The 144,179-nt window shown below is 46.6% G+C and overlaps 1 protein-coding gene across 1 annotated transcript; it reads right to left on the reverse strand.

Moving 5' to 3' along the window:
- Positions 1–17,199: 17,199 nt before the first annotated feature.
- Positions 17,200–111,723, reverse strand: LOC142803422 (uncharacterized). Its single transcript, XM_075888542.1, has 4 exons — positions 111,654–111,723; positions 50,216–50,288; positions 42,637–42,780; positions 17,200–17,386 (listed from the first exon to the last, which is right to left on the reverse strand). The coding sequence occupies exons 1-4, from the start codon at positions 111,698–111,700 to the stop codon at positions 17,267–17,269; spliced, it is 384 nt and encodes a 127-aa protein (XP_075744657.1). The 5' UTR covers positions 111,701–111,723; the 3' UTR covers positions 17,200–17,266.
- Positions 111,724–144,179: the final 32,456 nt, after the last annotated feature.

Raw genomic sequence — 144,179 nt, forward strand, 5'->3', positions numbered from 1 at the left:
AGGACGAAGCCCCTATGTGCCCCTGTCCTTTCTTCGTGGTTTTTTGGCCAGCTCCACAACCTCAGCCATACTTGCATACATGCCTCTGCACACATCGTGGCCGACCGCTACGTCTTGCCCTCGATGCAGTGAGATCATCGGACCTGGGCGCGCTCTTGCTTTCTTTGTCAACGCACCAAAATTACCAAGCACGTCACGTCCCCACTCAGAAGTTTCCCTTTCCCCTCTGGTAGTTCCGAGCACGTTTTTCTCGACATCATAGAACCCTTTCCCCCGGCCGAAACCTGCCGGTACTACCTCACCGCCATCAACCGGTTGTGGCGGCAGCTTGGGATAATTACGGCAACTGAAATGCTCGTTGCCAGGATTGATGAAGACATCTGCACGAGGGCACAAACATGTTTATGACGCAAAAGATGACGTAGGAGTTAGCGGTATGAAGGCGATGCAAAAAGAATACAACGATAAGCACCGTTCTTGAGTAAGCTAACGCAGCTCTTCAGTACAATAAATATGGCTGGCAAAGTTCCGCCATATGCGGGTCAAGGCTGCTTGGTCTACGAGTCACTGCCTGGAGTCTCACACCGACGGCAGGGACGGGCCAGGCATGGTTGAAATCCAGCAGAATCAAGGTCATGGAGCGACCTCGTCTCATGGCTAATGGTAGGCAGGTCTTGAGTGAGCCCAGGTCCCAGCACAAGGGACCCGCGCTGGCTACCGAAAGACCAGTCGAGGTGAATGATCCACGGACGGACTGCAGGCAGCGGTCTGATTCGGGACCATGATCCGACGAGCGCCTCAGCCTGTGACTGCCTCCCCATCACGTTCTTCAACTTTCGCCTTCTTTCTTCACTTCTTTCTCTACCTGTCCGGCTTGGCTTCCGATCACAATTTTGTCTTCAGCTTGTATTTTCGTCGTTTTCACCGACGCACTGCACAGCACAAGTGTACAACCACCACGCACCACGCAAGAGGACCGCGTATTACATGACAAAAGCCCCCCCCCTTTCGAAAGTTTCTTTAACTTTCCAAAGTGCGTTTAAAACCAGAGTTGCAACAAAAATGCCCGCAAATGATTTACCTATTGGACATAAGATCTGTGCGTAAGCTCTAAGGGGTCGACACTAGGGAGTTTTAGAATACCGTTTGCAAGCGCTGCAGGCGTCGCGGGCATAGCAGGTGTCATATGAGCTTTAAAATAGCGTTTGCCCTGCTGCAATCCGCAACGCACGATCGCAGCGACACCGTAGCCTCAAAACCAAAGCTTGCGTGCCATATGCGGGCCGCCATCCCCTCCCGTAGCCTCGAAACCAGCACTTGCGTGCCACATGTGGGCCGCCATTGCCGCACGAGATTTCGGATTTTTCGCGTGCGGGCCGCGAACGCGAACGCCGACTAGCGTTACGACGCATGCACAGTGGCAGCGACCACACCTCAAGGGCTCGCGGTGAGCTATTCTAAACCTCCCTACTGGGTGCTATATTGTTAGCGCTTCCTTCTGCTTCCTGCACATATACGCAACATCAGCGTTTTCTGAACCTATATCTTACACGTGACAGATGCGAACGCTGTGCTCATTGTTCTAGTACCTTACTTCTTACATCCTGACTGACAATAAATGAGCAGAGGGGAGTGTCGGGTTGTCTTTTTTGGTCGACGAAGACTGAAGTAGCTCGACTCGCGACTCCGTCATAAACTGGGAATGGTCATCTTTGAAGTATTGGAGCACAGTACTGCGCATTCTGGGGTCGAGAAAGAGTTTCTTGCGCTAACCTCAAGGTCTGTTCAAGACATCCACTTGGGTAAAGCAAACCTTCATACGTGGTTTTTACGTCTTCATACTTTATGGTATCAATGTCCGCAAAATACTGGGTTGCTGACTGCTTCTACTTTGAGTTAGGGTCATTAGCGTCATTAGCACTGGGAACATTTCCCATCATGAGATCGTAGTGCAGTGAAGTCATACATCTGACTTTCATTTCCTGTGAAATAGGGTGACACAATCCGTACTTCTGCTTGCGGTACCCCAATACAACTACCGTCAGCCAATACCATAGTAGTGATGGTACCATTCTGCGCACTTTTTTGAACAAGGGAATGGCGCACAACCAACGTGTTGCTTTCAGTGTTTCGCAACACTGAAACAATGTGGCCGAATACCTGTCCCTGTAATACCGGCAATTTTCACGTAGCCATAGAGGAGCGCGTTATGAGTGCACTGGCGACATATTTATTGCGTTAATTTAGGTGCAAGCAACGCCTCTTAAAAAAACGATGCCCGGAACGTGGCTCTCTCTTCAATTGAGAGCTTGCTGCCAGCACAAAATTTTGGAGATCATGCCTCATAACGCGTGTTGCAACAGTCCACCACGTGGGAACACTTGCCTCCATACCACTCTGTCACGTGACATTACCATACTGCTCTCTCACGTGACATCACAGCTGCTCGTAGGCAACTGTGAGAGCATTGCTTTGTTCGCAGGGGGCGACCGCCACAAGCGTTCGCCTCCCTACCGGAGGGGAAAGATAAAATACGAGGGTAGGGCGGTGTGTTCGTGGCTCACGTTCCAGGCATAATTTTTCTAGGAGGCGTTGGTGCAAGTCATTGGCTGATTGGGGTGCCTCTGACTTCTGTTCTGCTGACCGGATGCAAGATGTCATCTTCTTTGACCCACCGGAGTTTGGACAGGTTTTAGCATCATGGCCTCACTTCCAAAAGTGCCCACAGAAGACTCGCTTAGGGTTCCTACTGCAATCAGAATCTCTGTGTCCAGGTTGATCTTAGAGGAAACACCGAAGTTGCGGCTGGGTCGAACTAGTCCTTTCGTGCTCCTTGGAAGTATTATTTTCTGGTGAGGTACGAAATACGAACAAGTTACTTTGACGTTGGCCCTTCACAAATGTATCAGCCACTTCTGCCATTTCTTACACTATCTCGCATTTCTTCTCACTCAGAAACAGAGCCAAGTGGTCGCGAGAGTAATTCAAACACTGCTCGGCTATGACGAGGTTGCGCACGGATTCAAAATCCTTGTGCGTTTTGGAAATCTTCAGCCCTTTATCGAAGAAGCTTTATAATCTTGTGGCGTAATGTTTACCAGTTTGCCATCTTCCAGCTTGCTTTGCCGAAACTTTTCGTGGTAGCCTTCGGCTGTTGAAGGAAACATATCGATCAAGGTCATTTTCGTGCTCTGGTACTCCATAGACTATTCTGGCGACAGACGATTGGAGACATTCAAGACTTCCCCGCTGAGACATGGGGTTAGTGCTGTAGCCCTTTTCTCCTCCAGCCACTCTTACCCGACTGCTACGCGTTTGAACCTATTGAGGTATGCATCCATTGTCTCGCCTCTCGTCAAACACTGGAATAAGACTGTGCGGATTGATCAAGCACAGGTGGCTTTGACTCTTTTCGGGTTCTCGGTCACGCGTTGCTGGTTCTCGACTAGCTTTTACCTCGGCTAGTCGAATACGCAAGTGAAGAGTTCTCTCTTTTATTTCTAAGCATTTCTTTGCCACCTGCCTTTCTGACACACGCTTCTCACGTGCCTGCAGAAATTTTTTATGAGCGCACTAAAACCGCGCATCTACACACGTCTTTACCTCGGGTTCTTCAAGCGCCATGCGTTCCGCTAACGTTACATGATCTTGTTCAATCCTCTTCACCCGAAGGATTTCAGCTCAGTGCAAACGGCTCCTTCTTGCTGCAGCGCACGCCGATTGAGAGGGCAGGTTCAACAATTTATACCGACTGTATTACTTGTTGACGAAATTGACCAATAAATTTGCACGAGGATGAACATATGTTTATGGCACAAGAGATGACGCCCGAGTTAGCAGTAATGAAGCGATGCAAAATGACTACAATGATAACCACTGCTCTTGAGTCAGTTACTGCCATTCCCTAATACACTAAATAAGGCTGGCAAGGTTTCACCATATGCACGTCAAGGCTGTTTGGTCGACGAGTCACTGCGTAGAGTCTCACGCCGACGGCAGGAACAGGGCAAATGTGGTGAAAATTCTATAGAATCGATGTCTTGGAGAGAACTGATCTCAGGACCAATAGTCCCAGCTGAAGAGACCAGCGCCCGGGTACCAGCAGAAGAAACCAGCGCCGGCTACCAGAACACCAGTTGAGGCGGACGACCCACAGACGGACCGCAGGCAGCGGTCTGCTTCGGCAACAGGACCCAACAAGTTTCTCGGCCTGCAACTGCCTCCCCGACAAGTTCTCCACCTCCCGTGTTCTTTCTTCACTCCTTTTCCTGCGAATCCAGCTTGGCTGCCTATCACAATCTACTCTCCAGCGTGTCTTGTCATCGGCTTCGCCGATGGCAACGCAGCACAAACCTACAGCCACCACGCACCACACGAAAGTACCACGCACTACATGACTCCGGTACACTTTATGGCCCGATGCACAGCCTCTCAAGATAATCACTGCGGAAGCCGTCGCCTCGGCTTTCTTCATCGCCTGGATTGCTCCTTTCAGCACCTCCCGCTGTGTAACCACCGACCAAGGACGACAGTTCTAGTCGCATCTGTTCATCTCTTCGGACTGACTATCAGTTTTGAACCCTTGAGGGCCACAAGGTAACACCAATGTGCCAAGAGAATAATGGAGCGTTTACACCGACCGTTCAAGGCAACCATTGTGTGCCACCATGACTCAACCTGGTTCGAGGCCATCCCAGCTGTCACCTTCGGTCCTAACACCACTTTCAAGCCGGACATCTACGCCACACCTGCAGAGCTCGTATATGGGGAACAATCCGCCTCCCAGGTAAATTTCTCTAGGGTCTAACTTCTAGCACTTCGACGTCAGACGCCACCGACTTCATCGCCCGGCTCAGACACACCATCGCTGCCCTACGCCCGTCACCTGCAGCCCACCCCAGCACGCCAACATATTTTGTGTTCAAGGAGCTAGGATTGTACACGTACTTGTTCCTACGTGACTAAACCGTCCGCCGATCTTTCCGGCCACCCTACAGCGGACCCTACCTAGACGTCCATCACAACGACAAGAACTTCACTGTGTGCTTAAACGGGAATGACGTTCGCTTCTGGATCGATAGACTCAAACCCGAATTCATCGCCGCTAACGAACCCGATACCGCGTTTTTCCACTAATATCCTTCCACAGCTGGAGAGTTATCTTTTCACCTACTTTTTTGTCTCGACATTTGGAACATAGTTAGGTTTAATATCTTTCCCCTGTACTTTTTCTGGCAATGTTGTGTGTTAGGTTTCATTATTATTGTGTCAAAACACGGGAAAACAAGCCCTAAGCATCGTGACGCCAAATAGCCTCATAAGGAGTGTGCTAAACTCGCCGCCATGGCTACTGTTGGTGCTGACTGACAAACCCACGTTTAAATTCACATATATATCCAAAAGTGTGACTGGGAGGATAGCCGCCATGGCAGCTTAGTGGTAGAGTAGCGAACGCGTTAGTCGAAAGTCGCAGGTTCAGATCCTGCCTATGGCAAGGTATCTTTTTACCCCATTTTCTTGACATTTACATTACAATTCTGTTTAATAATTTCCCCCTATACTTTATTTGGCATTTTTGTCGGTTAGGTCTCATTATTATCATGTCGAAACCCAGAAAACCAAGCCCTTAAGTATGCACTTTTTTCTCTCACTCATTACGAGGGTCTTGTTCTGGCAGATTTGATGGTTTTAGGTTGTATATGAACTATTGGTCAGCTGCAAGCTCGTAATAAGTTCACGGGCTATGTGCCGCCAAATCGGCCCATTAAGAGTGTTCTACACTCGCCACCATGGCTACTGATAGTGCTGACTGGCACTCCAAAGTTTAAGTTTACATCATTACCCAATAAAGTGAGCGGGAGAATAGTTGCCGTGGTAGCATCGAACGCGTTATTCGAAGGTCGCTGGTTCGGCTCCCGCTCATGGCAAGTTATCTTTTCACCCACTTTTCTTTCTTGACATTTACACTACCATTCGATCTATTAACTTCCCCCTATACTTTCTTTAGGCCCTGTCGTGGTGGTCTAGTAACTAAGGTACTCGGCTGCTGACCCGCAAGTGTGGGATCGAATCTCGGCTGCGGCCTATCTATTTCCGATGGAGGTGGAAGTGGTGTAGATCCGTGTGCTTAGATTTTGGCGCACAAAAGAATCCAAGGTGGTCAAAATTTCCGGAGCCTTCCACTACGGCGTCTCTCATAATCATATGCTGGTTCTGAGACACTTTTTTATTTAAAAAAAATCCCCACATATCAATCAATCATTATACTTCCTTTGTCATTATTGTTTGTTAGCGCTAAATAATATTGTGTCAAAACACGGAAAGACGAGCCCTTATGTGTACACGTCTTTCTCACATATAAATTTATTGTTAGCCCACATGTAATTTAGGTATGTGCACCTGTGTAGCTGGAAACAGGGTGGCGGCAGAAGAAGAGGACGTTCGGTTGGTGGCAAGAGCTCGCTGGTGCCTGGAAGGTAGAATTAAACTTGCTCGGCACAGAAAGCAATACGCCACTCTTGTGACATTAGTTATTGCTAAGGCGTACGAGAGTGTGGAGCACGCTATCTTGATTAGTAGATTTTGAAGTGTTAACGTTCCCGAGTATATAATTTCATGGAAAAGATTTTTTAATGGACGTACATTTTATTGTTCGCAGAAGGGACTACCTTCACAACATTAAAAACAGACAAGGGGAGTTCCTCAGGGATCCGTTCTTGCGTCCACTTTGTTCAATATTGCCACGAACGTAATTACAGACAGCGACGAAACGACGTCTTGCTTGCCCTCAGACCAGGACACAAAAGCCCTCTTCTTTCTTTACTTCCCAAGGATTCCACCTACAGTTGCTGGCTCATACCCATTACCTGTGACATTACTCCCTCTCCTCGAAAAGCATCGGCTCGATGCTGGTAATGAGCGTTGAGAAAAAAATATAGAAAGAAAATATGCTACCATGGAACCCAACAATTCCGTCGTAAGGGGAAAAAATAGGCTGGCGTCATAGAAGTACTCAATAAAGAAAGGGGTAAGTACACAAGACAATAAAAAAACCAAAGTGACAAAAATAGTCATTGCATGGTAAGTTAGTCCACGTTCGATGTTTGACGCGAGAGATATGGCTTGAGTCTTGACACGTGCACCACATCACTTTGTGGAAACCGACGGGAACGTCTTGAGGCGCCTTCAGGGAGAACTTCATACGTAACGTCACTGAGTCGTCGCAGAACTTCGTAAGGGCCAAAGTAGCGCCGAAGCAACTTCTCAGAGTGACCACGCTGTCGGATGGGAGTCCACACCCAAACTTCATCGCCTGGTGTGAAGGTAACCTCTCGGTGTGTAAGGTTGTAGCGGTGTGCGTCGGCAGTTTGGCGAGCCTGAATACGGCATCGGGCGAGTTGATGGGCCTCCTCGGCGCGTTGAGCGAACAATGCAGCGTCCATGTTGAACATGCTCAAGTTGTTGGGAAGGAGCATTGCGTCGAGCATTGTAGTGACCTCTCGACCATGAACTAAGCGAAATGGGGTGAAACCTGTACTCTCATGGACTGCTGTATTATAAGCAAAAGTTACGTAGGGAGTATATCATCCCAGTTCTTGTGATCAACGGCCACATACATTGATAGCATATCTGCAATGGTCTTGTTCAACCGTTCAGTGAGTCCATTTGTTTGGGGGTGACAACCCGTGGTTTTCCCATGTTCTGTACCACTTAGTCTCAGCACTTCTTGAAGCATCTCTGCGGTGAAAGCTGTACCACGATCAGTAATTATTACAGTTGGCGCTCCGTGACGAAGTACGATGCTGGTGAGAAAGAACTGTGCGATTTCGGCTGCGGTAGCTTTGGGCAGGGCCTTTGTTTCACTGTAACGCGTTAAATGTGTTTCACTGTAACGCGACCAGCGGCGCTTCTGGTTGGACATTTAGTTACTCAAAAAATCCACCCGGTGCATATAAAAGAAGCCCTGCGGTGCGTCGCGAGCAGTTGAGCTATGTGTTGGCAGCAGAGCTATGTGTTAGAGACGAGAGCTCGGCTCTTCGGGTCTCTAAGCTGTCGGCCCTAGTGTCGAATTTGTAATGCCTCTGTATATATGCTGTACATAAACCTTGTTTAACTCACCGTCATCTCGTCCGCTCGTCTATCAGCTCTGCGCAGAAACAGTCACGAGCTGAGAAACCTACGCTACGAAACGGCTGGTGACCTTCCCGGCAGAGTTTGAAGCAGTGGTGCCTTCGGGACCATGTTGGCGTCGCCGTCTTTCGAAACAGTGGAGTCAGCGGTGAGATTCGTGGCGCCCTTCGTAACGTCGTCGGAGGCGCGCTTCGCAACAGTGGTTGGCAGCTGCGGGATCAGCCGGCGTCAGCGACATCGATTCGGTGAGTGCCTGATGTTTTCCCCTCAGCTCACCAGACTACTCTAGCTCAGGTTATAGTATTTTAGAGAAGGGCTGTGTGAAGCATTAGAGTGAGCTTTGATCGTTTCAAGCCAAATCGAAGCACTTCGTAACCAAAGTTAATGCGGAGGGTGTAAACACGGGAGTGTTAAAAACGTCTTGCGCGTCTTGCTGGTAGGCTTATAGTGAGTACGGCAAGTAGATTATTAACAGGGGCAAACAGCAAGAGGCTAGTATGAAAGATGGAGAACCTTAAAGTGAAGCAACTCATCGAAATTTGAGAGGAACTCGGCATTACTTTGGGCCGTGCAAAACGAAAGCAAGTGATCCTTAAGATCATGAAGAATGAAGGTGTGTCGGCTGAGGAAGTCGATGAGCCCTGGGCGGATATCAAAGCACGCCGCGAGTAGGCTGAAAGGCGAGAAATTCGCGAACGTGAAGAAGCTGAAAGGCGAGAAGTTCGCGAACGTGAAGAAGTTGAAAGGCGAGAACGCCGTCAGGAGGCCGAGAGGCAGGAGCGCCTTGAGTTGAAACGAATAGAATAGGCAATCCTACAGTGTTCGCAGGCGCCTAGCGCAGCTTCTGCGACAGTTTGGGTCAGCGGTCAGAGAATTCGCGACCAACTGCCACCGTTCGTAGTGGGCGAGGACATGGCGAAGTATCTCGTCAAGTTTGAACACGTCTGTGAGCAAAATGCTTTAGAATGGTCTCTTTAGGCACGGAACCTGTTAGCTCTTCTTCCCGGCGAAGTGTCCGACGCGATAACTTGCTTGTCGAGGGAAGCGTTTGAGAGCTATGACGGGGTTAAGGAGGTGCTCTTGAGACGTTATAAGTTGTCACCCGAGGCTTTCAGGCAAAGGTTCCGGTATGCTAAAAAGGGGAATGAGTCACACGCTGACTTCGCGTTTTGTCTTAAAGCCAATTTAATTGAATGGCTCAAGGGTGAAGGTGTTTATGACGACCGCGATAAAGTGGTAGAATGCAATGCATTGAAGCCATTCTACCACTGCATCGAGGACGAAGTCAACCTTTGGCTGCAGGACAAACTTGGTGAAGTACAGCTAAACAAGGCAGCAGAGTTAGCTGAGGAGTATTATACTCGCCGAAAGTTGCATAGCAGGGCAGTGCGCGTTGAAAAGGATGAAAGGAAAGAGGGTTTTTCAAAGAAACCTGATCAACGGAAACCTGCTCCGCACCGTAATTTCAAGAAGGACTCGTCTCTTATGAAGGACACTGTAGGGGAAGGGCAAACGGAAGTGGAGAAATCGAGGGAGGTTCCTAAACAACGCACTAATACCACACGGGGATTTGAATAACGGAAGCCGCTTATCAGCTACAACAGCAAAAAGGAAGGGCACATCGCGATAAACTGTAAGCAAAAGTTTGCTTTTGCAACAATCAGAGAATCGGAAAAGAACATGCGGTTGTTAGAGCCGTATCTCCAAGAAATTATTGTGAAGGGGAAAACGTGTCGAGCACTAAGCGGCAACCATGGACGTTGTCCCTCCTTCATTGGTGTTTCCGGATGACTTTACAGGAGAATGTGCGTGGATTAAGCAAGTCACCGAGGAGCAGAGTGCTTGCTTACCAATCGCTACGGGTGTCATTGAAGGCCCGTTCGGTGAGCTTCGCAACGAAGCGGCTGTGTCTGTCGCACTTCCCGATAGTTTTCCTTGTCTTTTCTCTAACCACTCAGAGCAGCTTCTCAAAGAGCAGGGTAAATCGTTCTTTCCCAACTAAGCGTACATGGCCCTCACGCGATCGCAAGCGCGGAAGCTTTCGCAGGGGCTTGATCTTGTTCAATGCTGTGAACCTTCAAGTGACCTTGGCGGCGAGTCGACGGAACCTCAGAGAGGAAATTTTTCGTGTGAGTCATGTGAGCAGTCACTCGAGCGGCCCGTCACCGAAGCGGCATGCACGATTTCCGTAGCATGGGGAGACGACATGGCGCCAATGGGTCAGAGTGAGAGGGGTGCAACGCTCTCTCCTGTAGCGGAAAGTTGGAGTAAGCTGTCGAGTGTTGATCGAGAAACGCTCATTCGAGAGCAGCGTGAGGACCTCTCGAATTAAGCGCTAGTGGAAAGCCACATGAAAGCTGCACAAGTGTTTTCTAAGAAGTACTACGACAAATCGGCAAAGAAGCGCGCTTTTGAAGTAGGAAGTCAGGTAATGCTGCTGCGGCCGTCCAAAAGGAACAAGCCTGAGGTACATTGGAAACGGCCCAACAAAGTAATATCGAAGCTTTCTGATATCAAATATGAAGTGAAATTAGGGAGGCGGCCGAACAAAATTTACCCCAGTCTCTTGATGAAACCCTACGTTCCACGTCAAGTGGTCTTAAATCTGCTGTTGAATGCTTCAGAGGAAGAGGGAGCAGAAATTTTTAGTTCTCGTGAGCTAGTTGAAAGGGAATCGGAGGTAATCTTGGAGCAGTTAAACCTAAAGCCCAGGTGAAGTGAAGTCCAGAAGGAGGACCTGAAAAGGATTGTTTCTGAGTTTGGAGACGTGTTTTCGGACCGTCCCGGAAACACAACGGTGATCGAACACGATATCGAGCTAACTTGTGAGGAGCCAATCCCTAGCAAGCCGCATCGCTGTTCTCCTGTGCAACGTTGAAGGTATGAGCAGCTGTTCGTACCGCATAGGCATCGTCGCCTAAGGCCGCGTTCACACTGAGCATTCCGGCCACCGAAAGTGCTCCAAATCCGGTTCAGCGGCGGCGAGATCCGCCGAAAGGGCCTTCTCCGCGCCGATCGCTCTCGGACCGATTTTTGCGGCGTCTGCCGCCGAATCGGTCACCGCGGACCAATAGGAGCGCTAGTCAACGAATTTTGAAAAATGGCGGCCAAGCCCTACTCACTTGTTATGCCGCAGTGCACGTAAATGAATGTTGAACCCAACGGCAGTGTAACCTACTCTGTGCCTACTTCGCCTCCGTATTTCGTGAAAGAGGTGACCGAGCTTGTTGTTGGCGTGACCGAGTTTGCAGAGCAAAACAGACTCACCAACGCCGCTGGCGTCGGTGGTTTTCCTGCTCTTCGTGCATCACAAGACAGCCACTTGCCAACAAAGTAAGCAGTACTGTCTTTTCTTGCTTCTTGCGTACGAGAATCGTCGAAGTATACACCACCCGATAGCGTAGTAGCGTTTGTGAGCCGTGACAACAAACGGGTGACAGAGCATCCATCCCGCGTTCGCCCCGTAGTAGATGGCATATTCGGCGGCGCGGGGCGCGTCCAGTGCGAACGACGCTGCGTTTCGGCGGCAGGGGAGTTTCGGTCACTGTAGAGAGTGGATGTTTCAGTGTGAACTAGGCATAAAAGTGGCCGGTTACTGAGGTGGAGCATGATGCTCCAACAGCACAACTTTGGCGTTCGCTTCGAAAAAAAAGAGGAAAGCTAAATGCTAATGCAGACGCATTAAGCCACGCGTTTAGTTAGTACCTTCTCCACCTTTCGGTTTCTCGCTGGCAAATCTGGGCAAAATTTTGTCTTCATCACGGCCTTAGCTGAGCGCTCTCGCCCAGAGTGAGCTAAAGGAGTCAACTTTATGTTCTATTCTAATTCGTTAAGTTATTGTACGTGTAAAAATTTGAGTTGTCATTTTAAGAGTCTTGTGTCCCACATGTGTCTCTTGATGTAGAGGGAAAGAAATTCTGATAGACACGTAGCTAGGTATAAGTTGTACTATACTTTGTGTGGTGTTCTGTTGGATCACCGAGGGCACTTGCTTGTGTCGTGTGTTGTCTGTTGTCGAACCGTTCTTGACAAGTTGCAGAACCATCGACAAGTGCTGAAACCAAGGATCGTGAGACGATCGAAGCTGGTCGACAAGTTGTGGCGACAAGCTAGTGGAGCTGGGATCCGTCCTCAAGAATGGGATGTGTTCCCGGAATGGAGTCTGGAGCTGCATTCTCCCCATGGCGCTGGAGGTGAACCTGGAGGGACCTGGCAAATGAGCGCGCCTGACATCCGAGCCACGTGGAAGCAGCTCGTCTTTCCGGCGCATTGTCTGGCGGCGGGAGTGCTGTTATGCCTGCGAGTCCACAGCGAACGTGCATGCCTCTGAAAAAGGCAATCTGTGTCAAGGCCAGCACGTGAGCCCGCCTGACACGAACAACTCAACGGCGTCATCACGCGGTGGTGCTTTTATGTCGCGCACGTGCAGTAAGTCACGTCAGCTAGCGAGCCGGCGCCTTCCTGTCTGGCGAGTCTGACGCAATGCATGGCGACGTCACTCGTCCTTGGGTGCATCCACGTGCAGCGCAGCGGCTTCAGATTCGCTGACGCGGCCAAGCGACGACTCCATTGGAGGATTCTGACCTCACGACCAGCGGCGCTTCTGGTTGGACATTTAGTTACTCAATGAATCCACCGGTGCATATAAAAGAAGCCCTGCGGCGCGTCGCGAGCTGTTGAGCTATGTGTTAGCAGCAGAGCTATGTCTTATAGAGGAGAGCTTGGCTCTTCGGGTCTCTAAGCTGTCGGCCCCAGTGCCGAATTTGTAATGCCTCTGTATATATGCTGTACATAAACCTTGTTTAACTCACCATCATCTCGTCCACTCGTCTATCAGCTCTGCGCAGAAGCCGACGCGAGCTGAGGAACCTACACTACCAAACGGCTGGTGACCTTCCCGGCGGAGTTCGAAACAGTGGCGCCTTCGGGACCGTGTTGGCGTCGTCGTCTTTCGAAACAGTGAAGTCAGTGGTGAGATTCGTGGCGCCCTTCGTAACGTCGTCGGAGGCGCGCTTCACAACAGCTTGTAGCTTCATATTTCGATAGAACACAAAGCACTTTCCAGTGGACTGAGGAGTTATTATGAAATTCGGGCCATGTCCTGCCCTATATTTTTGTTCTTGTGTTCTCAGTAGCCTCTCATACCGATCGGCAGTGTTTCCTGGCCTTGCTCAAATTGTTATAGAGGACCTTTTTCAATAGCGTGCTCTGTTGGATAAAATCTTTGCGCTTGCCCTGTCATTGTCTACCACTAACTTGCCTGCCACTTTTGGGGCGCTTTTATTTCATTACGATCAATACGTAAGCACGCTTTTAAGAGTAGGATGATGCAAAGTGTAGTGTAGCTCGCTATTTAACCTTTCTACTGTGTCTGTCGTTTAGAATATTTTTAAGCCCGCATAATTTTAGGGCATATTTGAGTTCTTTTTTTTTAACTTCAGAAATACTGTTCCCCGGTGGCGCAATTGGTTAGCGCACGGTACTTATACGAAACTTCAGAAATATTTCAACCGCAAGGGAAGTGTTCCACTCAATAAGAAAAAATATCAACTTTAGTCCTGAACAGCGCTGGATACTACGTAAATTTTACCTACAACATGGATTTCAGACTCTTAGAGTACAGGAACACATTGGAAAACAATAGTGGAAGCAGGTTCCACCAAAAATTCATTAGCAAAAAGTGCGTTTTTCTTAGCTTCAGTTCGAGCGTACTTTGGTTTTTCTTTTTAATGCAACATTTCTTGTTTTTATATTTCAATAAAAAAACATATTCGAACACTTGCTTTAGAAGTTTTGTAAACATTTAGAGCACTTGTTTTAATTAACGAAAACGCAAAGCAGATGCGAAAAACCACAATGATATAATCAAAAGTCGAAGATAGTTGAAACAAAACCAGTAGCACGTTATGTTGGGCCAGTTTGTGCATAATCACTCGAAAGACACACCGCAAGGTAACAGACGAGCAGAAACGAGAGAATATTTTCGAGGAGTGCTAAGGCGTCGTGCGAAAAGAAGCATGCGAAATCCCTACTGCATCGTGTTTGGGCACTATTTACAAAATGCGCCAGAGCTATGACGTGCTCTTTGCAGAGCAGACACGGCACTGCACATATGACCTCTAAGAGAGCGTTTGTTTTTAATGTTTAGAGAGGAATAGGGTCCCATATACCCTTTTTATGCGCTTCGTGGGGCGGTACACCATAGTTCGATCGCATGCGACTCCATGAAAGAAGCCAGGATGTGGTGTACTGAACTGGTGGAAGCCTTCAGATTCAGAAGAAAGGTGATTCTTTCGTCAGCGCACCTTCGGTTTTGCTGCATAATAGCGAATTCGAACTGCTGAATCTAGTTCTGCTTTAGATTGCTTTACATAACTATTGCCGGGGCATACACACAATCTTCGAATTTTACTTCAATGAAGCTAAACAAATGACAAGACGTTTCTTCAAATAAACGAGGGATAGGATACGAGCAACCAATCAGGAGCGATGAAAGTTCACTAACAGCCAATCTCTCATCTACTAACTCAAAATTTTGGACCTTTCGGTGCCACTGTACAACCTTCAAGGTCGCTGGGGAACACGCTTGCATGGTGGAGCTTATACAATAGTATGGCGATACAACAAGTATACCGGTCGTATTCGTAATCTTGAACTATGTGACAAAATGCGCTCGGTCGTTAAAAGAACAATAAATATATCTCGTAAGCAACTATAGTTATTAGCAGATAACCTTTACATGAAAATACTGTAACGTAAGACATCGCTCACGATCATTAAGTGACGGTTCAACAGATTTTTTCAAACGTTTGGTTCTAGTTAGACGAAACAACTGTAATTCCACAGTACGATTGTAATATGAAAAACTGCCTACGTTTTTTTTACATATATTGGTTTTCCAGCTTTAGTAACTGTAAGGTTGTAATAATGCTGCATATATTCAGAGGATCGGAACTATAGCAAGCATTGCTGAGAAAAGTCTTCTAAAACCAAATATTCCTAGACTGCACGTGAAATGTTTCTCGGTGCTATGAATTCATAAGTGAAGAACTGTTAAAATATTACACAATACGGAATCTATGGCTATTGATCAATGTACGTCAGCACGCCAGTAGAATATTTGAAAGCATTACAATTTTCTACCATCAACTGTTTTTACAACGTACGATGCGTAACAAAAAAGTAAAACACCACCGGTGTGTTGCTCTTTGGCCCCATTCCAGTTCTCTGGCTCCGCGAAAACCATCTTGCACTTGCGGACAGTGTAAGACTGCTAAGTAATATTTCCGGCAATGTTAGTAGGTTTTTAATGGCACGCTTGTAAGCTCATGAAAACCTTTCGAAGTATCATGTATCAGCATCAGAAGTATATCGTACTCTAATATCTTGTATCATAACGCGATACAATTTCCAGCTACGTTTCCCAGCCCTGCTGGTACTTTCGTGATTTCGCCTCGGACTACCGTGCACTCCAGCTCAGCAATGACTTTGTCTTTAAGAGTCACGGGAACACTAGTCTCTGAAACGACGACGCCCACAGCATCTGGCTTAAGTTTTGGGTTGTGCCCGTTAATGAAAACCAACTAGAATAACCCGCACCTGCACGGAGAGGATGGAGACGAGTGGGCGAAGCCACGTCCTAAAATTCATATTGTGCACGTTAAATACGCCCACTAGCAGAAAGGGTTTGTGCTTGCAGGTGTTTTATATTGTTCCATCACACTTATGCGTTACATTTATATATTCTAAAGTCTTTTTGTCTCACATCCACCGCTGTTCTCTAACCAAGTCTCAACACTAAGGCACTTGGCCCGTTTGATGGTGATGCATCCACTTGAATGCCTGGTAGCACAATTTAATTCCAACGGCAAACATTCATGATGAGGCATTAGGCGAACCCTGCTGGTAGCTTTGGTAGTAAACCACGAGCGTAATCAGAGAAAAGGGTGTGAAAGCCAGAAGAGCGTCGCTGATTGAACGCACAGCTTGAGCTGAGGATATGACAGAGGAAAATGCCCTCCTCCCTGTATTGTACTTTGCAAGTAGCATATCATACTACTCTCGATACTAACTAGTCCAACTTTCCACCTTATTTGATGCTGTAAGGCATATTGGCTCCAAAGATAAACAATGATGCTTTCAGAATGCTCAGCTGCTTCTACCGAGGCATGCGGAGCACTAGCCAGTGCCTTCATTACAGTGAAAGCTGTTATTGGATCACAGCTCAGGTCTCGCGCAGCGTCGCAGTTGTCCACCGCCACGGCCTCCACTGCCGCCGCCGTCGCCACTGGAATCCGTAACCATTGCCACACGAAATAAAAAAAAAGTACCATTGACACAGTGGGGCTTAAACCCAGGTACGCTGGGAGCCAACGCCATAATTTACCACTGAGCGACGCCGGCGCTTGGCACTTGATGGCAAACTTGCCTTAGGCAGGCTTGATGTCGGGAAAGCAATCGCCCTAATACGCCTTATGAAACGTTTTAAAAGAGCGAAAGAACAACCAGCCGTCGGACAATACAAATAGCGTAACCAGTGGGTCGTCCGATGCTCCAACTTATCACAAAAGCTTGTTGTTGTTGTTCTACTATTAACTTTGGTGCACACCTGCTTCAGGCATAATTCCTCATCGTCGTCAGCCACTGCATAAACCATCGGCACAAAATTTCTTGCTAGTGCTTACCGGATACTACGCTTCCCAGAAGAATGTCGAAAAATAGAATAGTGAATGCCTGCCTACTACCAAAAATTTTTTTATTAATGCCATAGTGGGTATAAAGCAAGTGTGCTTGCATCAATGACTGAATGAGTGTTTAGAAGAGGCTCTGAAGGCCCGCTCTTGTAGCTTTCGCTGTGACTGTGCTGCGCCTTCCACGCAGGCAAGGCGTTCGTTCTGAAAGTTTCTGAATAACAAAGGACTTGTTCACAAACAGGGAAAGTCATCAGAATGCTCAAGCAGTGACATGAATTTTACTTGTGCTTCATAAGGACGTATTCTCTGCCACAATAAGTTATTGCATGGCTCACTGGGCAAAGAAGTCAGACGCCTTTACAGTGAAAGGCTATGGTAGCTAGAAAATACGTTTATTGTTTTGTATATGCAGGTGTCGAGCCTGCCCACTAGTAGAAAGGGTCTCATATATTATAATATCGATCGAGGTCGTAATCTTTGTCTTGAATCAAGGCGCAGAAACTTTTATTCTGCGAATGCTTCATGCACGTGCAGTTTAGCGGACATTGGCCATCGTCAGTACACTGCAAAAAAAAAGAAAGCATTAAAAGTAAGCCATCAAAAAGTGTGAATGCTGTGTATCACTAACTGGAGTAAACTTTCTTCAAAAGAGTGGAAGGAAGAACGTACCAGGACAATGAAGCAATCAAATAATTGATTATACACAGTTCCACGGCAGCGCCAAAGGCTATGACAAGGCTATGACAACTACAGTGAACATATCTCTTTAGTACAAAGAGGTAGAAGAAACTGAGGGAAAGGCAGGAAGGTTCACCAGAAATTGGGGCATTCGGTTTGTTACCCCGAACTAAGGGAAATTGGATTGGGGAAGACAAACGAGAAAAATGTTAAGAGAAAAATAGACGTGCGAAAAAGAAAAAAAGAGAGCGGGAGTGCTATAGCCTAATCAATGGGCCACTACGACGCAAAAAGTTCAATAATGTCTACACTGCTTTTCTGTGTGAAGACAGATCAGGTGGGCTTTCGAGCACTGACTGTTCTGACAAGGCTCTGTCGTGAAAGCAGGCTAACGCAGCAGCTAGCACCTCTCTTTGCATCCTGTATCGAAGGCAGTGACAGAGAACGTGCTCTATCGTTTCATCACTGCCGCAATGATAGCAACTAGCACCGTCTTATTTTGTGCAAATGAACTAAATATCTATGTGAATATATTCAATACGTGTTTATTCATTTGTAACGTTTGGCGGACAAAAGCAAGTTATACGAGTGCTCCAAAAAAGTAGCGGTGGTGAAGTATTGGAGGGATCACATCAAACATTGTTCGACCACTCATGACCATGCACAAAAAAAATCTTACCCATCTCGCCGTACTATTCAGGAAGTCTGGCTGTGGCAAAAATAGTCACTCACCACAACAACCCGGCTCGTATGAATGAAGATTTGGTCGATTACGTGTAACGTGACCTTGCCATGCAGTAAGAAGAAGGGCGAAACACCAGTGCTCTGTGGGGTGGTATAGTAGGCGTACAGGACGAAGGGCATAATGTCGTCGCAATTTTTATGGTGCGTGGTGATTTACATTGAAAAAAATGTCCCAGGGTGTACCGTTACACATTCGGTGAGACCATTTGTCTTCCAGTAGTAAACGGTATTTTTTTGGTGCAAGTACTGTACTATTTGAGAATGACTATCGCGACTTGTGACTAGAAGACATGGCCTCAAACACTGTGCAGTTCTTGGTGTATTTTATAATGCAGCATAAATCAGTGAAACAGGAACGAGGCAACATTTCACGCAGTAGCCACTGGGTGAACAATGCGCTCAACGTACACCCTGAAATAGTCAACAGTGCCGATGACCCTGCAGTTACTATGTGACGTTAGAGGAAGTGGCTTCTACAAAAAGTTATGAACACTTCCAAATAGACAGTTAAGGCAACATAAACGTTGCAGACTAGCTGGCAACAGGAGCGTTGAAGATTTTCGCCACTGACAATCAAGATAAACAGAACGAGCTTCTCCACGTAGCGGTACATACCTCGACAGTTGCATCCATCTCAATGCCGTGCTACGTTTAGAATATTCCAAAGTTCGCGTACAGCAGATCCGAGTAGAGCGACTCGCTTATCTCCGAAGAAAAACTGTGGGTATTGCTTATAGGCGCTGGCTGCCATGGGCGTCGTATTTGCTTCGATGAAATACGCCTTCACGAAGGGCGAAATGGTGGTCTTGACAACGCATCGTGCGATTGTTTGGTGTTGCCGGTGAACGAATGTGCAAGTCTATATGCCAGGCCACCCACTGATCATTCTGCTGGCCGGTGACGACGGCATGATTGTTGACGGAAAAACGGGAAGGTTGTAACCTTGCAGGATAAGTGCCTAGTGGATGAGATGGCCTGAGAGATTATTCAATAACAAAAAACAGCAGGGTGCATAATCCTCAAGAAAAAAGTAGCAGCACAAAAAAGCGCGAAAGAACGAAAAGAGATCTGGAAGGGACAAGTGCTGTCTTCAAAGATACCTGAAGTTTCAAAAAATACGCATATAGGCACTGCAAAACTGTGCAGCTCGAAAGAACGTCTGTGAGCCACCACGCATGAATGCTAGAAAGTCGCGAAGTTAAAAATAAAACAAGAATAATAAAAACCTAAAAACGTTACCTTACGGAAGTTTCGCTGAGAAAGGATCGTGAACATTTCTTTTCATTCAAGTGTACCGAAGACATGCTTATGCACGACTTCCCCAAATTATATGCGTGGACTTCCTGTACTAGTGAGCGCACTTTTAAAGTATATCTATTTCATTATATGCGAGCAGGCAACGTCACCTCCTACAACGTGCGCTCACATGACCGGAGTTGCCATTTCTTCTCTCTTCACGTAGGTGTCTCAGGCATCAGGCATCTTTATATTTGGCCGATGTATTTCTTTCCGCATGGCACTGGGATGGCACACACCATGTGGTCGACAAACGGTACGGTCGACAAACGGCACTGTGCTTGATTTAGTAGCCTTCTTGCGTTAGTGGAGGTCATTAGTTTCCAAGGTTTCTCCAGTTCTTGCTGCGCGTAAAGGACAAAATTCGCGCCAGAGCTCTGCCGCATCTTGAAATAGTGTGAGACTTGATTTAATCAAAGAATCACTGCCATCTTAGCGGTGTATCTCATTCTTGTCAGCATGACCTTTACGCTGAGAACATTTCGCCATGGTAGAGTAAACCTCCCCAAAAAATCTAATTCGCAATTTCCACCCCGAAAAATCCACTGTACCTAGAGTAACTTACTTGTGAAGGCCCGACGTCCAGCGGCCGTTCCAAACGGTTTCAAAGGCGCAGCGAAGAGCGCCGCCCGCACTCTGGCGTAAGCAGTATGTGCCCATAAGACTTTGTTTTTCTCAAATTTCGTTTTTCGTACATTTTTCAACTTCCATGTTACTCTTTTATGACATCATGAATCAATTTTGATTAAACATTGTATTCTTGAGCTACAAGTTAAAAACAGTTTGAACTAAAAAAATTGCTTATTTCATAAGAAAGTGAGCCTGTGAAAAAGTTTCTTAATACACACCCTCTGCCACTTCATGCATGCAATATATTTATTTAAAAAAGCTTCTTAAAATGAATTATACCTTTTAGTTCAGATGCAGCCTATTCGCTGCAATAACACGACTTAGTGTCATTTCATTCTTTTGGTGTTGGCAGAGAAAAAGTACTTCAATTAGGTGAAGCCACTTTAAAATTTGAAAGTAAGCCAAAAGTAGAACAGGCACTCTAGGCATAAAAAGTGTGTCACTTAGTCTCACCTAATACTCAGTGTCAATTTTTTCATGAGCAAGTAAAATTTGAAGGGAATACCTGCAGTCGTTTCTATATTACTGCACTAAAACGGACATATACTATTCACCCTACCTTACTTAGCTAGTTAGTGACAGGAGAAGGGAAATGCAGTGGAGGACCAGCTTTCGACGCTGTTTACCTGACCTACAAAACTATGGAGTTTTAGTGCTGGGTACCCAAGCGGCTTGCGTACCCAGGATGTTGGGGCGGTGGTATTGCGCACGCGCGCAACCCCAAACAGAGGCGTCGCAAATTCGCTTTGGCGCTGGGGCCATGCATGCGCGCGGCCATGAAAATCCCTGACACCACTGGCCTCCTAACGGAGATTAGCTGCCCTGGCGCACATGGTGGCGGGTCATGTTACCCGTCACGTCACCCACCTTCACGGCGAGCAAAGCCGAGGCTGGCTAGAGCCACCGCTTTGACTTTTAGGCTTTAAGCACAAATATTATAGTGGCCAGCCACTATACAAATATGATGGCACAAAGGTGCCAAATCTCGGACAGCATGGATCGCCCGCTTTGTAAGGTCCACCTTCGCAGGAACTCACGGTATACGCACTGCGGATACTTTAGCCATCGAGCTAAAATAGGCCAAAGTGCGAGCACCAATAGCGATTACATTGTTTCAGCCAGAATACCAAAGCTAGAATGGCCTGGAACATAGAAACCAAAAATATGCCAGCCCCCGACCAGCTGAATAGGTGGCACCATCTATCGCGGCCAGAGTAAACCAGACCATCACAACATTGTTATTGCAGAAACATTGTGCATTGTACGTCGGGTGAAAAAACCGCGCAGCAGCTTTATTACAAATGACTTGCCTGTTGTATCATTTTCACCTCAAAAAAATTACGCGTAAGCGAACGTATTTATGACTGTAGTTGCACGAAGAGTCACAAGATGTCGACACATTGTTACTGTAACCTCGTATTTTTCACTTTTTGCGTAGACCGGGATACCGTACACGATGAAAAAAAAGTCTCGTGATTTTGCCCCAAGGTTGATTCAATGCTACGCAAGTTAAAGCAGTGTAAATGCACTCAGCGTCCACAATTATAGTTTGCGAAAAAGTAAATGCATACTTGTTTACGTAAGTACGTAAACGTTCACGTATGAGTAGCTGAAAACGTTAGAAGACGCGCGTTACGGTAAGACGGTAAACGCAAACCGGTATCCGGTAACATGATCACGTAAAGAAGTATACGTAGAAGCTAAAAGTACACGGAGTTACTCGTTACACCACCGTATGGTTCACAGAGTTACACAGAGTCAGGTACACAGATTTACATGTTTACCAGCCGTCTGGGTAGGTTAGCATCGACGGTGCCGGCTGCAGTCGCAAATTGTGGCGCATACTAAAAAGCTTTTTTTGTTTCGTGGTGATAACTCTCATATTATTTAAAAATAAATTATTGAAAGTAGTTTACTTCATGTCGCTATGTATATTTAATTTAACATTTTAAATTGTAAAAAGTATTAAACAATACTGAAGCGACAAGACGCTATGGCGCTGCGAATGCGTGTGACCTTCGTGCTGCTCTCGTTGCGTGTGCACTGCTATAAGGCATTTCAGATGGGTATGGGTTGGGTACGCAACGCATCGCGCCCTAAATCCCACAACGCCCCAAGAGCTTGCGTACCTAGCACTAAATATCTCTATTTTCCTCACGCCTCTGAAAGCAGGACACCCAGAGAGCATTCGAGGCTGAGTTTCACTATGCCGTGCTCAACCATGCTACAGTGGGCTGAAGAAGACTGATGGGAACTTTCTGGCTCAGGGTTTTTATTCCCATCATTCCTGATCAGCCACGAAGTAAATTCGTATATCAAAGAAAAAAACTGAAAGTTGTCAGCCTGCGGAGCCTCATGAAGGAGTTTGTGTGGTGCTAGAAATATCTAAACGTGTATGATACTGCTGAGAGAAAGGGTTAAACAGAATATTGAAGTATAATTATCATAATGATCCTGATACGAAACAATCGGAGCAAGTTCGTTCCTTCCAATAAGTCTGCAAACGTACCGCCAATAGCTGCCAGAAACAAGTCGGTGAATTCACCGGCATTACAGGTACTTACTTATACAGGGTGTTTCAGCTAAAAAGCACCACGCAAAAAATAAATAATTAAAATTGAGTGCTACGCCTCATCAGCTAGCGCAGTATAGTTCTTAGCTTTATGTAGCACGTCAGAATACTTTTTATCCACCAAGAATGGTAATTAGCAAAGATTGCCTAATGAACTTTTTGAATACTGACTCTAAAAAAATATACATACAAGACTTGTAGTTTTTATGCAGAAGTAACAAAAATTTCAAGTTACAGTAGGGTAACACTCTGGTTAATTTTTTACCAGCATTTTTAAACTGCACAAAACTTAAAAAAGTCACAGCTTTGCCGCGAAGGCGAAGCAATGAACGCGATAGCTACAATAAAAAATTACGCGCGTAATGGAAAGCAGATCGAAACGTGCCCCACATTTCTCGCGCACAAATTACGTACGAAGCGTACTTACCGGTACGGACTCACGCGAGTAAGCGTCTCATTTGTTACTTCGCTGAGTCTGAAAAGCGCGCGCTTTTAGCGAACGGAGACTGCAATGATTGTAGTGACCTTTGTGCGCCCGGTAACTGCAGTATACAATCGTTCCACGTAAAGCTCGAGGCCAGCCAAGGCGTACAATTCTCCCATCCTCACCACCGTGAGATAAGGGCGCCCGAGGGAGCGTGGCTCTCCTTCACCAAGCCGGGCAAACTACGCGTAGAAGATTAGAGCGGGTGCCCTGGCGCGATGTGGCGACGGGCGCTCATTGCGCCATCTTTCTGGTAATGCCCAAAACACAGCAGCGGTAAGTGGTAGATATAATAGCTTGCTGTTTGAACGCTGAAGAACGTTCTTCAAAGTGGCTCACGTATACATATACGGTGCATGACATCAACGCGGACATCGATGCGGATGCCGGTGGCAAAATCTAGCGGAGAGTGTTCATATAATTGCAATCGCAATAAAAAAAAAATGCCACGTGATTGCTGCCTAAAGCGCCACGCTTTTATTGCCCTGAAATATAAGTTGAACAAATTAGCGAAGGCCGCTTGAAGAGGATATCGGGAACTACGATAGACATTAGGCGATGGTTGGATGATTCCATAAAAAAGAGGGTGGGAGAGAAAAAACGAAGACAGTAAACTTCGATGAAAGAGCAGCTGCCACGCGCATTGTGATACAAGACCGGAGGCAGCAATCGGTGCAGCGCAGACGTTTTTTTTTTACCCTTCGGGCGAGCGATAAACATGATGGCAGAGAAGAGCGTGAGATTTTGATAAAGGATGAATATAAAAACTTCAAAAGTATTATTCCAGAAGTTTTTTCGTCATGTCTGCATCGACAACGTGCGATTGCTCCACTGGATACTTGCAAGGAACACGGCACTATTGGCTGTGGGTTTAGAAGTTTATTGCTCGTAATTCATCTCCATTTAGAAGAGCATGTTTACTACCCTTTTGATAGACAGCAATGCGTATAAATGAACAAAATAAATATAAAAGTGTTTTGTGTCACTATAGCTATCTCTTAGTAGGAAAGCTAGCTGTTAGAAAGAAATTAGCCCTGGTTGTCTAGTGGCTAAGGTACTCAGCTGCTCACCTGCAGCTTGCGGGGTGAAAACCCGGCTGTGGCGGCTGCATTTCCGGTGGAGGCGGAAGTGCTGTAAGCCCATGTGCTCAAATTTGGGTGCATGTTGAAGAATCCCAGGTGGCCGAAATTTCCAAAGTCTTCCACTACGGCGTCTCTCATAATCTTATGGTGGTTTTTGGGACGTTCAGCCTCACATATCTATTATCTCTCATATCAGTGTAGTTTCAAAGTTCAAAAGGCTTTTATTGAAACGTCGTAGGCAGTTACATAGCGTGCCAAAATAGTTCTCCATCAGTTCCTGTACACAATCTACAAGAAATGAGCACATTTTTTTTCGCGTTTCGTAGCGATCGTGGAGTAATAGAGGGAACTCATCTGCTATTTTAGACTTCGGTCTTGAAGGTGTTGTTGTCGCTTCGGGGTAGGCGTGGTCTTTATTCTATCCTCATAAAAAAGAATTCTAGCGGAAGCAAATATAGGGACCATGCGGGCCACTCTACAGGTCCAAGACGGCCGATCCATTTCTCGGTACCTTCTGGATCAAGCTACATCCGAGTCCGCGCGCAGCTGTGCGGAAGAGCTCCGTCTTTGTGGAACCGCATATTCCCTAGCTGTACTGCAGGGAGGTTGCAGATGAAGTCACACAGTTGGCCTTTTAGTATTTTGCTGATGTAGCGTTCTGCGCTCAGTGTTTCATCGAAAAAGACTTGGCCGATAGTTTTGTTGTCGTAAATGCCGCACCTAACACTGAAAGACTGCTGCACCTGGTGTTGTAACCGCAACCGCCAGTGAAGAATTTTACCGCTCGAATAATGACCATTCTGCACGTTGACTTGGGCATTGCGCGAGAGGTGAGCCACATTATGTACGTCAGGAAGCCGCGATTACCTTCTTCCTATACGAGTATTCAGTTGCAGAAGTCAAGACAGCTCTGCGAATCTCTGTCTTCCAGCTGTTGATGCAGGCTAACATGTTATCGATGAAGTCCGCGCGCCAAACACTACTGCTGGAAGCGCCGGTCTCAGCACTCACGTCGTGCACATTTGCGTGGGAATGGGCTGGTATGTAAGCAAGAAAGCCTGTTTTAAGATACTTAGTCACACCTTTTGTGCGTTGATGCTGCTTTATGAACGTGCCTGCCTCCTTGAGGATTTTGTATTTTGTACCGATGTAGAACTATTTACCTGAATTCATGGGCGCCATCTCAGAAATATTATTGCCGCCTCTCGCCTGTTTTTGTTCGCTCGGCTGAGGGCGAGAACCATATTCACACAATCTTCATAAGTGAAACGCATCGTTCCAAACACTTTTCCTAGTCGAAGCGTCTCCAAAAAACTGCGCACCACGTATTCCCATCGTGCTTTTGACATCCTTCATTTAGTAAAGTTTCAATCCTTCCTCCACCATCTTATTTATTGCTGGCCCGAAAGGAAAAAGAAACGTCTGCACTCCGCCGAATGTTGCCTCCGGTCTCGTAGCGCAATGCACGTGGCAGCCGCTTTTTCGTCAAAGTTTATTCTCTCCATTTATTTATTTCGCACCCCCCCCTCTTTTTTAATTTTTCTATCCAATCATCGCTTAATGTCCATCAATGTCGCCGATAGCCTGTTCAAGCGACCTTCGTGCGTGAGAAGCGTTTGCTAATTCATTCAACTTAGATTTGAGGGCACTAAAAGCACCGCGCCTTAAGCGGCAATCACATGGCAATTTTTTTAATGTCGCTCAGCCTAAACAAACCCTGGGAAAAACTTAGGCAGCATTGTTATCTTACCATAACTTGAAAATTTTGCTATTTTGGAATAACAGCGACAAGCATTGTATAATATTTTTTTTCTAGAGTCAGTAATAAAAAGTTCATTAAGCAACGTTTGTTAATTACCGTGCTTGCTTGGTAGCTCATAATAAATATTCTGACGCCCTACATACGGCTAAGCCCAACACTGCACTAGCTCGATACGCGCAGCAATCATTTTTTAAATTTCTATTGCTTGGTGCATTTTAGCTTAAACACCCTGTATAAGTACCTTGCTGCTGAATAAATGTACTCTAGGCTCGCACTATTTCAAACTATGCTACGGCGTACTTTCGGTCAAGTGTAATGCAAGTCAATATTTCAGTTATTCAGCTATTTTTTTAGTGTATTTACATGCCGTTTGAGTCAAGCTCCATCGGCCAGTCATTTCTTACTACCTGCATGCCCATTTTTTTTAAATATTTGCGGATTTCTCACAACTATTTCAAATGTGGCGTTCTTTTTCAGATAAGAAATACGTGATTCGGGATCGAATTGATGCTTCGGTGTCTGCGTTTTCCATGGAGGCGGAAACATTTGATGCACGTAAAGAATCCCATGCGTTTAGTGAGTGAGGGAGAACAAAATAATACGGTCCAGTGCAGACGCTGAGCTTGCCACGTGCCACCCAGCTTTTCTCACGTGGGGACCAGCAGGTGTAGCCTGACGGCCTTGTCGCAGGAAAACTGTACGTCCAGGATTTGGTGCTGAAAACAGGGCTGAGCAGAAGCGCATCCCTCTCGGCTTCCCAATAAGTCGGTTCAAGCGACCCACACTCCCAGGGCTTGTGTCCTAATGTAGCGGTCTGCCTGCAAGCGGCGCAGGCGGCATCGGGAAATTTGTGAGGATAAATTGCATTTAGGTATGCTAACGACGGGCACGAATGTGTTTGAAGTAAGGGCAATGAGACGGCCTGCGCTCTATTGAGTTTTAAATGTGGCATTGATAATGCCCGCCTCACCATGTAGCAATACTTGGTAATCTCGTGGTGTGGTGTGTAAGTCCAGCTTCTTCCGCACTGGAGCCATCGCCCCGGTCAAGAGCAGCGCGGTCGGTGAGTGCGCACGCTGCTGTGTGGGCCGACTCGTTCGGGTTCAATGCAACGGCGTTTACGAAGCCGACATGCGCGGAGAACCAATAAAGGGTGTGAGCGACAGTCGCACCACTGTAGCCACTGTAGGAGCTGTTCAAGATCTTTGCGGCCTATGTGCATATGGGGCCCTTTTGAAAAACTCTGGCTGTGGATTTGGAGTAGCTGTACATCTCTTCGCACCGACCATTCAGCAGAGCGAGTGCGATGGCCACTCGTTCGGCCACGTGGATATTCCTTGTGTGTACCATGGGCCAGTTCGTAGTCGAGCCCGTCGGGTCCACGACCACCGCTGCGAACTTCTTGCCGTCTAGATATGCTGCGGCGTCAACGAAACTTGCATTTCCGCCACTCTTTCCCAGTTGCTTCAGTAGAGCCATCGCTCTCGCCCGACGACTTCCCTCATCGTGTCAAAGGTGAGTCTCGCGGGGTATTGGGGCAACAATGACGTTTTACTGTATATGTTTCGATATACCCGCGCTATTTGCTTCCGGCTCTAGAGGAATAAAACCCACCATGCGCCGAACAGCTACCGTAGTAGACAACCGAGCAAGCTGCGAGCGTTGCTGCGCTTCCACTACCTCGGCAGCAGAGTTGTGCACCCCGCGAGCACGTTCTTGGTGTGTGTGCGCATGGGAAGCCCCAGTGCTTTCATGGCGTTCTTTCCGATAATAAGATCAAGCTGGTCTCATTCCGACCTAAGCCAGTTGTGCATGCCAATGTTGTAGGTAAAGTGGCAGAGCACAAATGCATTGATGATACTTAACAAAGTGTCTTCCTTAAGGCCTCTGTGTCCCCCGGAGATACTTTTGACGAGTCGAAAAGCATTGTCAGTCTTGGCGACGATTTTCCGCAGAGCGTTGACGTTGCCACACTTTGTTTCAATAAACATGCCGAGGATCCTGATGGTGTCTACCCTCGGAATTTCCTTCCCGTCATTCGTGCAAATGTGCATATTACCTTCTTCGACGGGCTTCCATCCCTTCGGTCAGCCACCCCATTTTTTTTCTATAGATCAGGAGCTCCGACTTGGCGGGTGAGCGTCTGAGTACCGTTGAGCGCAGGTATGATTCCACCTCGGCGACTGCTCTTTTAAGGGCATCTTGCACCCAGTCTTTGTTGACGCCAACGCACCAGATTGTGGTGTCGTTGGCGTAGATAGTATGCTTGATGCTGTCCACGCAATTCATTCTTTCCGAAAGTTCGACCATGCAGAGATTGAATAGCACCAGAGAAATCTCAGACAACTGGGCGTTCCTCGATGTCTGAGTGGTATGTCTTAAGAGAAGAAGTTCTCGATACGAAGCCTCGCTTTTCTTCTAGACAAAAGGACTTGATGTTGCTATACAGCCTGGGCCCTAGCTCGAGTTTCGCTACAGCCTCCAAAATGAATTCAGGCTTGATGTTGTCAAAGGCCTTCTCTAAATCTAGGCCACGAAGAGCGTTTGTATCTCTAGAGTACCCATCAAGGACTTGGTGCTTAATGAGCAGCATTGCATCCCGTGTTGAAAGGCCGGTACGAAACCCGATCACATTGTGCTTATAAATCTCATTTCCCTCATGGTAGTCCTTAAGTTTGTTGAGAATGGTGTTCTCTGCCACTTTACCCCCGCCGGACATGAGAGAGATGGGGCGAAGATTCTCAACACTAGGACTTTTCTGGCTCGGGAGTCAGTACGGTGTAGGCTAGCTTAGATTCCTCAAAGACCCTACCCGTTTTTTATGCTCCAATGTTGAAACCAGTTAGACATTCTATGACTGCGCCATCGAGGTTTCTGAGCGCTCTGTTCGTGATCCCGTTCAGCCCTGGTGCCAATTTCCGGAGCCCTCCACTAAAGCATCTCTCATAATCATATCAAGATTTTGGGACTTTGAACGCTAGGTATCTTTACTTTGTGAAATGAAGCGCTGTGAACGGGACAAAAAAGAAAATGAGCGACAAAACGTAGTTCTTAATTTCAGAGTGCTTCGTCCTGTCTGTCTTTGGTTTTGTTGTCCAGTTACTGCTTACAAAAAATGCAACACCACAAGACGTGACTTGTTACTCTTTCCCAGTGGCGCGTTAACCACGCCACAAAGAAAAAATGTATGTAAATGCTGTAATATTATTCTAAAATTATTCTAGAATTTATATTCCTAATAAAGCTTCTTTTGTATGTCGCATTTCGTTGAATCAATTATTGTACCTTCATTTTCTATTTAATAAAATAAAAATCTATATATTGACTGACTGCTTGGTTTATTTTGATTGATTGATTGATTGATTGATTGGTTGATGTTCACTATGCCAGGATTCCTCGTTTCATGAATTGGCGAGGTGTCAGTATGCGTCCGTAAGACAGCTCTCGAAACTATGCAGCTTACGACTTTGTTGATACTTAATATTTGATTTGTCTCAGCGCTGGCTAATGGGTGAACGTTTAATTGTATACCTCTTACTCGTTGTCTAACGCTGGGCGTGAGCCTACGCTTATTTCATGCAACGTTTCACTCTTTAGGAACACACTTCTAAGTCAAACTGTGAGGGTCTTGAAGCATGAAACGAAACATGGTAGAAAACATATTGCTACATGCACCAACGTCTGCCGTACTATTGAAAAGCGACTAGGTTAGAAGGGACGAACAACAAAAATGAAAATCTCACTGGAGTTTTTTTCCTCGAATAATATTATTTTACATACACCAAAGTAAATTGAAAATTTACCTTACGATTTATGTGTTGTTTAAATGGCTGGTTGTCCCTTTTCTGTTTGGTCAAGTACCATAAATCGCTGCAATTGTCGAATTCAGGCATCGTGCCATGTGGCTTGCATTTATTTTTCCTAGATGGACGCATTGTCGTGTCAGCGAGGTGTCGCTAACTTGTGAACGGTGGTTTCTTGTTTTATGTGGGTCAATTTTTGCTTAAGTATTGTCTATACTGTCGTGACACTTTAAGGAAGCTGAACCGGGTCATGAAATGTGAAGATAGCCGCTCCTGTAACTTATCCCCTTATTTCAGAACGTCCCTTCACTGAACCATTCACCTTCACTTTCAAAAGCCGATAGCAGCACCGTCTCTAGGCACGGCATACCACTTCAATCAGCGATAATCTGCTGATTGCAGTCGTTTTCTGAATGGATGGCTGCACGGATGGATGAACGCATGGACGGACGCAGAAGTGAATGCATGGGCGGAAGCAGGAACGAACGCAAAGAACAACAGACGCACGCACGGATGGGCGGAGGGACGCACGGGCGGCCACACAGACTTTTTATGCGAGCTGTGGAAGATTATGTGGAAGGTTTTTAAGGGATGGGAGCTAAGGAAGATTATGGCAGCTGTGCAAGAAAAGCTTTCTTATGGGAGCAGTTGCAGACTATTTCCACTTTGATCACTGACAAATATTTCTTAGACCAGTTAGTGAACTGCACCAATAAAATGAAAATGGATGATGAAGTTAAACTTGCATGATAATGGGAAGCGTTGTAGCAGCGAATAAAAATAAAAGCGATATTTATTGTTCTTGCGCCTTGAGTTACGAAAGTAAAAATTAAGAAAAGAAACTGCGAATGACCTTCTAAAAACTAATTGACTTGGAGTGCAAACAACTGAGAGAGTATCAAAATGACATACGCAATATTAAGTAGAAACTTGCAATACATGACGAGGAACGCTACCGTGGTGCACTCATTACCAAAGTAGCGTTGGGGGTGGGAAAAAAATGGCAGGATATTCATAGAGTGAATGATGGAGAGTTGGGCGAAGCATCCGTCTGTCCATTCGTTCTTGCTTCCGTCCGTATATGTGTGCGTCTGTGTGGCCGCCCATGCGTCCATCCGCCCGTCCGTGCGTGCGTCTGTTCGTGCGTCCGCATGTTCATCTGTGCGTCCGTCCCTGCTTTCGTCCATGCATCCGCTCCTGCGTCCGTCCACGCGTCCATCCGTTCTTGCAGCCATCCGTGCGTCCGTCCAGACACCTGTCTGTGTGCCCGTTCATACATCTAGTCAACACTCCAAGTACCACCATCTCGCATCTTTTCATGATATGTTCCTGATATACAAGCACCGTCATCCAGCGGACATTATAAGGACTGAACGAGAGGGGGTACACGCACACTTTCTTACGGCTTGCGCTTCGTGTGTACTTCCCACCTTTAACCACCTCGAGTTGATAGTATATACTAGTTCACTGTATTCATGGCACTGCCATTGAAATTGAGCGCTCAGTTCATCATGATTGCCCGGCTAGTCCACACTTGTTTTAAATTTATGTCGAACATTACGTTGGTCGATGCTGCAAAACGACATCATTAGTTGGTTTAGATTAAAATCCTCAGAGGCCAAACTACTCGCATACGCTGATGCTGCGATTTGTAGTACTTCCTCTGCTTGTATTGAAAAATCAATCGGAGTTTAGAGATGTTTCACTGAAGTTACAGAAATCCATGCACTTAATCTGGAGTATATACCTCGGCTTTGGCATAGTTATTGGCCTTCAACGCCAGACTTTTTCGCAGACATTAAATGGACAAAAACGTCAAGTTAATATCTCCGAGTTCCACTTGAGTCATAAAATAAACTAATGAATATTGAACACAGCAAACAAAAGAAATTCAAGCGAATATGTGCAGAGCAACTTATCTGTCCATTTTGCTAGGGCTACTGCTTGCAACTGAGGTCGTGGGATCAAATCCCGGCTGAGGCCGCTGCATTTCTGATGGAGGCGGAAATGTTGTAGGCCCGTGTGCTCGGATTTCGGTGCACGTTAAAGAACCCCAGGTGGTCGAAATTTCTGGAGCCCTCCACTACAGCGTCTCTCATAATGATATGGTGGTTTTGGAACGTTAATCCCTACATATCAATCAACTTTCGCATGCAACTAGTTTTTTGTGTCTATACTCTGCTACGCGATTCAAGTGCTATACTGATCCCGGGTCAATATGCAAAAATTACATCGGCTGTTTGGAATATTGATGTGGGGGTCGAACTGAGAAACTTGCAGTCACCCAAATTTGTTTAGAAGGGTGAAGTGTGGAGGCCTTGGGCTAGGACATCTGTTTATCAAGCAGTTAGTAAATAGGTTTTTCTTGGTGTGCAAGACAAAAGATTATTTCCTAGTAGCACTGTGTCAAACAAGACTAAGTAGACTGTTGCCTGAATTTGTTGTGAGCACTCATGTTACTACAGGGAGTGTGAAAGGATACATGAAGGAAGCTGTGGCCAGCGTGCGGTTTTGGTGTGTTCGTTTTTCGACTGACTACGTATGTTCTGTTGGAAAGAAAAAAAAGTTTTACAAAGATTTTTGACACTATGCTCCCCATCCCACTGTACAGAGCGCTATATACAGCACACAAGGGTCACAATCTACTTAAACGAGTCAAAAAAATGCCAGCAGCTGCAAGTGCAAAAGCTTTTTTTTTATTTACACACCGGAACACTTCCTGTAAGAACCTTCTAGAGGAGCGTGGGTTCTATGTGCCTGGGCATTTCCCTGCCTACTCAGTAAAAAACCGGAAGCTATTGAGCACGCCTTTCTGAACTGTTGGGGAGGAGTATACTTATGGTACGTATCACGAAGGACAATTACAAAGGCTCTCCGTTTGACACTCATGGAGTCAGGTATTTGGCAATAGGAAATGATGAATAAGTACAATTAAATTTTATCATGATGACTGCCTTGCACAGTATGTGGCACTGTAGAATGACTGGATATCACTGTGACCCTGACAGCACACCAGCAAGAGTATTTTAACGAAAGTATCTCAAGGCTTCTCGAGGGAATAAGGACAACTTAATGATGTGTTAAAGTGATGTGTTATAGTAAGCTTGAGAGCCGTACTTATTATTTTGGTTATGTTTGTTGTGTGTTGTAAGATATTTATTTAAGCACCACTTGTGTGAATTTTAACCGGAAATTATTGAAAAAAAAGGCGTGGCTCAGTGGATGGAGCTGTCGGGTAGGAAATAAAAGGTGACAAGTTGAAACCTGTGGTAGACTGTGTCACTTTTTCATTTTTTCTTTTTAATGTGAATGTGCGCAATATTGCTTCTTTTGATTTTGTGGGTGTGTTGCAATAATCACCGTAGATGGATAAATACCCGACTCCAGCAAAATGGATGGCGGCCATCGTAAGCTTCATTCTAAGTCTCACGTAGCCGGCAATGTGTGCAGCTCCGTGAAAACTGCATCGTAGACAAATACTATGCAGGCTACATTGCTGTCTAAATAAGTTGGCGGATCAGCGAATCGCTCAGATAGATTGGATCTCGCTCGAATGGTCGTCTGCACGCAAGCAGACGCTTCTGCAGACGCTAAATTTGAGTAAACTTTATTTTTTAAAGACTTCAACACGAAATAAGCCTGAAAATAGAACTGTTGTGTTTGTTCATTTTGACTTTTTTTTCTTAATGCGAGGTGCCGCCTCGCCGCGTAAAGGCCGTCCAGACTTGTTCTAATTTTTGGACAACTTGGGATCGGTAATGTCTTCGAAGCAGTCTGCGAATATTGTCTACGTGCTGTCTACTAATTGGAATCACTCGATGTTTATTTATTTCAAGCGAATGGGTTCTCCCCGTATAAAATGTGTGAAGCCATTTCGCCAAGAGTACCCAGCTCAATACTGGGCCCATAATCACGCGTGGCGCTAGACGCTGGTACCCAGTGGCGCTGGTTTTTGTTTTAGAAATATGATTTACATTTGATGGTCTTGCTGCTCTTGCGGTGGTTTCGTTCACATGACGTGTTGTAAAACTGGAATGGTATGACACGAGTGCTTGGCGTACACCAGCTACGGAACCTAACGTGAAAATCATGATATGAGCGCAATAAAAGATTATGACTACATGCCACACTCATGATGCGCTTGCGGCCATTTCGTAAGCTTCACCTATACCGCGTTTGGTGTTCCGGGACGTGAATGGATGACGAAGGTATGTGACTGGCGCAAACATGATAGTCATCAGGTGCGTGTCATGTAACAACATTACTACATGTGACACTTATGAAGCGCTCACAGTCGTTTCCCTAGCTTCACACATACTAAGGTTGGTATTACGGGACGTTAATAGATAACAAGGATATGTGACTGGTGCGAACAAGTTAAACATGAGATGCGTGTCATGCAATAACATTATACATAATGCGCTCACGGCCGTTTCTTTAGCTTCACATATACTAAGGTTTGTATTACGGGAAGTTAATAGATAACAAAGATATGTGACTGGTGCAAGCATCATAATTTTGAGATGCGTGTCATGCAACAACATTACTACAAGCCATTGATTGATTGATTGATTGATTGATTGATATGTGGGGTTTAACGTCCCAAAACCACCATATGATTATGAGAGACACCGTAGTGAAGGGCTCTAGAAATTTTGACCATCTGGGGTTCTTTAACGTGCACCCAAATCTTAGCACACGGGCCTACAACATTTCCGCCTCCATCAGAAATGCAGCCGCCGCAGCCGGGATTCGACATTACTACAAGCCACGTGCACAATGTGCTTGCAGCCGTTTTGCTAGCTTGACATGTACCAAATTTGGTAATACGGCATGTGAATGATTGAGGAAGGTATGTGGCTGGTGCAAACATGATAATTTTGACAGGCGTGCCATGTAAGAACATGACAAAACACCATGTTCATGATGGAACGATGGCCATTTTGCCAGCTTCACATGTACCGAATTTGGGATGACGTGACGTGAGTAGATGTACAGTGCAATTTACCTCCGCCTCATAACGTGCTGCTGATTTTAGAGTGACATATCAACTTTCCTCATCCGTGCTTCGCATATCATCGATTCTCATTATACGTATGATTTGACAATTCTTTTATCTCCAACAGGATTAGTTTAAAGGCGAAAATTTCGTAAAAGTATATCCCCAAATTCTAAAATTTTTGCAGTTGACGTCACATCATCTGGTTGACAACCTTTCTCCTAATCATTGTGTATTTTCTGGGCGGTCTAGAAGACACTAGACGATTAGGTATCACAATCAGGTCATGGTGTAAAGAGAAAAATTGTGTCTGCGATTCTAACTCTCATCGCACGTGTTGGGGCTTTAAAACTGATCACTGAGGTAAATTTCTGTGGTAGTGGGCAACAGATACAAATCTTTCGGGCTTAAATGCCGGAACCCCCCCCCCCCCCCATTATTATGTATTCGATCTCAATCAGTCTTAGATTTAGGTTTCGTAAGTTTGACTATTTCTAGGTTGCCTTGGAGAGGGTGACTGTGCCAAAAAGAGTAATCATTTTGCTTGAAGTTTTGAGATTTCTTGCCCGAGAACTCCTTCTTGTTCTCAAGTCAGAGTCTACGTGAACCAATAAAAATAAAGATGGTCTAAGTTCAGCTTTGTCTACTTCTTCCAACGAGAGGAGCCATTGCTAAAGCATGCAGTTAAACGTAAATACTAAAAGAGCCTATAAACCAGCTGAATTTACTGCTGAATCAGCCATGACAGAGCCCTGTAGTCCTTGGTGTCACAAAGAATGCACACGAGATCACCGCTCCTACCAGGCAGCTTGAAAGCAGCTCATTCACAGTCAATGCCCTAAAGAACTGGTCGGATTACAAACCTATAGCAGCTAGTTTTAAACGCACAGTCACTAACCAACAAATCAATATGATCACAGACATTGCGGCTTCCTCTCACAACCAAAAATTATAAGAAAGCACTGTTTTGGTACGTGAAAAGAAGGAAGATTCACCCATCCCCAGTAAATTTTGATAACAAACTTCTATCGTTAGCGCAATTGACTGAAGCTCTAGATTTATTCGCTAAAGGCTTGCAGGATAAATTTACATAAAATGCACCTATTAACTGGCACAATCATACAAACCAGGCGAAAACAGAAAACGCCATGAATCGTCGTCCAGCATTGCACCGCAAGAATGGGATCTCGTAGCAGATGGTTCTTCACGGACTCAAGTTGCAGCTTTCAGCTAACCTTCCCTATTCAGCGATGAAATCTCTGACGCTCTATCTTTCTTTTTGCCTACGCATGAATAACATCTTACTGGCAGCAATTGCATTACCTTGTGGGTCGTACTGATCCTCCAGACATTCCACTACCTCGTCGTCACTCTAGCTGTAGACTGAGGGGTGGGATTACATTCTTTTATTAGACATTCAACGCTATCACTCAACCAAGTTATCAGCAAGGCCTGGCAGTTTGCGGGAACCTATATTTCATGTTCATCGAGCAAGCCTTCTAGGCGTATGGGGCACATACACCAGCTTCACGCAGTTCCACCAAAAGCTGGTGGGTCAGATGTGTGTTTGATTTGTGTGTCGTACCTTGAATACGCATTCTACGACCGAATGTTACCATGATTACTCGAAAATTTTTAGACCATCCTCATCAATTGGAGTTTAGAGATGCGCTCTGGAAATAATTTTGTTCGCAAATACTTCAACTGAATTTCATTCTATTTCCCTTCCTTTTTCCTTGAAAGTGTAGTCATTTTTATTGAGAACAGCAAGCTATTTAGCGTTATCTTATTTCTAAGGAGACCATACCGTATAGAGAACGAGCTTCCATTCTTGATACTATACAGCTTGAAGTACCATGGCTGGTGTTATGAAAGGCTTTAAATGCCTTCTTTTTAACGGCTTTATACTTTTTTCGTTTGTAATGATTCACAGTGTGCAACAACTGCGTACTCATTCGTTTATATGACGCTTCAGTTGCCACGCCACCCGCGAACAGCTCACCTATGAACTTAAAACCTGAAACATCACATAAAATAATATCGCACCACCCACTGCCGACCACAGCTATTTAATAACCAAGCCTGCTTTACTGCAAACGTTTTCATGTACAGTAAGCTATAGTTGTTGTGCCTATGTAAAACCCTTACGCTCTGTGTCTTTATAAGTGATTGGTGAGAGGTTAAGGTAAGCATTTGTAATCATCTTGTGATAAATCATGCTGAAAACTAGAAAACCCTATTATTGCGTAACTGAGAGCAGCATCTAGTGACTTTCGAGATTGCTCCTGTAAGCACGGTCATTTACGAGGCCGGCTGGAGAGAGCTTCATTGAAGCGATGCAGCTCTAGTTCTGCTTTGGACTACAAATTTAGTTTAAGTCACTTGCACACATAAAATACAGAAACATTCAGCAAGACTAGCAGAACAACTTAAATTTGGCCTAAATACTGCTTGCTATATTGACCTCTAGATAAAGGCGAAAATAGTCAAAACAATGACAGCATGGGCGGTCTCAAGTTAGCGTCAATTTATGAATCAGTAGCACTCCGCTGATAATATTAAAAAGTCAAGACGGTGGTTAGAAATACTTCGAATTATCTCATTCTTGATGCTATACACATTAAAGTTTCATGGGTATAGGTCCACAAAAACCCGATCGGAAAAAACGCTAAAAAAGCTTCACGCAACATCACTACTGTTTCAGTGGACATGTTAGTCGCCACGCTGTGAGAGCAGGCAGTTGACTCTTTGATAGCTATAGAAAATTGAGAGCGTTGATTTTACAGTTTGCATCACCATTTACATGCTACTGAAGTGTGACAGGCAATTAAATTAGAATTGTCTGTTTGATCGTGTACTGGCCACACTTTTAAAAATACCCTTCAGGAGTTTTTGCAGTTGCAGGACGTCAGAATGAAATAAAAGTAAAGTTACCTTCAATGTTGACCCATAGATAGGGCTCTGTGTTTTCGTTGTGTATTTTGAGAAATGCTAGGTGTTTATAGCAATTGTGTTTGTGGCAAAAAATTTGTGTTTATTGTATTTTATTTTCCGTAACTTTCTGATGCTTCGAAATTAGGAGTTTCGCAATATTCTCAAGGCCCGAAAATCCTAAATCATTTCTATGGGAGTACTAAAATATCAAAGCATAGGAAGCGCATTTCTTTTTTTTTCCTAGAACGTTTAAATGACGAAAACGTGTGCGTATAGGTTTAATACCAGAACGCTGAACACTTTTATTTTGCTTATACTAACCTTAGCCAAAAGCTTATTATAAAACACGCAAGCATACTTTTCAGATTGCTGTCAGTGGTCGAAGTGCTCTCTTCTTTGTTAACAACCCTCAGCTTTGAAAGCCCCTTTCAACGTTAGCTATAGACACATGAAGCGCCAGAAAGCGCAGCGCACAGCGAGAAAGCACTGGCCACTCGACAATCGGAAGTGTCCAAAATGACAGAGGTTCAACAACGTTACCAATTTCAACAGTTCAACAACGTTACCAATCGCTGAGGAGCTGGCTCAAGTCGTTTGTTTCAAAGATCACTAAATGAAAAATAGGCGCAAAGGTTTCGAAAACACCGTGAAGCTCCTGCCTGAAATGTGGGTTTACAATTTGAACGCAGTATCAAAACAAGTCTTTGGTTCGCTGAAGTGGAACGCACAGGTCTCCCTCAAATGACTGTCTCTCTACTTTTCGGCGAGTGCAGCGTAGTATACGTTAAAGCCTGTGCCAGTCGTGAAGCTTTGATTCTCGTCAAGGAAGTCCAACAGACTTATGACACCTAATGCAAAGTCCTTGAATAATTACCGCATTGACTAATCAGTGTCTGCAAGTGAATATCCAATATGTGAAAACCTTAGTGTACCTCGGTACTCTCTAGCTCAAGATCACAGCATTCGCAATGGTCTTCAGAAACTTCATTTTAACGAGTAAGGCGAGCACAGCTACATGCGATAAAACAAGACGCCCAAGCTTCTCACACTTTGATCCTTTGACGTCGTCGCTTCTCAAGAAAGACAAAATGGTACACCAGTACTCCAAAGTATCTTCTAGAGCTTCATAAAAAAGAACCACCTTGATGGACATGCAGTTTTCATTGACTCTATGGTCATACTCATGGCCAAACAGACAAGACCAATCTTATGGCGCAGCTCCCGCAAGGCATTCAAGATGGCAGAAAAGTACACAACAAAATCTTGAACTACGGTGAACGAGGTCATTCTGATTCCACATTGCAGAAGAATGTTTATTAGGTGGCGCGGATTTTAAAACTGAAGCACTTTTATTTCGGGGTTGGAGAGTTGCGATTCCTTGTAAACAGCTCTGCACGTAGAAAGCTGAGTCAAAGCTCAATGCAGCTACGTCGCGAAAACACTTTTCAACCTGTTAACGAGTGAATCATATCAACATGCCAATAGAGGCTGCGTAAAATGCCCCACTCGTGAAACACGTCATGTCAAACATTTAGCTTAATTTCTCGGTAAGCTGGGCACCACTATTGCTTTAATAACCCATTGAGACGCTGCCATATATTGAGCTTTCACTCTGACGTAAATTGTTATTTGCCTGTATTGTACCTTCAAAGTGCTCGGGAAGATTTAGTCATGTGTCCGCTATTACGAGATCCAACAAATACATGGTGGTTGCAGACGGCAACGAAACATTCGGGTTGTTTACTGGAGCATATAAACGTGATCTTGAAAGGTGCTCATGAACGAACGTTGCATTATTAGTAATATGGTGCAAGGTTTTGCACTGATGTTGTTGGTATTGTTGTTTACGAAACAGGCTGTGCAAGTTTTTCTCACCGTAAGGCGGTGACACCGCGCTTTTTTGAAAATGAGTGCCATCAGTGAACAAGCCGTCGGTCCGAAATGAATTCGTGTTGTCACGAGAATATTTCGCAATAGTCACTGCGATAACAAAAGGAAACTTCGCAGTGTATGTGATCTTATAACAGAATTGAAGAGCCAAATAACATAAGTTTGTAGCACCCCAGAATAATACGTTGCCGCACCAGGCACTGTATCGTATGCAGATAAATGTGCCTGTAATTTTGCTATATATGTGTTGCAAAACTGAAACCTTTCGAGGCATTAGAAGGCCCGAAGCAGTTCGCGATGGTCTACAGGATAACAACAGTGTGAGGATTGTGGCGCGTGCCTGGTTATGGGACTGTCGCGGAGGAAGGTCATGAACTGCGAGGAAGAAGAAAGTTTTTAGCGAACTAGTAAAAAATTAAATACCTTTTCAAGATTGTTCCTTTAAGTGTAATACGGCAGTCTAAAATAATATCTAAGAAGCCTAATACTTGTTTATATTCAGTGTATTACGTATTATTGCGAATTCATTTCTTTATATTTTTATCATCTACCCTAACTAAAACAACACTGAAAAATCCCAACGTCGCATTCTGGGCCAATCACTCGAAGTGGGTACGTGCCATTTATTGAAGCAAACCTTACAATCAAACAAACTGGAGAACGAGTGAAACGAGAGCGGTCTTAAAAATATAAAGTTCACAACAGAGACGCCCATTTTACATTTTCATTCAAGAACCAAACTGTATTTTTCGAAACACAGTGGTCATGACTACACGCCCCGCAATTGATATTTGCGCAAGCGAAGCTACAGCAACTGAATGTAAAAATTAAACATATTGGTCCAAGACAAAGCCTAATGTCAATGCTTAGCATACGAATTGACGATATATTTTCTCATAACGCGAAACAATAGGCACATAGATATTTAAATGACCAGTTAGCAGATTATCTAGCTCACATAGAGGTAAGCAATGCGACTGATGCATCTGTGTCAAAAGAAAAGGCTGGGGTTTGCACCTTTTCTACTTCTTTCGACTGGTTCTTTTCGATTCAACTCCCAGATTATACTCCTGTATTCATCGCAAAATGATTGGTTATTGTTGTTGCCCTACGCAAATTTTCCTCATGCGAATCATCATCAGCTATCAGTACAGATTCGATATCAGTATGTATATTCGTTATCATTTCCTGCCGCACTTTCTGCGGCAGGAAATGCAAAGCGGATGAATACGTATCAGCATTTAGTACCGAAAAACGTAAAAAAAACTGCATTTGCTATGGGTACCAGGCCACCGCGGATTATATTTGAACAAAATGGCGGACTCTTTAGCAGCAGTATCCCTGAGTGGGCCCACTATCCCAGTTTTGCTAGATACGGCTTACGTGACAGCGCTAAGGTTCCGAAATGCTTGTTCGCAATCGGGAATAGGTAGTTTGGATGAATATAAAGATTTCGAGTGTGTAAGGTATTGCTGGAATAAACAGAGGTGCGTATCTCGCCAGTTAGAAGTCACTTATGCCAAATCGCGCTGTGCAGTTCAAAAACTAAATTATTACCTTAACAAAGCTCGACTCAAGGCGCCACCACTGTGAATTTTTCCAACAAAATTGAAACAATTGAACATTTCTTTTTTTCGGTTGTCGTTACTCTTCTCAGAGAAAAAAACATTTTAAGTAGCCCCATTACAAAAGCTAGAAATACAAGTAAACGTACCAGTACTTTTATTAGTTTGCGGCACTTCATTTGGTTACTGCCACAGGGATATATGCTCCACTGTGTTTTATTACATCAATGCAACTAAAAGATTACCGTGCTAGGGAACAATAACCTTTTCAGATATTCACTTTATAACTAGTAGTGATGTCTGTCAGGAACAAGAGATGGTCAGACCGCTTGCTCCGCAAACATTTTTTATTGGCAGTATTCTCTCTAAAGTACATTTTCAGATTTGCTTTATTTTAATTTTTTTTTTCATTTAAGTATCCTGCCGCCCGCTTCTTGGCCCATCCTCCTCTGTGGGTGAGCGCCATTGATCTGAGGTCATCAGCATCAGCATCAGCGGGCGGACGACGCCTTGTTCGTGCGGCTCCAGTGTTCTTATGACGGTGTCCGCGTTCAGCTACGCGAGAACGGAGCTCGAGATCCAGCTCATGGGTCCTCGCTGCACCAGCAGTCTGCTGCCCTAGCGGCCTTGCACTACTATTCCTGATGTGCCAGAACTGATGTTTTCAAGGTGGCACAGCTGTAAGCGGCTCAATAACCATTAGCCGAACACTGCAGCAACCTTGTAGTCAATTGTCTGCAACGATTCCCTGCCGACTTCATCGCAGCCTCCATCATCGGACGACGCAGCGACACCGCTACGACGACATCTGCCACGATGAACGCGGCGATAGCCCCTTAGAGCAGGTGCTCGCATAGGGCAAGGCACGTCGCGAAATGGATGAACGGTTGCCAAAGTATATTCAACCTCTGTAAATATATTGTGTGACCTGTAGCATTCTAGATGAATTTTTCTTTGTTTCTTGTTCAAGGCCCTGACTGTTGCGTCATTTGATGAAGGCATTTGCTGATTAATCAATCCTGGGCTCAAACTTAAAAAGCGTTTTCTATCGCAAACAGTACGCCACTTCGAAAAAAGTACTCCAATACAGAAGCTCCTGGCGTCATATTCTGTTGTATTTTTTAAACCAGGTGAAATACTCCATTGGTATAGCTCATCTGCTAGATCGACAAAAATTTTTTAAATAATTTTGTTAAATTCTCACCCCCGGATTTTGCGAATTGCCTGTTCTTCGGCAACACATCGTAAAACTTTTCCTAACCAACTTTGTATGTATTGACTAGACTAGTAAAAGGTTACTTTAAAATGAGAATAGCGTCGTTCACACGTGAATTTGCACATTAGGCGAAAAATTGAAGACAGTAGAGTACTTACGTTGATGAATACATATTTCCCTTGGAGTCTGCCCCACTTGTCCGTATTATTCGTTGACCACACTGGGTACCCACTTGGTCGGTTTGAGCTTGCTCTTGTCACTGTTAATTTCGTTCGTTTGCTGCTTTCGTCGCTTTTTCTCGTCTAAACGAGGAGTAAAAGGTGATATTGAAATTGCTAAGCAGAAAGGCGTTATTGAAATAGAAGTAAAAAACACCTGGTTGACAATCCCCTGTTGAGAGGCCTTATTATGCAAAACAGCACGGGTAGAAGTTTACTTATGACAACAACTTACGTTAGGTATAAGTGTATGCCACATACCGTTATTTAATTTTACAAAGTGTTCACTGACACATTTCAAGGAAATAAATCCCTGGCATATGTTATAACTGTCCATATAAATGTGCAGACGAAGTACTGCTGATCTAATTATCTTTCTATTGTTTAGTCTCTTTGTGACTGCAATAATTTATTTGGCGAACCCACCACCTGGCTTTCTCTATGGTCCAGGTTCTGTGGCCAACCATGCGACTCAAACATTCACTTTTGTGTTTGCGTATTTATTTCCGAAAACGTGCTTACATTTGTGTATTCAAGTGCAGCGGCTGAATCAAAAGTTAGTAACTGACGTTTGAAAGTGAAAAACTCTGGCCAGTGGCTACCTGTACTAAGCCTTACCAAATATATCCTACTCTGATCGTTCCTGCAGATGTTGATTATAGTATAAGATGCTGTTGTTTCTGTCTGATTCGTACTGATATCTTCTTGTCTTAATGAGTATGAGAATAAATGCTGAAAAGCAGCCACCTAGTACTTTGAACAAACTGAGGCTTAAAGACAAAACGTAAAAAAAGAACGGGGCAACACGGTTGTTCATAGTGTCGGTAAAAAAAGTGAACCATAGCAATATTTGCTGTAGTGGAAAAATGGAACGTAAAAGATTTCTCTGTGAACTTTAAGGAAAGGTAATGTCACCCTTCAAGGATAGTGTCATGTTTTGGCATTTTCTTTCTGTAGGAATAGAAATTCACAACCATACTTTTGTAGCACGAAGCAACAAAAACTTTTGTTTAGAATCCCAGAGATCACATTTCTATTGTTTTAACCTTTCCGCCACCTTGCTATATTCTGCAGAAGCGATTTGCAATTTCATATTTTTTTTCTATTATGATTTCACCGAAAGCTAACTCCAGTATGATTTTCTTCCTTTTTTGGATCTATGAAATGGTGGTCTCAAAAGATTTGGTTTATAATAATAATAATAATAACAATATAATAATAATAATAATAATAATAATAATAATAAGCGTTTATTCGCTTTTACCATTAAAATAATAATAAAATAAAACTATTACCATCTAACATTTCAAATTCAGCACACTAACACGTTGGGAACCATGGTCAATGGTTGCAGCATTTAGAAGTGTGGCAGCTTAGGTAAGTGGGTATGGCATGACGATAGTTATACCGCGAGAACAAAACGACGACACAGAGACAAGAAAGACACGTGTCTTTCGTGTCCTTTTTGTCTCCGTGTCTTTCGGGCTCTGGCAGTTCGGACTTCATCAACATATTTCTATACAAATACATCGTTCTTCATGAACATATTTCTATACAAATACATCGGGCTAGAGAGCATTTCCCTTCCAAAGAAATGCGGCAACTACGGCAGGGATTCGATACCATGACCACAGGCCACCGTTGGAGAGAAGACTTTTATGCTGAGTAAGCGTTTCAATAACAATATGGCCTGTCTATTTTGTGTAGAGTGCACCGCAGCTGAGAAGTAGCTATATACCACATTCCTAAGGCCACAAATGCCGTTAATGATGAAATTTACAAAACAGGTGCTTTTCTGCCTACTGCACTGCGCCTTCCCAATATTTCTTCTTCAGGTGGCGCACTTTTTTCATTGCCCTTTCTGCCGAATAGTCACCACAATGCCGATTTTACCAAAAGGTCGCCATATGGCTATATAACCACTGGGAAACACATGACCGAACTTGAGGTAACCAGGACAAATGCCATGAAAAAAGGATTCCAATGCTTTTTCTGCACAAGAAAACCCGAACCGACACGCGTATGCGTGCCACAGCCCCTCGCGTACTGTTTGGGTGAATTCAGCGTTAACACGACACGCTGTCAAACCGAATGCGGTTTGCGCGACTCACTAAACAGGCTTTTAGAAGCCAAGAAACCACACACTCGATAGACAGTGCAGCATTGAACGCATTACGTTATTCATACAGTGTCCTGCAACCAATAGTTGAATAAGCATTTATTATCCTTCAATCCTCCATTTCTAAGTGGCAAGTGGTAGAGCAACGTGAACTTAGTGTGTGTAATAAGGTATGGGTGTATGCACCTATTCTGTCTATTTTCTTGTTCCTATTGCTCTCTGAAAACGGGTTTGGGCATTAAAAATACAGTTAGTTGAAGCGTTCGATGTAATTAGGTAATGCAATCGAAAAAGTATCAACTCCTCACAAATGCGACATCGCGACCTCGACGACGACGAACCAGCTACCTCGACGTAATATTCGATTGCCACTTCGTCACTCCTCGAGAATGCTGGAGCCGACTATTTCGTCGTCAGTGAGCCAATCTCGACGAAGTTGAAAAAAGTGAGTACTGCATGGTAAGGCCCTGAAACTCGGACGGCTGGAGGTCACCTAATAACGCCGACTATAGTCTGCACAGCAAGAATCGCCATAATAACCAGACTTAACCTGCGAGCTTGCAATCTTACAAAATTTCTCAAGGGATGTTATACTTTGGATGCACTTTCTGAGTCAACACATCGCTGTCATCGACCTGGGGCCGGAGTCAATCACACTAACCTCAGAAAACACGCTGCCGACCCCTACAACGCCTAGGAATCACGCATTGTATGTGCTGGAATAGCAGGTCACCGTGTCGTCTTTCTCAAGCGTCGTCATTTTTGTCGGAACCGAAAAAACCGAAAACTTTGAATTCATCGTCAAAGGTTATTATCACCTTCTTCTAAACCGTCAGATTTGCGTTGCAAGAGGCATAACTGAGCTGCGTAGTGGCAAAGCAGAGGTTGAGCTGACAAACTTTAGTCACGAATACAGGCACCTAAACCATGGTACGATGATCGCCTACATCGACGAATTCGTGGAGGCCAGCAATTCGTTCGTCCTTTTCGATGCTGCCGACGCTGCATCGACGAATCGAGGTCCCGAAGCAAATACAACGTCAGCCTCAGTCATTCGAACTGAAAGCAAGGCTAGCTTAAGTCCCTGCTCTGGCAGTTAAAAAACTGCTTCTTGTCATCATCGAGATTCGACAAACCCCAGTCGCGAAACATCGCATCATAACGGCAGAAAGTGCCCGAGCAGTTCGACAAAGCCCCTACCAAGTCTCAGAGCGGGAACACCATGCCGTGGAAAAACAAGTCGACGAAGTGCTGCGCGACATCATTTCCCCGTCCAAGAGTCTGTGGTTCTCAAACGTGGTAGTAGTCATAAAGAAGGACGGGGCCCTACGTTGTTTGCGTCGAATACCGCTGCCAGAACAAAATTACAAAGAAGAGCGTGTCCGCTTTCTCGTAAAGACGACGCTCTAGACCTACTTCACAGCGCAAAATACTTCTCTTTGATAGACCTCTCAAGTGGCTATTGGCAAATTAAGATTGACGAGGAAGATCAAGAAAACGCGGCCATTATCATTCCAGATGACCTCTTAGAGTTTAAGGCCATGCCAGCGCCTGCGGCGTTTCAGCGCGTTATGAGCACCACGTTGGCTGGATTGAAATGAGGCTTGCCTCGTGCACTTGAGTGACGTTGTCGTCAGCTTCCTTGAGCATCCTTGAGCTCCTCGTGAGCATCTTTGAGCTTCCATGAGCATCTCCGAAGCCTTTAAGCTGTACTTCAAGCTATCGACACCTCTGGACTAACCCTGAAGCCAGAAAAGTACCACTTTGCGTACGAGGAGCTGTTGTTTCTGGGACCCGTGATTAGCCACTCAGGGGTCTGTCTGGTCTCGCGGAAAACGCCGCCATTGCTGATTTGCCGCAGCCAACTGACAAGAAGACTGTAGGCTGATTCTTCGGATTGTGCGCCTATTACAGGCGTTTCGTCAAACTTTTTTCACACATCCCCGAGCCGCTAGCTCACCTCACGAAAAACAACGTAGAATTCAGGGGGGAAGTGGCACTAGAGTAAGCATTTAAAGAAATTAAACGACACCCCCAAACACCACGGATACTTGCGCCTTTATTTAGATGAGCATGCCGAAACGGAAGTACACCGACGCAAGCAGTGCAGGTCTCGGCGCTGTCCTTGTGCAGTAGACTGACGGCGTGGAAATGGTTATCAGTAATGCTAGCCGGTCGCTATTCAAGGCCGAAGCCAACTATTCCACAGCAGGAAAGGAGTGCCTTGCCATCATATGGGAAGCGTCAAAGTTTCGGCCCCAACTCTACGGCTGGTCTTTCAAAGTTGTCAGCGAACACCACGCCTTGTGTTGGCCAGCTGACTAGAAAGATCTTTCGGGTTGGCTCGCACGGTGGAGCCTCAGACTTCAAAAATTCAACCTGGCTGTTGTTAACAAGTTTGAAAGAAAACACTTCGACACCGACTGCTTGTCTTGTGTCCCCGTCGAACCACTGCTGGCCGACTGTCTTGTTTAGGACAGATTCTTAGGAACAATAACTGCTGACGACTTCGCCGAGCAACAGTGAGCTGACCTGGAATTAAGAATCCGTGTGGAATACCTCACGCGTAACAGCACAACTTTTTCAATTGTTTTCAAAGGACTGGAGTCATTTATTCTTGCGAAACGGAGTTCTCTTTAAGATAAACTTCTCGCCCCTTCGAGCCGACCACCTCCTCGTGGTTCTTTTAGCAGTGAGAGCAGAAGTATTTGAGGTTCTACGTGACGACCCGACGGCACGACACCTTGGAGTTTCGCGCTCGTTCGCGAGGATACAAGAAAGGTACAACTGGCCACGCCTTACCACAGATGTCACTCGTAACGTAAGGATATGCCGATACGGTCACTGGCGCGAGACACCGCCGACAAGGCCAGCAGGCTTTCTTCAGCCGATCGAACCACTTCGCTGACCGTTTCAACAAATGAGTTTGATTTCGGAAAAGAAATAAATCGTCGCAGCTACCGACTACCTTACCCGCTACGCCGAGACAAAAGCTCTGCCGAAAAGTAGTGCATCTGAGGTAGCCATGTTTTTCCTCGAAAACATCGCCTTGCGTCACGGTGCTCTGCAGGTGCTCATCAGCGACAAACATACGGCATTTACTGCTGAGCTAACCCAAGCGATTTTGACATGCAGTGAGACAAGCCACCGCCGTACGACAGCATACCACCCACAGACTAATAGCGTCACCGAGCAGCTAAACAAGAATATCGCCGACCAGCTGGCCATGTACGTTGGCGGCAACGACAAATTGTGGGATGCCATCTTTTAATACGTGACGTTCAGATACAACACTCTCATACAAAAAACGACGCAGATGACGCCGTACAAGTAGGTCTACGGAAGGACCCCAGCAACAACGCTCGACGCCATGTAACCAACGTCACCGAAGAAGAAAACCTCGATGTGAGCGAGTAACTACGGAAGGACCCCAGCAACAACGCTCGACGCCATGTAACCAACGTCACCGAGGAAGAAAACCTCAATGTGAGCGAGTAAATTCAGCGCGCCGAAGAAGCCCGACAACTCACCCGCCTCCGTATGAAGAGCCAACAAACGACGGATTGCCGCCCTTACAATGTTCGACGAAGCTTCGTGGAATACCAGCCCGGTGAACGTGTTTGGCTATGAACGCCGATACGCTGACGAGCACTGAGTGAAAAACTTCTGCGATGGTATTTTGGACCATACAGGGTAATTCAACGTCTCGGCCCACTCGATATTGAGGTTGTCTTCGACGGCGTCACGAACTCTCAACGACGCCGATCGCGACCCGAAGTCGTCCATATCGCACGCCTCCAACCGTTTCATGCGTGTTAACAACTGAAACAGTGTTTTTTCTTGGTGTTCTTGTTATTGTTGCTCTTTCGTAATTTATTGCTTGTTATTTATTGCATTATTTTTCGTACTTTCATACTATGGTGAAGCATCGGGACGATGCCTTTTTCAAGGAGGGGGGGGGGGAGGCAATTTCACGTTCCGTCCCGCAAGTTTTTATATCAGCTCGTTATACTATGTTCAGCGCAAACCGCACCTACGGTGTTAGAGAAGATTCAAGCCTGTAGTAGATCGTTTTTTAAAGGTTACTCTCACTTCGTCAACTACTTAGATTATTCTGGAGCCTACGTCACCGCTAGCAATAACGCTAGAATGTTCGATTCCAAGTGTATAAATGCCGACACGCTTCGCCGCTTGTCAGTTGATCGATGGCCTACGCTCTGTTCTTCACTATCAGTACCAGAGTCTTATTTTTCTTTTGCGTAGCTGCAAATTAGGCCCGAATAAAAAGTTTCCTCTTCAACGTGGAGTCTGCTCCATTCAATCACGTGACGACCCCTGACAATATGCATGTCATGTCGAATACATTTACATGATACGCTCATAGCGTGCTGTACGATTATATGCCACGCTGATCGTCGCAGGCACCACTTACAGTTTTTTAGACTCATGTGTCTTCCGCAGCCGCCGGGGCACTTCCTTCTGAAAGCACACGACGGCCTTTCACGTAGACTTTGGTCTCTGGTGTAAGGTGTTCGTCAACAGGCGGCAATGGCTGGAGTCGTTCCGCTCCTTGGTTCGCGTCGTACGTCGATTTTCTTGTCATGGTAGCGGCCAGGCAGCATTCCAAATCTGGCTGTGTTGTGAGGTCTCGGCCAACGTCAGCGAATTTATAATGGGCAAGTGCCAGCAGCGCAGCTCCCTCTAGTCAGTGTACGGTGCCACTATACTCAAGCGCCTCACAGAAAAAACTGCATTAGAGTCTCTCTGCAAACGTTGTCGACCTCTTTAACTAGCTACCTCCGGGAAAGCGTCACTCGTGCATGCGGTCACTCGCAGGCTAAGCCTGTCCGTCCCTCTCGGAAGAGGAGGAGCCCGTAGTACCCTATTTGGGCCTTTCGGTGGTGGACCTTTCAGAACCCACCAACAAACATTGGACGTTTCAAAGGTATTTTACTGATTCAGGAATAACTTTTACAATCGTAGGGGGTTTTTTCTCTAAGGTATGAAACACTTAATGAAATCTTCGTTGAAGCATCTTGCAAAATTCGTGGAGTTTGCTTTTAAAATAACAAAAGTATGAAGAGTACCAGTTTCACGTCTGTCCCTCTGAAGTGCGTTGTGTTACTTTTTAGAGGGTATTCCTAATTTACTAAAACAACTTACGTGGCAATGTACAAGATTTGTGATAATTATGCTTACCCTTTATAAAAAGTCCACGAAACTTCAAACCTAATGAAGCGTTCACTCTCGTCCATCATTTTACTGCCACGTTCTCAAGCAATCTTCTAGCCATGCTTAGGCATTCAAAACGTTGATACGAATAGTAGTGTGTGGGCTCAATATATGCACACTGTGACGAGAGCAGAAATTTGCCCTAATTAAAAACGGCGCAATGCTTACCCGGTTTGGTCCCAAACAATACCGGTACCTTCCTTTCTCTGTTCCAGTGACATATGCGTCGCTGTAGTTCCATCTAAAAAGAAAATGTCACTTTTCACTATATGATGCTATAGAAAGGTAGTGTGATTCAAAGAACCCCTTTTATTTGCTCCAGTGATCTGAGCAAGAAATAAGTGCTGCTAAAGGCAAAAGTTCTACAAAAGTTAAAAACTGGTGTTTCGTATTCTCTTTGTTCTTTTTTTACCGTCTGCTTGTAAGAAACAACAGTACTGCCTTTTTTTGTCTTATTGCGAAGTATATCTTGTATGTGACAATAAATAAATAGTTGAAGGAGTCTTGAGATTTTTAACAGAAAGTAGTTGTAGCGTGATCGGGCCTCGCATGCGCCGGTGTCTGAACTGCTAGCCTGCTTTCATTCTCTATGCATGCCTCAACCGTGTCGTAAGAAAACGAGTGACTATGAGCTCAACATTTGCGCTGTCAAAGTTTCAATTCCTACGGCAATCATATCGTTAGAGGGGCACTTCAGTTAAACAATGACATAGTTTAGAGAAGTTAAGTGCGATATAAGAACTCTAATGACGTAAGTTCGATATTCATACCTTCTTCACTAGAACTAAAACCTAGGTTCAAGTTTCATTTGAAAATTTCGCACCGAAGTTTGTGCACGTGACGTCACAAAATTCAAATCGTAGTTTACGCGTTTACGTGACAATATTTCAATGAAATATCCTGTAACTTCGTACGTTAGATAGATGGCACCCACAGAGGACAATATACTTCTATTTTATCAATTAGGAACGACGTAAATTCTTGTGAACGTGGCTACAAGTTTCTGTGTTAAGGTGCTAAGTGTGGGAATCATAAAGGGGCCTCTTCTACCCTCCTTTTTTTCGTGTTCACTCGCTTACCAAGCGTCGTCTAGTGGTAAGAGTGGTGTTTCCAGATTGTAAAATTAGTTTGCTAGTACGGTAAAATTGTTGGTTTTTAAGTGTCTGTGTAAGTTCTGCTCCATACTTTTTACTTCTGCGAAACTAAGCGTCCGTAAAGCAGCTTGCGAACCAACGCAGCTGTTCCCTCCTGTCACACCCTGTCCGCCTCAGTGGAACAGTGGCTACGGTGCTCGATGTCTAACCCAGAGGTTGTGGGTTTGATCCCGGCAGAGTCGGTTGCACTTTGAAGGAGGCGAAATGGTAGAACTCTGTGTACTTCGCGTTTTTGTTGCACGATAAAAAAGGCCACGCGGCCAAATATCCGGAGACTTTCACAATGGTGTCTCTAATTATCGTATGGTGGTTCCAGGACATAAAACCGGAGCTATTTTTGTTACTTTGTTGACGCTTTTGCTGATGATGATGATAAAAAATGTCAGAGATTCATGTCAGAAAATGTCAAAGATAAAAAATGTCAGAGATTCATGTCAGAAAATGTCAGAGATAAAAAGTGTCAGAGAAATGGCACCTTTGTGCAATTTCTTAGAGTTATTCTGATGAAAGTAGGAGGTCCATACGCTGCTAAGACTTAATGTGTTGGCGCTGATTCCAGAGCTTCTTACGACAAGAAAGCTGCAAAATCTTAGCCTTGAACTATAGAGCGGTGCCAAATGTTTTGGGACTGCACGGGATTGCATTTTTTTCCGAAAGCTCCATATGGCCGATCAGTTTTATTGACCTCGTCCGTTACGCCTCAAAACGCCGGAATCTAAACTGCACACCTGCATAAAGTAAACAAAAACAACCGTGCAATAAACCTATTTGATGTCTACATCATATAAGTATGAGTAAATCAATCAAGTAACACACTTGGCTATGATATTGATGTGCTTGGTTTAAACACGCCCGTACTTTGACCATTATTTGGCGCAGGTAAACCACGCGTGAGTGTTCGCGAAGCTTCTCGTTTGTGGAAGACAGACGAGGTTGCCCTAAAGTTTATGTGCTTCGTGTCACGTGCTTTATTAGAAATGAGGAGGTGGTAGGACTGAATGTTCGGTATTCATGGCAGCAACAGGCAGCGACGCGCATCGGGTTCCTTTGGCACGACACTTTGTCACATTTGGCGAAGCGTCCTGAAAAGAGGCAGCAAGTTCAAAATGACCTCGTAAAAATTGGGGATGTAGTTGTCTCGCCGTAGCTTACCATCGTGTTCGAAATGGGACCAAAGTATTCCATGGGAAAATCCTTCATGTGCATGAACTACTCGCCATGAAGAGAACAGTTTGAACAAAACAGACGAAGAGCAACAGTAACGGTGTTTACGGGAGGAGCCGATGGTATTTTCACTGCTAACCTAAAGAAGCCTCCTCAAAGGACTAAAGTGCCCCCAGACCGACTGGAGATTTCTTTCCAGAAAACAGCTTGAGCCCGTTTCATGCTGATAGAAAACAGGAAATTTTGTTGTACTGGCGTCATAGTTGGTTTTTTGTAGCACTGTATATTACCAAACCGGTTTCACTATGCGCCTTCTTTTTGCAGTACTCATTGGCTAGCGTGCACCCACAAAATGCTCATATCGCAACCTCTAAAGTAAGTTTTTGAAGCTGACAATGAATCGTGAAATGTCGAAGGCAACCTTCAAATGAACGGCCAGTGTAAAGTGCGGTGTTAGCGAAATGAAACACGTCGCAGCTGTTGTGCTCTAATGATGTCGACTCACCCTCGAGGGGGGCCCTGCGAGTGCTCGATGGCGACGGACGCACTCCACATCGCCTCCGTAGATTTTCTGCTATTTCTGCGGACATCCACCTTCGTACCCCTGAAACTTGGATTTATCGTCACCGCCATGTTCTCCGCTTCGCCTAGACAACACTTTTGTCCAGGTGGGTCCAGTTTTGACAACTTGAGGGATGTCCTTCACTCCCGGCTACAACGCCGCCTCGCTAAGGGCTCTCAGCCCGGCGATGGCGGCCGCTAACGTGGTTACGGGCTATGATCCTACCTCAAGCCAAATGCTGTCCATAGAGATTTCATCCTCCGTAAAGACTATGCCATCAGAAGACGAATACCTCGACGACATGGTGAGACTGTGGCAACGCAAGCAAACGAAATCGAAGTCTGCGTCTCAACAACAACGAGACGCCCCAGCGGGTCACCATTCCCCAGCCTTGCAAGGAACGCCGGCGCGCCATCCCTCCGGAGGTGTGCATACCTCTGTTCCGTCCTCGCAGTCAGCGAATCAACGCAAGTGGCGTCCGCGTCAAACTCCTCGCCTCTCTCGCGACGACTACATCGTAGTAGTGAGACCTCGCGTTCCCTGCGAGCTACGCACAATCGTCCCGGCCGATCGCGTAGGCGGCGCCTTCCGCAGCTACCTCAGCGACCAGACTACCACGCAAATTCAAGTGTGGCCGATCTGGGAACAAAACATCTTGGTCTGTAGCACCACCATTTTGCCTATGGCACAGCGACTCCTTGGGGACTTCCAGCTGCAAGTGGGGGATCAGCAGCTGCCCGTTCGGGGCCACGCCAAGGCACCAGGGGATACATGCAAGGGCGTCATCAACATAAACCCTGCTGAAAGCCCGGAGAAGATAAAGTCAGAACTCCATTGGCCACGAGGTACTATCCTCGCGGTCCGCAAACTGGGAGATTCCGCAGCGGCAGTGGTGACTTTCGAGTGCACGAAGTTACCCCGCTTTCTCTTCTACCACTTCGTGGCGACGTATATCCGCGCCTACAAGAAAACGGTCCCTGTTTGCACCAAGTGCGGTACCATCGGTCATCGACCACCTCAGTGTCCTCACCCCGCTCCAACCCAGTGTGCCAAATGTCGAACCCCCGCACCTGCAGGTCTCAATGCCCACGACTGCCACCCCAAGTGCCTCCTCTGCCACGGCGCCCATGAGACTGGGACCAGTGGCTGCACGGCAAAATATCGAAAATATCGGAAACGCAAGCAGCCCTCAAAATCTCCTCGAGGGACCACCTCATGTTCGTCACAGCCAGACAGCAGCACCAACCTGCATCATTCGGCTCCACCACTCCACGCCGACACTCAAACATTCCCACCGCTCGAAGCACCAGCGGCGGTACTTCAGGTGAGCAGTTGGCCTGGGAAAGCTGCTTCGAAGCCTCTCTCACCCCCTTCTGTTGATCCTCCTTCTCCCGAACTTGCGGCCCTTCGCCAGCAAGTTGCGGCACTTCAAAAGCAAAATTCTCTTTTAACTAAACACGTTAAAGAACCCCAGGTGGTCTAAATTTCCGGAGCCCTCCACTACGGCGTCTCTCATAATCATATAGTGGTTTTGGGACGTTAAACCCCACATATCGATCAATCAATCAATCAATCTTTTAACTAAACAACTCGAACTCTTAAATAAGCAACTTCAACCACAACAGTGTACGGCAAGGCCATCCGGTATTGCCTCCTCTGTCCAGGCGGCTACGCCAGCTACGTCCAAGCGCTGTCCTCCCACTAAGTCCACTCCCATTAAACCGCCGGTTCAAGCAGCCATGTGTACTCCAGCACTCAGACCCGGTGCCTCATCTACTCCAGAAGCTCTTGAGACTCCAGGGGCACCTCAGGTTCTCTTGCCCGCTAACCAAACTCTCCCTAGCGAAGAGCGCACCCCGCACGTAGAGGAATGCCTCACGCGCGTCGAAGCTTCGATTAATCACCTCCTCACCAGCTTCTCGGTCGAACGCATAGTAGTAGAGGTTACCCAGGCTATTCAAGCCTGTGCAATCACCCTGTTTCAACCCAAGGCATCGCGTTCCCGCTCCTGCTCGGTGAGCAGTGAGGTACATCTCCACGGCGTCGTCGTAAGGTGGCTACCACCACCCCGCCGTCTGACAATCCGGCCTGCGTGCCCCTCCCTGCCTCTGAGGATTCCGAGCGGGACATGGAGGACCAAATATAAAACCTAAGACAGTCACGATGGCTACCAATCGTACGTCCTGTTCAAACATTGCGTCTAAATTTGAGATCATACAGTGGAGCCCTGGAGGCTTCAGGAACAGGCGAAAGTGTTCACTTGTTTCCCTTTTCCTCAGCTCACTTGTCTCTCAGCCGGCCGTCTTGGCGCTCCAAGAATCTGGCCCTGCTCCATCCCTTTCTGGATACTGCTCCTATGTAGGCGGCACCACCACATGCCTCCTCGTGCATAAAGCTTACACGGCGATACAGACTGACCTCTATCTGGACCTTCCTTACGACTACTGCATGATATCAGTGCTGTCTCAGCGGAGGGGCCAACCATAAATACATATCTTAAACGTGTACTGTCCCCCTCGCCTTGCGAGGGCTTCGTTTCCGCATCTCTTCCATCGGGCGCTGCGTATAACGGCCCGACAACCACTGGTGATTTTCGGGGACTTCAATGCCCCCCGCTCTCATGGCGTTAGCACTACGACAAGGCCCGGGGCAGAGAGCTCAAGGAGCTCATTTCCTCGCAGAGCCTGACGCTTCTTACCGATCCGGCACAACCCACACGTTCCGGTAACTCGGTCACGCGAGACACATGCCCCGACCTCTCCCTCACCCGTCACATCCGTGATGCTACATGGGAAAATTTAGGCGAAACCCTAGGCAGCGATCACTTTTTACTCCGCATTTCGTTCACACCGCGGCAGAAAATACGCCAACACTGGGGCCAAGCCCGTCTCACCGATTGGACTCAGTTCAGAATGCAACCATTCCCCGCCGGCCTCTCCTCGACCGAATATGCAGCGTGGGCGTCATACGCTCTCCATATGAAACAAGCGAACACTCGCACCCTTGCAACCTTTAATTTGACTCCTGCAATCGATCGACACCTCCTACATCTTTGGCACGCTCGCCGCGGGCTCATAAGGCGCTGGAAACGCAACAAACTTAATCGGAAACTTCGCGCTCGGATTGAGGCGCTCACTGCAGAGGCGGCCGCATACTCCGCACAACTTTCCGATGCTAACTGGGCAGACACCTGTTCGAAGGCTGCAAACCAGATGAGCTCTAAGAGTGCGTGGCGACTCTTTAGAAGCCTTCTCCATCCCTCCACCACCAGGGGAGAAACGCGACGCCAGCTCCACCGTGTTCTGCATGCCTTTCAGGGCACTACAAATGAACTCGCGCGAGAACTTTGTGACCGCTACATCTGCCACACAATTGATCCCGCAGGCCCAGCATATACGTATCCTGGCGCCCCTAACACCATCCTCGACGCCCCATACACTCTTTCTGATTTACGATTTGCACTCACGAAAATGCGACGGGGCACGGCCCCTGGACGCGACGGAATCACAGTATCGCTCCTGGCAAATCTTCCCGACCAAGCACACCTCTCGCTACTCCACCTTATAAATTCGATATGGGACGGCTCTCCGCTTCCAGCGGAATAGACCACATCGGTCATGACATTCATTCCCAAATCGGCAAAGTCCGTTAGTATTGGGGCACTGATCCCATCTCACTTACGTCTTGCGCAGGCAAACTCATGGAAACCATGGTTCGCGAACGCCTTTCCGCCTACTTGGAGGCCAGGAGGACCTTTGCCGACACGATGTTTGGCTTTCGCCCGCATCTGTCGGCGCAGGACGTCCTGCTCCAGCTTCAACACGATATCATAGAGCCGACTACTATGCGCCATAACGATAAAGTCATGCTCGCTCTCAATCTCCGCGGGGCGTTCGACAACGTCAAACACAGCACTATACTCACTAACCTGTCTACCACAAACTGCGGGCAGAAGACTTTTAACTATATTCGCGCCTTTCTATTACATCGCACTGCCTTCATTCGCCTTAATTATACCGAACACGGCCCGTACTTATTAGGCACGCGGGGTACACCTCAAGGGGCAGGCCTGTCTCCTCTGCTTTTTAACCTGGCAAAGATGAACCTCCCCTCTTTTCTAAGTGAGGTCGAGGGAATACAACACGCACTATATGCGGACGATATCACAATCTGGACCAACACCGGCTCCTTAGCGCAAATCGAAGAACGCCTGCAAAAGGCTGCCCTTCTGGTGGACACCTACGCAGGTTCATGCGGCCTGGAGTGCTCTCCAGCTAAATCGGCTCTTCTTTCAGTCTCTCCGCTACCGCCACCTCAAATTTTCTTCCGTCCGGGCCCGTCCCGTCAGTGCAAAATATTCGAGTTCTTGGCCTTTACCTCACATCGTCTTTGGATCCAAAGGGCACAATAGCAGGCCTCAGACGCACCAGCGAACAGGTGAGCCGCATGATACGGCGAGTTTCTACCAAGCGCGGCGGCTTCCGCGGGTCTCAGTCCCTCCGATTGGCCCACGCGTTTGTGACTAGTCGCGTCCTCTACGCCTTGGCTTGCCTTCGCCTGCGTCGTCGACACGAGCACAAGCTGGACGTCCTTCTTCGTTCAGTATACAAACGCGCTCTGGACCTACCTGTTGCAACTTCCAACAGCCGATTCGCGGCTCTGGGGGTACAAAACCCCTTTGCAGAGATGCGCGAAGCTCATCGCGTTAACCAAATCAATATACTGTCGCAGACGTCTTAAGGGCGCCGTCTTCTACACAGACTTGGCCTTAACCCGATATCTGACCAAGACCCTCTGCAGCCGGTACCAGAGCTCTGGCGTCAAAAGCTATGGGTGGAACCTCTACCCCGTAGTATGAACCCCGACCTCCATCCTGGCCGTAGACTAGCACGTGCCACGGCTCTTCATATGCGACACTCCGATCGTCCTGGTGTTTTTTACGTGGACGTCTCGGGTCCCTCCCCCTCGGGTCACTTCACGGCTGCTGTGATTACAGAGGGCAAACACGTAAATGGCCTCTCCTTTCGAGCAGACACAGTAACGCACGCTGAAGAGGTTTCCATAGCTTTGGCCGCCTCTCACCCTGCCTCACGCACCATCCTGATAGACTCGCGCTCGGCCTGTTCTCAGTATCTTCAGGGTTTCATTGCCCCGCTGGCGGCTAGCCTACTACAGGCAGCCTCTTGGCGCTTTAACCCTCATCCCATTCGTATAGTCTGGACCCCAGGCCACTCGGGCCTGCCCGGCAACGAGGCGGCAAATGCCGCTGCCCGCGCTTCTCCTGTCCGGGCCGTTGCCCATCCATGTCTCGAGACGGAATCTGGCAATACCAACCTGACGCGCTTTCGCGAAATTTCGGCTCATTACCGGGCTTCGCGCCGCCTCTACCTGCACCCCGCACGCGGTTTGGAGAAAGCGGACGAACGACTGCTACGCCGCCTGCAGACGAACACCTTTATCAGTCCGGTGGTCGCCAGGCACTTTTTGCCGGAAATCAACGGCACCTGCTCGACCTGTCATGTCCTCGCCGACGCATATCACGTCGTAGCATCGTGCCCAGTTAATCCCGTCCCTTTCTCATCCCCTTTTCCTATCCCAACTAGAGAGGCTTTGGAGGAGCACCTGCTCGGTTGCTCTACCCTGGCTGCACAACGCTCCTTGGTGGAGCGCGCACGGGCAGCTTCCAGCTCCACTGGCGTCCCGGAATAGGGTCTTGCCACTCTAGCACGCCGATGGGCCACGTCGGCACTCTCTAGTAGACTTTTTCTGAAATAAATGTTTTTTACCACCACCACCATCACCCTCGAATGCCGACCGTTCACAAGCTTGTAGTCGGCCGCGTCTAAGGCTGATAATTATAAAAATGCATTTGAACAACCTGGTGGTAGTTGACTTTGTGCTGGTTCATTGGCTGTAATTTAGAAAGGGGTCAGTAATGAAACTTGCTTAGATGATCACGACTTTTTTGAGCAGTCATCCTGTTGTAAATGGTCTAGAGCTGTGCGCATGACCATCAGATTTAATACCACATTTACTCGAATGGGACATGATCTTTCTCGTTTGGATTTATACTTCTTCACTTCTGAGTTTCAGTGCTTCCTCACCCTAAGTTTCAATCTGTTTGTGAAGGTACCAAACCATGATCATTCTAATCTTCTGTAACACTGGGTATGCAGCTAATTGGGGTCGTCGCCATGCTTCGGCCATACAGTGGCGACGCCACAAGACGAACATTGGGACGTTCAGTACGAGTTGTTTAAGTAAGCCCCTTCTGCGCGGTTGGTCCGAAGGAATCGACACTCCGAATCGACGACGCACGACGTGCCACACGCATTTGGCCGCCACGCCTTCAAACATCGTGTGGCGGATTGTTTCTCTTTTCCCGCAGTTGAGCAGTGGTCATTAAAAACGACGCCCCACTTTGACAGTCTCTGACGAGTGGGCAACGCGTTCCATCGCCGCAGCCAATCAAATTCTCTATTTCCGGTACGTGGTTGTTCCATCATTTCTTCCTCTTGCTGGGCCTCAACCTTTGTTTTTCCTCGTCAGTAATCGAGCGACTGATTATCATTTCACTAATGCGTGTGGGTGCGAGCTTCGCAAAGTATTCTTCGTCGGCGTCGCCATCAACCGAACGCTTGAGGCCCTGCTGCTTTATAAAAGGCATGTGGGTGTTGTGCCTGAGTTCCCCGGTACTTTTCCGACGTGAATGCGGCTCCAAGAGTGCCGGTCCGATATAGCAATAAGGTACGACCAGGATAGTCATTGTCGTGAAACAATTTGTGAACTGTTTTAGCTGCAAGTGCCTTTGTGGATGTCGCAACATCTGGCTGAGCGAGCCCTCTACAACTCTTTGGGAGCTTCAAGAACTTATTGAAATTTCGGTGTCTACCCGTCCCATAGGAAGGCTCGAACTAATGACGCGAAGCGGCTCGCAAAATATTTGCGTATGAGTGCAATGTGCCAGATATAAAAAGCATATGAGCATGCTTTGGTTTTCACCACCGTCACTTGGGCGTCAAGTGACATATTGAAGTCAGTGGCATACGCGATGACCTGCATGGCTCTATGTCCGGCGTCCTCCATATTTTTTTTGGCCACCTCTTCGTCTTGAAAGTATACCCCGAGAACTTTTACGGCATCCTCGTATTGAATACCAGCCGGCAAAGAGCCGTGGAAGCCACCGAAACGAAGGGCTTTCCTTTTCTCCGCATTCAGGAAAGCACCCGATAAACTAGCATACTCTTCGAACAGCTCCAAGAAAGCGCGGTAACTAGCTTGGTTTTGCACGAACACAGGGATGTCATCCGCATAAGCGGTGATGCTGACTTCAGACCTGTCATTGGAAAGCCCTGAATATTAGGGCACTTTGCCACTTCCCTAAGGAGAGGATCTATGGAAAGAACAAAGAGCAGCAGTGCGATTGGGCACGCCTGGCAAGCACCTCTTGTTACTGCAAAGCTTGCTGTCTCCACGCCGTTGATGAGAGGTTGGCTGGTCATGTTTGTGTATAGAAGCTTTATACGGGGAACGTACTGCTCAGTCAAACCAAACATTCTAAGTACGCAGTATAGGTAGTCATGTTCGAACCTGTCGAAGGCCTTAGCCTTATCCAATGACACGAAAACACCGGTAACGTTTTTGGCGTTCGCATAGTAGAACAAATTTTTTATCAGAGTAAGTGTTTGAAAAATTGACTTACCCGGCACTGCACATGTTTGCGTGGGTGACACTATATCGAGCAGAAAAGGCTTTAGCCTCAAGCCAAGAATCGTAGCTACAAGTTTGTAGTCCGTGTTAAGGAAGGTAATCTGCCTCCACGACAGTGGATCATCAGGATCCATGCCGTCCTTTGGCAGCGAGACTACATGGCCCTCACTGAAAAAGCTCGGCTTTGCCCATCAACAATGAACCCGTTAACCATTTCAGTAAGTGCGTCACCTAGGACGTCGAAGAAGGTTACATAAAACCCCGTCAGTATTCCGTCTCCACCTGGAGCCATGGTAGTGTTCATTTTGATGATGATGATAATGTTGAAGATGATAGTCCTTGTTACTCTGGTGCATACCCACAAAGAGGAATTGGCCAGGAACTGGGCGGCAGGATCTGAAGTAAAAGGCTAATGGTTTTTCAAACACAAACAAACTTTGGACTGCAAAAAAGAATATAGAAAGAAAGCCAAAAGTTAAAAAAGGAGTATATCTGAGAAGGGATCGATGCAGGCTATCAGATGCAATGTAAGATAGAGGTAATAGGGGGTCTAAAAAGAATATATATATATATATATAATCGACAAAACAAAAAGAAATGATCTATCGTGTCTATTTCATCGCAAATCTTACATAAAGGTGACGCCTTTAGACCAACTTTATGCAAATAATAATTTAGTTGTGGAATTTTTCACCGCATTCTTGTATAACTAACTTCCAATTGCCATGTTGCGCACCACTGTCAATTTCAGCATCTTAGATGTGGGAAATCTCGAAAGTTACCCAATGAGTAGCAGTTGAATTCATGCAAACAGGGGTTTCTGAACCGTATTGCTGTCGCGTAAGCTGTATTAGGCAAAATTGGGATAAGTGGACCGCTAAGAGATTCTGTGGCTAGTGCGTCCACCATCTGATTTAAATATATATGCCGCGATGACCTGGTACCCGTAAGAGCTGCAGTTTTTGCAAGTTTGTGGGTATGAGTCCTCGAAACACGTGCATAAGTTTTAAGTGTGCTCCTGAAGACAGAGAAGCACATACTGAAAAAGAATCTGTAATTACGACTGCTTCAGATTCGCCCAAGGGAAGTTTTCGTAGTGCTAGTACAATAGCTAATTATTCTGATATGAATATTGGTGTGTAATCTGGGAGTCTAACCAAAAAGGACCAGTCAAGAGAACGTGAAAAAATACCTGCCCCAGCCTTTTCGTTTGATACGGATGCATCAGTCGCAATTAGGTTGCTCATATTCACGTGTTCTCGAGGCTTGCCGAACTTTGTCTTTGTCGCCTCAGGGCAGAGCAAATCAGACGCCTCAAGACACAGCGTGGGCAAGCCTTCACAAAAGTCTGCGATTCTTTGATGTTGGTTGCGGTCTTTGTAGCGATGATCTGCAGAGCAGAGCCTTTCAACATGCGCCCTAAAGACCTCCTCGATTGATTTGGTATCTGTGACGATGCTCCCACACTCTGTCTGTGCTGCACCGATAATACTGGGCTGGTGTTTTCTTACCCCTACTCGCTGTGCGTATGCCGAGTTACCTAGATCATCCGTAGGCAGATGCAGTTCCTCTGCGTGTTCAAAAGCCCCGGACCTTGCCTTGAACAAGAGGTCTTATTTAGCCTTTTTGGCCCCAATGTGCTCCTAAATTGCGCCGGTTAGAATACCTGCGCGCTCAACGATTTGAATACGCCTCAATGTTTCATTCATTTGTGATGTTAGACGTGCATGGTGCATTTTCCCGGCTTCCTGCGCAATCACACGCCACCTGGCCTTCAAGAAATCTCAGACTGTCGGTGTAATTTGCGGCATGACTTCCAAAGACGCACAGATAGTCATGGGCATTCCAGATACCGAAACTTCATAATTTAAAATTGATTAATCCATTCGCCATAACTTGGAGCAATGAATTTCCAGCTGAGCCTTCAAGGTGAACAGAACTGGCATGTGGTCACTGAGCTTGCGTTGCCCAGGCGCTAAAGAAATGACATCGCACGTCTCTAAACTTGCAACAAGCTCGTTAGGAATATAGACTGCCAATCCTGCTCTTGCTCTGAGACGTACCCTGAACGCGCGTGGCTCCAAAGTTGTTCCTGTGAAGCGTTGTCCATGCATCGACTAGCTTCAACTCTACATATTCTCTGGAACGCTTTCGAATGGAATGTGCTTCGTCCTTGACAAGGGCCTCGGACATCTCAAATTGGATCAAAAAGAAAGTTGAAATCACCTAACAACACACACGGTGCTGAATTTAGCAGGAATGACCGAGCACCTCTAAAAAAGTCATTCACATGAGACCTATTCACGGGCGCATAAAAGTAGGTGAATTGGATTTTCTGATTGTATATCCACATGTCCACCGCAATAACATGGCCTTCTGCATCGGAGAGGCAATGCACACCCCGCCTGAACCTCGGATTTAGAAACATCGCACCGGTGCCACGCGACTTCATTCATCTTCGTTAAGGAGAAGACGGCTTCAACCAAAAATCTCGTACGGAAGATCATGACGTCGTGCCGCATTCGAAAGTTGGTCCCTTGCAGAAAAAGCACGTTTTTCTCGATCGAGCGCGCAAGGTTCATTATCTCCTGTTGTTTTACAAGATGTTTGAAACCACGAACATTGAAAGTCATAAAAGATAGCCTATTCATTTAAAATAAATTTAGAGGGAAACAAAACAATCGTTTTTTAACAGCGATGAGTCAGGTGACGCCACGGCCTCTCCTGTGTCAAGCGGCAGTAGATGAAGTCAACGTGATGATACTCGAAGGACTGGCGCTGAGATTTACTCACGCGCACATATAAAACGTCGCCAATAAGCACCACCAATATTAACAAAAATAGCACACACAGCATGCAACGGAACTCACAAGATGCAATTACTATAACAGGGCATAGCCGCCACAGCATAGAACTCAGAAATGGGTACATAAAGGTTCCTTGGTGAATGACAGTAACATATGGAATACTGAAGAGTTTGCATGCATAAAAAGACAAAAAATGCATAGCGGTTGTACGGCTGGGAAGTAAGCATTGCATTGGTACAGGCAACAGGAAGCAGAAAGAATGTATGTGGGCAGCACAAAAAAACATTGAGTCCTCACCCGCATCAGGGGATGGATCTCGGTTTGGCGAATGCACTCGGGGGTTTTTGATGTCCTGGAGGTCGTGACATCACTTCCACTGCTTGAGCTACCAGCCTTGGTGCGACGCTGAGAGTTTGTGACTCTAGACAACTTGCCGGGATTACACGTATTTTCTGGAGACAAGATACCGATCGTGAGGCCTGCGAAAATCTGTCACTCCTTAATTTTCGTGATGGTGACCAGCTCCTACGATGTCTGGATGTCTTGTCGGACGCTTCTTCTTGGGCCTGTACAGCGTGTGTGCGAGGTGTTTTAGGTTTTTTTTGAAGACGTGGTCTTTACTTCTGTCGTGGGCGTCGTCTTCATGCTACCTTCCAGGCCCACAGGTGGCCGTTCATGGAGCTCGTCACTTGCACTTGTTGCCGCCGAAGGTCGGAGCAATTTTCACGGTTGGCCAGCGCCCCGAGATGCTTGGGACGCTTCCTCAAGCGGTGAAGCGTTCGAGGATTGTTCGTTTTTTGTGGCCTTGAGTTCCTCTGATGAAGACGTAGTAGGCGCACCCGGCGTGTACACAGCGTTGCTGGGCTCCTCTGATGACGCTGTGGGAGATGACAACGCTGCGGTGTCCCCAGCCAGCGCAGAAACGCCGTTGTCACTCGTTGTGCATGGCGACGTGGCATCAACACCGCTGGCGTCTTCCGTCTTGGCGTCATAAAATTTTGTGCTGGTTGCGCTGTCTTCATACCAATAATCGGGAATTTTCCGTTGCCGTGGCTTGGTTTTGCGTTGCAAAACTTCTATGTGCCTGGAGGTTCTAATTTGGGTTATTCCCTTCAAAGTAGACTGTCCAAGTTCTGGGAATTCTTTCAGTGACTGTGAGATGCTCTGCGCTGCGTCTGCGTATGACTTGGGACGGAAGCAATGTTTTGTCGCGTGGTCCCCATTCCAGCGCTTACACTTGGACACAATCCTCAGATGTATGGCCGACGATGCCGCATCGTTGACAAAAGGGTGTTATGCAAGTAGCCGCAACATGATCTTCTCTGCTGCAGCGTCCGCACACTCTGCGCATACCGCGATACTCGAGCATCACGCAGTGATCTTGAATTAATAAGAAGTGAGTGGTGGGCTTGGCCATCTCGATTTGGGTAATGCGTTTACTAGTGTACGTTGATTGATGCCTTTGCAAGGTAACAAATGTGATACCCTTCACTTTTACTTATGGCTGAAGAGCTGAAGTAACTGCGTCATCTGACACGACCGGTAGGAGGCGGAACACACTGACTTGTACGTTTGGCGCCCCGACTGCTTCAACTTTTACTTTGTGACCTTGTAACTTTAATCCTTGGCTCGCCGTCAACATGGTTGCTTGTGTAGCTGACCGAGCCGCAACTAAGAACTTCGAAGCTCCGAGGTGTGGCAGGAACAGCACCCCTTCACTCCTCATGACGTCTTCGAGGCCTTCGGTGATCTCGTTGACGGACGCCGTCCCCTATCGGACGGTGAAGTTGAAGCAGTGCTTCTTGAGGGAGAGCACCTCAGGCCTTGACGCCATCCTTGCTAGTCCCGGCAGGGACTGACGACGATCAGATCAGGCCTTAAAAAAGCTGGCTGGCAAAGTTGCGAGTGGACACCTGGCAGCAACGCCGCCGGAACGCTGACTGCGTTGAAGACTGGAACTCCGAAAGGAGCACGACAAAATGACGGAGCGGCACCCGTTCGTACCACTTAAAAACGACACCAGCAAACGCCGAAACGGCCCCGAACGGCCGACCCCATCCACAGCGCCCAATCAATGCTTCTCATGTTTCAGCGTTCATTCCTATGCGATTGTCTAATAAAAAGCAATTATCGCGCACATCTGAGGCAATATAACGACACGTATATATTTTGTGTGTACGTCTTTTAGTAGAAAAGACATGCATAGGTTATTCTAAGAACTGTAGCGTTCATCACGCGGCGTTGACCATGCAACACTTGCACAAAAAGGGAAGTGTTTCCTACGCCTTACTAAGACGACACGGTAGTGGCACCTACCCATCGCCTTGCGTTGTTTACCTTATCACACCTGAGATGGGCGCGCATGCCCGTCTCAAAGTCGCGCGTTTTGTTTTCGAGGATAACAACCAGGTAGCGCTCATGTCTCACGTGTGACGTGACTTGCTGCGCTCGTTCGCTTCCGCTGCACGCTCGAGGCACCCTAACACAGCGCCTCGAGAATACCATTTACAAATTGTCTTGTGCAGAACATCAAATAAACGTTTCATTCAAACTCTTCAGACGCAAGACTGTCGTCTTTCGACGATATTTGTTGATTAACATGCAGATACGGGGAAATGTTTTCCTAGACGTTACGAAACTTCAACCTGTCACACTCCCCCCACCGCGTTTGCAATCTTGGTGGTATGAAAATTGAATAAATATGGTGTGTGTGATATACAGCGCCGTGCTTATGCCGCCTAAGTTTTTCTTTACTTCAACGTTTTCGAAGCAAGTTTTAATTCTTAAAATATGTGATATTTTTCAAAGCACCAACTCATATGCATTGGTAGAAATCGACGCCGGAGGTAGTCAACTATGCACACTCTGGATTATTTTTCCCTGCTATTAAGCACTTTTTGTGGTTGCGGCGTTTGCGAATACAACAATAACGCCGGTCTAGAAGCTTCTTGTCCCTCGCCCGATCATCACACAGGGCGGCATGGTTCACGTTAGTATTTCTTTGTTCACTCTAATAATTCCGGCTACGCTCGACAAGGCGGCGCTCCATGCCCTCGGAAACTCGATCGCTGGTTCTCCTTCGCCCTTTTTATTGGTCGAGCTGTAGCAAAGGTAACGAGCAGCACACGGGAACCGTTGGGACGTGTGCTCTTGTCTTCCGCATAGGACAATCGCTCTGTTTCTAGAGCAGAGCTAATTATAGCAGGCGCACGTGATGTCACGTGGCATGTGACCAATTTCTTCCCATGCTCGCGCGCCCACTTCTTGGAGATATTCAGACATGCCGCATGCTCAAACTGCCCGAGTACACCGCCTCCCAGGGCACAAAACCAGATGTGACGTGAACAGGGTTCATGTGACTTTGTCCACGCTCTCTCTATTCTGCCGCTGGCGGCGAAGAGCCAAGAACTGCTCTCGGCTGCCTCGACGCCAGGAACAGGCTGCTCCTCGGCCAACCTGCCACAACGCTCCTGCTCCTTCCCGGCCACCGGAAGGCGCTGGAACTCAAGAGAGCACTTTGAGTGTAGTTAGAAGTGCATAAACAGGCCGCTTTGAAAGCGCTGTAATAACTTCGTTCCGGTGAGCGCTCGTACAATTGTCCTCACTTCTTGTGTGTTGCCCATTTTCACTCAAATGTATTCTCGTTTGTAGTGTATAACGTTGATAGGTTTGCGCACAGGACGTGAACACTCAAGATTTTCCTAAAGGACGCATGACAACAAGTAATAAGGCTGGAAAGTTCGAAGCGTGATGTATAAGAGATGACGCGTCTCAACGATGATAAGTTGTGGACGCCCGACGCTCTGTTCACCGCTACGAGTACAGGTATGCATTGCTGTTATCTGACTTTCCGGTGACCAGCCACAAGTTTGGCCAAATAAAGTTTCTTCTTGGGCACACACTCTTCTCTTGGTCTATGTCACGACTACGTGGCATCTGCTGGGGGCGCTTCCTGGCCCATTCACCAAACTGCCTTCCAGCCGTAAACCAAGCCCTTATCCATGTCACCACTGAGCATTGATGCAGAGCAAGGGGACATCAACGCCAACGCTGAGCAATGAGCCAGCTGCTAGCAGCTAGGTGTCCCGCCAGGTACGGGCTGTTATACCTCAACTCAAGGCTGTGAGTATGACTGCGGAAATAATGACAGCCACTGGCCTACGCTTTTCACACATGTGTTACAACAACATAAGATGACGCCAACCTAGGAAAGCTCGCTTGAAGTGTAACTCCACGTGGTTATTTCGAATGCCTCTAGGAATGACGCCAAGATACAGCATGTCTATTTTGCTATGCAAGACGCCACCAGAACGTGCTAGGTGAACCAAGATTCAACCTCTACAACGTGAGACATTATTTACTCCTAATTCTTAGCTCCTACACGAGCATTGTCTGAAAAGAGAGAGCTGAAACGCTGCTTGAAACCCATGTCTAAACGAATGCGTCATGCTCTTTTCGAAAGGAATGACTACAATTTTCCGCCGCGACAAGCCCGAAACGCAGAAAGACGCCAAACGCCAAACGCTGCCACCACCAGCAACGTCATACTACCTGTCGGCCGGCCAACAACACTCGCCAAGGAAAGCGGACGTTAGGCGCGTCCCAGACAACTGCCTGATCTGCTACTACTGCGCCTGCCTGCTCTGCTACCACAGCTACCATCACTGCCACTAGCGTTAGATGGGCTGACATGGATTGGCCATCAACGAACCGCCTCCACAGCGCGGTTCGTTGGCGCAGGAAACGCATGGTAGCAGGGATAGGAAGTGTGGTTGCTACACTACTAACTGCCGAAGATTCGCCGCCACCGCATACGACGATGCCGCGACGAAATCTTACGAATCCGCCACAACTTGTATGTTGCCTCGACATCAAAACTTTTCGATCAAAAGAAGAAATATTGACGTCATGTGGAAACAGCGCAGCAAACCGACGTATTCATGATCTAACGCCGCTGAATAACTGCAAAGCCAGCAGATGAACCAGAGACCTTGTGGTCCTCATCGACGGTCACAGTGTCACAACTCTTGTCGACACTGGAGCCAACTGTTCCGCCATCAGTGATATATTCGCCGCAAAGTTGAACAGAATTCAGTGTGCTTAAGAGAGCCCCGAAATGTGGACTGCTGGAGGTCACCTAGTAAGACCGGGCAGTATTGTGCACAGTTCCATAACCATCAACAGCCGAATTTATCTCATGAGTTTCGCAGTACTACAGCTTTGCTTGAGTGGTGTAATTCTTGATAAGCACTTCTTAAGCGTAGAGGAAGCCACGTCTTGAGTGAGCTCAAAGAGTAAGTCACCGTCACGTTTCACTCCAGCTCATCTTTTCCGCTGGTACTTCAAAACCAGGAGGCCTTGAAGACGTTGTTGAAGGCATTCAGCATCTGTTCATCACCACCGGTATTTGCGTAGCAAGACGTTTCACCAAGCTATGTAGAGGGAGCAGAAGAGTGAGTATCACAAGTTGAAACATTAGTGCAAACACGTCAGCAAAGGCACGACGGTCGTTTACATCGAGGATATTTTGAAAGCATCCAGCGTATTCATCCTCGGGGAATCTACCGATCTGACTCACCAAACCAAGCTTCTCAACTACGATGATAGCTAGAGCGCGAGAACAAAACGATGACACAGAGACAAGAAGGACATGAAGGACACGTCTCTGTGTCATCGATTTGTTCTCGCGCTATAAATATCGTCATGCCATTCCAACTAGCCCAAGCTGCCACACTTCTAAACCAAGTTTCGGCGCCAACACGGCCCTCCTGAAGTGCAGGCCAGATAAGCTCAAAGACCTGCTTTTGCAACTCAACGGCTCCTTTTTGTCGCCGTCGAAACTCCGGAAGACCCTAGTCGCCAAAAATCCCATCATAATACAGGAAAGTGCGAGGCCACCTCATCAGCGCCTGTATAGAGCTTCGACGTGAAAGCGGGTGGCTGCAAATAAACAAGTTGACGAAATGCTAGGTGACCACGGCCCCGCCGCGGTGGTCTAGTGGCTAAGGTACTCGGCTGCTGACCCGCAGGGCGCGGGTTCGTATCCCGGCTGCGGCGACTGCATTTCCGATGGAGGCGGAAATGTTGTAGGCCCGTGTACTCAGATTTGGGTGCACGTTAAAGAACCCCAGGTGGTCTAAATTTCCGGAGCCCTCCACTACGGCGTCTCTCATAATCATATAGTGGTTTTGGGACGTTAAACCCCACATATCAATCAATCTAGGTGACCACATTATTCAGCCGTCCAAGAGCCCGTGGGCATCTCCTGTGGCGAAACACTACATTTCTGCGTCGAATGTTGCCATCTGAACGAAATCTCAAAGAAATATGTGAACTAGCTCTAACTCACGGATAGACGACGCCTGGGGCAGACTGCACCACGCGAAACTATTTTCATAATGTACTCATGACATGCTACTGGCAAATCAAGATAGAAAAGAGAAAGACTCAGAAGACTGCCTTCTTAACGACAGACGGACTCTTCAAGTTCAAGGTGATGCCCTTTGGTCTATTCAGCGCCTCTGGCGTTTTAGAGAGGATTGCACACCGTGTTGGCTGCATTGAAGAGGCGTCATGTTATTCCTGAGCTTCGACAAGCACATCCGGTGTCTTTAAGCTGCACTTTAAGCAATCAATGTCTCCAGATTCACCCAAAAGCCAGAAAACTGCCTCTTCGCACACAATAAACTCTTTTTCTTGTGCCTTAGCATAAGCAAGTCAAGTGTACGCGCCAACCCGCAGAAGAAAACCGCCATCGCTTCATTACCGTCACTCGCCGACAAAAAGGTTGTGCGTCGACTTCTCGGCCTCTGCACTTATTACAGGCATTTGGTCAAAAACTTTGCCCGCATGGCTGATCTACTTACTAACCTTAAAAAAACCGACGTCGAGTTCAAGTGAAAAACGCTTCAGGACGAAGCTTTATAAAAACCAAAACGACACCTGCAGATGCCGCCAACACTTGCGCACTTCGAGAAATACACCGACATGAAAATCGATGCCAACTCAAGCAGCGTATGCCTTCAAGCCATCCTAGTGCTGAAGGTTGATGAACTTGAAAGGTTATTCAGTTATGCGATCTGGCCGCTAAGGTGGAAGCCAACTACTCTAAAACAGAAACGAAAGGAGGAAAAGAACAACAAGAGGGAAGGCAGGGAGGTTAAGCACGCACACGCCAGGTTAGCTGCTCTACGCTGGTGGAACGGGAAGGGGAGTGTAGAGATGAGTGAGAGACAGAGAAAAGAGAAGCTAAAGAGACAAAAAAGGAACTATCAGCCAGTGGGCTGACGCGTATGCAGAGGTGACACTACACGAAAATTAAAAGTGTTCACACAGGCCTGAAATCCTCAAAAAGAGTTCAACGATTTTGACTACCTTTTCAGCCGACGGAAGGTCAGGACTGTGCTCCAGTAGCATGTGCATAGAGAGTGGCCGATCGTCCCATTGTCGCAATGCGTCAGAAGGCTTTTGTCTTTCTGAGGCAAATCGAGGACAATGGCATAACAGATGATCCATGTCTTCTTTGGTGCCACAGACGTCTCATTCCATACTGTCGGTCAAGCCAGTGAGGGTTGTATGTGCTTTTCTGAAGGCAACCCCCAATCAAAGGTCACCTCGGCGAAGTCCGGATGGAGGTCGAAGTCTTAGTCGAGGGTTAATTTGGTAGAGTCTCCTATGTCTTATGCTTGGGGTTTTTCACTCCAGCAGACACAGACTACGTGCAAGGTGACGAATTAAGTTACTTTGCAGCGTCTGTTCTTGACAAGCACACCCTTGAATTTCAAGGGTGTGCCCTTCTTGGTGGGATGTGCGAGCCGCGATGCCTGTGGAATCATTGCCACTGATCCCACAATGGCTAGGTAGCAAGTTAAAATTGACCTCGTTGCCTGATTCTAAGACGTGGTGAAGAAGCTTGACAACCTGGTACGTTAATGTTCGTGGCAACCTCGTCGAAGGACTGACTGCTTGCTCTGTAAGGCCGGTTTTGAGCCAAAAAACACAGCCTACTTAATCAGTCCTTCCAATGTGATTTACTCTAGAATGCCACGCAAAGCCGGAAGTACTGCCATCGTAGACGTAGTGAAGTGTGACAGCTTGATTCGCAGGGAGATTCTAGCTGTAATCACCCTCGCACCGCCTGAACCAGACGCTGCAGTTGAACCGTTGGTGTATATGTGCACATGGTTATTGTACATTTCGTGCAAAAGGTTCAAGCTCAATTGTTTTAGGGCTGACGAAGGCGAACTTGTTTTTTCAGTATTCTTGGAAATAAAATACGTACTTGCGGAATGGTCAGGCAACAAGGAGGGTACACCAATTTCTCCGCAGGCATAAAACCTGACGTAAACAATGCACGATGCGCACAGAAAAATGTTATGAACTTCGTGTGGGGCCTCTCTGTAGAGAGGGTTGCCAAGTGGTGGGAAGGATCCCTAGCATGTTGACTGAAGTACGTACGCATTGTTTCAACGGTGAAGTCCGTCATGATCGGGTAGTACTGTGCATTGGCAATAGTCTTAGCCGTCGATGCACAGGGGGACAAACCAAGGCTTATTCTAAGAGCCTGTGCTTGAATATTTTGGAGTGTGCGCAGGTTAGTTTTGCACGTGTTAGATATTACAGTGAGGCTGTACCACAGAAATCCAATAAATAATACCTTGTACAGCTGTAACGTAGACTGTACAGACACTCCCCAACTTTTTTCGGCAAGTAACCCGAACAAGCGGCAAATGGCGGTCAGCTGCTTTTTCATGTAGTTTACGTGTGGGGTCTAAGAGATGTTTTTCTCGATTGTGACTCCCAGGAACCTGTGACTCCAGCTGCACGACACCCATTGCCAGTTAATTGCTATGCCATTAGCGGAAATTTGCTTTCTGGTGGACGCTGTGACTTCCCACTTTCCACTAGGAATTTCAAGCCCTTCTTTACGTCGGTAGTGCGTTGTCACTGATCCTGCCTTCTGAAGTCGAGTGCGACGTTGAAGTCAAGTCACGCCTAATGTCCACACACAGACGTCTTAAGCATAAATGAAAAGTCGTACACTGCTTGGTTGCTTGCCAACAAATCCAATGAGTGTTAGTTTGAACAACGTCGGGCTTAGCACTTTACCTTGCGGGACTCCTCGGCTACCGTAACTCTCGGGGGTCAGGCCATTCTCTGTCCTCACGTGAAATGACCTACTCTGTAGGTAGCTCTGAATCCACACATGTATATGGCCACCGAGTCCTACTCCACCTAATGCGCTGAGAATGGCTTCTTGGGTGAAGACTCCACAGCTTGTGCTGGCTAAGAAACCTAATAATCCCTTCAGGTCTTTTCACACATGGGAGTCTGCTTCAACTAAAATTTGTCATAAACGTCGTTTACGAACACATTAAAATGAATCACAAGAAAACGCCAATATGGACACTACGAATGCCACACCACAAGTGCTTCTAACAACTTTAATAAGAAAACTTGAAGGCACACATATTTTCCAACCCCGAAGACGCGAGGATACACCAAGATGTTTACAAGGGGCGCTCGTTAAAAACTGCACATCAAGAGTATCATTTAAAATATTAGTTTGGATGCAAACAGGCAGCAGACAGCTGACTAACACAATCCCTACCTTATGTGTTGGTAACGAAGGCTTTTAAAATTCACGTGCTTTCCTACCTTTACTGTTTTCCAGGATCTTGACCTCATGAAACCTTGGAGAAAAAGTGCATTCAGGCTTTGCAATTTGCAGGAAGATGTGCATTAACGCTCTTGTTCAAATTATCTGCTGCTCCCTCATTCTGTCTTTTAAACAACGTCTAGTATGCCTTACGTACCAGTGTTCGCATGACAAAGGGATTTCATACACCACCCCTGTGGTGCCTTGACATGTTCAACTTCACTATCTTTAAAATGCCTGCCCGTTATTCAGGAACACATTAGAGCGAGCCTATTAGGAGCAGAAAAACAAACGGGCACACCTTACCTACTGGTACAATGTGCCCGACATCAGCTATCGTAAGGTGTTGCACCCGACATCAGCTATACTCTAAGAAACGATTTAAGTTTCCAAAGTGATCGCGGTGAAACGGTGTGGGTGGAAACTAATGACCCCCCCCCCCCCCCCAGTCATACAACTCTAAAGGTCTTGTTCTTGGCTGTGTTTACAGATCACCCGCCTCCAGCATATCTGATTTCCTTCTCGCTCTCAATAACGTGCTTAACAAACTGTTATCTGATACTGTGAGTGTGAAGATGGCGGGAGACGTAAACACTATTCTCCTGGATGTCAATTCTAGCGTATACAACGCTCACACTGACTGATTTAGTGGGTTTGGTCTTGAATGTCTCATCACATCTCTAACTCGATGCTCTGATGGAAGATCCCATTCTCTTATTGATCATGTGCTAACTGACATCTACCTATCCATTGCTGCCGGCGTTATTAACACTGACTTTAGGGTTCACTTCCCTGTTTTTGCTGTTTTCAATGCCCATTTCTCTAAATTTGGCACCTCATATTTCACCACTACTTTCGATACAGATGAATAATTTTTTTACAATTCACTTCCCCGACTGGTCTCCTATGAATTTTCATTATGAGCCTACGGAGGTTCGAAGTTTTTTGCGATGTCTTCACGAAGGCAGTTTCTGCGACTTCTAGATTTGTACACGGTAAAAATTGACTTAAGTACCCAAAAAACCCGTGAATGACCACTGGTTTACTTAAGTGCTTGAGTCAAAAAAATAATTTCTATAAGAAAACGAAAAGACAGCCATTCATTAGGTCTCTGCTTATTAGGTACAAAAAGTTTTCTAAAATTCTCACTAGCACTCTGCGGGAAGCGAAAAGGCAGTACTACGAAGCAGGAATTGTGCGAAATAAAAGTAACCCTAAAAAGCAGTGTCGTTTGTTCAGTGACTTTATGAACCGTATCTCAACAATGGTTATATCTGAAATTGAACACGACAGCAATACTTTAAGACAGCCTGCTGGAACGCTAGCACGTTTTCCAATCATTTCACATTACCTCAAGGCAGTCAGCCGTCAACTTTTCAACCTAAAATAAACCTTTTGTGTCATTCATTTTATTTTTTCTGGGTTACGCCAAGTGGTGTGCTATTCACATCCACAACGCTCGCAACACTGGCCTTGGGTTAGATTGCAGTACGCCACCTAAAGCTCTTTGCTGACATTTCATTGCGAACCCCTTTGTGCTATAATTATTTATTCTTTAAAACTGGTGAATTTTCGCAAGTAATAAACGTGCTAAGGTAAGCCCAGTTTTCGAGAAAGGAAATAAAGAGCTACTTTCAACTACTGTCCCATTTCTATTCTCCCCTTTCCAAGTAAAATAATTGAAAATTTGTTTTTGTGCAGACTAACAAGGTACCTAAAGATAAATTCCACATAATCAAATCTTGCCAGTCCGGCTTTTGGGCCAGAAGTTCTACTAATTTAATCTTACTTTGTCTAACAGATTTCATTAGTAACAGTCTTGATGGGAATCAATTCGTTGATTCCGTCTTTCTCGACCTTTCACACACTTTTGTATTGTAAGCTAGAAGCTCATGGGGTCACAGGCCTTGCTATAACGTTTTTAAAGCATTATCTCACTGACCGAGAGTGTGTGGCATACGCGCGTGAAACATTTTGTCTTCCTAAAATTACTAACCAAGGAGTGCCACAAGGTTCAATTTTGGGACCTATGATGTTTTCTCTTGATAATAATGACTTGCCGAAAGCCTAGGGCTTGTGCTACTATATGTTGTACGCAGACGATACAACTAAATCATTATGTGTTAAATGTATGAGTTTATTACTAAATAGGCAAAATATGGCACTTTACCACCTGAATAAATGGTGTAACAATAACAAAATACTTATTATTCTATCTAAAACTAAATTTTTGGTTTTCCATTATCATCAAGAGCATTTAAATAACTTTCCTAAATTATCATTAGGTAATCATTCTATTCCCAAGAATGACTCTGCGGTGTTTCTAGGTGTGACATTCGACTGCCATTTGAAGTTTAATCTTCACATCAATCATATTACAAAGAAGTCGGCCTTTGGTATCCATGCGCTTATCGAGACACGTTCGTATTTTTCACCTCCTGCATTGCTTTCACTGTACTTTGCATTTATTCATTCGTATATTACCTACGGCATAATCACTTGGGGTAACACCTATCATTGTTATCTTCATTCCATACAACATATACAAAATCAATTGATGAGTGATTCATATGCGGGGTTTAACGTCCACAACCATCATATGATTATATATAGGAGACGCCGTAGTGGAGGGCTGCGGAAATTTCGACCACCTGGGGTTGTTTAACGTGCACCCAAATCTGAGCACACGGGCTTACAACATTTCCGCCTCCATCTGAAATGCAGCCGCCGCAGCCGGAATTCAAACACGCGACTTGCGGGTCGGCAGCCGAGTACCTGAGCCACTAGACCACCGTGGTGCGGCTATACAAGATCAAGCCATACGCATCATAACTTCCAGTTGTTCGCGTTCAGATGCAGTTGGCCTGCTTGATGAGCACATAATTTTATCTGTTAACAAGCTATTTCAGTATAACATAAGTATAATGTTTTATAAGTTACCTAGTTCACAACTCTCCTTTGAACATATTGTGTGTGTGAATGTAGCTCACTCAGGAATACTAAGCCCGCGAGGTTTGCTTGTAATCATAATTACTTGCTACCACACGTTCGCACTAACTAGGATAAAATACAAATAAATTCTCTAATAATAATCTTTGGAATAGTTTGCCATCTGAATTGCGATATTTGCCCTCATTTTCTTTTTTTAAAACAACAATAAAATATTTTCTCGTAACGCCTTATTGGTCACAATAGTTATGGTCTATAAAGATTTTCATCTTGTCTTGATTTCTTTTATATACCAATTTCTCTTTCCTGTGTGAAAATTACATCGCCTCGTTAAATGTTTGTGATTTTTTCTATTAGTATTTCGCATTGTTTCTGTGTGTTGTGCTTAACTTTTGATTTTATTGGTCTATTTATAATCGTTTCCCATTGTGACTTTGTTTTATTGTATTATTTCATTTTTTTTTCAACTGCTGCAAGTTGCTGCTTGTTTTGCCTTGTACGAGTTTCTTATTATTACATGCTAATCATCTGCCAATTGTTTTCAATTTCCTTTTGCTGTAGTTTTAACTGAAAGTCCCGGTTTCAGTATTTATACTTTGGGATCCTCGTTTGTATACAAGTGTTATGTAATCGATCCTTTGTAAAAAATAAAAACTGAAACTGGCCACTTTCTTGTTATTGTGGCTAATTTTGTGCACATAAGGCTCATTTCGTGCACATTTTTGCACAATGAGCCACAAAGACGATCGCCTATGAAGCATGAAGGCGATAGTTGGCATTTATGAACGAAACGCGCGAGAAGCAAGCATTTTCTCTATGTTCTTTTATACAAGAGGAAGAATCTCCTCTTTGCACTTCATGTGAATTCGTAATTCATTCTTGGTGGCAATGGGCAAACAGCTGGTAGCTCTTTCTGGTAGTCCCACGAAGCTCTTGCCGATTGGGCATCGGTATGGTGATTGAGTCTGTGATTCTTGGGTTTCCTCGCAACGTTGCATTAGAGCACGGTCATGCATTGTCATGCGTTCATGGTACCAGCGTAACTGATCAAAGTGGAAGATTGGGTCAGTTGCTGATACATGTTATAAGTGTACTACGCGGTAGAAAACATGGACGTGAAAAAGACAAGGACACTCCGCTGCGGTGGTCTAGCGGCTAAGGTACTCGGCTGCTTACCCGCAGGTCACGGGTTCAAATCCCGGCTGCGCCGGCTGCATTTCCGATGGAGCCGGAAAGGTTGTAAGCCCGTGTGCTCAGATTTGGATGCACGTTAAAGAACCCCAGGTGGTCGAAATTTCCAGAGCCCTCTACTACGGCGTCTCTCATATTCATATGGTGGTTTTGGAACGTTAAACCCTACCTATCAATCAAAAAGACAAAGACAAGCGCAAAATATCATTTGAAGGTTTATTCATCCTGCGTTGCACATATATATGATAACCAGGAAAAAAGAGAAGAAACCTAAGGAAGGAAAGTAAAATTTGAAAAAAAAACGTCAGACATTAAATACGTGAACCACGAGGCAGAATATCAGATGAATTAAACGCATGTGCCATTTTCCAGAAATTGAAGCTTCTTGTCTAGGAGGGCAACCGATGGTTTGCTCGCGCAGTTGTCAGGTTCTAGAGCCATTTTCTCTGTTTCAACAATCATGCGCGTGAGACCAGCTTTGTGCCTGTACAACACAAGTGTAATTTTTAACAGCGCATGTCAACCACACCTGCTGACATGCTGAGCTAAAAAGCCCTCATTGCCGTTGTGAACAATGCGTGCGTGTTCGCGCAGGCACTCGCTGAGGCACCTCCTAATCTGGCCAATGTAGCACGCACAACATAATAGTGCAATTCTGTATGCTACATTCGCGACTCATCGAACAAAATAGAATTTGTGTCTAACACTTCAAGAACACTTAGGCCTAATATTTGCACATGCCAGTTTGGCGAGCTGGGAAATGTTGTCTGGGGCTCAAAAAACAACCTGTATGCCTAGACGCTGACAGACCTTTTTTATTTGATGCGATAAATAGGGCATTTAAGGGATCACCACGATTTTGTTGCGTTTGCCTTTGTCCCTTCGATTAGCACTCTCTCCACTTGTGGACTTTTTCTTCTTTTTTATACTTTTAGCCACTGACACGAGAAGCGAATCTGGATAGCCAGCTTCTTTTAAACAATTTGCTGGATTTTGGAAGCTTGTGATCATATGAAAGCAAAAACTGTCTAGAGCGTTAATAAAGCAAGAGTTCACTATGCCTCTCTTGACCAGCTTACTGTGTGCCGAATTGAAAAGAAAAAGCGGTTTCTTAGCCCTAAGCTCACACATCCAGCATGCGCGGTTTGCGCTAAACATGTCTTTCAAGTCTAAGAAGCAAATAGAATTGTTGGTTGGCACTCCGGGTGTCAGGACGAGTAGACTTAAGTACTCACTAAAATCTGCTGATACATTTGATGAAACCTCGCTTATGATAGCTAAGTCGCACTTGAAAGCTACCAGGTAGTCATTGACGAACCCGAAAATCCTAACGACACGGTCACAGTTCAGCCTTTCTCTCCAACTCCTTTTGAACTTAGCTAACACCAGATCGCTCAGAATCGGAGCAATCGAAGATCCCATGGACACACCACTGTTTTTATAAACATCACCAATCCATTCTACATAGGTAGAAGTCAAATAGGTAGCTAGCGAATCAAGAACACCGCTCAAACCAAATCCAGTTGCATTTTGTTAAGTATGTTACCCAGCTGATCGATACAATCTTCTACCCATCTGTTCAAAGGATCACGAAGAAGAGAATATTACACGTCTTTGATGTCTACTGAAAATGCATTGAAATTTGGGTGGGGGTAATTTTTTGAAAAAGTCCTTGACCTGGAACAAATTTCTCACTATGAAGGCATATTATTAGAAAGAGCTTTCTTCAAGACGAGCTCGAGCTGGCACACACTGATGATGATTATACAAATGATGATGACACTTCCAATCGATAAACAAGAGTCGGTGACTGCGCTCACACTAATTCCACGTCACGCTGGAAGTGGCCTCCTGGCCGCGCGAGAGACAATATTAGGAATTGCGTCGGCTTTACAGTTTCAGCCGAGAAACGTGCACAATTTCTGTCCCATGGCAACGGTAGTAGGAGATGCGTTAAGAGGTGAGATACGGTAATTAACGGGGGACATTTGTTCAATTACGGTATAAGGTCCTATAAAACGACTGAGAAAGTTTTCACATAAGCCGGCCACATGCACGGGAGTCCACAGAAGATCTTCGTCTCCTGGGGAAAAGGTGACAGCATGGTGAGTTAAGTCGTTTCGAGACTTGCGAGCTTTCTGAGAGATGCCGGTGTTGATTCGAGCCAGATGACGGCAGTGCTCGAGGCGAGACAAAAATTGTGCTGATAAAGGGCCTGCTGAGATAGCAGGAGCCGAAAAGAAGCCAACGTCCAGAGTTACACATGGAGAACGGCCATAAACCAGGAAATAGGGAGAGAAGCCGGTGATGCGTTGCGCAGCCGTATTGTAGGGGAACGGTACGAATGGCAAAATGGCGTTCCATCTCGTGTGCTCGGGGTTAACGTACATAGCAATCATGTCCGAGAGGGTACAATGAAAGCTTTCCGTCAAGCCATTTGTGTGTGGATGATAAGTAGAAGTCTTGTAGATGGTGTTGGCAGCACGTAAAACCTCAGCAACAAAAGAGGAAATAAAGACCTTGCCGTGGTCGCTGAGCAGAACATGTGGAGATCCATGGCGTAAAACTATGTTATGCAGAAAAAAAATTGGCTACTTCAGTGGCTGTACAAGCGTGCAGTGAGGCTGTTTCCGCATAACGAGTGAGGTGGTCAACAGCCGTGACAATCCAACAATTTTCATTAGAGGTCACGAAAGAGGGGGCCGTACAAGCTTATTCTGACGACTTCGAATGGCAAAGCGGGACAAGGAAGAGGTTGGAGAAAGCCAGAAGAAGCAGTAGTGGGTCGTTTCCGACGTTGATATAAGGCACACGAGGAAACATATTTGGCGATGGCGGATGAGGGGCCAGGCCAGATGAACCGACTGCGTATTTTGTCGTACGTTATGTGATAGCCGAGATGCTCAGCAGAAAGATCATAGTGGAATGTCTCCAGAACCTGACGTTGTAGAGAACGTGGTATAACGGGGACCCATTTGTTTCCTTCAACGTGGTAAATATAGCGATGTAGAACACCATCGTGAAGCTTCAATTATTTCAGTTGTCGGTGATGTCGGGCGTTCGGAGGAGTGGATGTGCCTTCTTAGCGTACTATTATGGAGCGGCAGTGAGGGTCAACGCGTTAATGCGACACAAGAGCAGAATGGCGGACGGATCTTCGAGACCTGCGATCAGTAATGCTGCGGTGGAAATTGGTGACGGTGGGCTATTACGGTTGGGTAGAGGGCAGCGAGAGAGAGCATCAGCCTCTTGGTGCTTCATACAAGACCTGTAGACGACATCAAAGTTGTGCTCTTGTAAACGAAGCGCCCAGCAGCCAAGACGGCCCGATAATTTCTTTAGCGACAAAAGCCAGAACAATGCTTTGTGGTCAGTGACGACTGCGAAGCGGCTGCCGTGGAGGTATGGATGAAATTTTAGTACCAACCTTACAACAGCGAGGCACTCTTGTTCGGTTATTGTGTAATTTTTCTCGGCAGCAAAGTACGATTGGCGTCGACGATGACACGTTCGCGTGCGGTGTTGTCACAATACAGTAGAACGGCACCAAGACCATCACCACTGGCGTCAGTGTGAAGAATGATGGGTGCACCTGGATTGAAGTGACGTAGTACCGGGTCGGAAGTCAGGGCTTCTTTCAACGCCAGGAAAGCCTTTTCCCAGTCTCTGAACCATACAAATGCCGTGTTAGTTGCGAGCAGTTAATGAAGCGGAGAAGCAAGCCTTGTGAAATCGCGTATGAAGCGCCGAAAGTAGGATGCCAAGCCGAGAAAAGTGCGCACGTGTTTTTGACGCAATGGACGGAGAAACTCGAAAACGGCGGCAAGCTTTTCAGGATCCGGTCGAATACCGCCTATGCTGACTAAATGCCCTAGACCTTTGATCGTCTTGCATGCGAAGGTGCATTTTTTTCATATTCAGCTGTAAACCAGCTTTCGAAAGGGAACCTTGGACTTCTTCGAGACTTTGCAGATGTTGCGAAAAGGTAGACCAAACCACTATGATGTCGCCGAGGTAGTATCTGCAGGTTTTCATACGTTCGAAGGTAGCAGGCACGTTACAAAGTGCGAAAGGCCTTACGTTAAATTCATATAGCCCATTCGGAATGGTAAAAGCCGTGTTTTTTTCGTCAGATTCGGACACTGGTATTCGCCAGTAGCCCGATCGCAGGTCAAGGCTGGAGAAATACTTTTCACCATGCAAGGAATCTAGTGCGTCAACGATTCGTGGAAGAGGGTAAACATCTTTGCGCGTTATTTTGTTCAGTACCCGGTAATCAACGCAAAAACGTACTATTCCGTTTTATTTTGCACCAAAACAACTGGCGAAGACCATGGACTCGAGGAAGGACGAATGATATTTCGTCGAAGCATGGCTGAGACGTTTTCTTCGATTATCCTCCTTTCTGCAACAGAAACGCGGTATGGGCGCCAGTGAATAATTCAGGAGCCGTACGTCTGAATTCGTTGAGCCGCAGAAGAAGTTGTCTTACCAAGGACAGCAGAATGAACGTCAAACAAAGAGAGATGTCTGTTCTATGAATTCACCAAATCTTGACTCTGTGCTGCTGTTAAAACAGGACTTATTGTCACCGATAGAGGAGTGGGAGAGTTGAGTGGCGGCGTGCTTCGCTCTGATTGGTCTTCTTGACTTGGAAGGGCAGCAATTGCAACAGGATGCGGGTTATTAGCGCATGTGACTGTTGATCCACAGGGCAACAATAAGGGTTCGGGGGTCTGATTTACCACAGTAATATAGGTAGACCCTTCAGAAAAACGAACAAGGCCTTGAATGATCAGAGTGTCTTGATGTACTATGTGGCCATGAGGTGGTAGAAGTACGTCGCTATCCACAATGTTGATGCAATAAACGCTAATTACTTCTTCTCGGGATGGCGAAAGAACATAATCTAAAGCGGTGACGAGACGAATACGCTCTTTGTGTTCCGATACAGAAGAGTCGGTGGGATTTAGGTGGATGAGGCGTTGACGACAAGATATAGAAGCGCGTGCGGACAGAAAATCCCACCCCAAAATGAGTTCGTGGGTGCACTTAAGGAGAACTGCAACATCAGTATGTTGACGAATACCGTCTATGAAAACATGAGCTGCACACTGGGTGAGTGGGCGAGAAGTGGCGTTCGTCGCAGCACGGAGAGACGTGGCCGAGTAAGGTGTTGTTACTTTGCGGAGATGGCAGCAAAGGTCAGGTCGAATAATGGAAATAGCAGTGACCGTCGAAGCTCTAGTGGAAACTAGAGCTTGGACGCGTATAGCTTCTAATAAAACTGTTAACAAGTTCGATGATCTCTCTGGAGGAATTGCTGGCTGTCCGGTGGACGCAGTTTCCCCTCCTAAAACTGCATTCGAAAGTTTTTCGAGTGGGCATTCAGAACAATGGAGGCGGGTCGCAGAGGTGACACGCAACGACGATTGGGAAATGGTGAGCGGCGAGACTCAGGGGAGTTCACAAGCCGACCAATACTGTAAGGTGGAGAGGACGAACGCTGAAAAGAAGATTGGTAAGGAGTGCGCTGGTAGTTCATGAGTGCATTGAAGCGTCCGCGTTCCTCCAGAGCGTAGCCACGTTGCTCGTCCTGTTAGTGCCTTCGGCAAACGCGAGACATATAAACCCAATAGCCGCATCAGTAACAGATTGGGCGTGGAGGACGTGGCATGGCGTAATACGGCTGTGGGCACATCGGTGGTGACAATGACGCCACTTTCACATGGCCACCTTGTGTAGCCGCTTGGGTAGTGGTGGGTGCCGAGAGCGCCGTGACTTCTGTGTGTTTTGGTTATTGACGAAGTCTGGATTCTACGGAACAAGATGGATGTGACGCAGATGCAATATCTTGCCTAATGATGTCCCGCAAGTTGGTTGGAGCTGATACTAAAGTAGATGATAGAGCGCAAGAACAGCAGCGCCCATGAAGCTCCTGACTAACGATGTCACGGACAAGGACACCGATGTTGAGGGCCGCAGTGAGGTGACTGTCCGAGGCATAATGGCAAAGACGGAGAGACTGAAGTTCTAGTCTCTGGCAAATGAGGATGACATCTTGAGCCGCGGTAGGGTTTTGCGATGCAAGGGCGTTGAATGTGACGTTATTTATGTCTTTGATAATATGGCTTATTTGGTCGCTTTGAAGTATAGATGAATTCACACGCTTGCACAAGGCAAGAACATCCTCAATGTACGAGGTAGACGATTCACCTTCCAGCTGAATGCGTTCAGCGAGCTTCTTCGTTGCTGCTTCAGCGTGAACATTGGGGGAACTAAAAATCTGACAAATCTGCCGTGCGAACGTGTCCCAGTCGGGAAGATCTTGGAGGTGGTTCCGAAACCAGATTTTGGCAACATCAGTTCGGTAGAAATGAACCGTACGTAACTTGCGTAGAGTATCCCACCTGTTCAACTCGTTGACGGGGTCGTAGATGTGTAGCCAATCTTCAACATCATCTCCTTTGAGACCCGAGAACACTGACAAATCACGTTTGTGGCTGTGGATGGCCAGGGTTGACGGCGGAGGCTGCACTGGGCTTGTGGTGTTGAATGGACCAGGATTGTCTTGAACTGCCATGAAAGCTGGTAACAGACGACGACCCGAGCGGAGCTCCAGTGGTAACATGCGAAAAGACTTTGGGATCGAGAAGCACCGTCCACCTTTTATGAGGAAGAGCTTTATTCGAGACGAACTCGAGCTGGCACAAACTGATGAAGCTATCTACAGATGAGAAAATCATACAAATGATGATGACACGTCCAATTCATAAGAAATAGTCGGTGACTGCGCTCAAAATATCAATATTTACAAGACTTTTTCACTTCTTTTGCAAAAACAATGCCAAGGCTTGTTGCCAAAAGCCTTTCTTTGAAACAATTCCCCCGAATAACACGTAACTTTTGTGTGTTTTTGCCGAGAAAAACATTTCGATGGCTAAACTCTCACTTTTTAAAATCTTTTTTTGCCCCTTCGGGCAAGTCAAGCTGAGTACACACACAGCTTTTCTGAAATTCTGCCTCGAGCGTCACGTATATGAAGCTTGACGTTTTTTTTTTCAAATGCTACTTTCCTTCCTTTTTTTCTTATCTTTTTTTTCTGGTTGTCATATATATATATATATATATATGCAATGTGGGACAAATAAGCCTTCATTTAATAGTCCCCGTTGGTCCTTGTCTTTTTTCCGGTCATGTTTTCTACCGCGTAGTACATTAAGACCACCGTACAGTATTCTCCATCGTGGAAAGCGTTTGATAGGAAGCTTGAGATGGTTCATTGCCATTTTCTTCAGCAAGTCCTCGAAGTCGTTTGGAACAGCCTCCTTGAAATGAATGTCCTGCCATCATAGCGTTCACGCTTTTTATCTTCTTATAGTGTGGCTAGGCAGGCGTGAATCACGGGTTCTGAGATTTCACAGAGAGGATGCATGTAATCTTCAGGCCATATTGTGACAACTGGCGACATTGATCACGTTTTCAGAGCCACGTTATATGGTAGAGATGGTAGTGTCAAGATGCATGTTGGCTTGCAGTTTCCGACGATCTCCATAAAGTTGTTTACCCTTGTGGAATCCTACTCTGCTTCTGGCTTTCCACTACACCTTGAGTGATTTTCGAATTGTATCGCCTTTTTCTTTGGTTGATTACCCCACATTATATACATCTCTGGCGCTCTGTGTGCGTTTACGATACAGGATATCCTAAGTTTACCGGTGATGAGCGCATTATTGGTCGATGCAAAAACAACCCCGTACTCTGCAGCTGGCGAGCTAAAGCAGTCCCAGCAACCGGTTTTTAAAAGAGTTTGCCCATAAACATCCCACAGTCTTAATACTTGCGATGATGTCCATATTGGTTTATAGGCAAGGAGGCCTGGCCAAACCTTTCAGTCATGACCATCACGAAGATTTTTCACATCGCTTCTTTGAGGCGTATACTTTCAGCACCCGCTTTGTAGCGCCTGTATGTATGTGTTCAAGTACTTGTGCTTCTCATTACCGGTGAGATAGGAGTGCTTGTTAATCGCCGCGTGGTAATGGTGCAAGAACCCCTGCCACTCACAGTTCTTGACGCTGAAGACGTGAAGTGCAATACTCGTGACCTACATCCTGTATTGATTGATTACACTTTGCCCAGAGGTGTCCGAGCGGACAGCTCTCATGCAGTTGCTGAATCATTCACTCGTACCCTCAAGCCTCGCCTGGTTGGCTTCGAAGATGGTATAATTATTTAGTGCACGCGCGTTGATCGTAGATCTTAACAAGCTGATGACTTTCACCACTTCGCAATGCGCGCACAACTAACTCGTCAAGTTCCTCACCATGATGGTTGTTGGGCATCTGATGGAGCGAAGAGGCAAGCCTTGCAAAATCGCGTATGAAGCGCCGAAAGTAGAATGCAAAGCCGAGAAAACTACGCAGGTCTTTTTTACGCAATGAACGAAGAAACTCGAGAACGGCGGCAAGCTTTTCAGGATCCGGATAACATTTTGACTTCCTAGGTGGCGTCGGTGAGAGATTTCTTCTGTGCGTTATTGAACAATAAGAAATAGTGCTCAATGTACATGCGAATGGCTGCTAATGGGGAATGAGAGACAGGCGCATTCGACTTTTAGTTAACGCGCGCGCTGCGATAATCATTAGCAGCGAGTAGCATGTACATTGAGCACTATCTCACAAGAAAGGGTTGCTACGTTAAAATTGCTGGATGTAACCTCCTTAGTTTTAGAAAAGTTTAGCGAGCATTGAGCCGCAGTGCCATGAAGGCGATGAACTAGTATATATCATGAATGAACTCGAGGTGGTTAAAGGTGGGAAGTAGATACGAAGCGCAAGCAGTAAGAAAGTAAAAGCCAAATTTTTCTGTCTCTCAATTCCCATTAGCAGCAATTAGCATGTACATTGAGCACTATCTGACTGGAGAAGGTTGCTGCGTTGTACTCTCTTGGCGTAACATCCTTGGTTTTAGAAAGGTTTTGCGAGCATTGGGCCACAGTGCTACGAATATAGTGAACTTGTATATACCATGAACTCGAGGTGGTTAAAGGTGGGAAGTAGACCCGAAGCGCAAACCATAAGAAAGTGTGCGTGTGGCACCTCTCGTGTTGTCCGTGGAATGTCCGCTGGATGGCGGTGCTTCTATATGGGGAATATATGATGAAAAGATGCTAGATGGTGGTACTTCGAGTGCTGAATAGATGGACGAACGGACACACAGACAGATGCGTGGATGGATGCACGCACTGACGGACGGACGCACGCATGGACGGTAACACAGACGGATGCATCGACGGACGGAACCAAGAACGAATGGGCAGACGAATGCTTCACCCCAATCTCCATCAATTACTCCGTGGATAAGCTGCGAATTTTTTCCCGTGCCCAGTCGTTTTATTTCAGCAGTTCTCGCTCACTCCCGTAGGCGTACTTATTTCTCATCTAAACCTTGAATAGCACTCTCGAGTGCAGCCCTTTTTAGGGCTTCAAGGTTTAGCATGTGATTTCTCCATCCGCTAGTTTTTTTTCTTTTTTATCATTGTTTACTTTATTACTATGGCACCACTCCGGACGCTCCCTCAAAGCCATCGCAATTGGCGGCCAGCCTGCCTGACGGCTTCCCGTCATGCCTTCGACTTGGCAGAAAGAGCCAATGCCTGCGACCTACTGCTCAAAAACACGGCAAATTTATTGCATACAGGAACGGCCGGCCGACCAAGCCCGCCGCGTCCCTCACCTACCTTCAGCGCACGTACCAGGGCAAGGACACTGAAGGCAGGCACGAGCCTGCTGTGCAAACCTGCTCAGCAGACCACGAGCACCGCTGGTCCAAGTCTCCTGGCACGAAAGGCGGAAAATTTCATACTGAAAAGTTGCCCTGTTACAAGAAGGCACACAGCAACCGTTGCCTTTTTAGGGACGCCACGCCCGCCATCCTAGAGAACCAGTCTCCATGCCAGGAGACAGAAATACAAGCCAGCAGCAGCAAGGAGGGTAGCTACCCAGAAAAGACAGAATGTGAGCTGTCTCCCTCCTCTGAGAAGAGCGAAGCAGCCAGCAGTGGTGCTTCCTTCTTCACTGCAACGTCATTCCCCACCTCCTTCTCGTCGTGGTCGCACAACACGCTGGCCTCCTCTCCCGATACCTCTGTAGAGGAGAGCAGCCCGGAACAGAAGGAGCAGGGCTCCTCTTCCCCTTTGGTGACTGATTACACAGGGACACCTGAAAAGGCAGCCCTCTCTACCCCACAAACCTAGGGGAAAAACAAGTTTTCCTCTTGGTCCCGACTACACCTTTTTCAAGCGCGTCGTTTCAGCTACGTCGGGATGTACACAAATCCAGCGCATCTCAAGAAACGCAGCCGCGCCCCCTTGCTTGCAACAGCTGTGTGTGGGGCCACCGAGGAACCTTTTCCTTCACTGCCATCCACAGGTGCTCCAAACGGCACCAAATTCTGTGAACCACAGGTTCCTAACACCAACATACGGCAAAAGAACCAGGCGGAACAAAAACCTGCGGTTTCGAGTCAAACTTTTTACCCACCCTCCCAGCTACCTGCGAGCCCTGGGCCTACTTCCCACCTGGAGACTGTCCTCTACAGGCCAATCGCCAGAAAAACTCCTTTCGGTCTGCGACGCAAGAGGCAATCTCCGCACAATTAGCGGCAGTTGAGGGAACGCACCGCGTGCGAATCAACTTCGGCCGCAATCTTATCGTGGTCGATGTTGCCACGGGGGCACCACTCGCGCCCTTCCTCGCAGTTTCCGACATCTGCGAGATCCCCGTACGTGCTAGGCAGGCGTCAACCAGCATGTGCAGTGGAGTAATCCACAACGTCGTCCCAGCACTCACGGCGGAGGAACTACGCAACATCATTGCAACGCAGCTCCCTGTACTGCAATGCATGCGATCGGGACGCAATGTCGTCGTCATGTTCTCTGGACAGAAACCTCCACAGGACATTGAACTTTACGAACAACGACGCCCGATTCATGCTCGCCGCTGTCGTCCTGTGCAGTGCAAACTATGAGGTTGCTACGGCCACAAGGACATCACCTGAACCACGCACGAACGTTCTGTGCGCTGTGGCGGACCACATCCGCATACCGATTGCCCCGCGCAGCGCCCGCGTTGCATATTCTGTGGCGCCACCCATCTGGCTACAGAACCCCGCTGTCTTCGCTGGCAACAAGAACTTCAGCTACTAGAGTTCTGCGCGCAATCGACCCGCCCCATGACACGCCGTGAGGCCTTTGCAGTTGTTCGCAAGAACAAATCCATGGCACAGAATTCTGTCACTCGAGAGGGGTTTTCATATGCGTCGGCCTCTGGTGGCTCTACTGCTCATGCATCAACGAGCACCACCACAGCTCCAGAGAACGCCTCGGCAATTTTGGTGCTCGCGGTCACAGTTCATGCCGCGTTGGATTTTCTCCCTCGTGGCTGTCCAGTTCACCCGCTCCGCTAGCAGAGCCGGCTACGCAACAAGCTTCGGCACAGCATGGCAAGTAAAAAGTGTGCATGGTGGCCACGCATACTTCAGTGGAATTGTCGTTCTTGGCGCCACCATCACAGTGAGTTCGCTGAGTACTTGCGGCTTAACGAGTACTACATCGTCGCACTACAGGAGGCTTATGTACGCGGTAGCGAATGTGGACTTACTGGTTACATGAGCTACCATTGTAGAGCGAGGTTTCGAGTGCGCGATTGCGACTTAGATGTGTGTTGTGACCCCACACATCTTCCCGCTCGCTCTTACTCCTCTATCTACGTGCGCAATGTACTCGCACATTGTACTGTTGATGTTTCTGACACCTTGTGCAGGGAGATTGAACGTGTGGTGGTTAAAGTGCGTCTCGGGCAGTGCGACACTGCAGTGGCGTGTGTTTATGTCCATCTTGTTCACAGGTGGGACAACGCATTCGTGACCCGTTTGGTGCAACGCCTACAAAGTGACTGTGTAATTTGTGGACAACTTGCACCGTACGGCTTCGGGGAGTGAACACATAGACTGCAGAGGCAAAGACCTGTCGGATACCATTGCTGCAACAGTCTTGCTTATTATAAACACGGGCTGTCCAAGAGCAGTGCCAGACCTCTCACTTGTGAGTGACCAGTGTCGGTACGAATGGAAGAGGGAGGCAGACACGTGGGGTTCAGATGATTACCCCCTCCACCTAGAGCCACTTTATCGACGCCGCGCGGGCACGCGCACATACAATGTTACGGACTGGCTTTGTTTTCGGCAACCTTCAGCTGCCTCCCCACCTTCCGGTGCCGCCTAGTTCTCGTACATCACCCGCTGCGTCGAAGTGGCTTCGCGAGAGTACACAGTGTCAGTGGGAACACCAGTTCCGGACATAAAACTTCTCAATCTACGCGCTTCTTGCCAGAGGCTCCACTGCCGTGTGAGTAAAAGAAACCCCAAGGAGTTCTGGACACTTTGAAATCTCCTTGACACCGTGTGTCGCCGACACGCGTGGCAAAGATGTGACCACTCCTGAGGCAGTTAATGCAACACACTGGACGACCCACGATGTTCCACGCGTGCATGGAGGATATTCAGTGCCATCCTTTGCCCGTTGAGTTACGTTTTTGGCCCTCGCCATTGCTGTTGCACATTGTCTCACTTACCAGCGATTGGCCGAGCTACTGGCTGACATCCCACGCCTCAGTGCTCCCGAAAGCTTCCCGTGGTTCCCCAAGATCCTCTTTACTATCGCCGAGAGTGGTACAAACCTCGCCACTTTTTCCTCACCGCCGGCATGCGCAATCTAGTACGCGCTTTATGCACCGAGGATTTCACTCTCGGGGAGTTGCGCCTGCTTTTGGCGTCGCGCAAACGGTGGTCAGCGTCCGGCGCTGACAACGTGACATACCAGATGCTTTGCAAGACCGATCAGGCTCCGCTCCCAGTGCCCTTGGCGGCCTACAACGACGTGTGTCGCACGAGAATAGGGCCGCAAAAGTGGCGCAAAGCCATCGTCGTCCCCGTGCTCAAGAAGTGCAAACCCGCCTCGAAGCCAGCGTCCTATCGCCCTGTTTCCTCTACCTCCTCAGCGGGCAAGCTCTTCAAGGCCATGGCACTGAGGAGACTTGAATGGATTACCGAGACACTGGATGTTTTCTCCCCTTTGCAGTGCGGCTTTCACCGTTCACTTGCCGCTGCCAACGCCCTTGAAGACGTCATCGCAACGCTTGAGGAGGCAGAGCCCAAACGAGAGGCCCGCTACCTCAACCTGGTAGACATCAAAAAGGCATTCGACTCCCTGCCCCACACCTCCATCTGGAACGCATAGACGATCTCGTAGTGACCGGTCTCGGAGACTCTTCGCGTACATCGCTGCTTTTCTCGGCGGCAGAACCATGCGTGTGCGCGTCGGTGGAGTTCTTAGTGCACCACGTTCCGTGAGTGTCGGTGTTCTGCAAGCCAGTGTACTTAGCGTCTTATTGTTCAATCTGGCCCTGGCTGGCATCGATGAATACATTCCCCGTGCTCTTCCGTGTGATGTGCGCGTGGCAGTCTACTCGGACGACATTTCAGTGTTCGCGACAGAACCAGTGCCCTGCGGCCGGTGTATTCGCACCAGTGTCCAAACCGCCCTGGATTCTATCAACGCGTTCATAATGGGCAGAAAATGAGGCTTTCATCGGCGAAGACTGCTGCTGCTGCACCCTAGCTATGGCGCCCAGAGCTAAATACCGAGGTTCACTCTCCAAACTATCCCTATTCCTTGGAAGAGGCGAGTGACGTACCTCGGAGTGCAGCTGGATGAACGCCTCTATTGGTCACCAAAGGTCAGCGACCTGCTTCGAAATACGCGAAGGGTCGCCTCCACCATTCGGGTGCTCCTTGCTCGTGGCAATTGATGCACACCATCCCTAGCCCTCCACATCTACAACGGAATGGCTGCGGTGCGCATTTTGTACAGCCTTCATCTCGCGGCACTTATGCGTTCCAACTGGGAAACACTGGACGCAGTGCATTCTATTGCGATTTGCTAGTTTTTCAGCTTGCTCAGATCATCTCAAATCGGCCCAACACTCGCTGAGACGGAAGATTTGCCACTGTCACTCCGGGCTGATCTTTGAGCACTAAATCACATAGTGCGTATGAAATGCTCGCGCCACTGACAACAGCTGGTATTCCAGCTCTCCGCACTTCAGCACTCACGGATGGGGGTATGCGCTGCGGCATTCAATGCCCTCGTCCCGAGCTCAGCGGATGTGAATGACTATAGTGCCCCGCCCTGCCGGCATCGCCCTCTGAGTATTTAGACACGGTTACCGGTAGTGCCAAGCAAGTGGACGACGCCAGAAAGTGCGCTTCAGCACGAAACTGCCGCCATTTTTGATGAACTTCTCGCGGGGCGACTCCTCATCTTTACTGGCGGTTCAGTGTTGAACGACAGTTGTGCCGCGGCTGCGTGTGTGGTGCCTTCGCTGGAGCTTCACAATCAGTGCCGTCTCGCCTGCGAGGCATCGTCGACGATAGCCGAACTTGCCGCACGTGGCCTCGCCGCCAATGCCCTCCTTCAACTGAGAGTTCCGTCGGCTGCCGTTCTCTCGGACTCACGTGCTGTTTTTCAACTGCTCACGCAGGACTCCCGCCGACCCCCGGTTGCCCCGCACAACGTGCGAAAGCTCGAAGCAGTGCAGGACCTCGGGTGTGATCTTGTGCCGCAATACATACCAGTTCACGTTGTAATATCCTGCAACGAAGCGGCCGACAAACTCGCCAAGGATGCACACTCTCCAGGAACCCCTGTGACTACAGTGGTGAGCACATTCAACGTAGCGCGGCTTCGCACACGGTGCTCCGTCACCGCTCGCCACCCAGGCCCACGAATTGTAACAGGGCAGCCACCACGCCCACTCCTGAAACTGCATTTTTGAGAGAGGAGTGTGCACTCCTTCTCCGCCTGCGCATTGGCTGCTACCACACGGCGGAACGGGTTCACAGACAGTTGGGACGGGGAGACCCGAACTGCCGTCATTGCCCACAGCCCGAAACACCTCATCACATTATCTTAGAGTGTGAGGAGTATTTCGACGCACGCAAATCACTCTTCAGTGCTTACAGCAAACTGGCATTCTCCACCACCACTCTATGTGATTCTCTTTTCCCATTCGTACGTATGCCTGGTGAAGCGCGCGCAAGCTGCCCTCATTACCTTCCTCAAGACTTCTGCGCTATTTAAGCGCTTGTGACCTGATTGAACATTAGTGCCTGCCCATCGAGGTCTAATGGACTCCTATTAGTGAGTGCTATGGACCACAATTTTTCCCGTACAGAGATTACGCGCTTCGGCGAGTGTTTCACGTACTTTCTCTGACGCGCCAATCCAACCCATTGTCTTACTCCTGATGACGATACCTCTTCGGCCTTCTTGGGGGCTTTGCTAGTCAGCTGCGTATGGCACGTTAGGGCTTGTGAGTCCGTTGCAGGAAGCAGATCAAATGACCTTCACCTCTTTTCGCTCCCTTCTCCAATCTGTCTCTCCCTATACTTTTTATTCCCCATAACCCATTCCTGTGCTGACCTGTTGAGGTGTCCTTGTAAGGAGAGACAGTTACTAGTCGGCACTTTTCGTTTCTTCTGTTATAGCCTCTTATATAGATATGCTTGCCCTTCAACCTACTTCAGGTATCAGTTAGAAATGTTCCGATGCTAAAATGCAGAAGCTTCAGCAATCACACCTCACTGCTTCGAGAGTGGTCTTACCCAATGCCCGGTCCAGCAACCAGTAGGCCCATCGTACCGACCATGTCGGTGTATATGTTACCGACGCCTTTTCTTTCATCTACACTTAACTTTAAACTGTGAGAATAACTGTAAAGTAGCATTTACACATCCACATACCTGAATCGACAAATTTGCCTTCTATACATGTTCGCACAAGGAGCACTGACGATCGATGCGTTGCGGTTTCAGCTATACGCAGGCTGTCACCGAAAGTTGCCAGCCGCACTTAGCCGGTACTTCTTTCATTTATATGTAACAACACGCAATTTACAGTTAGTATTTTGGTACGCGTTCGTAAACTGACTCCCTGACGTCCGTTTTCAGCGAATTGCAATAATACTTCTTTGGGCGTTTTTTTTAATTGTCGATATTGATATAGCTGTAAATCTTTACACTGGCACACCCGCTGTATACTGCCAGCGGAGGCCAGAAAAACAGCTCTCGAGAGGTATCGCCACTCATGAAACGCATGTCTGGCAATGGTTGACCTTCTACTTGCTTCAGACACAGTTTAGGTAACAGTTCGAAATGCTGCGAATCTGAAATGATAAACTTCAAGCAACGCAACTCAGCTGCTTCGAGAGCGGTCTTACCCAGTGCCCCATCGCAGCGAGGCCTATCGTGCCATCCACGTTAGTGTACATGCTTCCGGAGCTTTTCGCTTTGTGTGGGCACAATTTTAAAGTGTAATATTGACTGTACAGAAAAGTTTACATATGCCTGAGCCCAAATCAACCATTTTTAAGCGTGTGCGGTGCGCACGCAAAGAGCGATGACGATCAATGTGTCGTGCATTCAGCTACGCAAGCTATCACCGAAAGCCTCCTTCCCAGCGCAATAGCCGGTACTTCTATGACTACGAACTAATGCACTGGCATACCTTATCAGCGAATTGCATTAGTAATTTCTTTGGAGGCTTCTTAGTTGCAGGTATTGTCATATTTGCAAATCTGCAACCTGGCATGCCGGATAAATACTGCTATATGACCACTTGTGCGATAAAAAATACTCAGTATTCACTTGTGTGCGCTCATATGTACCGAACAAGTCATCTTGAATTATCTCCGCATGTTTATCAGTAGCAAGTTAGAGGACAGACTATCAAGAAAAAAATATATTAGCAGCCACAGCTGACAATCTGTGGCTGCTTCTGCAGTCAATCTGAGATTTTTCAGAGTTAAGATGTGGATTTTTCAAATACTTTCCAGCTCTTGCCAATATCCGCATGTCGTTCGTTCCCCACAAGTATTTCATAACTGTCGAATCAAGACGCAATTCCTATGGGGAAGGAATATCGCGTCAATCTTGACTTTGCGACGTGTAAACTTGAAGCCAATCGGCGTGTTTTTCGGATAAATAGGCATTCTACAACCCCACCAAACATGTTCTTGCGTGGCGTAGTTGGTAGAGTACTCAGTTCAAAATCGGACGGTGGCGAGTTCAAATCCAGTCAGAAGGCTGCTCAAACGTCCCAGTGCCACCGCTGGGAGGCACTGGTACCAGCGCAAACCTGAAGCTGGTCGGTTGGTGCAGGGGCAGTGCGCAACGAGAGATACGTTTTCCTTTATTTGTTTGTGAGCACCATTATTATTTTTCTGTCCTAATCAATAACTTGCGTTGCGAGTACTTTAGATGTGGGACACGGGGTACGTTGCAGTGACGTTGACCGCGCAAACAGGGTAGGCAGCTGTTCTGAAGAAGTTCAAGTTCGGTGAGCCCGGTAAGTTGCTAAACAGCTAGAGCCGAACACAAAGTGGACCTATTGAGTGGCTACTAGCAAAAGTAAACACGTGCGTGTGCGGCGTAGGCGGCAGCTTCAAACAGTTGTTGAGGTAAGAGAGTGAATGGAGGCGGCTGGATAGCAGGATTAGGATTGAACTTAGGACTCTCGGGCGCTCGGTCCAATGGTTGGGCATGCGATAGCTAAGAAGGCTAAAAAAACCACGGGAGTGGATGAGCTGGTGCAAAGCAAAAAATTCAAGCGCTGGTGCTACTTGGACGAGACAGCATTCAAGAGTTTGGCCGACGCGCAGAAAATGAGCTTCGTGTGCAGGCTGTGCGAGGCGCTGAAGGCCACCGTGCAGCGCATCGAGACTAGCGTAGAGGGGCTTCAGGGTGAGCTTAGTGCGAAACAATAGCAGAGTATGGAACTCCAAAACCAGCTTGAGCGTCGAGTTAGTGGGAGACAGTTACCACCAGCCTATTAGAGCAAATGAAGGGCGATCTTGAAAAAGAATGGGCAAGGCGGACCAAGCTCCAGCAGCTAGTAAAGTATCTATTCCGCTTTTCCCCTCCTCCGAGTCTTGTCAGACGGAAGGCGTGGGTAGCAGAAAAGGCGACAGGCGGGAAGGAACAGGCGAGAAGGAACGTCAGGGGGCCGCAGGGTCCTGCCACAGGACAGAGGCTCCGAGAATATACAGCTTTGTGGCGCAGCAGTCTTCTAGCAGGACATGAAAATAACACATACAGCACAGATAGAAACAGGTGAAGCTAAGAGGGGCGCTATCACAAACAGGAAGCTAGCGATTGGAGCGTAGAAGCATCCTAGTAGTGGGGGACTGTAACGTGGCCAGGGTTAGGGATGGCCTTTTCACGACAGTGAAGGAAGATGAAAGAGTGAGGGTGGAGGCCCAGTCAGGGAAGAGCATGGTGCACTGGCCAAGGCTCAGGAGGTTGTAGAGAACAGATTGGAGGGCGAAAATTTCGTCATTATTCATGGTGGGCTCAACGATGTGTTGAAGGTCAAGGATCAGAACCTTCAGAGACAGAGCATGAGATGCGTGAACTCCAGGGCTTTTCCTTTTAAAACCGCAAATCCTCGCCAACCACAAACACTAATGATAGCCCATTAGTGTTTGTGGTTGGCGAGGATGTGTGGTTTCAAAAGAAAAAGTCCTGGTCGGGGATTCGGACGCAAGACCAGCGCGTGGCATGGGCAACAGCCCCAGTGCTTCAGCAAGCTGGCCTAGCGGCTTTAAGCGCGTCGACGAACAGAGACACCTCTGGAGTGCGCATGTGACCAAATGCACAGTCCCACACGTCTAGGGACAGTCTCGTGGGATTGAAAGGACGGTAGTGGAGGCCAACTGTGTGATCAAGGGTATGACCTGGCAACTCGGATACGTCGTAATGGAGGGGAACAAAGACGTGTACGAGCCGGCGCTAACCCCTTTGCACAGGATGACATGCACTACAGTGATGCTACGGGTAGTGGGTTTGGTAATAGGATGGGTCGTCAAGCCACAGCTTTTTTAGGGGGACCCAGCGCCCTGTGGCCAACAGTGTAGCCAAAGATGGTTCTAAAGGGGCACGAATATTCAAGCCCAATGGAGTCCGTCGGAGAAGAAATTGACGTAAGCGCAAGGGCTGAGATATGCCAGACATTGGCTATATTAACATGCAGGGTGGCAGCAATAGGCTAAAGTGGGAAGAGATAGAAGAGCAGTTGAGGCAGGAGGAGCTAATGGTATATGGGGTTGTGGAGACACATCTTCGGGACATGGAGCAACCACAATGCAGTCCGGGCTACGTATTAGAATATTGCAATAGAACAGAAGGCAGCAAAAAGTGGTGTGTAATTGGTGCATTCATACATTAAAGTATAGGTTGGCGAAGAGTCAAGCAGCGATACATGGAACATTTATGGTTAATAGGAAAAATAGCTGGGCATGTGACACTCCTTGGTTTGGTGTACTTGTGAACGGGAGCAAATGCCAGAGAGAAAAACCAGGCAATGGTGGATTGTATATCAAAGGACACTGAGGAATTAGGAGAAGGGTGCGAGATATTTATACTAGAAGATATAAATGGGTATGCTGAACTAACAGCAAATTATCAATGATATGTGTGAAAGGCATAATTTGATCATTTGCAACAGTACTGAGAAGTGTTAAGGGGAAATATTATAGGAGGTAGGAAGGCTGCAGTCGACGATAGATTATGCAATAATGTCACAATGGTTGTAGGATAGGATAAGTGAAATGCACATAGAAGAATGTGGCTCTAGAAGTCTGGGTAGTGATCACAAACGTATCAAGCTAAGTATTGGAAGAGCAGTGAAATTGCGTATGGAACAAGAGGAGCAACTACAGAAAGACTTTTATTCAGAGAGAAAAACAGAAATGGCTACTACACAAATCCAAAAAGTAATCACTTTTGATAATAAAACAGTGCAGACATACACGAAACAAATTAGACTGAGCTAGAGCTTGCTAAGGCACGTTACAATTCACCCTGGAAAAGAAGGCACAAACCCAAGAGTTTGTGGGCTGAGAAAGTTAAGAGAGCGACAGTAAAACGCCAGAACGCCTCTAGGCAACATTGACAAGCAGCGGCGTGAACCGACAGATGATGTTAGAAGAAATTGGGATATCCTTCCAAGGTTTAGAAGGGAAGCATCTCTTCTGATCGATGGAAATATTGGTCAAAAGGGGACTCAGTGGCTGGCGGAAGTATATAAATAGGATAGAAAGGCAGCTGCAAAATTTCGGAATCATCTTAACTCCCTAAGAAATGGGACAAGCCTAGAGAAGAGATTTATAACTACAACTCAAGGGTCTAGCCTAGAAGTGGACGAAGCTATTGAATATATAAGAAAACAAGGGTGACAGAAACAATTCAACAAAGAAGTGCCTTATGGGCCACAATAGACAAGGATGAATCAAGTGGCGTAATGGCTCCATTTTCACACCGAGAGTGGGAAAGGGCTGAGAAGAGGCTTTTTAATAGTACATCAATAGGCCCAGATGGCATTTCAGTTATGCCAATAAAGACATTGGGTCCAAAGTCTAAACAGACTTTGAGAGAAGCAGTGTGCAAAACAATTATTGATGGTGAAGTCCCTGATGGATGGAAACTCAGCAAGATGAGCATAATAGTGCCACAAGGTAGTAGTGGGATTGGGGCATAAAGCGGTAAAGGGTCCCTGGCTAAAAGAGAAGACTACGAAGTGGATAGAGACTGGTTCCAGCCCGCCAGTGCGCCAGGCATTGTCATCGCGTGTAATCGTTGTAAATATCTGTAAATATACGTTTTCTTGTAAGATTATTGGTGGAGGTGCTGGGTACGCCTGTCTGGCTTTTCCGGCAAACCAACAGGGAACTTCGGAGTGGTCGCCACCTTCATTTTTCTGCAATGGCTCAACAGGCCCACCCACAAGAGCAACAGCAGCCACAGCTGCTGCTGCAGCAGCAGCACCAGCACAAGCAGCACCAGCAGCTGCCTCCTCTGATTCTCCTGCCTCCACGAGACCCCGGAACCTTCTCGGGCACAGGCAAGGACAAGGTGAATGTTGAAGATTGGGTCGCTTTGTACGAGCGCGTGAGCGAATACTATAGGTGGGACCCTACGTTGATGCTGGCCAACGTTGTATTTTACTTGCGGGATACGGCGCTCACCTGGTATGAGACGCATGAGTCGGAGTTGACCAGCTGGGACGTTTGCAAACTGAAGCTTCTCGAGTTATTCAGCAGGCCATTTGGGCGACAGCAGGCCGCGAGGAAAGACCTGGAATGTCGCGTGCAGACATCGACAGAATCGTATGTATCTTACATACAGGACGTATTGGGCCTCTGTCGAAAGGTGGACGAGAACACGAGCGAAACTGACAAAATCGCTCACATATTGAAGGGAATTGCCGATGACGCGTTCAATCTGTTGATCGTTAAAGATTGCGCCACCGTCGACGCGGTTGTGAAGGAGTGTCAGCGCTTCGAGCACGCCAAGAACCGTCGCATAACCCGCCAGTTTGCGCGTCTGCCTAATACTGCAGCCACTTCGACCTGTGAAGACAGCCCCAAGTTCACGCAAGCTACATCGTTCGAAAATGTCACCCGAATCGTTCGTCGCGAACTCGAAGCAATGGCTCCTGCAGCCATCGCCTCTGACGGTCCTCAAGACAACGCATCCACCGTCTCCCTCATCCAAGCCGTCGTTCGCCAAGAAATAGGAAATCTCGGCATCACACCTGTTTGCGCTGTTCGCACCACCGAGAGCTCGGCTTCTGTTAACCAGATTCCGGTGTACCCTTCACGCTACCCTTCCCGCTACCGGAACCCTGCTGAATGGAGAACGTCGGATGATAGACCAATCTGCTTTCACTGCTCTCGCGCCGGCCACATTGCACGCTACTGTCGCAATCGTTGGTCATCCAATTCATCTTGGAACACTGGGACATGGCGCCACTTTCAAGGCAGTTCTCGCCGCTTTTCTACTCCGTACGATCCACAGCCTGCTCCTACTAACGTTCAGGGCCGAAGGTTCAGCCGGTCGCCATCACCCCAAGGCCGCCGATCTCTCTCGCCGATGATTTCTCGATCCAGGTCCCCTGCACGACCTGGGCCCTCAACCTCGGGAAACTAGACCATGCAGCTCCCGGAGGTGACGCTGCATTAACGACCCATTCTGCAAATCCTCTGTTGACGATTCCTACACGCCGCAATATTTTGGACCTTTTGGTGGATGACGTTACCGTTACAGCCCTGATAGACACTGGTGCACAAATTTCAGTCATGAGCGCTGCTCTCTGTACTAAACTGCGAAAAGTGATCACGCCTCCTATTAAGTGTGCAGTAATGCTTGCCGATGGGAGCACATCTGCCGTTCTCGGCATGTGTACCTCTCGCGTATGTATTGCTGGGCGCCAGACCGTCGTATTGTTCACCATGCTTGAGCAGTGCCCACATGACGTGATTCTTGGCCTCGACTTTCTCTCTGCGCACTCCGCCCTTATCGACTGCTCGACGGGTCTTCTTCAGTTGGAACTGCCTTTTGACGCCGCTGTTGCCCATGACGCTCAAAGTCGCCTTTGTGCCACCGAGTTCCTGCATCTTCCGCCGCAAGCCGCGACTTACGTGCAGCTCGTGTGTGATCCGCCTGTGCGCAATGGTGAATATGTCGTTTCACCTATTACCGACGTTGTGCTAAAGCACTCCATTGCTGTCCCGCACACCGTGGTGAGAGTATGCCACAATCAGACCTATCTGTCTCTTTTGAACTTTGGTTTCTCCACGCATGTGCTGCCTGCTGGTATTAAACTAGGCGTCATGTCGTCGCTGCAAGAGTGTGATATTTCTGAACTGTCGGCTCAGCAACCTACTCCGCATGTCAACTTGCTCACTGCGCCCAACCTGTCAAGCATTGACATTGCCAAAATGATAGCGCCAGATCTTTCGCCCTCCGAAGCACAAGACCTCCACCGTCTGTTGACATCCTATGCGGACATATTCGATCTTGACAACCGCCCTTTAGGCCAGACATCAGTTGTGACCCATCACATCAACACCGGCGATGCCAACCCAATTCATCGCCGCCCTTACCGCGTCTCCGCCGCCGAACGCTCTGTCATCCAGAAAGAGGTCGAGAAAATGCTCGCCAAAGGCGTCGTCGAACACTCATCTAGTCCGTGGGCATCCCCGGTAGTGCTTGTCAAGAAGAAGGACAACACATGGCGGTTTTGCGTCGACTATAGACATCTCAACAAGGTCACTAAGAAGGACGTTTACCCTTTACCAAGAATAGATGACGCCCTTGACTGCCTTCATGGCGCAAAGTTTTTCTCGTCCATTGACCTTCGATCTGGTTATTGGCAGATCGCTGTTGACCCACGGGACCGAGAAAAAACAGAATTTGTAACCCCCGATGGGTTATATCAATTTAAAGTAATGCCGTTTGGGCTTTGTACTGCGCCGGCCACCTTTGAGCGCATGATGGACTCCCTTCTGCGCGGCTTCAAATGGTCCACTTGCTTATGCTACTTGGATGATATAATTGTTTTTTCACCGACGTTCGCAAGCCATCTAGAGCGACTGTCCAGTATTCTCCAAGTTTTTCGCAACGCTGGCCTCCAGCTGAACTCTTCCAAATGCCGTTTCGGCCGTCGCGAAATAACTGTACTTGGTCACCTCGTTAACGCATCTGGGGTACAGCCCGATCCGGACAAAATTCGCGCATTGACTCAATTTTCCGTGCCCTCTTCTCATAAGGATGTCCGGAGCTTCCTTGGTTTGTGCTCCTATTTTCGCCGCTTCATCCGAAATTTCGCCGATATTGCGCGGCCTCTCACCGAGCTTCTTAAAAAAGACGTCCCATTTACTTGAAATTCGCCTCAGAGTGCTGCATTTTCGGCGCTCATTGCAGCCCTCACGACTACGCCAATATTAGCCCACTTCGATCAGACTGCCCCGACAGAAGTTCGTACGGACGCGAGTGGCCACGGAATTGGTGCTGTTTTAGCTCAGCGTCAGCATGGACGTGACTGTGTCATCGCCTACGCCAGCCGCCTTTTATCACCTGCCGAGAGGAACTATTCAATCACCGAAAGAGAGTGTCTTGCTCTTGTTTGGGCTGTCGCTAAATTTCGCCCGTACCTCTTCGGCCGCAGTTTTACTGTTGTAACAGATCATCATGCACTCTGCTGGCTTTCCTCGCTAAAGGATCCCACGGGACGTCTCGGTCGTTGGTCTCTACGCCTCCAAGAATACACCTTCTCGGTTGTGTATAAATCTGGTCACCTCCATCAAGACGCCGACTGCCTGTCACGGTATCCAGTGGATCCACCAGACGCCACAGAGAGAGCTACGGAGGGTTGCGTCTTATCAATATCAGACTTTCTTGATATCGCTTCCGAGCAACGCCGCGACCCGGATTTACTTCCCATCATAGAAAGCCTGAGTTCCGCTACTCCACCCACTTCTCTGAACTTGTATTTCCTTCATGAAGGAGTTCTCTACCGCCACAACATGCGCCCTAACGGCCCTGACCGCCTTCTCGTCGTGCCTTCCCATTTGCGTGTAGATGTTCTCCGACAGCTTCACGATGAACCTGCCGCTGGTCACCTGGGAGTCACTCGCACTTATGATCGCGTCCGGCGCCGTTTTTTCTGGCCACGCCTATATCGCTCTGTGCAAAAGTATGTTGCCAGCTGCGACCTTTGTCAACGTCGAAAACGACCAACATCGCTTCCAGCTGGCCTTCTTAACCCTATTGAGATCCCTGCTGAACCATTCTACCGCGTAGGGCTCGACCTTCTCGGGCCATTTCCCACTTCTGCATCCGGGAACAAATGGGTTGCCGTGGCGACCGACTACGCGACACGTTATGCGATCACCCGCGCTCTTCCAACCAGCTGCGCTACCGATGTCGCCGACTTTCTGCTACATGACATCATATTGCATCACGGCGCTCCTCGACAGCTCGTTACTGACCAAGGCCGATACTTTTTATCTCGCGTCGTCCAGGATATCGTACGTTCCTGTTCCACGAACCACAACTTCACAACGGCATACCATCCACAAACTAATGGACTTACAGAGCGCCTGAATCGCACTATCACGGACATGTTGTCAATGTATGTTTCTCCAGACCACCGTGACTGGGACGCAACGTTACCCTACGTCACCTTCGCTTACAACTCCTCCAGACATGACACCGCAGGCTATTCCCCGTTCTACCTTCTATATGGACGGGAACCCTCTCTGGCTCTTGATACACTCCTTCCCGCTGGTTCAAGCTCCCCTGTCACATACGTCCGCAATGCCATAGAGCGAGCCGACGCAGCACGACAGATTGCCCGAGAACGACTCATGCTTTCTCAAGCCTCTCAGAAAGATCGATACGATCGTCACCACCGTGAAGTTTCGTATGCACCAGGTTCTCTCGTACTCTTGTGGACCCCATGTCGTCACATCGGCCTCTCAGAAAAACTTTTATTTCGCTATGACGGACCATACAAAGTCCTTCGCAAGATCACCAACCTCACCTACGAGATACAGCGAGTCGTCGACGAAGCGCACTCAATGCCACCACCATCCACTGTTGTGCACGTCGTAAGACTGAAGCCTTATGTGTCACCCAACACTCCCCTTTCGTGACAAGCGCTGGGTCGGCGCTTTAACGCCGCGGAGTAGTGCCACAAGGCAGTAGTGGGATTGGGGCATAAAGCGGTAAAGGGTCCCTGGCTAAAAGAGAAGACTACGAAGTGGATAGAGACTGGTTCCAGCCCGCCAGTGCGCCAGGCATTGCCATCACGTGTAATCGTTGTAAATATCTGTAAATATACGTTTTCTTGTAAGAATATTATGAAGAAAAGCGGGACAAAGCTGACATAAATAACTACCGTTCTGTAACAGTGACATCAGTGGTCGACAGGCTGGCGATGCAGTATATAAATGAAAGAGTACACACATGAATAGAGAACGAGGGGGTGCTGAGAGAACTGCAGAATGGGTTTCGGAAACGCGGAAGGTTGAAAAACAATGTGCTCACACTGACGCAGTGAATCAAAATAGCAGAATAGGAACACAGGCCCCTCTGGCTATCATTTCTGGAAATCAAGGAAGCGTACCATAGCGTGGTTCAAAAGGACTTGTGGGTAATACTGCACACACTAGGTGGGACAGATGGAGTCACTAATCTTTTAAACAATATCTCTAAAAGTAACAAGGTAGTTATAAAGTAGAAAAACAGGTATCCAAGCCCACAGAGGTGAAACACGGGCTTAGGCAGGGGTGTCCCCTGTCACCCTTTCATTCATGATGTACCTACAAGGATTAGAGGCCAAATTAGAGGGAAGTGGAATTGGCTTCAACCTCCCTTTCGTCAAAAGGGAAAACTCATCGAACAGGTACTACCAGCATTGATGTACGCAGATAATATAGTGCTAATGGCCAACAATAAGGAAAATTTGCAGAGATGGATGGACATCTGCCGTAATGAGGGAGATAGTTTATATTTAAGATTCAGTAGGGAAAGATCAGCATTCATACCTAAACGATAATAAATGTAGTGAGCGAAGGATACGGGTTGTCACGCTAGAGATAACAGATACATACAAATATATAAGCGTATGGACAAGCAATAGCACCGAGTACCTAAGGGAACACGAAATATACGTAACGACATAAGGTAACAGGAATTCAGTAGTGATGAGAAATAGGGCACTGTGGACTAACAATAGGTATGATGTTGTTAGAGGATTGTTAATATGGAAAGGGGTCACGGTTCCTGGTCTGACGTTCGGCAATGTGGTCTTGTGCATGAGGTCAGATGTTAAAGCAAGATTAGAAATTAAGGAACGTGAAATAAGTAGGCATGCGTTAGAATCTCATGGGAATACACCAAATGAGGGGGTACAAGGTGATATGAGATAGACATAATTTGATGGCAGGGAAGCTAGCAGCAAGACAAAAATTTGTGAAGCGATTGAGAGAAATGGGGGAGAAGCGTTTGGCTAGGAAGGTTTTAAGCTACTTGTACATGAAAAAAGTCGATACAAAATGGATGAAGCGAACCAAAAAATTGATGGGTAAACTTTTTGAAAACAGCAGGGGGCTATCAGTTAAAGAACTATCAGTTAAGAAGAAGGTGTAGGCAATGGAAACCAATATGTGGAGAATTGGCGTGATTAAGAAGTCCGCACTAGAAATCTATCAAACTTTTAAACAGGAAGTTGCCAAAGAAAGGATGTGTGATAATACCTGGCGTAGTTCTCTACTGTTTGAGGCCAGGACGGGAGTATTGTGGACTAAGACATATCGTGCCAAGTGCGAAGTGGTAGACATGGTATGCAGTGCATGTGGAAAGGAGGAGAAAACTGGCGAGCACTTGGTAATATACTGTAAAGGGCTTCACCCCATAGTTCAGGATGACGACGCAGAGTTTTTCAAAGCACTAGAGCTTAGGACAAGGAGGGCAAAATACACTTTAAGCGGGTAGAAAAAACTAGAAGGAGGTTATCTGATTGGTGGCTAAATTCAAGGCACGAGTGAAAATTAAACACTTCCCTGCAAAGTATCAATCCTGAACATCAATATTTAAAAGAAAAAAATAAATCTAGTTTTTGGTTCACTAAGCATTACGGCTAGGTGGCCTTAGCCGCCGCCTGATTTAAAGGGAACAGCCATATCAATACATCCATACATTCAACTGGGCACTTAATCAAGCATGACGCTGGACGCTGGTACCCAGTGGCGCTAGTTTTTTGCAATAGGGAGGAGATTGATTCCACGAGAGATACAAAAGCGCAGTACACTTGATATCTTCAGTTTCCCTCGTAATTTTGTATATTATACCGGTCAGGCTAATAGCGCGAAACCACATTTTGTTTTAATAACATTGAACCAAGAAAAGTCGAGACGAATCATCGTTTGAGAACGGCCATTTTACAAGGAGTGCGTTTTTGCTAGTTTTTGGCCATGCTGGCTGTTATGCAAGTTATATATCACTAGAATTCTGCATAGGGCAAATAAAGACAATGGATAAATTGCTCACCTCAAGTATGTTTATAATATCTCGAACATGCTGTTTTCGACACTTGCTCATTTTCGGGGAGTGATTTCTGCCTTTGTGAAGGTGATAGCTTGTTCCTATTTGCAGCACAAATACTCTTTTACACGAATAATATATCCGGGCCTTAAATTTCTCTAATATTTTGCATTATTAGCTTTTGTAGCTAGAAACACAAAAAACTTTTGGTCAATTCAGATTTTTAAAATAAACAAACTCCACTCTCAATTTCGCTCACAATCAGTTAAATTGTTCTGAGAGGACTGCGCAAATATATCCCAAAAAAAGAACAACTTATTGCGCCATTTGCTTTGAAACAAACTTACAAATGCTCCAACATTTTGTTTCTAGAGCGTGCTCACTACCACGTAAATGACATATGTTGTGCCAAGAAAATGAAGTAGTGCGCTTCATTTTCACCAATCATTTTCCGAAATAACAGTATTAAGGTATTCCTAGCTAGTGTGAAGTATTTTCTAAAAAAATCACCCGTTTATAAAGCGCATTTGGGCCGTTCGCGATGACGCTTGTCTTCGTTATCATTCAGTCCAAAGGCAGCCTTTTCGGTTCTACACTGCTTTCTTTTCATTTTTTCGGCTAGAACGAAATTTATATCTGGAATACTAATACGTGAACTTTCCTAATTAGTTTTATATCATATGTTGTGCTTTCCCTGAATTCAAAAAGGTTGGTATAAAAACACATGTTCTCTTCAGGAAACGAACTTCTAGAAAGCAGTTATTGAGAAGTCGAGTTTTGGTGGCACAAAATTGTACACTTTTAAGCCAGATGCCATTAGCAGTGCTTAAAACGTACATTTACATGATTACGTGCATCTCAATGACAGTAGTCCTGGCAACGGACGAAGCATGCTATGTGTGATTTTCACTTGGTTCGCATTGGCACACACACCATGACGGCATGCCTTTCTCGGGTACCAAGAGTTTCTACTTTTCATTTTTTTATTTACAGAAGCAGTCAATATTGCAGATAGATCCACTGAATACATCAATTTTCTTTGGTTTGCCTTCTAATTTCGCAATCAATTCAATTGCTGACTGTAGTGTATAGTGCGTTCTCACGTAGCGTAAGCTACTCTTCCTACAGTCAGGCGTGGAGCACGGGCACTCAATTTTTCGAACAACCTTACATATACGGTGCGCATTCGAAGAACTGCTCGGGCTCCACTTCCCAAAGAAGAATATATTATGCAACGTATACGCACTATACGCCCAAGCATTCTGTGCTGCAGAGTGAAAAAGTCGGATGAAGCTTGCGAGGTGGTTGTCGTCAAGTGGCAATGTGGTGCTTGTCGGTCGGCACTGTCGCCGTTTGTGTACTTCTAATTTATAACAGTGCCAGATGGTAACCGTCATCTACACAGTTTTTTATTAGGCTTCATCAGGTTTTTTTAACAAGTTTACTGAAACAAAAGACAAATACATAGCCATGGAACAGTGCACTCTGCTCGTTTACGAGCATTACAATAATGTCGCTATCTAAAATTCACGGAAAGAAAACTGAGCGTTGGAAAATTAGAAAGCTTTCATTTTAGTACACGTGCGCAATGAACACGAGAATAAGTAGCCACACAAGGATTGTTGATTGTCCTGTGTTTCGGTTGCTGCTTCATACCCCTATATTTAAATTTTTGCGCAAAATCGTTAATATGTATATATAAATACAAATCGATTGAGAACTCGTGTTATTTTTAAATAAAACTTCACACTAGCAGAATAAACGTTATTACTGTATTATTGAAAAATCACAGAAGAAAAGTATGCTATTGTGCTTTATAGGCGCAAGAGATGTCATTTACGCGGTGAATAACAAGTTCTGAAAACACAATGTTTGAAATTTTGGTCATGTTTGAAAAGTTTGGTCACATAAAATTTACCATATAATACTGAAACTTTTTTTCGAATAATATAGCGCTGTTCTCTCAGAATAACCTCAACAGTTTCAGCGAAATCGAGAGTGAGTTTCATTTTCATAGATCTTTATTAGACCAACAGTAATGGTTTGTTTGATTATTCTGGTCAAAAATGTATTACTTGGAAATTACTGGATAAAGGTATATACAGAGGAACACTGTTCACATAAAACACAATTATAGCTGTGAATATGAACATCCTATGGCTTTCGCTGAAGCAGGTATTCTGCCCGAAACGCGAGGCAGTTTCAAAAGCACAGTGCTTCGGAATGTTTAAAAAGAGCCTAGGTTGCACATAACCGAAAACATAAGGTGAGCTATTTCTCTAATACTTTTATTTCCGCTTCGCAGAAGTGAAAAAGAGGCATTACCCATTGAGCCACTAAGGAGCACACGTGCTTTACAGAAGTATTGAGCTTGGATTGCTAATAGCATGGCAGCAACCTTGCGTAACATCACCCTTCGTCAAATGGCCGTTGTCACCTGGTGATACTTCTCGATTTTTCAACACTATTGTTTTATTTGAAATGAAAATGTGGTATTGCGCTGCGCTAATCTTTCATACAGCAATATTATACCGAATTTCGAGGAAAATCAGCGACATAAAGTATACCACCTTGATGTCTTCGTCGCTTGTACATCATGTGATGGTATCGGGGCAGAGGGTGGGTGATATTCTCGATTTTGGCGCGATTTTTCTTAAAAAACCCTGGAAGCAAAAACGACTGAAACCTGCTTTAACCTGTAGGAAGGCTTTTTTTATTTTTGATTCTTCGTGCTTAAGAACAGCATGCCTTAACTCCGATTCTTGAGGCGTTTTGCAACTGGCGTCGTGTTTTCTGCCGATATTTTTCCTCTGTTGATTCAACAGTTTCCCCAAAACTTTACGGTGTGTTTTTCATGAAGCCAGGTAGAGCGCTAATAATGTAATTGGCAATTTAGTTACAGTGTGTTATGCGCCATTTACGAGGTATTTTTTCCGACGTTTTCGCTTTCTCAGGTACAGATGTACTTATACAGTGATGACACATTTTGAAAAACACTGGCCAGAGTGTGAATGTGCCATTCTTAGTATCAGTGAAGTCACCAAGAAACGGTTCCACGAAGTTCAATACGTTGCACGATCAGCTGTAGCATAATGTTTTAAGCAATCTGTTTTAGGCAGCTTGGTAACGAGAAATTTAGGTATAGGCAAGTTGAGTCAGTAGCTTGTGGCGAGACAAGGCTTCATCAATGCAAGGGCTTATGCCGAAAATCATGCTTACAAATAGCAGCTCAAGAACAGCACTCGAAGAACTTTGTACAAGGTTGGGTTCAATTACCGCTTGATTGCAATCGTGTTCTAAGACAATGCATATCTAAGATAATTTTAGTACTTGGTTATTTTTAGAGCCCACCAAAAGCCATTCCTACCTAATAATTGGCAGAAAAAAAAACGCCTGATGAACAATTTTTATGTGCCGAAAAAGATACCTCTATTGTTTAGCCTGATGATATAATCAAGAATCAAGAGCTCCTGCTGGTGGTCTGTAGCATGCTAATATTAAAAAGAAATTACCGCTTGATTGCAATCGTGTTCTAAGACAATGCATATCTAAGATAATTTTAGTACTTGGTTATTTTTAGAGCCCACCAAAAGCCATTCCTACCTAATAATTGGCAGAAAAAAAACCACCTGATGAACAATTTTTATGTGCCGAAAAGGATACCTCTATTGTTTAGCCTGATGATATAATCAAGAGCTCCTGCTGGTGGTCTGTAGCATGCTAATATTAAAAAGAAATGCGCCACATAACATTTGAATGCATGGGCTCTTGATATAGCGGTATTTGTCAAGTGGTGCCTCTGTTGGTTTCTTTGTTAGGACAGCTACATCTCCGTCCTTGTGTGCTCTACCTCTAAGATCAATGTTTTAACATAGTGGGATTACTAGGTCGTCTGTAGCTTTATTATGTAACAATACCTCCGTAATGAGAGTCCCATGATCGAGAGTAGTGAAGAAGCACCTGAACATCCATGGAATTTGCCCTGCTGATGACTTGTGCGTCAGGGAACTGTGGATTGCGTTGTCAAAAATAACGACTCATTATAATAAAATCGCGTGATGTTTCGTTGCATATTGGAACATTTGGCACTACTTTCTTAGGTTTTTTAACACGAAGTAGTCTTTTTTCTGGGTTAACCTCGGCTCGGAACTGTTGTAGGCCCATGTGTTCTGATTTGGGTGCACGTTAAATAACCACAGATGGTCAAAATTTCCGGAGCCCTCCACTACAGCGTCTCTCATATTCATATGGTGATATTGGGACGTTAAACCCAACATATCAATCAATGGGTCTACCTCGACTTCGCTGATGTCATTCCGTCAGAAATATGACATCATAAAATATATATCAATAGATAGCGAAGAAAACCTCCCCCACCTCGCCGACGGAAATCGTAAGTAAACGTCATTGCCTTTCTTTCACCGAGTGAGGAGGCCGTCATCATCACACATTTGCCTTCTCGATCATGGCCATCGACTTGAGAGGCACCCAACGAGTAAATGGTCCAAAGCGGGAACCAAACGTACGGGTCAGTATGGCGCCAGCGTTCTAGGCTCGGCGTGGGCGTGTCAAAGCGGGGTCTCGAGCACACGTTTTTATGTTCTTGAGAGGCGTCCAGCCAGCGAATGGTCGAGAGTGAGGTGTGAGCTCACGGGAAAGTGGTCCGCAGAGAGGAGAGAGAGTGGACAGTGAGAGAAGAAGCACTGAAGCACTGCACCTACTCTCTCCTACACTCTCTCGCACCACGTGCTCCGGTTGCTAGGGATGAGGATAAGCGCGTGCGCCCGCAGCTGTTGTTATGGCTCGAGACTAAGAGCGAAGAGATAAAACCTGCCGGTGGGCGGACGCGGCGTACAACGCTGGATGCCTGACAGAGCCTCAATGAGAAATGAATTCGCATTTTAAAAACTAGAAAAAAAAACGGGAAAGACTGCGCTGGTCTCTGTGTCTTTACCGTATTTGTCCTGATGTGTGTGCACTAAAGCTTCAATATGCAACAAAACCAACTAGCCCATTTTTCTGTTTTACTGAGAAAAAAAAAGAGCTGTCGTGGGGCGTCTAGCTTTTCAATGAGCGCGCGCGGTGCTCAATACTACACCTAGAAGCATCGGGCACTTCTCAGAGGTTCGAACCTTTAGCGTATTTTCGTCTTCAGTAGGAGAAGCTGCAAAGGTTGTTACGTTGTTTGCGCTCTCAAGGTCGTCGCCTCTAGCATTTCGATCAAGCCACCTCTACAGAGCGTGGTCTCTCCGGCGCCCGCGCTTATCGGACCTATCAAATGGAAGAGCACAAAGTTGACTTCGCTCAGGACCACTGCCGCGTCTACGAAAAGAACACGCGGCTCGAACCTGAAGAACTGAGGTTTGTGAGAGTTGCTCTTGTTTGTCCTGTGTATACTTGAGCATTCGTTTCGCGAGTCTTGCTTTCTATTTGAATAGCGCACTTCAAGTGTGGAGTTGTGACAGTTGCTATTCCGCGCACGTCTTTTGTATCCTCATTGCATCTGTGCTTTCTGCTTGAGTTGCCCTGCCGCGGTGGTCTAGTGGTTAAGGTACTGGGCTGCTGACCCGCAGATCACGGCATCAAATCCCGGCTGCGGCGGCCTGCATTGCCGATGCAGGCGGAAAGGGTGTAGGCCCGTGTGTTCAGATTTGGGCGCACGTTAGAGAACCCCAGGTGGTCTAAATTTCCGCAGCCCTACACTTTGACTCTCTCATAATCATATAGTGGTTTAAGTACGTTAAACCCCACATATCAATTAATTATACTTGAGTTGTGCACTGCAAGTTTTGATGTGGTTGTCGTTTCTCACGTGATTCAGTAATATTTTGCTGTATCATTGATTCCAGTGTTCTTGTGGCGAAAGATTGCAAACAACACTCAACTACTTCAGTGAAGGCCAGATTCAGTTTCGTGTTGTACTGATTCCTAGAAAAGGGATCAACGTGATTTTTGCCTACGTAGTGTTCTCCGGGCATTATATGTTGACTTCTGCTGGAAAACAGAATTTGGACATTTCGGTAGAAGGTAGCGCAATGTGTGGCTATATGCCTTTTTGCCCCCTTTACCCTATGTATTTGTTGCTCGAAAGCAAGGATAGTCAAATGACATAGGTGTTGGTAAGAAGTGAATTCGATGAACTTGGTGCGACTTGCTTAGCACGGCCTTTACTCCGGTTTCCTCAGAGTTACTAAATGCGAGCCACTGACCTTCCGCAGTCTGTTCGCGGCAGAGCATTTCACCAATTTTCGTATGCAACTGCTGGTTTTTGCTACACATCGCAACAGGTTTTACATCGAACGTGAACCACATTCGAGAATTGACTTCATATATCTTAACGTTTATTATTTACATGCTTGATATTTAGCGGTGTTTACCTAAAACAAATAGTAATCGTACTCACAGTAACTGCAGAAGCATCAACAGTGCAACAAAGAAGAAGCCTTTCATTTAGTTGTAGTCTGCAAACTTTTTACCTGACAAAAGGGGAATGGCGTTCCCACCTTATATACTGCTTGAGGTTACTTAGTAGTGCTGCTTAACCACAGTAACGTCCACTGACAGCTAAACAAGGTGTTCCTAAACTAGGCATTTGCGAAGTTGCTACTGACGTAAGTACATGCGTTTTCTTTCTCAATTGAAGAGTCAAGATCCGTTGATTGTTTGGGATTGGTTATGATTGTTTATGATTGGTTCTGTTTTATGATTAGTTATGTATATTTCGCCAAGTTGACAGCAGTGTGGGGTACACTAGTGATATTTAGACTTGAATTAGGAAAAAGAAAACGTCGTAAAATCAAGCTCTCATTTAATTTGTCAAAATTTTTTAAAAACCTCAGGAAGGACCTTGAGTGAACCATGATGTCTCACGTCAGCATGTGTACGTTACATATCCAATAAACTGTCTTCTCTAATTGTGAGTCAGTATTTCTACCACGTCAACACGCAATAATACACTAAAATTGTGCAATCTGACCTAACAGTCAGTAAAAATTCACACAAGTAGCACAAGTAGCAACGATTGGTAATTTTACAATGGTGCTGCAACAGCGTTACGGTAATGAAGCACGTTGTTTTATTGCACATTTTTTCTTTTCGACTTGTATTATCACCAGATCAGTATAGGTCTACATATGCTATTATATGTTTTTGTAAGTTTCGCGCTAGTGGAAATGCAGCTGCACTGTTTCTAATTTAAATACGCGTTCTTTAGCTTACGACTGCTACAAACTGCCCAGTATGTTACCATGGAAGCTAGATGCAAAGTACTGAAGGCACCGGTGTATATGTTAGGGCTCGAAGTTTTTGGATTTTAGTATATATATACTGCTTTTGTACTTTCTCTCTTTTTTTGCTAATCATTTTTTAATTCGAAAGAACCTTGTGTGTACAATACGTTGTCACCTTTTGAGTCTGTATTGTCACTATATAATATTTCACCTAGCACGCGGAAAGCTTGATTACCGAGTCGCCGGAACATGCAGTAGCCTCGTATGCAATGGAAAGATAAGACCACCACAGTAGCTCTCGGCTTGATTTAACGCCCTAATAAGCTGTTATCGGACATCGAACAATATTATCACGTTCACATTGGCTTCAGCTTTATTGTTTCAAGCTTTTTTGACACAAATGTTTTCCCCACACCCGGGACTTGTGACTCAAAAGGCGTCTAGAGTGAACAGGACAGCGCCGACAAATTTAACCCAGTGGTTATAGCCTAATCGTTAATCTATTGTCAAGTTGCATGTCAACTATGCCGAGGACTGCTTAGCCTTTTAATCTTGCTTCTAACACGCATGAGGTGCCCACCACTGGTGGAACCAGTTTGATGCATGCGTGACCCTTGTCTGATCTACGGGAAAGAAATTCACCGTAGAAGGGCATGGCATCCCGCCATCTCCCTATGAGGGCTGAGCATCTGCAGGACGGAAGGCCCCGCATTTCCCTAATACGCACGGCTGAGATTGCAGAGAGGAAAGCAGAAGCAGACACAATATGTCCAAATTAGCTGCAGAACCTTTTCACGGTCGCGCACTTTAGAGGGAGAACGCTACCATGTGCGGGGAAATAATGACAATGGAGTTAAATGCAAGCTATACGAGATCGTCCCGCCATGATGGTGAAGTGGCTGAGGTACTCGGCTGCTGATCCGCAGGTCACGGGGTCAGATTACGGCTGCGGCCGCTGCGTTTTCGATGGAGGCGAAAGTGCTATGGGCCCATGTGCTCACATTTGGATGCATGGTAACGAACCCCAGGTGGTCGAAATTCCTGGAGTCTTCTGCTATGGTGTCTCGTAATAATTAGGTGGTTTTTGAATGTTAAACTCTACATGACAATCAATCAAGCTATACGAGATCCACCTCAACGAGGGCGGGGAGCACCGCAGCACAGGCGGAAAGATGTTACCCACGACATCTTCGTCTGAGACAGCCCCGTGGATGTGTGACGGCATATCATCAACAGCAAGAACTTGCAAGCCCTCTAGACTAAAGAAATCAATGACGATGGTATGAATATTGTGGCCTCTGACAGATAAAGCGCGTATGATTTCGTCAAGCGTAGCCCTGCCTTTATTATTTATTTTATTTATTTATTTATTTATCTAAATACCTTAAGAGCCCAGAGGGCATTACATAAGGGGGGATACATACAAGAGGTTACTATAGCATCAGTAAAACAACATGTCAGGGAGTAATACTAGTAATCAAACTGACCGATAGCCCAAGCAACATTACTAATAACACAATAAGCAAAAAACTCAGTAAGCAGCTCACCATAACAGGAAACATATTTCAAGAAATAGCAATAAACATTCTCTAAGCATGCGTTACACATTAAATGTCAATGGTGGTTACAAATTATTGTCAACTTCTAAGTAAGTTAGTACTGCAGACTGGAAAAGGGAGGGTTCTGTAATAGCAACGATGTTTGAGGGCAGCGCGTTCCACTCGTTAATGGATAACAGCAAAGGTGAAAATTGGTATTTCTTAGTGCGTGAATATATTGGATTGACCTTATGTGCATGACCAACGCGATCAGAAACGTAGGGAGCCGGGTGAATGAATGATTGGGAGAATGACGAGTCACTAAGATAAAAGCTATGAAAAAAACATAGGCGGGACAACTTTCTGCGCGTGGCAAGCAATGGAAGGTTCAGAGAACGCTTAAGACATGTTACGCTTTGGTGGCGAGAATGACAGGAGGTGATAAACCGAGCTGCTTTATTTTGTACCGATTCTAGCATATCAGATAACATTGCCGTGTGTGGATGCCAGATGGTTGACGCATACTTTAGTGAAGGCCTGATCAGAGCTTCATAAGCGTGAAGTTTAGTTTTCAAGTTTGCGCATCTGAGGCGGCGTTTCAAAAGATCGAGTTTTTTTGATGATTTGCTGGTGATGTATTCAATGTGACTCTTCCTAATGTTAGAATATGGCAGTTCTCTAATGTTAGAAACTACTTACACAGTCTTATCTATCATAAGTGAACCCCGTTACGCAAGCGTCGGAGCACATATCAGGGATGCGGCAAGCCGAGGCATAGTTCGCACGTATTCCTGCTTATTCCCATTGTGGACAATTCAAGACATGTCGACAATAGAGCAACCTGCAAGCGCAGGAAGCGCATCGTTGTCGATACTTTTGTCATTGCTTTCATATCATCTATCTTGTTTTTCGATGCTTTCTAGAACTAGACCTACACGACTTCTTACACTTTCATATACTTTTCTACGCTATTAGGCAAGTCGTATATGTTTTTATTAGCACATATATCCAACTCCTGCACGAAGAACACAGTGTGCTGCTATATTTATACACAAAAGTTTTATTTACTATTTCAAAACGCGAACGAAATATAATACAGCTTGAAAGGCAGCTGCAGTCTATGCTTTGGCAGCTATAAACATCTCGCGTTTACTTTTCATGCACTTCAACCACCCTCGACATATACGCCCAATGTACCAGTGACATAGAAGTACCCGATTAGTTTTCAAGGCAGGAGTGCAGAACTCATCAGCTGACAGGAAAAATAATGTAGGAGGGCGACCACTCGAAATCAGAAAAACTATGACAGTGTGGTCACTTGGAGTCAACAGTGTCTAAATTGAACGAGCCAGGAAACGTTAGTAGGAAGAATAAACTCGTAAGTAGTTAGGTCATCCTGTGCACTAAGCTGGGCTAAGTTCGCGAAGTTAGAAGCTCGAAGCCCGGACATTCTCACTTTGTAATTATAGAGTGATAAACAGTTCAGAAAAGGCCAGTGGAGCTACGATCAATGTGAAGTAGAGAGCTGTAAAGCTGTCTGGTGGTATTTTTAAGTGCTAATAAAATACAACGCAACCCTCTACCTGGAGACGGCGCAACTTCCTAGCATGCAATGACGAATTCTGCTTCAATGCAGGCGTCGGACAATTCTCAGTTGTACATTTGCTTCAACCCGTGATAAAGCAACTGTGAAAGACACAAAAAGGCAAAAGAAAAGGTCTGGTGTGCGGCCTCACTGATGTCCACCTCTCGGTAGTGTACTTGCTCACCAGAGCAGGATTGGACAGCAGGATACTGAAGCAGTACTTCGCCACTACTTGCCTTATGAAAGTGCCATTTAGCCCTTGTCCACGTGTTCCCAGCGGCTGTGAAGCAACTGTACAAAGCGGTGGTCAGACCGGCGACGCAGCTGAGGGTTTGAAGAATCTCTTGGTCTGAACAGGCCACCATTATACTACTGAACTTGGCTCTAGAACGCTATCTAACTGTACTATTCGAGAAACAAGAAGGTGTCAAAGTGGATCTTATGGGGCTCAGCGCAATTCAAAGAGAACAAGTGACAGCACTGAAGAACGGACACGTCCCATGCCTCTGTGCATTAGTCGACTGAAAAGAACTACGGCTGCAATTTCTTATGCGTAAAAATATCGCTGGCAACACAAACGAATAATATACTATCAGTAAGAGGGTGACAAGTATTATAATTAAGTTTACTAACAGGCACAAGATGAAGGTGGTACTGAGCTACGCGCCAACAGTCAGCAAATCATAAAGACACAGTATACTATTTTGATGCGCGACCTCAATGCCAAAGTAGGCAAAAAAGAGGCCACAGGTGTTATAGTGGCGGCGGTGGGGGAAGAATATAGCATCGGCTCTATAAATGCCGGAGGGGGTTATTAGTAGGTTTGCAGAACACATACATTTACGGATCTCAAATGCCTTCTTCGGAAAACGGGCTAACCTGAAGTAGACATGGAGAAGCGCTAATGGCGAAACTAAAAATTCGGCAGATCCCACGTACTTGGCAAATGACGTAATGCAAAGAATTCGGATTGAAGGTGGCCTTGTTGCAACTTTTTAATTGCGCGACAGGTCATGAAATGACGCTAAATAAATCAACAAATATTGTACCATATATCTGACAAGTTGCAGATGTTTACAAAACCAGTTTTTTGCATTTGCGCAAAGACGCCCACTGGAACATGCGTATTAGCAATACCTAACGCTCCTATGTGGTGCTGATACTCGCGAAGATGCTGGCCCCGGACTCTGCTACCTAAATCAACTTCAGTGCATGGCAACTAACCACAATTGATGTTAAGTCGACATGACGGTTGTATCAAAGGAGCACATATGTATTCTTTATAAAATTGGGTAGGCAGCACTTGAACTACTAGTGACGTTTCGTGAAGACTAGCTTGTATTTGAAAACCAGTTCCGAGACCTGACGTACCTTTGTGGTAAAATGCTTTATTGCCACGCAGAACACTTGGGTTTGATTCCAGCTTAGACCTTGACATTTAATCTTTGCATTTGCCGGGTTGACGCTACCGATGTCGGGTACTTCTCAACGGTTGGGTGTAAAATATGCCCATGTGTGCTTTCGTCGTTCCTGTGTAGATGCTATGCGTCAATCACTGGTAGCACATACCCACATACCAGTGGCACCTACCCACCCGTGGGATATGTGCCACTGTCTGGCGAGAAGCGTTTGACGACGTACGCGACGGGGTTGTAACAGTAATCATGTCTTGGCCTGAGTAATCATGTCTTGACTGCGTCATAATCGTCAAACCATTTTACCCTGCCATGCTACTTTTGATTCACGTTAAGTTAATGAGGTGGCCACGAGAGCACTCAAACCTAAGCGGCTAGATAAATGGATGCGCTCCATGTTGCTGAAGTTCGCTTAAAAATAATATAGACTGCATTCTGTGCGCACACCTAGAATTGTACAGGATGTAGAAGTAATTCACAAAGTTTAATACAGTGACCACAAATTTGCAAGAACTTGTTTTCACCTAGTTTCAAAAAAGCAAATACATAAACTGGTAAGCAAGAATCCAATTATTGAACAAGCGGTGAGAGGGAAAGTACAGTGATTCAGGTTTCGCTTCACAATAGATTCGAGGTTGTAAACGACGTAACGGACCTTAGCATTGACTCAATTTAACAATATTCTTACTAGTAACATCAAAGAGTGTAGAATGGAAGGCGGAGGTAGAGCCACTAGACAGGACACTGGCAAATTAACCGAAGAGACGGATAATTTTGTTGAGAGAAGACAAATAATGAAATTCTCAAATAAAACCAACAATATAAAGCTAGCGAAGCTTTTCACGTTAAGAAATGGGCGCCGGGTAGCGGACATCAGGAGGTATAACGTGGAGAGCTATGAGAGGACTGTAGAAAACAACGAAATCATAAAAAAGCGAGGGCAAACATGTACATAGGTTAAAATATGATGTATGCAATAAGTGATAAGGAAGACAATGTCATAACCAATATGCCTATGATAGTTTAGGTGGCAGAGGGCTTCTACAGAGAGCTTCACTCAAGTGAAAACAACCAGGATGATATCGTAAGAAGCAGTAATAGCCAAGACGAATTACACATTCTACCAGTAACGACAGTGGATGTAAGGAAACCTTCAGTAGGAATGCATAGAGGCCAAGCCACTGGTAAAAGTAAGGCAACAACAAAACTGCTGAAAGATGGCGGAGATATTGTGATAGAAAAACTGGCCACCTTATATACCAAGTGTCTCTTCACGGGAAGGGTAAGAAAACCTTGGAAGAGTGCAAACATCATTTTATTCCATAAAAAAGGATACACCCATGACTTGGCCAATTGCAGGCTGGTCTGCTGACTGTGCATTTTTAAGAAGCTATTTCCTAAATAATAGCTACTGGAATCAGGGAGACATTACAGTAACAATAGGCCATATTCCTACTGTCATTATGTAATAGAAAAATGCGTCGAATACAACACGCCCTTATTCATAGTCTTAGAATATTACGAGAAGGCATTTGATTTATTCGAGACATCAGCAGTAATGCAGGCACTACGGAATCAAGGCATCAAAGAACCCTACATCAACATATTGGAAGAAATCGACAGTGGATCCACAGGCACCATAATTCTCCCTAAAGAAAATTTCAGAATACCAATAAAGAAGGGTGTAAAGCAGGCAGACAAAATATCTCCAGTACAATTCACCCCGTGTTTACAGGAGGTTTTCAGGACCCTAAATTGTGAGGAGTAAGAATACGAAATAAGGTAGAGAATCTTATTAACCGGTGATTGGCTGGTGACACTGCCTTGATGAGTAACTGATGGGAAAAATTAGGGCTCGTGAATACTGAACTTTACATGGAAAGCAGAAGAGTAGGTTCGAAAGATTTATGAAAAAAACTAAAGTAATGTGACAGTCCAGGCAGAAAACAGCACTTCGTGATAGGAAAAGAGAGTCCAGAAGTTCTGAATTATGTGTACTTAGGAAAGATAGAAACCGCGGATTCGAATCATGAGAGTTAAATACCTAAGAGATTAAGCATAGGGTGGATAACATTCGGCGAGCATTATCAAATCATGAATAATAATCTGCCACGAACCTTGAAGAGCAAGGTATTTAGCAGCTGCAACTTGCCGGTACTTACCTACAGAGCACAATACTGGAGGATCACAAAGGAGGTACTGCTCAAATTCAGGATGACGCAGCGAGTGAAGGAAAAAAAATGATGGGTTGAACCTTAAGAGACAAGAAGAGAGCGGAGTCGGTCAGGAACAAACCAGGTTGATCGTATCATAGTTGAAATTATGAATAATAAAAGGACATTGGCCTGGCAAGTAGCATGTAGGCAGGATAAGCGATGCTCAATATTGGTAACTGATTAGGTTTCCAGACAACGCCAATGCACGAATGGGAGGCAGAAAGTTAGTGCAGCGGAGGAGACTGGGTTGATTGGCGGATCATAAAAGAGGTCTTTGCTCTGCAGTGGGCGTTAGCAGACTGATGATGATGATGACGATTATGATGATGGAAGTTCACCACTCTCTCACTCTTTCAGATGCTTGAGTGAAAAATGTCACGGCTTGTTTACGTTAACACCAAACCAGACCTCTGCTATGCCCACTCATGAACATAAACTTTGCGCATATGCCGCGATATTTTTCTTTCTCATAGGTTGCGTCATGATGATGGGGTGAAGGCCCGAAAACAAGTTCTTATCGTTGGTCCAAAAAAACATGTCTGCACTGCGCCGAATGCTGCCTCCGGTCTCGTATCGCAATGCACGTGGCACCTACGTTTTTGTCAAAGTTATTCTCTTCATTTATTTCTTTCGCCCCCTCCCCTAGTTTAATGGTACCATTCAACCATCGCTTAATGTTCATCATAGTCACTGGGAGCCTGTTCAAGTGACCTTCGTGTGTGAGAGTCTTTCGCTAATTCGTTCAACATACATTCCAAGGTACTCAAAGCACCGTGCGTTAGAAAGCCATCACGTGACATTTTTCGAATTTCGCGCACTTTCAACAAACCATGGAAGAAAATTAACCAGCGTTTTTATCGTTCAGTATGTTGTAAGTTATGTTATTTCTGAATAAGAGATACAAGTCTTGTGTTGAAAATTTTTCACTTGTGTCATTATATAAAAATTTCACTAAATAATCTTTGTTAATGGCCGTGCGTGGCAGGTAAAAACAGTATTCTGACGTGCTACATACAGCTAAGAACAATACTGCGCTAGCTGGAGAAGTGTAGCACTCATTTTTTTTATTACTTAGTGCTTTTTAGCTTAAACACAATGTATTACGCGTTTGTGTCTTTGAGCACTCTGGCTGAGCGTCAAGGCCAAGTTCATATCGAAGCGGCTGGTCGAGTATGAATGGGCACTGCCATGTTGATTTATAACTAGATTTACTGGTGCCTACTTATATGACAAAAAATGCGACGTAATTGCGCTGAAAAATAAAATTTATTTATTTATTTATTTACAGTACCTACAGCGCCCGCAAGGGGCATTAGTGTAGGGGGGAGATAACGATTTCGAAATGCAGAAAGGCGACAGTCCATTAACACTGAGTTGAACATAAAAAAATACAGATACATAATAAAGCATCCAATGGTGGTGTAATAAACATTGACGTGTGTGAAGGTACAGCAGCAAGAAAAAAAAGAAATATATATATATAATGCATACGCACACACATATATTGCCACCTGGCCATGAACTGCGGCGAGCACGAGCCCGCATCGAGGAGAAAAACGAGGAAGAAGTTGTTGGGCTAGCGCGCTCTCGCCGAGGCTTTTGTTTTTTGGTTGTGGTGTCCCTGACCTGCGCCTCTGTGACTACGCGGTATTCTTTACCTGAAGTCCCTCTTGTTCACGCGCGACAACTGGTGGAGTCGCTGGGTATTCCCAGTCAATGATCCAAACGCCTCCTGGGAGCCCTATACCCGCAGTCGCAACACCTGTCCACCGGGCCAGCCGGAGAATCCGAGGATTGTCCCCCGAGCGTGAACCTCTACCGGAGATGGCATCAACTGCACCACCCCAGAGCGGTACGGAAAATATTCCGATGGCTAATTACACGCTGCAGAAGCCACGAGTGCCGAAGGTGTTCCGTGGCTCCATGTTGGAGGATGTTGTGGACTGGTTGGCTCACTTTGAACGCGTTGCGGCTTTCAACGAGTGGACCGACGCCAACAAGCTGCGGAATGTATATTTCAGCCTTGAGGACGGAGCTCGTACTTGGTACGAGAACCGCGAACCCTTCTCATCGTGGACGATGTTTTGCCGTCAGCTGCTGGCAAGTTACGCTGACCCCCATCGCCGTGAACGAGCGGAACGGGCCATCCAATCACGCATCCAAATGCCGAACGAGAGCGTGATGGCGTACGTGGAGGACATGACGAGCCTTTTCCGTCGCGCTGACCCAGGTATGGGAGAAGACAAGAAGTTGCGCCACCTAATGCGAGGAGTTAAGGAGCAACTCTTCGCTGGTCTCGTGCGAAGTCCCCCGAATACTGTGGCAGAGTTTTTAACTGAAGCAACGACAATGGAAAACATGCTGCAGCAGCGATCAGCTGTGTACGACCGCCACGTGAATGTTGCCTCGCCGGTGGACCAGATTGGAGTTGCGGGGAGTAACGTCAATCTCGAAGCTCTCTGCGACCTCATCAGATCGGTGGTACGCGACGAGCTGCAGAAGATTCACGGGCCGCCTCCACCTGCTGCGGGATCCATCTCCAGCCTCATCAGGAGTGAAGTACAGCAGGCTTTGCAAGTCCCGCTGTCCAACGATGCTTCCCCGCCTGTACCGATCGAGCCTCACCGTGCATCTTATGCCGAGGCTGTGAGCTGTTACGTCGCTCCTGCATCGTACGCCGAAGCTGCGAGTCGTTACGCTCCTCCACGCCGTTTCGTACACCCTGCACATCGCGATCCACTCCCAGCAGTTCAACCAGTCCAGCATTTCGAGAATCGGCAGCTCCTCCCGCGGAAATCGGACGTATGGCGCACACCGGACAGGCGGCCGCTGTGCTACCACTGTGGCGAAGCCGGACACGTGTACCGCGAATGCCAGTACCGTCGCCTCGGACTTCAGGGTTTCGCCGTCGACTCACCCAGGCCAAGATTTGGCGAAAGACCCAGAGCGATTGAGGAGTACCTGTCCGAGCAGCGCATGCCACTGCTCCCGCGGCGCCAGTCACGATCACCATCTCCAAGAAGGTCTTCGTCAAGTGTCCCGAACTACCCAGGGGCGGCGCCAGCACGGCCGCTCAGCCCTAGGCGGGAAAACTAACGACAGCGACCTTCGGGGGCGGGGCCGCTGATAAACGACACGAACAAGGGCCCCAATCCATGCGAGTACGTACCAGCAGTGGTTCAACGACGACAGCTCCCGAATCAGAAAGCCGACTTTCCCTAGATATACCTGTAGTGCTCGACGGCCGCCACGATATTACAGCTTTATTAGACACAGGGGCCGACTACTCCATCATGAGCAGAAAACTGGCGACGCATCTCAAGAAAGTGGGTACGCCGTGGTACGGGACACGAATCCGTACAGCCGGCGGGCACGTCGTCACCCCTCTCGGTATCTGCACGATTAGAGTCGGCATTCGCAAACGCACATTTCTCTGCAGCTGCCTTATACTTCCTGAATGCTCCCGAGACCTCATCCTAGGCGTCGACTTTTTACGTGAATACGGCGCTATCATTGACCTCCGACAGCGCACGGTGACGTTCTCTACAGACAAAGCAGAAAAGCCTGATGACAGCCATCTCAGTTCGCTTCGTGTTTCGGCCGACATAATCACGTTGCCTCCACGTTCAAGCATCCTGGTTGAAGTCGTGTGTGACGAGATACGTGACGGTGAGGCAGTCGCCGAAGGCAACTTCACACTTTTGTTTAGCATAGGTGTCTGCGCAGCCCGCAGCCTCATTACGCTTCACGACAGACGTGCCACGCTGCTTGTGACAAATTTTAGTAATGAGCAGCGGCACCTGTTTCGACGCACCGCTATCGCTTTCGCCTACCCCATCGAAGACGTTGCTGAATGTTTTTCTGCCGCATCAATAAATAGTGGGCTACAATCGACATCGACCGGCGTTTCTAAGGCTCTTGAAAAGGTGGACATCAATTCGAGCCTCACGCAGAAAGAACGCACAGCGCTGCAGGAGCTGTTGCTTGAATTTCAAGAGTGTTTCGCTTCATCCTCAAAGGTGCGTCAAACGCCCCTTATGAAACACCGGATTATTATACACACCGATGTCTCGCCCATAAAGCGACAACCCTACCGAGTTTCTGCCAAAGAACGTGACGCGATCAATGCTCAAGTCGAAGAGATGCTTCAGGATGATGTTATACAGCCGTCCAATAGTCCATGGTCATCGCCAGTCGTTCTTGTAAAGAAAAAGGACGGAACGTTGCGTTTCTGCGTGGACTACAGAAAGCTGAACGACGTGACAAAAAAAGACGTGTATCCTCTGCCACGCATCGATGATTCACTAGATAGACTACGGCGAGCAAGGTATTTTTCATCCATAGACTTGAAAAGCGGATACTGGCAGATTGAGGTTGATGAAAGAGACCGAGAAAAAACTGCTTTTGTTACACCGGACGGCCTGTATGAATTCAAGGTGCTTCCCTTCGGCCTGTGTTCTGCACCAGCGACATTCCAAAGAATGATGGACACTGTTCTTACCGGTCTGAAGTGGAACACCTGCTTAGTTTATCTCGATGATGTCGTCGTATTTTCGGTCACTTTCGAGGAACACTTGAAACGTCTGCAGGCTGTTCTGGAAGCACTCCACTCTGCGAACCTCACGCTGAAGCCAGAAAAATGCCACTTTGGCTATAAAGAACTTAAATTTCTGGGGCATGTTGTGAGCGCAGACGGTGTTCGACCTGACCCCGACAAGACAACCGCCGTAGCCTCCTTTCCCGTTCCCCGTGACAAGAAAGCAGTACGCCGCTTCCTCGGTCTGTGCGCCTACTATCGTCGCTTCATCGCCAATTTTTCTAGAATTGCCGAGCCTCTGACTCGTCTCACACGTGACGACGTACCATTCGTTTGGAATGAAGAACAGAACGCGGCTTTTATCGATCTACGTGAGCGTATGCAGGCACCACCAGTTCTTGCTCACTTCGACGAGGATGCTGCCACGGAAGTTCATACCGACGCGAGCAATGTAGGTCTCGGCGCCGTGCTTGTCCAACATCAAGAAGGCACCGAGCGCGTGATAGCTTACGCCAGCCGTGCCCTGTCTCGCGCCGAGATGAACTATTCCACCTCGGAGAAAGAGTGCCTAGCAGTAGTGTGGGCCACTATGAAATTCAGGCCTTACCTCTACGGTCGTCACTTTAAAGTAGTTACTGATCATCACTCATTGTGCTGGTTAGCCAATTTACGAGACCCGTCTGGGCGTCTGGCACGATGGAGCCTTCGTTTGCAAGAGTTTGACCTTACCATTGTCTATAAATCAGGCCGCAAGCACGAAGATGCTGATTCCTTGTCACGTGCACCTACTGGAGTTTGTGATCCCGACAATGACGATGACTGCGGCTTCCTCGGAGTCCTCACTGCAACAGACTTGATCGCACGACAACACGATGACGTCGAGATTCGCGCAATCATTGACCAACTAGAAGGACGCAACACACCCGTACCTCGGCACATCTCTCGCAATCTCTCTTCGTTCTGCCTGCGGAACGGTGTCTTGTATAAATCAAACTCGAACGGCAATGGGAAAGCCTACTTGCTAGTGGTCCCATCTGACATGCGAGACGACATTCTTCTGGCCTGCCACGACGAACCCACATCCGGGCATCTAGGTTCTTCACGAACTCTCGCCAGAGTTCAACAGGCGTACTACTGGCCGAGACTTGCTATGTACGTCAAGAGATATGTGAAAAGCTGCCGTGAATGTCAACGCCGCAAATCTCCGCCACTGAAGCCTGCAGGCCTGCTGCAACCAATCACACCACCAAGGTCGCCGTTCGATCAAATAGGCATGGATTTACTGGGGCCGTTTCCTCTGTCATCTGCCGGTAACAAATGGATAGTTGTAGCGACAGATTATCTAACGAGATACGCCGAGACAAGAGCCCTGCAACGAGCTACAGCTTCCGATGTTGCCCAGTTTTTCGTCGAACAGATCGTTCTTCGCCATGGCGCCCCGTCTTGCGTCATCACTGATCGCGGAACAGCTTTCACGGCTCAGCTCATTGACGATGTATTCAAGCTAAGCTTCACGAGCCATCGCAAGACGACGGCGTATCATCCGCAGACTAACGGCCTGACGGAACGACTTAACAAGACCATCGCCGATATGTTGTCCATGTATGTAGACGTTCAACACAAGACGTGGGATCAGGTCCTTCCATACGTAACATTCGCCTACAACACTGCCATCCAAGAAACGACACGATTCACACCGTTCCGTCTCGTCTATGGGCGTGAGGTCCAGACCATGTTGGACGCTATGTTGCCACACGATTACGACGGGTCGCTCACACCTGACGCTGAGCAGCTTGCTCAGTTTGCCGAAGAAGCTCGACAGTTGGCACGCCTGCATATCACGCAACAACAAACTGCAGATGCACGCCGCTACAATCTTCGCCATCGACAGGTCGAATACCACCCAGGAGATCTAGTTTGGGTATGGACTCCGGTTCGCCGCCAAGGGTTGTCCGAAAAGCTCCTGAGTCGCTACTTTGGACCCTACAAAGTAGTGCGTCGCATCAGTGACGTGAATTATGAGGTGGTTCCATATGGAACCATGTCACCCCAGCGTCGAAAGCACTACCCAGAGATTGTTCACGTTGTACGGCTCAAGCCGTACTTCGTACGTTAGTGGGACCGTACCTCAGCCTTGTTCTTTTGTTGTTGTTTTTTCTTAAGTGTGCCCACAGTGTGCATGTCTGCTTTACTTCCGCTTATCCACTACCATTCGCGCGAGCATCGGGGCGATGCTTTTTTTTTTTCAGTGGGGGAGTAATGCCACCTGGCCATGAACTGCGGCGAGCACGAGCCCGCATCGAGGAGAAAAACGAGGAAGAAGTTGTTGGGCTAGCGCGCTCTCGCCGAGGCTTTTGTTTTTTGGTTGTGGTGTCCCTGACCTGCGCCTCTGTGACTACGCGGTATTCTTTACCTGAAGTCCCTCTTGTTCACGCGCGACAATATATATACACACAAAATAATAAAAAAAGAGCTGAAGCGTAGATCGTTAAAAAGATGAAACGAATGTGTAGGCAACTTTATTGTGTGCTCAGACTACAATAAAATATGATGTTCCGGCGCAGAGGCGAATGTTTCCCTGGACGCGGCTACAATTTTAAGAGGTAGTTTGTTCCATTGCTTAATTGATCGCGGAAGAAATGAATATTTCAAAAGGTTAATTCTGGTAGCGAACTCGCGCACTTTAAGGGGGTGATCAGTACGAGCAGATATATACGTATGCTCCGATATGTAGTTTTCTTTGTGAATACCCGTTAAACCATGGAATATTTTGTGAAACAGAGATAAACGTAAGAATTTGCGCCTAACTTCAAGAAGAGGCCATCCTAAAGTACTCCTGATTTTGAAAGATCTTTTAGAAAAGTTGTAATCACCCGTGACGAAACGGGCCACTCTCAGCTGCACGCGTTCTAGAGCGTCGATGTTCACCTTAGCAAAAGTGTCCCACGTGCTGCACGCGTATTCCAAAAGTGGGCGTACATTCGACATATACAGCATTTCTTTCAGACTGGCCAGTACTTGTTTAAAGTTACGTCTTAAGAAATTTAACGTGTTGCTTGCCTTTGTTACGATGTAATTTATGTGGGCATTCCAAGTCAAATTGCTGGAAAAAATGACTCCTAAGTACCTTTATTCTGTTACAAGGGACAGCTGTGTTGTATTCATGACATAGCTTGCCATCAGCGGGTGTCTTTTGTTTGTGAATCTTAAGAGGTTGCATTTGGACAGGTTGAGTGTCATGTTCCAAGTCGAACACCAAGACATGATTTTGTTCAGATCATTCTGTAGCAGTTGACTATCTGATTCACTTGAAATTTCACGGTAAATACAGCAATCATCTGCATATAACTTCACACGGCAAGACAAGTGTTCAGTAAGGTCATTGATAAATATAAGAAAAAGCAGGGGCCTTAAGACGAACCCCTGTGGCACTCCAGATACTACAGTGACATCAGGAGAGCGGACACCATGAAGTATCACGCGTTGGTTTCACGCGTTGGTTGGCGAAATATAAATTATGGGTCCGCACGAGCTCAACCTTGTCTCAATCGTGACAATCGCTAGGCAATTATATGTGAAACTCAACTTTTTTACGCAAGCATATGGCTTGCTTACACCTGGTAGCTCGAAGATTGCTGTACCGTAGTGTTGAGACAGAATAGAGGTCCTAAGGTGCGTAATATCTGTGTTGAAGTCGCTTACTTGTGCAAAGTGTTTGTCGCTGTGATGTTTTACATTGTTGGGTCAGTGTTTTGCAATGATGAACCTTTGTTCTGTGTTTTTCACATTCATGAATCGTCCCGAGTCGTACACTGCAGGTGGACAAGGCTCGGCTCGAAGGTGATTCGCCCCTAAGACAGTGCAACTGGTTAGGCACTTCTTGCAAGGGTCGGCAAGTAAGGTGAGAAACAGCTCCCGTATGTTCCCGAGTAATCGCGTATACTACGCGAGTGCTTATGCATACACTACCACTTTCGCTTCCTCAAAACGGGAGGCAGAATTTCGTACGTTAATCCGCGAATGCGCGCAGTTGTTCCACGTCCCGCTGGCCTTTGTATCACTCCACCAAGCAAGAATGTTGCCCATCTACAATATTTCTTTTTGCAGCGCGAACCGGATCAGTTTTATTAGTGCTGTAGCACTTGATGCCTTCAGCTGTCAACATTATTGGGGCATGTGGAAGCCCTTTAACTACGAGCTGTTTCACGCTAACATGAATCAAAAGGCAACGAACGTAACGCCAGTTAGACTGATTCTTTATTGTCATCGTGGCGAGAGCTTTTTGTTGGCATTGTAACCATGCTTTTGTATTCTACGCATCGGCATGCAATCTGTTAGGCAGTGGTTAAATGGCGTCGTCATTGAAACGTTCTATGTTGATGTTTGTAAGTGCTATGCTGCCCTACTTCACTTCTTTCCTCAAAGACGGCCGGACTACCCCACTTCACCGAACTTTGAAAACAGAACAAATCGTGTGGAAGAGAACGTCTGAGAGATGAAGACGCCATGATGTAGTCACGTGTATCTCTCTGCCACGTCTGTAGAGCGTCGGGCGCCAATCGTGCGACCAAGAAGTGATTTGCTCAATTTCGGGTGGAGCAGCTTTTTAACATGAAAGTGTTTTCTGCCCGGCTCCACCAAGGCAATAGTGACGTATTTTCGTCACTGATATGAAGTTGTAAAATTGAGGCTACCAAATAAAGTATTTAAAAAGCTCCCGGATAGAAATCAAACCTCTGAATTTTTGGCCTACGACAAAATGCGCCTGGTGCTATACTGACTGAGCTATCGAAGCAGCACGAAGGTTTCATGCCTTATATCTCTCACACATTATCTGTCGCAAGAGACCGATGCTGACTGAGGTGGTGAAGGTAATTACTGCGGTATGACACCTACCAGCACTGATAGAGATAGATTCAACGAAGACGCAGTTAAAGCATGGCGAAGCCAATGACAGCCTCTTATAGGCAATGGGGACAGAAATTCGGAAGCGATGGTAGTGCGGTCAGGGTTCTGTAGGTAAACAAAATTAGAAAATCAAATATACATAATTTTCAACAGTAACAAATATTACAACAGCAATATTACAAATATTCCAATTACAACAGCAATATGGAAAGAGTACTTTTTGTATACAACTAAGAGTTATGATTTAATTTATTTCAATCAAATTTGTGAGTGAAGGAATCATTGTAAAGGCAATTTTGCTGGGTCCAGCGAATACCATTACTAACACCGATGAATAGGCCGTGTTCCTAGAGCGTTTTAATCAGATTTTAACTGTTTGAGTTACCTTCATTGGTAATTAAAAGTGTGTTCTCCTCATGAATAAGACGTTTTTAAACTGTCGCAGTTGTACGATCACGGAACAGGAACAGCACACATTGTAGATACACATAAACCTTTAGTGCGGCATCGCTTTATTGGTTGCATCTGGTTCCGTTAATGCCCTCACAATTTGCACACCCAGAAAATGGCACAGACAGTGTTTGCGGACTGTAGTTAAATCCCTTTGTCGATGCCTGTTCTCGCACCATTTTCATTTTTGTAGCACGTCATGCAAATATGTACAGGTGTCATAAGAACACTGCGCTGGCTGTAGTAGGACTGAAGGCTCTGTTAGTGTCGCGTTTCGTGACCGCTGGTGAACCTCTGTTGCAGCGTATGCAAAAAAAGGCATTCGCGATCGAGAAAAAAAATTTCTCGCCAGTGAATAGGTAAAATTTTACCTGCAAGCGTACACAGTCATAATATGCACGTGTGTTCTGATGAAGGTATAGAAGTAAAGATATTGTCATATATTGAATGCGTCGGCTACATATTGTTACGGTTGAAAAAAGATGAATAGTTTTATTGAAAGAGTGCGGATGATAATGAGCAATCTGAAGTAAAGTAGGAGTCCACAGGCCAGATTTGATATTCTCGTCTTCCTCTTCCACATCACCGGCTCATACCACAGCCCGGCTTATACCGTAGCAATCCTTGGTTCACAGACGAAGCCAGCTGGGCGAGTCCTAGTCATTGGAAAGATGAAACTTCTTTAGGCGAGCCACGTGCACCAACTGCGTTCAACTTGACCAACGACGAGGTGTTATTAAATGTGCCATGACGTACGTCAAGTCACTCAAGCAGTCTACAACGAAGAAGAAGCCTGTATAATGCGGTAAAAACTTATGACATTAGCTGCGTTTCCGTTGAGTGGCCCACAACCACATGAATTCATCTTTGTGGAATGAAATGGCAACATGGTATTGACGGTACCGCTGCTCTGAGCGATCTTGTGCTACCGGTGTGCGCAAATGAGCAATTTGGCGGGTTTCTTCAGCCCGGTGCAATTTCTTGACCACGCACTCATCAGCATGGAGCATAAATGGAAGGATTGTATCAAGGGAGCTCCGTGGCGATCGAGCGTAGAACAGGTAGAGCATGGTCTCATGCTTCGCTGTAATGTATGCGTAAATAATAAATTGTGAGACCTCATCCAAGTTTTTGTAATTGGACGACACGTACGTAGCAAGCATGTTCGCTATCTACGTTCGCAAGAGTTCGCTATCTACGTTCTGCAAGACCACTTATCTGCGGATGGTATGGGGTCCAATGTCTTAACTGAAAGTGCAGAGCTGAAGCAATTCTTCCGCAGCGTCTGCGATGAATTGGCGACCACAATCACTGATGATTACTTGAGATGGACCATGGCGAAAAACTACAGAGAGAGAGAGAGAGAGAAACGATATTTATTTACGCATCCGGCGTGCGGGAAGTCACCGGCCACGCAGGGCGCAGGTATTTTCTAACAGAAGACTATGACTAATAGTCCTACAGTCCCAGGGCCGAGATCTTGAGGACGCTGTGCTCCTGCTAGGCGTTAGATACTCGAACTCCTCCGCTCCCGTTGTCCGGGGCGTCGGCTCCCGTTTTCCTCTGCTTTGCCAGGGCCTGCTCAAGCCGCTGGACGGCCCTTCGTTGCGTCGTTAGGTCTTTGGAGCGTATCCATGCTCCCACCTCTTCGGAATACGTGGCGTCCTGGCACTGTCTGTTCCCATTGTTCACAGCACTATTACACCCACCCCACATAATGTGGCGGAAGGTGGCTAGTTCATACTCGCACACGCTACACTTCGCGCCCACAAACATGTCGGGGCATATGGGCCGGGCCAATGCTCGCAAAGCGTAAGAAAAGGCAGTGACTCCATCAGCTGTAGGAGACGGTGCTACAGCGGTTTTGGCGTAATCAATAAAGTGATCGACGCACAGTAGTATCCAATAGTTGTTGTTCGAAAATCGTGGAAACAGACCATTAGGTCGATGACAACCTGCTCGAAAGGCGTGGTAGGCGGCTTTATGAGGGGAATAAGCCCATGTGGGGCACTGGTCGGTTGGTTGTGAAGCTGACACTGCTCGCAGGTCAAGAAGTATTGCTTTGTAAAATATCGCATTTGAGGCCAGTAAAAACGCTGCTGTGCTCAAAGTAAAGTGCGAGTGAACCCAAGGTGTCCTGAATTCGAATCATCATGCACAGTACGAAGAATGCCGCATCAATGACTGTCAGGTTCAACCATTAAATATTGTGTGCCGGTTGCTGTGTAATTATTCTTCCGCAACAGTTCATCTCAAAGGCGAAAGCGATCAGTGCCTTTGAGACTGCGGGCGTCAGTGAACAAAGGGTCTAAAAATAAGTCGCTGAGTTTTTCCCGCTTGAAGATCTTTGCGTCAGTAAACGTTTGAAAGGCTGCAGCAAAACAGATGTCGAAAGTATCTGCATTGTCTTCCGTCGTGCTCATTGGGAGGCGAGAAAGGCACTTAGCGTCCCAATGACGTCGTCCACTTCTGCACGAAATAGTCAAGTTAAAGTCTTGAAGGCATAAAGCCCATTTTGCAAGGCAATCAAAGTGTCTTGGAGGGTAACGAACAAACATAATGAAGGATGGTCTGTCACAATCGTGAATAGACGGCCATAGACCTAAACGAATACAGGCGCTAAACGGTCTTGCTCTGTCACCGTAATATTCCTTTCAGCCTTGCTTAGAGATCTACTTTTGTAAGTAACGACATGTTTTGTATTATTATGACACTTAACAAGCACACCTTCGATGCTCTTTCCGCTTGCGTCACTGTGCAATTTACTAGGAGCAGGCGGATCAAAATAATGATGAATAGAATCATGTCAGTAGAAGCTTCAGTCAAGAAAATGTGGCATCACATTCAGATGTTCATTGAAATGAACTGTCTTTTCGCCACAAGGTCGTCAATGAGTGCACAACATCCGTGAATCTAGGCTCGAAGCGACGAAAGTAGGAACATGAGCCGAAGAATCTGCAAAACTTCTTTAGTATCTGGAGTGGTTTGAATGTGTTTACTGCTTCGATTCCACGGCGATCTGGCCTGAACCTATCTTTGTCAACTATGTCACCCAGAACTAATGCTTGTTCACCAACACGACTTCAGGATCGCAGCGCCGAGGGCATCGCTACGTCTAGCCTTGGGGCTGCTATCCTGAAATGTTGGCACCAGACGGAACAAAGCTTCTACGAACAGGTGTGTCGCCTTCAGGTAGCCGGCTTCACGACGTCCGTTTTCTGTTCTGTTTGCGAAGGCCTGATACGTCAAATCAAGTAGGGTGAAAAAAGTGTTAAAAAACAAGAGAGGTCAAAAAAATGTGCCACCATGCCCTACAAGCGTAAATTAGCCCATGGACTAAAAAATGTGGCATCGCAATACGATGTACAGGTTCTATTCTAAGCAAAAGCCAAACTAGGAAAATTGTGCCTTATGGTGAACAAAAAGCATGATAAAAAGAGCTCTAGCCAAAATAAGTGCGGTGTTAAACACAGGGACGCCTCACTACTCTGTGCTCTAGGGGTGGCGTACAAAATTCCCTTACATGCTGAAGAGTTTGTCTTGGGCAAACAGGGCGTTGTCTCTATGTACGAATAAAAGAACGCTCCGGAACCCTAAAGACCAGCATGTACGAAAATTTACCTTCGCACTGCCACACGTGTCGATGCAGGCCCTTGTTCAATGAAACGAGAGTGCTCTTCAAGCATAGCGATCATATCACAAGAGAGCTAGTGGAAGCATTCTTCATCAAAAAAAGAAGGGAAGTCATGTGTCAGTCAGACATCAATCTCTTTACATGAAAAATAACAAATCTTAATCAGTAGCATGTTTGTTCGAATGGAATATGCCACACTTGCGCAGTTACCCGTAGCACAAAATTGTTAATGATGATGACACGATCCTTTGCCAGCCCTCTGCGCATGTTCTGTACGTTTTTTTATCTTATGTATTCAGATAACGTGTCTATTTCAATAAATTCTTCAATTGAGAGTCAGCGCTTGTTTGTGTCTCTTCTCTTCGTGCCGTGAGTTTGTGCGCTTGTACTGCCCGTAAATATTGCAATATTGTAAGTGATCTCGCATTACGTCGCCTTATAATAAATGATTGTGCAGTTCATTGCTGATGTGTTCGAAGAACTCTTGCGTCTATGTGATTGTATTATTTGCCGCGCGACCCCTTATCATCCGCCGACAAATTGTCTGCGCAAGATCAAAGCACTCACCAGTTTGAGTTCTATGTACATCAATTCAAGGCAAAAGAATCGGGATGACATCCTCCTCTTTATTACGTACGCCTACAACTCAGAGAGGCATGAAGCCACTGGATACAGCCCCTCCTACCTGCTTTACACTGGACCGCCCAGATTCTTTTTTGATATCATTCTGCCGTTTCACAGTCATGCGGAACTTTTCATTGTCCAGACTCTTTGTCGCACAAAGGTAGCCTGCATGTAGCCCGAACTCGTACGCTTGCATCCCAGGAACGTTCTAAGACCAGCTACAATTCACAGCACAAAGACGTGTCTTACGACAAAGGTGACATAGTTTAGCTCTGGATGCCGTTTTGCAAGCATGGCCTGTGTCAAACTTTTTGGCCCGTTACACCGAACCTTTCGTCATCATCGATCGCCTCAAAGACCTGACGTAATCAATAGCTCGTCTCCTAAATCACGGCTATCGTTTTCAGCAGACGCAACTTGTTCACGTCGTGCGCCTAAAGCACTGTCATCCGCGCGACTCCGCGTTCACGTAGCGGTTACTCATCCGGCGTCCTTCGTCAGTGGAGGAAAGAGTGCTACACTAACGTGACAGGGAGGATAAAGAGAAGGAGGAATAGCGCATGCTGTGCGAGTGAATCAGTGCCAGGCTGCAGCAATACAGCCCATTTTCGTCAACCCATCTTCACATAAACATATTTCACCGCAACAATATAAATTGTAGTAAAAGGGAATGCCCACCACTGCAATGACATCGCCACGTTGGCGCGAGCTAGGACTGCTAGGTTGCTGCTGCAACAATGCCCGTGTATCCGGCCAGCGCTTGCTGCTTCTGTCACGGCGCCGCTAGTGCTTTTCGCCCTCTGTATACAATATATTTTGGAGGAGGGGCTGGATACCGGGACAGCTTCTGGGTGTCGAAGCCGGTGGTGGTGTGGAGAAAGCATCGTCAGGCATGTCGAACAGCAGCTTTCAGCTACGTGGTTCCAGGGCCTGGGAAAGCTGCAGCAGCACTTATATTGTCAACTGCGTCTAATGGGTTGAAAGCAAGAGTTACTCTCACCTTGAAAAAGAAATGAAGTGCGCGTGTATCTTCATTGCTCGAGATTCAGCCGTGATGGACGCGCTTTTGAAGAGCTGGCTGCATCTTGAATATTAGAAAACCCTTGCACTTCTGAAGTCTCATGACAAACTGGTGGAGGTGCTGGATAGCTCTCATGGGTTTGGCAGACCACTACAGGGAGTCGCCCTACGAGTCCGGTGTCAGTTAACATTCCACTGTATCAAGCCAGCCACCGAATCAGGGGATTAACTCCAGATTTCAACGACACGGTTCCATCCACTTGAACAGGCTTGAAGACTGCTTTGGTTCAAACAGATTCAACCGACACCGGAACCGTGATTACGAACCAGTACACATTGGAGAACCCCTGGACCTTGAGGACATTTCATGGCATGGATCATAAGGACGTAAAAAACTAGTTGGCCAATTTCAAGTGCGTAGCTGCTTTAAATCATTGGAACGACGTGGCCAAAATAAGACTTGTTCACTTCTAGTCTGGGGCGCACACGTGGTACCAGAATCGCGAGGAGCTCTGACATCACGGCGCGAGTTCTGTCGTAGGCTTCCGCAGACCTACACAAGTGCCGATCGTCAAGAACGAGAGGAACGAGTGAATCAGGCCCGAGTCCAGTTGCGAAATTAAATCGTTGCCACTTACGTGGAAGACATGACACGCCTCTTCGGACGAGCGGACCCGCGAATGGCGGAGGAAAATTTGCGCCATATGATGCTTGGTGTTAAAGAGGAGCTTTTTGCTGGCCCCGTGCGAAGCCTTCCTATAACCGTCGCGGAGTTCTTGACAGAGGCTAAGACTATTGAAAAGATGCTGCAGCAACATTACAGCATCTATTACAAATAAATGGCATGCGAGCTACCGACACACTCACCACAACTGGAACCAACAACTACTTACGAGAACGTAATCATTACGTGTGCGCGAAGAGCTGCAGAAGGCTGGCGTGACACCTAATCCTACGTGTGGCTCAATGGCAACGGTTATCAGAGAGAAGCTGCACCTGGCACTACGGGGCCCCTCGCCTCCTGATAGCTTCGAGACAGCCCCCACTAAATACCGCCGTGAGACGACCACTTATGAGGAAGCCCTAAAGCGGCCTGCGGCTTCTCCACCCTTGTTCAATCGTGCTCCTCTCCCTGTGTCGCTCCAGTGGGCGTAGCCAATAGAGTACTTTGACGATAGGTATGCGTCGCCATCATTTGTTCATGCTGCCCCAGTGAGCCAATATTCGGAGCAGCCAGTTCATTACATTGATCATAGGCGCACGTCCCTTCGGAAGGCAGATATTTAGCGTGCACCCGACCGCCGGCCTCTTTGCTTTCAGTACGGTGAAGCAGATCACTTGTACTGCCAGTGCCCCTAATGCCGCCTAGGGCTTCGCGGCTTCTCTGCGTACGCGCCACCATCTCGTTACGGCCAGAGACCCCGCGACACCAAGAACTACCTCGCTCAGCACCCTGCACCACCGTCCGCCGGGCGCCAGTCGCGTTTACCGTCGCCGACGCGATCACCGTCCCTGAGGCGATCCACCACTGTTCCAGCAGTGATCTACCGCGTGGTCCCTAAGTCCCCACCGGAAAAACTAACTGCAGCGACTTCTGGGAGTGTTGTCTCTGAACATCGAAATGCCGAAGACCTCCGACTGACTCAGAGACGTAACGATACCGCACAATACGACTGGCTTTCACATGATATAGTGATGACGATTGATGGTTACGCAATCGACGCGTCAATGAACGCCGGCACCGACAACTCAATATTGAGTGTATAACTGGCCTTCCAGCTTAAGAAAGTATTTACGCTGTGGCACAACTGATTTGGACGCCTGGTGGTCATGTCGTTACTCCGCTGGACGTCTGCGCTGCTGGAGTTCAGATCCAAGATATTCGCTTGTCACTAGCTGCCTTGACCTACGCGACTGCTCCCTGACGTAATTTTTGGAGTTGACTTTCTGCAAAAGTACGGCGCTACTGCAAGAGTATGGGGTCATGTTTTTAGCCGACCGAGCAATTGATGTACAGGATGACGAACGGCGTCTCGAAGTACTTTGTGTTTCTGCAGACAGCGTCACGCTTCCTCCTCGAGCAAGCGTCATGGTCGACGTTACGTGCTGCAATTCGGGCTATGAAATAGCAGTGGCTGAAACGATCTTAGAGCCTTTACTGAAACAAGACATTTGTGTAGCCAGAAGTGTGATGCAGCTTCGTTGTGGTCGATCGCAGTTTCTTGTTACCAATTTCAGCAACGAGCACCGACTCCTCTTCCGTGGCACTTCGATCGCTTTTGCCAAACAAATCAAAGAAAGTGGCAACTGTCTCGCATCGGAGGCCGCTGAAGCCACAGACGCGGCATTCGGTCATATAGACTTTAATCCTGTGCTGTCGAGCAGTAACCAGACTGCACTGCGCACGCACTTGTTTGAATTCGGGTCCTGCTTCGCAAGTTCCTGAAAGGTGCCCCAGACATTCATCACACAGCACAGGATATTCACGTACGACGATGCACGCTCGATCAACCAGCGTCCTTAGCGCGTGTCAATAAAAGAACTCGAAGCGATATGTAGGCGAGTCCGAAAGATGCTAGAAGGTAGTGTCATTGAATAATCTAACAGCAAATGTCCGTCTCCGGTTGTTCTGGTCAAAAAGAAAAATGAGACACCACGCTTTTGCGTCGACTATGGGAAGCCTAACAATGTGAAGAAAAAGTACGTGTACCCCCTGCCGCGCATTGACGCTTCCTTGGATAGGCTTCTCCATGCCAAATATTTCTCTTCTCTGGACCTGAAAGTGAATATTGGAATATTGAGGTAGATGAGTAAGATTGTGAGAAAATATTGTTCGTGACTCTATAAGGCGTCTACCAATCTCAAGTGCTTCCTTTTGGCTTGTGTTTAGCACCGGCAACCTTCCAGTGAGTGACGGGCACTGTCCTCACAGGGCTGAAGTGGCAGGCTTGTCTAGTCTATATTGATGATGTAGTGGTCCTTTCTGCCACGTTCGAGCAGCATCTTCGCCACGTGCGCAGTGTGACGGAGGCTATCCCGTCGGCGAAATAAAGATCTCGTGTTTAATAAACCAGCTTTCTCGGTGCAGCAGGTGGTACGGAATCGGTACCAAACGAGCCTACAGATATGCTCCGAACACTTCGTAAATGGTGAAAAAAGCTCCATTGAAAGTCATCCTGGCTGCTACGCAACATTTTTTCCCGAAGTGTACCAAGTGCGGCAAGCGGACCCAATGGAACGAATGGCGAGATATGGACTGTACCTATCATTTTGATAACATTGTACTTTTATTTGGAAAACACACTTTAGCTAAATGGGTTGCCACTGGTGCACATTTTCCACCGAATTCGCGAATTCGCGATGTCCGCGGCGGCCTGAAATGATAAATGGTGACATGTAAAACTATTGGCGATTCTCGGCTTAGCTCTCGACAAAGACGTGCATTTTAAACTCGATGTCTTCGCAAGCAACGAGTGATGACAGTGATTTCATATTTATTTTTTTAGAGCAACCAGTTGAAGGTGCACATGAATTACGTGCCATTCGATAAGTCTGTCCGGTAACTCATTTGTGTCTCCTCATTTTATATAGATCCGGCAGGTACTGACGATCCGCCCCCTTCAGCCAGCTGATGGCATTCATCAACATGTTAGTCCGAAGACGCCTTAGCGTGCTTCAAGGCGGTGGTGTTAGACTACCAGTTTATCCCTTTAACTGCTTTAAGCGCCTGTAAACTTTCATTTCAGGAGTAGCTAGGCTTTATTTTGGCTGCGTATTCCGGCCATTTGCACCGCCAAAGCTCCAAATGTTCTCAATAGCTTGACTAGTTCTTCATTGCTGCAGGACCCTCTAATTAGAGACGAAGAGTTTACCTTTGTGAATGAGATACTTTTTTAGCTGACTAATACCTCAAAATTTCTGCGCAGCCTTCACAAACTTCACTAAAAAGAAAGTGCAGCTCAAGCTTCACCGTGAAAAAAGCGTGGTGCTACACAGTACTTTCGAACATCATATGCCATACTTTAAAAGTTATTTGTGTTGCTTTGTAATTCAGTTAGTGGATTGTTTCGGCGTGACTTCAGTTGTAGGGAAATAATTATCTGATGGGAGACTGCCCACGCCGTTCTGATCTCAATGGATGGTAACACACGCTTCACTAAGCACTCCTAGGGGTAGCGGGTGGTGTGATTGGCATTGAAAAACATTAGTTTAATTTAAGAATTTCAGATACTACTGTATTCTGCGGGTCTGTACATAATAGAAAGATTTCATATCTATGTATGCGAAATTAATGGAGTGGCAAATTTTCTGGCGGAATTTATTCCAAAAGGGGCGACTTCGGTAAACTTTGGCTGGTCGTTTGGATGTAATGACTCGAAAATCAGTGACAAACTGGTTAGCTAATTTATTCAGCAAAACTAAATACAAGTGGTTAATCCTAAAAAATAGCAAATTCATCTCAGAATTCTAGAGCCCAACTAAATAACATACATGTGATGTGCTCAGAGCCACAGTGAATCTATTTATTTACTACTGTAATGCATGTTGAATTCTTTGGACTTGCAGGTGGAACGAAAGGGGGGCAAAACTAGAAGCCGAAGCAGCGGCAGTGCCAAGCTGCTGCTCGGAAACAGCTGGCAGTGTAAATGAGACCACGCTGCTTGATGAAAAATGGGGTTTCTTATATAGGCGAGCTGCACAACTCCCTGCTCTGGATGTCCTGGATGTCCTTTGGATGTCCTCTGCGTGACGATTGATGCAATGGAAACGATGAAATAGGACAACGTTAGGCTGCTGTAATGGTAGTTAGGCAAAGATAGTCCTATTTCTCTAATCAACAGTTGAACAACAGCCACGCGCCACACAAGAAGCGCACTTCGATGTCTGATCAACCCCAAGTATAACTTCTCCTTATCAGTGAGAGACACACGAGGCTTTCTCACATGTCTACATCTCACGGCAAATATTTTCGCCGCTTCATAGAGACCTGCCATAGACTGCACATGATTAGTGAGAGTTTAGAGGAGAAAGTCGAAAGGCTGAAGTCACAACTCCCATTCATTAAGGAGGTGATCACCGGGCTAATTCCAAGGACCAAAGTATCGCCCCCCTCTCCAAACTGCACCACGAAAGCATGGACAATTTACAAGTGGTCCTATTCGGCGCACCAGTGGACGCCAGCTGTGGCCCAAAGAACGAGTCCGAGCCGAGAGTTGATAAACAAAACTAAGTTATACTCTCAAATATGGCAGAATAAACGATACGTAAATATGCACATTCAAAAATAGTTGAATACAATATGTCACCAATCAAACAAAGTGCTACACAGTACAATCAGCTACACTCGAAAAAATGGACACAAACAAAAATACGCGCTACAGTGCAGTCACACACATCGAATAACAAAGACACCTAAAGACTAACGAGTTGGAAAACATTCAGTCCAAAGGCCTTGGAACAAAGTCTGAATGATACTCTTCCAAGAATCACTCACTCAAAGTCCAGCGCTGTTGCTGATCCTTTGCCCACGATGTTTCTCTTCCAGGAAATCTCGCGTGTTATTGGCCTCTCTCCAACCACCAACTTCTTTGCCGTTAACGCGTCGGCTTCCCACGCGTTGCGATTGCAGGACCCGTCTCCGCTCTTTGGTGGTAGTCTCACACTTTTCTTCTGCTGGTAGCACCAGCCTTCCCCTTTCATTCAGAGACCCTCTTCATCATCCGCTTTACCACGGAGGACAGAAGCCTACGCCGACACGGCGGAATGACCCTAAGCACACTTGCACAAAACATTCTTCGTCTCTTGCCTACACACATTTGCGTAGACTGTCTCCTTCTCCTCCTTTGTCACTGAAGTCAAAACCTTCGCCGACACTGCGGAAACACCCTACGCATACCGGCGCAAACTTTTTTCTTCTGCTGCTCTTCCTTCTCAGCTGCTCGCTTAAATACCTGTCGTGTGAGACTGCAGAAAAATTGAATAGTTTTTTCGGAATACGCCCAGCCAAGGCAGGGGAAAGGGCGAGACGTTTCGAGAGCCGTCTACGAGACGTGACGGAACTCTGCATCACCACGCCCTTTTCCTTCGAGATCTTTACAGAGCTTGCTCGGCGGCTGATATAAGAAGATTTATCGGCGAAACTAGGCTTCTAAGAGGGAGAGAAGGCGTGCCCGGGGAGTTTTTCGATGCTTCTTTTCTTTACCTTGGACCTTGAGACACCATTTGCGGCGCCCACCATCGTCAACGCCGCAATAACTCGGTGGCGCGCCTCTCTATGAGCGCTCGCTTGTGACACTGCCCCCACTTTAAGAATATTATCAAATAATATTCAAAACCACTCAAACGAGCACGAACAGTCTCCACACAACAGCAGTTCGTAACAGAGTCCATAGCTCAGGGTGCAGAGCAATCACAGCAGCACGAACACTCGATACAATGTACATTGTAATCCAATGTCGCAACACACGAAATATAACCACAGATACAAGAGTACAACACTCGCTCACACATTTCAAACTATACAAATATATAAAGGTCTATCTTTACAACAATTATACAATCCTCTACATCACGTCACCGCAACAAACATTTTGAGTCGCTTGACCCACACTTGTGATACAGGATAGCAACAGCAAAACACATTGAGGCTCCACACCGCTAAACACATTCCGATTCGACCTCAGCACCTATCCTGTTTACTTCGAGCTGCGCTTGCGCCCTCTCTTGCTGTGGTCGATCGATTTGTTTCATTTTTCCTGGTTCTCTTCCGGCGAGCCCTTCCAATCGATGGTATCTGAGGCGGCGTCTCAGCCATCATCGACACTTTCGACACCGTTAATGGTCGTGACCTTCAATTGATCTTGTCTGGTTATTCACCAGCTTGTTCCCGTCACGACATTGGGCCTCACTGGCCGACTCCTTCACCTTTTCACTGTGGGTAGGCTAAGGTCGTTCCGCCACAAGTCCAGCTGCACAACACGTTCTCTCTTTCAACACGATCATCTCCCGATTCACTGTCTTTAGTACCCGGGCTTCACCTTGAGCTCGGGTGAAATCGGTCACGGGATGCTTATTCACTGTATCTTGTGGTCCCTGTGTCGGCGAGGGTTATATCTTCAGGTCTACCCCCTCACGTTCGGGATCGTTCGGCCCACGGTCTCTGTCAATGTTTCGGATGATGAGGTCATACAGAGGGGTCGTCATGCACAGGGCAGTAACCTTCCCGATAAAGTAATAGGTTTCAACCTCAATCTCTGCTTCGGGAAGCATCCGAACTGTACTGTCAATTAGGTAAACTTGTTTCGTTTTGCCTGTTAAGACACTTTCCCGTACCAAGTTTCTCCGCACGATAACAGTGGAGCTACCGGTGTCTCTTAACACCGTAACCTTCTTGCCCGGAACATTTCCAGGAAGCGTTGGCATTCCCTTCGTAACCCCGGTTGGCCGTTTTGTCGTTACAGGACCCACAGTGGGAAATTTCTTCCCATTTTCAACTCTACGAATTCGTCGGTGAAGTCATCAACATCTGCATTTGGTGCCACCTGCACACAGGCTACTTGGTGAGTATGACTCGCTCCGTTACGGCATGCGTCTGCCTTGTGCCCGGTGTGATCATGTTTGAAAAATTTTATAACCGTAGGTCTCGTGAATTTAGTTAAATAGCTGTTAGCGCGATGACCCAGTCGGTTACACAGAAGACATCACGTAACACTCTCCAGTCCACGCTTCTTTTCCTCGGGCGCGAATTTCTTCAACAGTTCGGGACACGCCTTCTTGACCTTGGCCAAATTTGTGCCATCTTGCGCTTCCAAGAATTGATCAGCCAATTCAAGCATGTCATCAGGTGGCTTAGCTCTCCTCTTTTTCAAGTACAGCGACAAGCTTGGGTGCCAAAAGGTAAGAAAATGCTCTCTAATAAGGAGCTCTCTGAGCTCATCGTACTCATGGGCTGTTGCTGAGAGTTCGATCTATCTGTCAAAATAATGGCTAAGTCGGGCGGCGTATTGCGTAGCTGTCTCACCATCAGCTAGTATTTCTGTCCGAAATCTGTGCCAAAAACCTTCCACAGTAAACTTAAATGTCATCATTAAAGCAGCCTTCACCCCTGTATAGCTGGCTGCGTCGGTTGGCGTCAGCCTACTGTACACGTTAAGCGCTTCGTCACTCAAGCAAGCACTCAAAGCAGTTGCCCATTGATGTTCGGCCAATTCTGGCTCGTTGCAATCATCTAAAATTTGTGAAGGTACGCGTCAAGGTCTTCCTTGCTTTTGCAAACTCTACGAGCAGCTTGCTTGGCTTCAAGCGGAAGCCACGATGTTCCCGTTCGATGCTTTCAACTCTAGCTTGGACGGAAGTTTCGCTTCACTGTTGCAAACAGAGCCGCTCGAGTTCAATCTCATGCTGCTGCTGCCATTCCCTTTCAGCCATATCCACCTCTCTTTCTTCTTTAAGCTACCGGCATTTTGCCTCTCTTTCTTCTTTCAGCTGGCGCTCCTTTGCCTCTCTTTCTTCCGCCCTCTCAGCTGCCAGCCTTTCTCTTTCCAGCTTTAATTTCAATTGCTGCTCTCTTTTTTCTTTCAAACTCTCGGCTGCCAACCTCTCTCCAACTCAGCTGCTTTTTCTTGCTTGGCCCTCTCAGCTGCCAACGTCTCTCTCTCTCTAACACCTTTTTCTCCTTCTGGTTCACCCACTTTCGTAGTTCGGCGCCCGAAAGACCATCTTTTCACCAACAGCTACTAACTTCTCCACATCTATGGTACCTCTCAAATGAAATTCTAGCCGCGTGACCAAGATATCTGCCCAACTCAGTCTATTGAAAGACTCTCTGCACACTCATTAAGAAGAATACTGAGCAACGCACAACAATTGTTTTGATAGCAATATGAACGACTCGAGGCTCTTTCTCACTACTTTGGACACACTGTGCACCAAAAGTGTCCTTGTTGCGGACGCCAGAATAACTGTCACAGGTCCCGGTAATTAGAGAGCTTATCGCCGGGCTAATTCCGAGGGCCGAAGTATCAGCCCACCTAACTACATCACCAAAGCGCGGACAATTTATAGTGGTCCTACTCTGCGCACCCGTGGGCACCGGCTGTAGCCCAAAGAACGAGTTTGAGCCAAGAGTTGATAAGCAAAACAAAAATAAATTTTCAATTATGGCAGAATAAACGATACACAAATATGCACACTCGAAAATAGTTGAATACGATATGTCACCAATCAAACAAAGTGCTACACAGTACAATCAGCTACACTCGAAAAAATGGACACGAACAAAAATACGCGCGACAATGCAGTCACACGCATCGAATAACGAAGACACCTAAAGACTAACGAGTTGGAAAACATATTCAGTCCAATGGCCTTGGAACAAAGTCTGAATGATACTCTTCCAAGAATCACTCACTCAAAGTCCAGCGCTGTTGTTGATCCTTTGCCCACGATGTTTCTCTTCCAGGAAATCTCGCGTGTTATTGGCCTCTCTCCAACCACCAACTTCTTTGCCGGTAACACGTCGGCTTCCCACGCGTTGCGATTGCAGGACCCGTCTCCGCTCTCTGGTGGTAGTCTAACACTTTTCTTCTGCTGGTAGCACCAGCCTTCCCCTTTCATTCAGAGACCCTCTTCATCATCCGCTTTATCACGGAGTACAGAAGCCTACGCCGACACGGCGGAATGACCCTAAGCACATTTGCACAGAACATTCTTCGTCTCCTGCCTACACACATTTGCGTAGACTGTCTCCTTCTCCTCCTTTGTCACTGAAGTCA

This window comes from Rhipicephalus microplus, chromosome 3 (genome assembly GCF_043290135.1).
Source record: "Rhipicephalus microplus isolate Deutch F79 chromosome 3, USDA_Rmic, whole genome shotgun sequence".
In the NCBI taxonomy this organism is placed as follows: domain Eukaryota; kingdom Metazoa; phylum Arthropoda; class Arachnida; order Ixodida; family Ixodidae; genus Rhipicephalus; species Rhipicephalus microplus.

What these genes read in the sequence shown, in the direction of transcription:
- LOC142803422 (XM_075888542.1), bottom strand. Translation starts at nt 111,700, where the DNA reads ATGAAAGGCTTCTTCTTTGTTGCACTGTTGATGCTTCTGCAGTTACT. An exon ending in TTGATGCTTCTGCAGTTACT is followed by an intron (nt 50,289 to 111,653) that starts GTGAGTACGATT and finishes TTTTCTTTTTAG; the next exon opens with ATGGAACTACAGCGACGCAT. An exon ending in GGAAATATGTATTCATCAAC is followed by an intron (nt 17,387 to 42,636) that starts GTAAGTACTCTA and finishes TTTTTTTTGCAG; the next exon opens with TGTACTGACGATGGCCAATG.